This window comes from Eschrichtius robustus, chromosome 11 (genome assembly GCF_028021215.1).
Source record: "Eschrichtius robustus isolate mEscRob2 chromosome 11, mEscRob2.pri, whole genome shotgun sequence".
Classification (NCBI taxonomy): domain Eukaryota; kingdom Metazoa; phylum Chordata; class Mammalia; order Artiodactyla; family Eschrichtiidae; genus Eschrichtius; species Eschrichtius robustus.
Window position 1 is genome coordinate 66124196 of NC_090834.1, and position 124131 is coordinate 66248326.

Below are 124131 nucleotides of genomic sequence, written 5' to 3' on the forward strand. Positions count from 1 at the left end.
GTGGGAGTATAGTTGATTTACAATGTTGTGTTAATTTCAGATGTACAGCAAAGTGATTCAGTTATACATATACATATATCTATTCTTTTTCAGATTCTCTTCCCATATAGGTTATTACAGAGTACTGAGTAGAGTTCCCTGTGCTGTACCGTAGGTCCTTGTTGATTATCTATTTTTAGGAACACTGCTGATTGACACTAGTCAGCAAGGCAAAGCAAACGCTTTGCCTTTCTTGTCATAGAACCCTGGTCCACAAACCATCTTGGCCTATGCCCTCCTGTCCTCAGGTCATCACCTAAGGGATACTTAAGAAATCCCTGTACATTATCAAGTTTCAGAATCCCCTTCAAATTTTTCTTTGAACTAAGTGAAGTCTAATTTAGGAAAAATTACTATCTTTAAAATAGTCTTCTTATCATGTAGGAATATATTAGGAATCTCCATTCAAGTTCTTTTTATAAATCTCAATGATATTTTATAATTTTCTTCATGTGGATCACAAATAAGTTTCACTAATATTATTTTAAAACATTTCACACATGATCTTGCCATTGTAAATGAGATCTTTTTTTTCAATCTGTAAACGATGATTATTTTATAATAATAATAGAAGTGTTATTGACTATTTTCGTTTTCTCTTTTTATCTGGTGACTTTACTGAGCTTTCTGATTCTAGAGGTTTTCTCACTGATCCACTTAAGTTTTCTCAGGATCCCAGTACAGTGTGCCTTTTGCAATAATATAAATTATGACTCGCTTCCTAATACAGTAGACTAATGAGTGTGCATCAATGTCACCCTCAGGAACTTTTAAAAAATTGGGGTAGTTTGTTTGGCTCCATCCCCACTGAACCGCCACCCTGGGGCTCAGCAGTGGGGCCTGGGACTGGAAGGGGTGAGGGTGGGAGGTAAATTCCAGACCAAGGAGACAGCCTGTGCTGAGGTTGGGAGAACATGAGCCTGACTTGTCTGAAAGCAGACCAGTATGGCTGGAGAATGGAAATTTGATCGGTTTCGTGGATACTTAAAATTTTTTTTGGTCTGTGAGCAAGGGAAGTCAGTGAAGGATTTAAAGCAGCAGGTGCAATGGTAGATTTGCATTATGAAAAGATCACTCTCACTGCCATGTGAGAATAGACTGCAGGGGAGCCGGAGGGAAAGCGGGTGCAGCTCATTATGTAACAGCAGTTCATACATCTCCTTACGATGTGTCAGGCGCTGTTTGAAGTGGTTTCTGTATATTAACTCTTAAGTCTCCAGGTGCACAGGGAGTTTGTGGCAGAGCTTACTTGAAGCCAGCAGGTCTGGCTCCAGAGTGGACACCTGAAGCACACAGGTGATCCCACAGATGAAGTAGTATGGACGAGGGTGGTGGCATTGGAAATGGTGAGAAGATTGAAGAAGACGACCAACTGCAGAGATATTTAGGGTTTAATATAAGCAGGACCTGGTGATGGATTGGATATGGGGTGGTGGGGGGAGGAAATATCAAGGTACCAGTTTTTCCACATATTTGTGACCATTTGGAGTTTTTCTAGGACTTGTCTATTTACTTTTCCATTGGGTTGTTCATGTGTGCTTATCACCTCTACTCTTTTTCCTGGGGAAGGAAAGAATTCAGACCTGTTGCCAGGGTGTGTTCTGCATCTCCCATGTGTCTTCTGGGTGTATGGCTGGGTGAGGGATGGTCTCTGCTCACCACACTTTCGCTTAGGGGTATGAGAGCAAGGTGGGCCTAGTCTGAGTGTTCCCTACTCAGCTCTCCCAGGGCCTCTGGAGTGGGAGGTGGGAAATGTGCGTCCTTTTAATGTAAATTGTCAGATGGGGCCCTGGATACTGGAACTCTAGTGATATTGGAGGCCTTAGACACTATCTAATCCAACCCCATCATCTTATAGATGGGTACACCAAGGCCAAGAGAACTGGGAAGAGATTTGTCGATGGTCATGTAGGAGGCCAGGGACTTAGTCAGACCTGGAATTTAGGTCTCCCAACATCCAAGACACTAAAGGCATGTTTGGATCAAGTGAGGACATTGGCCAACAGTATTAGCAAGTGTCTGGTCACCTGCCCTGGTCGGGGTCCAGGGACGGTGTATCAGAGCCAATAGGTGGGATGAGGCAAAGTAAAAAATAGGTTGGGTTGAGCCAGAGAAATGGGTTCTAATCAATCCTGAAAGCCAGATGGGCTGAGGTGTGAGTATGGGGAGCTGGGACCTAGCAGAGGGACGTGGGGAATTTTGGAGCAGATGTTTAGGAGGCTGGGGCAGAGCGGAGGGTGACATGAGCTAGAGGGACACACAGCACCTCCCAGGGCCCTGCCTGATGGGGAGGGGAGACCTTTGAAGTCCATTCTGAGGGCCAGCCCAGCCTGCCCACCTCCAGGGAGACCGCAGAAGTCTTGACAAGTGTGAGGGCCCGGACAGGGCCAAATGGCCTAAGAGGATCCAGCCAAAATCCAGGGCCTCATCCCACTGAGCAGAGCCCTTCACTCCTGCCACCTGCCCCATGCCAGCCTCAGGGTGGTGGGATCAGGAAGGGGCAGGATCTGTGGCAGTAGGGAGGGTGGTGCCTGCAGGGGAAACGTGAGAGAGGGTGGGCTGTGATGAGGACCAGGAATCAGGGAGAGAGATGCAGAAAGAGGTCCGAAGCAGCCTGGAGTTGGAGAAAGGCAGAGGTGGGTACCGCCCCACCCAGCCCCACCAGCCCTGGGCACTGTCTCACCTGAGGTCTAGAAGGGGCTGCCCAGAGCTCAGAGGTGCTGAGGCGGAGGGGCCCTCTCCTCGCCCCCAGAGCCCAGGTAGGGCAGCAGCCGCTGGGACTGTCTGTTCTCATCCTCCTCTGAGATGGGCCCAGGCCCTGAAGCACAGGCTTTGGCCAAGGCGAGTAAATCCTTGCTGTTGTGACCACCCACAGCGCTTATGCTTCCTTTCATATAATAGCTCCTCAGGGTTGCTGTGAGCAATCAGTGAGATAATACAGGTACCGCTCAGCACAGTGCTGGCTCCACACCAGGGCTCAATAAGTGGAAGCTCTAATTACTACATGTTGTCACATCCCCGTGGTGCTTTGGACTTTCGACACAGCGATCACAGGTTCACGTTCCTTCTCTGTGTTCAGCCTCACACACCCTATGCAGTAGGCAAGATGTGCATTGTCCCCACTTAATAGATGAGGAAACTGAGGCGAGCCCAGGCAAGTGGTTCCCTGGCCACCCAATGAGTTAGCAGCACAGAGAGGACAAGAATTCAGTTCTAAGTCTAGTGTGTTTTCACTGCTGTGTGTTTCTTCTATAAAATGCAAGACTTTCATCCTTATTTCAGAGTTGAGCAGACTCTAATCACCTTCCTTTGTCTCCTAACAGCCCTGCTGTAAAGAGTTAAAATATCAGAGAAATGTAGTGCTGGAAGGTAGCCTTCGAGAACATCCCACCCCCTGAATTTCATGAGGCACAGAGAGGCCACATACTCACTCAAGGTCATATAGCATATCAGCAACAAAGCCAGGACTGGAATCTGGGTCTGGTGTTCTTTCATCTACACCTGCTGCCTCTGTAGGTCTTAGCGACTTTTCTCCCCATTTCAGAGATGAGAAAATCCAATCTAATCCCCTAGCTCTACCTTAGAGGACATCGCTTCTTCAGTGACCTTAGAATGGCTGGTGGCTTTAGAATCTGATTAGAATCTTATATTTATGAACCATTTGCAGCAAAAGGGAAGGGCCACGGAGCGAAAAGATGATGTGTTAGGGGTAATAAACTTTGGAAATAGTTTAAATTGCATTTCAGGGTCTGATTCCTCTTGCTAGAGAGATGGGTTTGCGAATTCAGAGTAGGGTTGTTTAAAATGTATTTCACATTTTAAATAACGCTGGTTTTCTTAGATGAGGGGGAAAAAAAACTGGTCAAAACCGCAAACTCATAGGCTTTTCTGAAAGGTTACAAAATAAAATGTTCTTTGCTGGAGGATATAAAGGCAGTGGCTCTCTGTTTGACAAAGGAGAGGGCTCTGCTAGATAAATCTTGCATTATGAACAAATGAGAACTCCCTCCCTCCCTTCCTGATCAGCTTAATTCATTGTTGCTTATCTGCAAATCCAATAACGCTGGTAAAACAAACCCTTCCTGCAGGCTGAGGACAGGGGCCTGGGCACTTCTCCTCAGAAACCTTTTCCTATTTATAACCTCAGCGCCTGCTCCTTGGAAAGCTGGTCTTAGATGCCCTGTGGGGAAGCAGGCAGGGATGCTGTGCTTCAGCTCCGGGTCTCCCAGCCACACCCCACCCCGGTCTGGGTCCTCTGAGCAGAAGAAGCTCAGCAGATCCTCAAAGTGGAGCTGGTAAACTGGGCAAAGAGCAGGTATTAAGTATACTTCCCGCACTTCCCCATCCCCCTCCAAGATATTGATAAATTTCCCGGCTCAAAATTGCTGACGTTTTTAATGCCTGCGTGCATTGGAGTGTGGCCACCTGGGTGCCACCTCGGTAATATATCATACTACATGAGGTGACTAAGGATATTTCAATTGCACAGCTTTTAAAATATTATTTATTAACTTACCAAACCCCTTGTGCACTGAGTGTTTGTCTACTGTCTGTCTCCCCCCCGGCCACGGTGGCGGGGCGTTGTCTGTGCTGTGGAGGGGTCCCCAGGAGGTCTAAGGAGCCGAAAGCTGGAGTTAAGAGGAAGCCAGCACCTGGAAGGAGGGACCACCTGAAAAGGAGGATGTGGTCCTAGGGTGGCCTCACTGATGGACTGGACTGCGTCTTTCTCACCCTGGGCAACTTTTCCTGAGACCATTTGTGCATGTGCCAGTGTATGGAGTTTCTTTATAGGACATTAGACTTTCCTACAGTATTGTATCTCATAAACCTGTTCCTCTGTCATTAGATTCCTCGTAAAGGATGCTCAGTGGTCCATCCTGTGAACGTAGAATTATTTACTTAACCAAGTCCCAACTGATAGACGCTTTGTAAACCCCAGCTCCTGCCAATTTCTCCCATTAGAAATAAAGCTGGTACTTATTCTTCTTAAGTGATAGTCCCTTTTAGAAACTGACTATGGACTCATTTTACCTTTCTCTGATTTAAAAAAAAAAAAGAAAGAAAGCTGGGATGACTATCTCTGTACATAAACTTTTGACTCCAGTGCATGTTTCCCTTGGCTAGATTTCTAGGACAGGAATTAATGAGTTGAAGGTCTAAGGCCATCATCGTTGGGTTTTCTCTAGAGGATAGCCATTACGCTGTGGGCTCTAGAACTCTCAGCTGCCTGAGTTTGATTTGAACTCTTTCACTTATTTCCTGTGGGACTTTGAGCAGGTTATGTAACCTCCTGTTTCTTCATCTGCAAAATGGGGATAGTAACAGTACCTACCTCATAGTGTTGTTGTGAGGATTAGATGAGAGAAGCCATGTGTAGCTGTTGGGTTGAATAGGCATGACTCATGAGATGGACTCATAAAGTCAACCTTATTTTTGTGTCCTGTGGTCTCTTTAATTTTATTCTTTGAGGCTGTTTTTTCCTTCTAAACCTAGATGAAAGTGAGGGTAAGTCCCATGACTTTTCTGGCTGTTTCCAGGTAACCAAAGGTTGTCCTGTCAGTAATTAATATGTCCTGTCTATTGTGATAAAAAAACAAACTTTAAACTTCAGAGTTACACCAGCTTCTCTTGCCCGTCCCAGTCTACTGCAGGCCAGCTGCTTGTGGGAGAAGGTCCATCCTGCAGTTCTGACCCTCTCCAGGGTCCAAGGTGAAGGCACAAAGCAGGAGAGGAGAGGAGAGGGGCAGGAAAGTTCTTCCCTGACTGATATTCTGATGAGCTGGTGTCACACTCTCTGGGCCGTTGCTATCGTTGGGGTGTTTTGTGGGTTCTTAGGAACCATTCCATCGCTGGGATGTCTCCCCAAGCGAAGCTCCCTTGATGCGGGTGATGCTTTCTCACCATGGCTCATCCTATGGACCCATTCTCAGGCCCTGGGAAAGCTGAACTCGTCCCCTCCCGCACTGTGACCTCCCCCTGACAAGGGGGCCCTCTGGGCTGGGATCTAAGACAGTCACACCTGTTCTTCATGCTGGGGCCCACACTGGTGCACAGGAGATACTCCTGTATCCATCACCCCACAAACCTGAGAGCACAGGCTGACCCTGAAGCAGCAGCACCTTCTCAGCCATCAGGACAGGCGTGACTCAGATGCCCCAGCACTGTGGTCCCAAGACTACTGTGGCCACATACTGAGCTCTCCTCAAGCCCTCTCTCTGGATTGGAGGTGAAAGCCATAACCCTCCACCCCTCCCACTCAGGGCTCACTGGACCCTGGTGGCTTTCTCTAAACCGCTTTTCAACCTCCAACAACCCTTTTCTCAGCCTCCTATATTTTGTATGTACCAGAAATGTGCCAGCTAATGGTCCGGCCTCTTCTCCATGTCACATTTGGTGGTATCCCACCTCACTCTGGAACGTGATACCTATTGCCTCGGAGCCTCACTGAAGTTCCATTTCATCACCTTATTGCCCATATTGCTTTCATGAAACATGTAGAGGGTGCCCAGCATAGAGTGTGTTCTCCACAAATGATGGTCACATCTGATCCAATCTCATAGGCTCTCCATTTACACTGACTTCATCACCATTACATTTGGTTTTCTTCCTATTACTTTGTTTTATGCTTTCTGAGTCTTATGTTTCCTTTAGACTATGATCATTTTTTTTTCTTTTTTCCTTTTTTTTTTCCTGGCTGCGCGCTGTGGCGTGTGAGATCCTAGTTCCCCGACCGGGGATCGAACCTGCATCCCCTGCATTGGCAGCACGGAGTCTCAACCACTGGACTGCCAGGGAAGTCCCTAGACTAGGGTCACTTTTGTTGTTGTTGTGGAGATTTTTATTTGCTATTCTCTTAGGCAGTGAGACAAAATAGACATATTGGTTTTTTAAAAAATTATTTATTTATTTATTTTTGGCTGTGTTGGGTCTTCGTTTCTGTGTGAGGGCTTTCTCCATTTGCGGAGAGCGGGGGCCACTCTTCATCGCGGTGCGCGGGCCTCTCACTATCGCAGCCTCTCTTGTTGCGGAGCACAGGCTCCAGACGCACAGGCTCAGTAGTTGTGGCTCACGGGCCTAGCTGCTCTGCGGCATGTGGGATCTTCCCAGACCAGGGCTCGAACCCGTGTCCCCTGCATTGGCAGGCAGATTCTCAACCACTGCGCCACCAGGGAAGCCCGACATATTGTTTTTAATTCTGCTAGTGGTTACCCTACGTTTTTCCACAGACATCAGTAAGCCTATTTATCTCACTTTAATCATGTGTAATGGGGCAGTGGTCTTTGTATATTCTGCAGTTTGAAGGGGGATTTCAGAGGGCGCTCTCTGGCTGTGCATGCATGAGCCACCGTCTTGCCCAACAGCTTTGCAAGGCACTGGGCTCTGGTGTAGGGGGTTTCATCTCTTCCCTGGACTTTCCCATTCACCATCTAACAGTCTTCAATACCTCTGGTCTTGTCTCCCTTTATCCTCCATTTTGCTCCCAGTTCTCTCTTTCTAAAAGGTACATCTGGACAGGTTACCCTTGGCTTAAAACCCTTTAGTGGTTCCCCACTGGCTGCAGGATAAAATCCAAGCCCCCCAGCTGGGTGCTCAGGGGACCGTGTGACCTGACCCTTGTGCCACACTGAACCACTCACCTATATGCCACCACATTAGGTGATTTGTACCTAGGTTTGCACTTGCATTGGTCATAGACTCTCACATCCGCTGCCTTTGTTCATGTCATCCTCTTTGTCTAGAATGCCCTTTGGTAAAAGAGCCCAGGACCACGCCTGGCCAGCCGTAGAATCTCAGGAACTGTTAAACTCCCCCCCCCCCACTTCCTTTCTTATCTGTCTATCAAAACCCTCCTCGGGACTTCCCTGGCGGTTCAGTGGTTAAGACTCTGCGCTTCCACTGTAGGGGGGTTGTGGGTTCGATCCCTGGTCAGGGAACTAAGATCCCGCATGCCTTGCAGTGCGGCCAAAAAAAAAAAACAAACCCTCCTCATCCTTCAAGGTCCAATTCAACTGTCATCCTTTCTTATTCTCAGGAAACGCTTATCCTAACCTGACTCCCCTTCCTTCAGTACCATTGGCTGCTCCCAACACTTTGTACACCTGGATTGTGACTCCAGAACCTTGGTGCTTTCTGGCTCTCCTGCCAAACTGAAAGCTCTCTGAGAGCAGGGTTGAGCCTGACGCCTGCCAAAGTGCTGCATGGACCCTTGAGCCCAGTCGGGTTGAGCTGCTGTTTGGTTGATTGCATTGCCTTCCTCAGAATGCGAGGGTACGACGCCAAGCTACGAGGCAGGACACTTGGGACCTGGTACCCAATCTGAATAGATATTCTTTTATTATTTATATCCTTTTGCTTCCAAAATTGATGAGAGGTGGCCCACACTCAATAAAACAGTTAAATTAGAAATAGAAAATTTAAGACTCCACATGGAAGTAGCAAGGTGCCAAAATGCTAACCTTCTTCCTTGGATGAACGAGCCTTGCTGAGGGGAGCTTGCACTGGGGTCCTCTCCAGCTGGGATGGCAGATGTGAGGGTCTCCTTCGGGTTGTTTCTGTTCCCATGCATTCTTTCACTCCACTCACAAACCATGCCTATGTTTGAAAATGCCTAAGATGCAACGAGGAGAATTTAAATTCACAGCAAATACCTCATCCTTGAGGAACTGGACAGGTGGTGAGGAGGCCGTGTGGGTTTGCTATGTTTCAGTAGAGATAACCTTGTTCCTGGGCTAAATTTAGAAAGCTTAGGTACTTCTTCAAGGGTCAGTGTACAGCACAGCTGTATTTTAATCACAGCTTAGTACAGTATTCTTCACATTGCTTTCTGGAGTGGCTTTTTGGTAGAAGCCAAGGGCCTAGGCTTACAATGTCAACCAGGGAAGTCATCTAAGCAGCAAAACCCACCACCAGTTCTGAGTTGAGTGTGAACACTCACACATCGCCGTAGAACTCACAGAAGCACCCGCTTAGATCCTCCCCATGCACACACATCAACATACCAACTAACACATGTTCCTGTGCAGACCCATTCTGACTGCAGGGACACCTTACACACACACACACACACACACACACACACACACACACACACACACGCATACATGGCACACAGCCCCACTGGCTCCCCCATATCCCATGTGCACACACAGCCTCGGCAGGAAGAGACACGGAGAGCCGTCTTATTTCTGCACCTCACTCTGACTCCAGATTTTGCTCCCTTAGGACAGAACTTAAAGTGTCTATTTAATAGATTCAATTACTCCAGGCTCCTGAGACCTTCCAACTTGATTCTGATTGCTTTAAGGTGTCAGATAATTTGGGAATAAAGGGGAAAAGCAGCCTCAGGTTCTTGAAGAGGAAGTCATCTAAGCTCATCTCTGAAGTGGTAGCTGCTGATGGTCTGGAGGGTGGGGCTGACCTCTTGCTTCCGTACAGGGTTCTGTCCATAGGTCCTGACAGACAGAGGCCCTCAGGTAGTGATTTGCTATGCTGCCTTGGTCTCCAAGGCAGGGACCAGTCCCTTTCTGCTGCCCCTCCTGGGAGCCCGACAGGGGTGAAAACGGAGGCCCAGGCCAAGTGTCCCAGCAGGCAAGGAAACAGCCCTACTTTTTGCCCCCTGCACCCTACTCTGGGGTGAATTTTTTTGTCTGCTCTCTGTCCCCATTGACAGTGATAGCTCTTGGAGGTTGATAAATAATCAGAGGTCACAGCCTTTGGCAAGCATCGATGCTGTGCCAGACGGAGATGAATATGACCTGTCCACTCCAGAAGCCTGAAGAGGGAGGCTGGCTGTGTGTGCATGCGTGCATGTGCCCTGCAAGAACTGTGATAGGCAGGAGGAAGCTAAGGACAAGGGCTGTGTGTGAATCCTGGCCTCACCATTGACCAGCTGTGTGACTTTGGGCAAGATCTTTGCCTTCTCTGTGCCTTAGTTTCTTCTGCTATAAAATGGGTATGATAATAGCACCTACCTCCTAGGGTGGTTGTGAGGATTAACATGAGTTATAGTATATAGCTAGCACCTGATGCTCAGCAAATGCTCCAAATGTCCTGGTTATTGTTTTTATAGCAAATGGGTCAGGCTGCAAGGCTGGCAAAGTCCTGGGGTGGGGAGTCCCAGCTGTGGACCCAGGGCAGCAGGATGGGGCCCTCCCTCAGTCCATCTGGCTGTCCTTACACTCTCTCCCCACCAGTCAGGCAGTCAAAGGATCCCACACGGACACTCTTCTGGCATGGTTGGGGGGATGGCACTGCTGAATCCAGGGTACACATGAGGACACCCACCTGCAGTGTGGAGCCGGTGCCCCTCAGCAGACCCCTCCAAGATCTCCTGGTCTCTCCTCCCTGCTTCTGCCAGCCCTGCTGTGGACTTGCTGTCCTTCACCTCAACATGCCACAGTTTGCTTTAAAGTTGGTGCTTGTCACAGCCAGGACCTCCTCAGTGCTCAGAGACTTTAAGATTATCTTTGTTGAGAGGTTTTTGTCTCCGTTTAAGTGTGGCCCTTAGAAAGGGCTTTGAGGGCAGAGGCCCTGGTTCCTTTTCAGCTCCATGGCTGTCAAGCTTTATGTCCTTGGGCATCTTAGCCTTCCTGAGGCTTTATTCTCTGGGAAACAGGAACAACTACTTGCCTCTCAAGGCTGTTGTGGAGATTAAGTAATATAAATTTACAAGGGCTGGGGACGCAATAGACGGTAAATGTATCCTTGTCTTGACTCCTATAGCTTAGAGGGGAAGGACTCCTCCAGAATGAGGAAACACCTCCTTTACTAAAACCAAAGAAAGAAGGTTCCCCGGGCAGCATGTGAGAACTGGAGGCGGCAGGGAGGGGGGAAGGTCAGCCTCCATGCTTCGGACCTGAAAGTTCCCCAGGACCTCTTTCGGTCTTTTTTGGCATCATTCCCTTCCTATACAACTGGGTCCCACCCCCTACTTCTCCCCTCCCCCTCCATTTGAGCATAGGTTTCCCATCCCTTAGTGGAGATAGGTAGGCCAGGTAGGCAGGTGTTAGAATTATCCCCGTTTCACGGAAGGAGAAACTCAGGCTTGAGGTCGGAGACCCGCCCAGTGACAGCGCCTGTTCACCCAAGGTGGGCTCAGGCGCGGTCACGTGTGCGGAGCCTGGGGACCCGGGCTTTCGGTGAGGGGGATGGGGGCGTTTGGGACGCCGGAGCCGGTCTGGGGGTGGGGTCTCCGCCGGGGGCGGGGCGAGGGAGGAGGGGGCGGGCCGCCGCCGCCACCACGCAGAGCTCGGGCCCTGGGCGCGGAACCCAGCCCCTCTGGCGGCGTCGGGCGGTGCGGACGGCCTCTCCCGCCTTCACGCGCGCGCCCGCCCGCCCGCGGCGGCCCCGCGCACACCGTCGCTTCGCCCATCGCGCCGCGCAGGCAGTCGCTCGCCGAGCCCGCGGCCGGGGCCCTGGCGTGCAGCGCGGGCCTCGGCGGGGCCCAGCGCCCCGGCCCGGGAGGATGCGGCCCTGGGCGGCCCGGGAGCTGAGCAGGGCCCCCGCGCCGGCCCCCGCGGGCCCCGGCCTCCGGAGCCGCAGCTGCCGCCCCGCCTCCGAAAGACATGACTTCCAAGCCGCATTCCGACTGGATTCCCTACAGGTACGCGGGCGCCGGCCCCCACCTTCTCTTCGACTGGGGGGCTCGGGCCTGGCCCACCACCCTCCAACGCTGAGGGCTTGGGGCAGGGTCGAGGGTGCCGGGCCAAGGTGCCCACCACCCCGAACTCGGAGCGCAGGGCTGGCTGGGGACACTGGACTGGGGCGCAGGGCAGCTGTATCCTCCTCATCTGGCCGAGACCCGGGGGCGCGGGTTGGAGGCTCTGGGCCTTCCTGCCCCAACTTTGGGGGCCCCAGTGGACTGAACTAGCCTGCTCCGCTCCCCCACTTATCCGCCGGGGTTGCTGGAAGAGGCCAGTGCTCTGGGCCTGTGTGGGCCTTGTTGGGGCAGTCAGTGCTATGTGGCCGCCTGGGGAGGGAGTGAACGGTGCTGAGCCCCCTCCTAGGCCTAGCACACCGGTCTTACGCCAGTATAGCAGCGTACACACACCCATACATCTGCAGGCATGCATCCACAGGACCAAAGACTCTCCTGCTGGTCGGTTCACATACTCAGGGCATGAATTCCTGGAGACAGTCAATCCGAACCTAAAGCACACACACACACAACACACACACACACACACACTGATTATCGGGCTCACACAGGTGTACTCCTGCCTATCCGTGCACATACACATCCTATATTTGGGGAATACCTGCCTCCCACTACCCACACACAAGACTACTCATATCTTTCAGAGAGTCAGAAATCCACTTGCTAACTGGTTTATACCTGGACACACACCGACTCACAATACATGAGAACTGCTTTCACGTGCACCAGAGCACCTAGGAACCCAGGCACACTCAGGGAAGTATGGCCACCTGATGTTCCCTGATGCTGTGGTCTGTCCCAAGGACAGCTGGGCTTTCCTGCCTGTGTGGAGGTCGGGGTGGGGGAGGGGTCCCTGGGGCTTGCACAGGTGCAGGCCTTTCTACATCCACTCTACTCCATTCTCTTCATTACCACTGGAAAAGAGCTCATTGCCATGGCAGCACCAGATCCTTGGCCACCCATTGGCTCCTTGGTTGCCATGGGCTACGGGGCTATCTCCAGGCCTCCCCTGAGAGGCATGTGTGTAAAAGGGGTGCCCGCTGCTAAGGTCCACTATGTTCTTGCTGGCCCAGGTGCACATGCTTGTGGCTGGTAGGCACAGACTCTCCAGACCTGCCTTGTAACGCAGCCTACCCTCAAAGGGAACTGATTCCAGTCACTGATAGAAAATAATTCTGACAGAGCTCTTCTATGAGTCTGTCCAGACAGCATCCAAAATGGAAACCAGCTGAAACCGCCTGAGGCTTGTTAAAAGCAGATCCTTCTACAAACAAGCACCTGTCACTGGCCTGGGGATTCAGAGTTTCTCTTGAGAATTGTTGTCTCTAATCTCAGCACCTTTGAGGGTTTCAGGGCTTCCCAAGTTAGAATTTGTGGGTGCCCCTCCCACCAACACACACACGTGTGTGCACACACACAGGTCAACCCAGGGTTTCCGGCAGATGTATACAATCACACCTCAGAGTCTCACATAGACCAGGAGATTCTCCCATCAGGGGACCGGGGCTGTGCTGACTCAGAAGGGCTGTCACCCTGCACAGGGCATCCTGGCTGGGGGCACAAGTCGTTTCCGGTGCGTCCTGGCCTTCTTGACACATGTGGGCTAAGGACCTTCTAGAAGACAGTGCCGCCACACAGAGTATCATTAACCTTTTCTAATCACCCAGCAGAGGTGCCTGGACAGTGCCTGTGGGCTCAGAGGCCTCTAGTGCTGTGGAAGTACCTGAACGGGGGTGCTGATGGCAGGGTGGTGGCCACAGACTAACTCAGGAGGCAGGGAGGACAGGGGAAGCACATGGGGCTGGGATATGACGGCGTGTTTAGGATATGGCAAGCTGGGGGCCAGGCCAGATCGTGGTTCAAGAAAGCCTCTCCCAGGAAGCCAAGGACTAAAAGCAACTTGTAGAGTGAGTACACAGGTCTTAGAGAAAGTCTGCCTCAAACTGGGGAGGCTTAAGCCTGCCTCTGGGAAAGAGGGCCCTAGGGAGGTCGGGTCGTCTCTGGAAAATGGCTCTGTCCTCCGGCGGCGAGTGCCCAGGCACTGGCATCCTGCAGAGAGTGATTTGGCACTTGCCCCAGCCTAGGCCCAGCAATCCCATCCCCTCATTCCTTTCTTGAGCCCACACACTCCATCTGGAGCACAGAATCCTGCCACCCTGAAGCCCAGCCCCAACGAGCAGCTTGGCACCCGTGTGGCCCTGCCCTGTGCACTGTCCCAGGGCTCTGCCACCCTGCCTTCTTGCTCTGTGGCAGGGAGGGTAGGTGTCTAGCTGGGGGTGGGCTGTAGTCAGAAGTTGCCAGACTCTCTCCTGCCTTGCTGGGGTCTTTCTGAGCCTGCACTGTGCCTGGGAAAGCACTGGACTTGGGTGTAGACTTCCAGAATGGGGAGATCTGGCTGAGAGGAGATGCAAATTGCCTTTTGCACTAGCAGGGCTGCTGATTGCAGTCAAAGCCACATGCCTGCCTGATTACAGAGAAAACTGGGACAGAAGGCGGCAAGGCAGTGCACTTGCAGATGAGGGGGATGGGTACTTGTGCACGTGTTTTCGTGTGGGGTTTCCCTCATGTCAGAACTGGAATGTGCCATTTGGCTTGGGGACCAGAGGTCGGTCGATATCTCGTTAGCTCTCCTGGTGAGGGTTCTGCTGTCTCTGTGGTGGTTGCACCTGCATCCCCTGGGCCTGGCTCCTTTTCTTTGAAGCAGTGACAGCTGGTGATAATCATCTTAAGGGTAATTGTGACTCAGTTTATAATGATCACGGATTAATCTCACATTCTGACTTAGAAGGGAGCCATTTAGTTTATAAAGTGTAACAATTGGAATAGCTTTTTGCCTTTTTTTCTATTATTACTACTACTGGTTTCTATTTCTGCCATTGTCTTCACCTGTGTTCTTGAGGAGCATTAACTGTCCCTGGTTCATGATTTTACAACTTTTTATGGGTTGTAGGTGGAGCGCCGAGAGTCAGGAAAGCCTGCTGCCCACAGGTGTATTGGAGGGTGAGAGTGATGGCCAGCCCTGTCCTCAGTGCTCTGTCTGCACGGTCCTGCGGCCGTTGCCCGGTGTCTCCCTCACCGGGCCGTGCACTCCTGGAGACCAGGGACTGCCTCTGGAGAGCAACCTGTTTGCCTGGCATGGCCCAGCATGGACATGCTGCCCACTACTTTGAATCAAAGTGGCATCCCCAGGTAGATTTTAGGACTTCCTGGCTTTCCTGGCGCCACACCTGTGTTCTCAGCACATCTGAGGGCTGCAGTACTCTCCCCTCACAATGGGGCTTTCTCAGTGCTGCTGGAGAAGCACAGTTCTAGGTCAGAGAATGAGAACCTCAGGCAGGAGTGGCCCTCACAGGCTGTTCAGTCCTCTGTGTGAATGCTCCCTGTAGCATCCCTGCGAACAACCTCGGTTCAGGTGGACGAGAACGTTAGAGAATTCTCCCTTGCGGTGGTGAGCCTAAGCCCGTCTCTGGGTTTCCCCTCCTCTTGGTCCTCGTTAAGATCCTCCTGGTACGTCTCACTCTGCTTACTAGGGAATGGAATTAAACAAGACTCTGCTTAAGCAAGACTCTGAGTCTTTCAGTTCTCCCTCTGGGAGGAGCCTTAGAGGTGCCCAGACTGTGGCCCCCTGCTTCACTTCTGGCAACAGGAAGGAAGAGCAGAATCTCTGCTCCTAGTTCCACAGGGAGTCTCTCTCCTCTCCCACCCTGAGCGTCTTTGGGAAGTCTTCTTGCTGCTGCCTGGGGTGGAAGGAGCAGGACGCACAAGGTTGACAGATGATTCAGGGAGCAGGGATCCTGCGGATGCCCTCAGATTGGTCTCTGCCCTCCTCCAGCACGGATCCTGGAGCCGCAGGCAGGGTCCTGGGTGTGGCCTGTCCAGCTGTCCAGCACCGAGCAGAGTGAGGCTTTTATTTCCTCTCTCTGGACCCCTGCTCCTGTCGCTGCCCTCCAGGCCTCACCATCCCATGGGATGGCTTTGATACTGATCCATCACCTCAAGGCCTCTGTAAACAAAACCGCGAAGTCTTTCATCAGGCTGATGTCAAGCCCTGTCTCCCCCATTCTGCCTGCGTGGGAAGACCTGGGTTTGGGGGCCCACCTGTAAGACTTGACCACTTCCTGTTAGGTTTCCAGGGTCTTCTGAATTCATACTCTCTTAGTGAACAGTTAGTATCTCTTCTACTTTGTGTCACCCGTAAGTCTGCTGAGAGGGCTGCGTTGTGTCAGGTCATCGATAAACTCGCTAACCAAGAGAAACATGATGCTAGAAACCTCCTTTGATGATGGCGTGACCCATTGTTGCCAGAACCTTTGTCCGTCTGACTGGCCTAGCACACCGCTTACATGGCTTTGTCTCGCCCGCATGGTATCGCTGCTGGTCCCTGCAGCTCCACGCGGAAGCCTGGCTGCACTGTCCTCCTGTCTTTTCCGATAGGTCCGCGGACGTGTGCCCTGCCTTGCTGGCACACTTGGCCTTGCTCCTAATCCTAATGGTCATGTCCCTTCTAGCTATTCAGTCGACCCCTTCCACAGTCTTACCTGGGGCCACACTGATCTGCACACTATAATTTCTTCCCCCCTCTGAACAGAAGGCTGTGTTTGCATGCTTCCAGCCTTAGAGCAGCTCCGCAGTTTCTTTTTTGTTCTTCAGAGATCCCCAGCTCTGGCTCCTGGTCTCTATTTGCGTGGCTGAGCATTAGAATCACCTGAGTCACTTGCTTTAAAAAAGGAAGTGTAAGGTGGAGGATTCATTCTGGGGCATCTTCCCCAGCAGGTCTGAATTATCAATGAGGCTGAGTGCCCCCAGCAGTTTGGATTCACCTGGTAAGGTTGGGAGCCAGTGGCTGGAATGGAGACGCCTCATCCTGGGAGGCTGGAACTCTTGTGGGCAGCGTGGTCCTCTCCCTTCTGGAGCTGCCCCACCCCCATTCAGCCCCCACCGTGTGTCTTTCCCACGATGTTCCAGTTAGCCACTCGGCAGCAGAGGCCACAGATCTAGACATGCTGGGTGGGCGGGTGGGGTCTGGCATTCGCCACAGACTCTGCAGCCAGGCACATTGGGTGGTCTTTCCTCCCCTGACAGCCCACTTCCCTGATTGCCTGAATCCAGCAGGGGCAGGTTCCACTGTGACTGAGGGGAAGGAAGGAGGGCAGAGGGCGGGGAGTGGGCGTGGAGAGTGGGTCTGCCCTGAGGTTGGCCTGGCCGCCAGGCCTCTGGTCAGCTCTGGTGGATTAGCTGCAGCATGGAGGTGGGATCTAAGAGAGGGGGCACCCGGCTTCCTAACTATGTTGGCCAAGTCTGGCTTTTCCAGCCATGGGAGAAATGTCCCTGACTCTTTTGTTGTCACACATGGTTCACTCTTCGGATACCTGTCTGGCGCCTCAGAAGAAGCAAGGGGATGTGGAGGGGCTGTCTCCTGGGAGGTGAGGGCGCCACTTGGTTGGCCTTTCGCAGAGCAAATGGACGGGTGGACACAGCAGACCAGGTTTCTCTGGCCTTCATGAGCCAGTGACTGGTGTTTCCCTGGGCCTCCCTGGTCCGCCCCTCAGCAAGAGGTGACCGTCGTGAAGGAGCCGCCAGGGTCAGCTGGGAGACCCATCCATCAGTGCCCTGTCTCCTGTCTGAGTCTCCTGGCGGGGCTGCAGCTGGCAGCCTGGGCTTGGCAGTGGTTCCATAATAGGAGGCCGAGTCATTAAAAAGCCATTATTGTCTGCACTCAGGGTTATCGTTTAGTGCTGTCTAGAACAGTGCCCTCAGAAAGAGGCAGGCCTGGGTGTGTCCTGAGGAAGGAAGATGCCTAGGAGAGATTCCGTCATAGGAGATGGGAAGGCAGGGACATCTGGTGCACGGGGAGGGGAGGGGGACTGGGCCTGCTGTGGAGGAGAGAGGAGCTTCGGTTCTGCTCTCCCTGGAGACGGCCATCATTGTTGTCATTGTTCAGCTGTGTGCAGGGGATTCTTTGTCATTCACCAGGGACAGATGTTGTGCGCTCCGTATACATTGTTGTTGGGCAGAAACACCACCCGGTACAAGCTTGCCTATGCTGGGTGAGTGTGGTCCACCTGGTGCCTTTGCGGCTCTCCTGGAAACGCCATGCTGTGCCAGGAGCCTGCTGTCCAGCACATGGTGCTGCCACTCTCGGAGCCGCCTCATTTAGCTGGGTTGTCGGCCCTCCTGGATGGGTCTTGCTCAGCCAGGCATGTTCTTGTTCACCAAGCACGTGTTGCTTCTCCCCAGCCTTGCATCCTCCACTCCTGCAGCGTGCCTGGTGGTGAGGGAAGAGGTGGGCGGCTCTCCAGGCACTTCTGGGGTATCCGAGTTTTTGGAATCTCTTCCGAAGCCTCACCCTTGTGTTCATCCATCTTTCTTTGAAGGCCAGTGACTAAGTCCATTCTACCTATAATCGTACCTGCTGACCAGTGTTACTAAAGCCTAAGGCTCTTTGTCATTCTCCCCAACCAGGGAATGGGGTGGGGACAGAGGAAGAGGAAGTGATGCTTTCATGGAACTGCGTGGCAAGTCCATGGCAGTGGGACAGTGGCCTGTGGTAGGAAGACGTCCTCCCCGCATGGATGAGGACATGAGGGGAGCACTGGCTGGAACCACCTTTTGTCAGTCGAGCAGCCACTGTGACCAGCAGTTTGGAGGTGGCATTGCTAATGTGAGCTTACCTCTCAGTGGGATGTCGCCCCTTCATATTAGGGGTCAGTGCCTTTCATGGTGTCGGGACCATGGAAATAATCGTCTGTGTCCTGCTCAGCCAAGCCCAGGGCTAGGGACGACCCAGATGACTGCCCCCGGCCCTGCCCTGTGAGAGTGCAGTGGCTCGCGTCATCCCAGTGAGCCAGGAAATGGCCTCTCCTGCTGGCAGGAAGGGGAGGAGCCAGCACTGCCTTGTGGAGGTGACATGGGCTCCTGTGGCCCAACCACCAGGACATGCCTGAGATGGCAGGCCACCCCGTGTGGGCCAGGCACAGAGCTTGGCAAGCAGGGCGCAGTTGGATTTCAGGCCCCGTTGCTCCTCTCGGCCAGGTGGCACACAGAGCCAGACTGTAGTTGTCACCCATATCCTGGAAGCCACAGACCACAGTGCACAGTGGTGTTTGCACACTCACCCTTTGAAGATGTTTTGCCCTTGCATTCTCCATGGAGGTGGAGAGACAAGAGGAGGAGTTGTAGCCTCTCGGACCTGACAGGGCTCCCAGGCATCTTGCTCACCCTGGTGCCCCCCTCCAGCCTGCGGTGCGGCCTTCTGTGATGGGATACTCACCACCCCAGCCAGCTGGGATTTTTCAGAGCTATTCCTGTCCTCTGGGCCTGGCATTGCCCTCAGGGAGGCCATGTGCCGCTGTGCACTCTTAGGCAGGTGGGCTACTTTAGGTAGACTGAGGCCTTGACTAGAAGCATGTCTGTTGACTAGTGTGTTCTCCTGTGCTCTGGCAGCTGAGGGTTTGGCAAATGGGGCTGTTCTGTGCAGGGCCCCAGATCACAACTGGGGCTCCTCTTGCGTGTAGAACAGCCCATGGGCATCAGGAAGTCCTTCCCAGATGTCAAGTAGGTAGGACAGCTGCTAGTTCAAAGTATGCATGCAGTCTTCACAGGTTGTGGCCAGGGAGGTGGTGAAGCCAGAGGTGGGTGGTGGGCTGTCTGCAGTCCATGGACTGGCTGCCCCCCTTTGGCTGGCTTCCCCGGCACAGGTAGTTTGCCTGAGCTGAGATGACGTTTCAGGTCGATTGTTCCAGTTGGAAAGGGCTCCTGCTGTCAGAAGTAGGTGGAAATGCTTCACCTTGTCTTCAGGGTGATGTGACCTCATCTTTCCCCCTTACGTGTGTACTGTACTCAGCTACACACAAGCACACCCACCTCTTAAACGGGCGTCTGCATGCATATATGTTCAGGTATGTGCTTACACATGTAGATGCCCTCACACATTTGGACATCTCCCAGTGCACACGCATGAGATATTCCTACAGCCTCACACACAAACCCAACAACACACTTGGACATACCTGTGCAGGCATCCACACAAGGTCTGATTCACGGGCAGGCTCTGGAATAACTGGGCCAGGGGAGCCTGGGGTTCCCAGAGCTCAGATCCTCAGGCTCCAACCCCACCCCATGCAGCTGTCCTGACCTTGGCGTTATAGGTTTGGGCCTAGGTCTCGTGCATGTGTCTTAGACTAGAAACAAAGTTAAGTGGTTGGGGATCCCTACTTGTGCTCTGCCTTACTTGGTGGCAGAGCTGGTCTGTGTGAGATGACGCTGCCCGTCCCAACACCATAGGTAGGGGCTCAAGGATTTGATGCCCTGCAGCCGCCCACACTGTATCTGTGGCCAGGGAAAGGGCCTGGTGGCCGGCTGCTGGGCTGTGCGTTGTTGTGCTGTGTCTGCCCTGCGCACATCTGCACCCAGCCCTAGCCACGTCCCGAGGGACTGGTCGGTGTCATAGTTTCACTCTCCCAAGTGAGGGACCTTCAGTCCTCTTTAAGTGGGGGGGGTGGGGGTGGGGTGGGCAATGTCAGCATTTCCACTTTACCATCTGGAGAGCCAGGAGTTTGCCTTAAACAGATGGGGAGAGAGTCTGCTTCATTCAGAAGACCCAACCTCCACCAGAAGGGACGGAAAGATGGAGCTGGAGGGACAGGCCCTTGGGTCTGAAGCCCAGCCTCGGGCCTGGCTTGTGCCTGATGCCCCTGGATCTCAGTCAGGCCTGGCCCTGCTCATGGGCCCAAGGGGAGTGTCTCCTCTATATTTACTGGGGCAGGGCGGACTGGGAAGTCCTTGGGGAGCAGGCATCCCAGCAGGAGATAAGTCCCCAAAGTGGCAGAAAGATGGCTTATGGCTTCCTGCCTCAGGCTGGTTCCCAGATAGTAGCTTCACCCTTCCTCCCCCTCCCATGCCCAGCAGCCATGACGGGAGGGGTTTAAAGAGACCAGACGTTGCTGGGGGTGGCCTCTGGGCTGTCCTGGCTCCTTGTGGGCAGGCCCTGAATACTCGTCTCTCCGTCCGCAGTGTCTTAGATGATGAGGGCAGCAACCTGAGGCAGCAGAAGCTTGACCGGCAGGTGAGTGAGGCTGGAGCCGGGCGGAAGGGTGGTGAGCACTGGCTGTCCCGGCCAGAGTCTGGGCTGGGGTCTCCGAGGGCCGGGGGGAGGGCTGTCCTGCTTCCTGGGGTGATCCTGTCTGGTGGGGAGAGGGGGCCCTCCCAGGAGAAGAGAGGCGAGCTCTCTCCTTTACCAGCTCGGCATTAGCACTGCCCCGGCATCTGGGGCTTCTGCCGGCAGGCGGCTTGGGTGACCGCAGTTGGACGTCTGTGCTGTGATCCTGCCAGGGCAGCTGCCTGGGCTGACGCTTGCCGGCTTCCGCCGGACCCCACGTCTTGGGGCACCAAGAACATGACGCCAGAGTGGGCTGTGGACCGCACTGTGACCTCTAGAACTGAGCCGAGCGAGCAGGTCCTCTCCGGTCCCAGTCTGGGCGCCTTCCCTTGGGTGAGGCGGTCGCCCTCTCTGGGCCCGCCAACCCCGGTGCTTGTCCGCTGCCTCTGTAGCGCGCCCTGCTGGAGCAGAAGCAGAGGAAGAAGCGCCAGGAGCCGCTGATGGTGCAGGCCAACGCCGACGGGCGGCCCCGGAGCCGGCGGGCCCGGCAGTCGGAGGAGCAGGCCCCCCTGGTGGAGTCCTACCTCAGCAGCAGCGGCAGCGCCAGCTACCAAGGTACCCCCGCCCTCGGGACAGCCTGGGGAGGCCCCTGCGCTGCAGCTTTAGGCCCCGGCACTGCTTTGGGGAGCCCCTCCGGGACTTCCTGCTGACCTGGGTAGGTGGGGGGCTCATCCTGTCAGGGGTGCCCAGGCTGAGCACGGCTCCCAGCCCAGGTGGGCAGCTGAGCGGGGCAGGCGGAGGGAGGCTGGGACCTGGAGCCTTGGGCTCCTGAGCCAGGTGCTGGGGCCAGAAGGTACAGCTTTATGGACCCGGGAGTTCAAAAGCCCAGGTTTCTGATCTGAGACATTTCCCTGAGAGCAGGAGGCAGCTCCCAGGAGCAGAATGGTCTGCTCCCGCCAGCATTCTGCCTCCTGAGAGGGGTCCATCTCAGCTTCCTGCCTGCCCAGTGCCTCTTGTGACAGACACCTGTTGCCTCCCCGCCCTGGGCTCCCCACGCCCTCAGTGCCCTGGCTTCTGGCCTGCAGGTGCCTGCACGGAGCCGTGGTAGCCAGCAGCCTCCCGTCTTCGTACACTCTGGTTCTCAGCAGAGTGCCCTGGGCAGGGCACTCTCTGCAGCTCATCCTGGGCGCGGGGACGGGGTGGCTCCATTGCATCCCAGTGCTCAGCACCCTCCGTCCTGCTCAGGACCCCAGGCTGAGCGGAGGGTTGGTCTCTCTGAGCCTGAAAGGAGGACTCAGACTCAGTCCCCACTGCCCCCTGCTGGTGCCAGCAACCACGGTGGCTTCTCCATCAGCTAGTGACTCTAAGAAGGTTGCAGGCATCTGGCTTTTGCAGCTGGAAGCAGCCAAGGTGTTCCCCTCCTTCTGCGGCTTCCTCAGGGCCTGCTGCCTCCAGCCACTTCAGTCAGTCTACTGGTCGTTGCCTCGCCTCGGGACCCCTTCACAGCAACGCCCCTGTGTGCTTCAGTTCAGCAGCTGGGGCCACAGCTGGTGTGTCTGTGCTCCACCTGAGAGGCCCTTCAGAGGAGGGGACAGTCTCTGGGAGGCAGTCCCAGCTCTGCTGCACATGGAACTGGCCTCCGGCCCCACCCTCACCTGGCAGCCTTCTCCGCACGCTTTGTCTGTGGGTGCTGCCCCAAGGGTGGCGGAAGTGCCTTGCAGAGAAGGCCCCCGCTGTTCTGCATCCAGTGGAGCCTGGCATCACTGCCCCCGCCTTGCCAAGCCTGGCATCTGGCCATCCAAGGCTACCCGTGGGAGGGGACCCTGCTCCTGGGACTTCGGGCCCTGCCAGTTTGCGCCAGAGCCAACGTCTTGAGGCTTTGAGAGAGTCTGGCAGGTGACAGCTGTGCGGTCACTTTGGCAGGTGTTTCTTGAGCACCGACTGTGTGCCGGGTAGGGCCAGCCCCGCAGAGAGACTGCAGCCCCTCTGGGACAGAGCGAACGGTCCAGGTCAGAAGACAGCTTGCCCGCTTGTCATCTGCTCGCTGGTCCCCGTTGAGCGAGTCACTTACCTTCTCTGGGTCTGTTTCCTGCCCTGTGAAGTGAGGAAAATGGTGTCTCAGGGCTTTGAAAGTTGAAGCAGCCATGGTGTGTTCCAAGAGCCAGTAAGCTGAATGCTGTCCCCCGCTGAGACTCCAGACCGGGCTGAGTCTCCTCCACGGGACCGGGCTTCCCCAGCTCTGCGGAGGCTGCTCACCCAGCTGGCTGACCTGGGATTCCGGTTTCCAGGAGCCCCGCCCGCCCTGCCCCCTGTGGTCTCCGCTGCCTCCTGCTCTGCCCTCTGCTGGCTCTTGGTGTTACATACAAGGGGATCATTCTCAGAGGAAGATGAGGGAGTTTGACATAAATCAGAACTGACAGTTTATCCCAGTGATGAGTTTCTGACCTACTGGCCACGCTCATTCACGTTGTATATTTACCCAGTGCTTAAATATTTATTGAGGGTCTATTCGTGTCGGGCTCTGGATTAGAGGCTGGGGGTCCAGGGTGAGCACACACGGATGTGGTCTCTGTTCTCTTATGGACCTTAAGGTCTAGGAGGAGAGAGGGAATGAAATAGATTGTTATAGGTGTGCTTTGCAGAAAGAAGCCGGGCCCAGTGAGTGACTGGCAGAGAGCCTGCTCCCAGGCTAGCGGCCGGAGAAGGGCTTCCCCGAGGAGATGATGTCTGAGCTGGAATCTGCGGGATGAATGGGAGTTAGTGGGAGCGTGGGCGGGAGCAATGAGGGCGGTTCAGGCGGTGAGACAGCAAGAGCAAGGCCCCGTGGCAGGAGGGAGTCCAGGACGTACAAGGCACTGGAAGAGCCTGGTGTGCCTGGGACGTGGGGTGCCCCGGAGCTGAGGAGTGCGCAGTTAGGCCGAGGGGAAGGCCAGACTTGCAGGAGGATGTCGGTGGTCATCGTAAGAGCACTGAGAAACCACCCAAGGACCTTGAGCAGATTGGGGTTCTGATGTGTGGAGAGCGTGGAGACACCCAGCAGTGGCCCTTCCGAGACCCCTCTGTTGGCGTGCGGCTCCTGGTGTCCGTTATTGCCCTGCCTCGGGCTCATCCCATGAGGCCAGTGCAGCTCCCTGGGGTGCTGGCCCTCGCTGTGGTCTCTCCCAGGGGCTGCAGCTTTTCTGTCACCCACCGTTTTCGATGGCCCACATTCTCCCAGACGCTCTCCCTCCCCCTCCCAGACTGCTCTGCTTCTGGGTTGGCCGTGGTGTTGACTTATCACCCTGCAGGTGTTGGGGTGGTGCCGCCTCCTTCCCGCTTGGCCTGCCTGGCAGAGACAGCGTGTGGAGGCCCTGGCAGGGCTTGGCCAGTGGTGGGGGAGCTGGGAAGTGTTGTGCTGGAGCTCTGGTCTCACCTTGCGCCTGTCTGTCTCTCTCTCTTGCTCTCTCCTGAGCAGTTCAGGAGGCCGACTCGCTTGCCAGTGTGCCACTGGGAGCTGCCCACCCCACAGCACCAGCCTCAGCCAAGAGAACCAAGGCAGCCGCCGCAGCGGGGGGCCAGGGCGCGGCCTCTGGGAAGGAGAAGAAGGGGAGGCACAAAGGTTGGCTTGCCCTCACTACCGGCCTCCTCAGGAGGCCCAGCCCCCTCTGTGGGGTTGGCGGGAGGCTTATCCTCCAGACTTCGGGGTGAGGGACTGGGTGGGAGGCCTTGGCGAGGGCCCTACGTGGCACTCAGGGCTCCGTTCCTCAGCTGGCTCACAGGCCCCCTCTCGCTCCCGCGGCACCGGGCTGGCCTGTGGGTGTGGGCAGGCCTCGCGTGCTGCCAGGAAGTGAAGTCCGGCTCCCCACCCGGGGGCCTGAGCGCCTCTACCTCCGCCCTGACCAGGACGCTCCCTCCGGGGGGCTCACTGTCTCCCGGCAGCCCGTCCCCACCTTGGGCAGTGCTCAGGCATCTCATGGGCTTCCTCGACTCTTCCCTGCTCCCAGTTCCACCCTCTGGGCCCCACAGACCAGTCTGTTTCCTCTGCTCCTGCCTCTCCAGGGAAGATCCCTGGAGATCAAGGACAGTTACAGGGGCGCCTGCCCTGAGTCCTGTCTCTGCTGGCTAGACACCCTGCTCCTCAAGCCTTGTACACGGAGTGGCTTCCGGGCCTCTGGGTCGTGGTTGGACAGTGGTGTGTCGGGGTCCGTGGGCTTGTGGAGCTGACCACAGCATTCTGGGTAGAGCCTTGCTTCTGGTCCTGAAGCTGTGGCAACTTGGGCAGGAAGGTTGACGGGGGATGGGAGCCCCTCCATTTGGGAAAGCAAGTGTATGCCGACCTGTCTTTTTTGAGGGGCCCTGTGTGTTTTAACAACGTATGTGAGTCTGCGTGTGTGAGGGAGAGAGATCAGCATTGACGACGTGGAGCTGGCCGCGTCCGTGCCGAGTGGTGGCCTTGCTGTGTCGGATCCAGCCTTGTTCTCCGTCTTGTCCTTTTCACCGTGCAGTTGGTTTCGGAGCTGGCTGCTGTCTGCCTGGGATGTGAGGCATTTCAGTCCTACCCTCGGCCACAGATGTGGGGGAATGGCAGAAGAAACGGAGCCCATGCCCCTTCCTAGCTCACTGATCATTAAGAGGCTGACAGACAGCTGTCATTCATTTTTAAAAAATCGGTTTTGCCAGTGAAGTTTTCAGAGGGTACCCCCATTCTTCCCTCACCCTCTTCCTGGACATCTGAGAATCCAGGCTCTCCCCCGACCCTCCCCACCCCTGGATGGGACTCAGGAGTGTCCATGGCCTGCAGGCACCGGCGGGCCAGCAGCACTGGCAGAAGACAAGTCCGAGGCCCGAGGCCCCATGCGGATCCTGACTGTGGGCCAGTCAGACCACGCCCGGGACGAGGGGGAGACAGCTGCTGGTGGGGGCACACGGCCCAGCGGGCAGGACATCCGTGCCACGATGCAGAGGAAGGGTGAGCCCCGTGGGGGTCCAGTGACGCCCCCAAGCCCAGCCCCAGGTTCTCAGATGCACCTTTCTTGGGGAGCGTGACTCTCCTGTGTCTGTTCCAGCCCCTCCCAGGCCCTGGTGTGGGGCACACTTGGAGAGCAATGAGAAACTTGGGCAGGGAGGGGCCCCTGATAAGGCTGAGTTAAGGGAAGCAGTGTGAACTAAGGTAACGGACCAGCCCACAGCCCAGCCCTGTCTCTCCCCATCCCCATCTGCCCCCAGGGAGGCCCAGGTTTGGGGACAGGTTTCCTTTCCCTTTGGTTCCTTTGAAAAAGCTCCTGCTTGCTAAACGTGCCCCCTCTCTGTCTGCTGAGCTAGGGGGAGCAGGGCCAGGAGGCTGAGAGGCAAGGCAGATCCTCTCAGGAAACCTGCTGCCCACATCGTTTCCCCACCATGGGATAGCTTCCTGGAGAAAGGGCTGTTGAGGCACCTTGAGGCTGGAGATGGCATCCCAGGTGTGGAGAAGCACGTAGCCAGGTGGCCCAGGCAGGCTTTGGAGAGGAGTTGCTGGGCCCCATGCATCAGGCTGAGTAACGAGTCGGGCCTTTCCCGAGATTTCACGGCCTGTGCTAGCCAAGGCCTCTAGTAGGCCTGAGGCCAGAAGTGGAGGCTCCCAGTGCAGGGTCAGCTCAACTCAGGCCTTGCTACACAGAGACAGGGCACCCTGACCGCTAGAGAGGGAGGGTCTGATGGCTGAAGCTGGGAGGGCGGCTGCACCTGGGGATAGGGACCAGCCCCAGCTCTCGTACGCACCAGAGAGAAGGTGTCCTTGTGTGCATCTGGATGTATGTGTGGGAGTGTGTGGATGCACGTGTGTACACGCAGCTCTGCATGTGTATGTCCGTGTGTGTATGGGTGACTCAGACAGAGCCTGGGAACCGGTGACCGGCTGTGCCTGTGTGACCACCCGTCCCTTCCCGCCCCTCTGCCTGGCCCAGGCGTCTCCAGCAGCGTGAGCTTCGAAGAGGAAGAGGAGGATGAGGACGAGGACAGCTCCAGCTCCTCCCAGCTGAACAGCAGCCCCCGCCCCAGCTCTGCGACGAGCAGGAAGTCCCTCAGGGTGAGTGAGGAGGGCCCTGCTCAGCAGAGGGCAGACGGCAGTGTCTCCCAGGTGGGAGGAACATGAATGTGAAGGGACGGAGGGCTGGCTTTTCTGGGCCAGGGGCTGGGCCCAGGGGCCTATCAGGAGCTTCTCCGGCCTGGGCTCTTCTGTCCTCCCGGTCTCTTCAGCCCGGCTGGGGGGTGGGGGGAGCTGGCGTTGGACAGGATGCCCCCTGAGAACCTGCCCACTTCCTCCTTCCCCACCCCCAGGGCTGCTGAGGTGAGGGAAGGGCTAGGAAGCTAGCTGCTGGTCCCAGGGCCAGGATAGCTGGGTCCACATCCCAGGGGGCCTGCCCTGTCTCCCACCACGACCACGTTGGGGCAGCTTTGGATCCCAGACCACCAGTTTCAGCCGCTCAGGGTCCCTGGGGCTCAGGCTTACTCCTCTCTCCTCCATAGGAGGCAGCCTCAGCCCCCAGCCCCCCAGCCCCAGAGCCGTCGGTGGATGTTGAGGTCCAGGATCTTGAGGAGTTCGCCCTGAGGCCGGCCCCGCAGGGGATCACCATCAAGTGCCGCATCACACGGGACAAGAAGGGCATGGACCGGGGCATGTACCCCACCTACTTTCTGCACCTGGACCGCGAGGATGGGAAGAAGGTGAGGTTGGCTTGGACACACAGTTTCACCCTGTGGGCTTGAAGTCCTGGGGGCTGGAATGGGACTGAAGCCTCAGCTCCAGCACTGACCTGCCAGTTCCCCCAAAGAGACAGAAGCCTCCGTGCCTGGTCAGTGTATCTGTGTGTGCACACGCATGTTCAAGAGCTGAAGCAAGGGAGTCACTCGTGAGTGCAGGTGTGTGAGTGGCACCCGTGATTGTGTGTGGACCGGAGGCCGGGCCTGGAACATGACCCTGCTCCACCCCCAAGGTGTTCCTCCTGGCGGGAAGGAAGAGAAAGAAGAGTAAAACTTCCAATTACCTCATCTCTGTGGACCCAACAGACTTGTCTCGAGGAGGGGACAGCTACATCGGGAAACTGCGGTATGCGCACTCCCCCAGGCGGCCAGCGGGGGTGGGGCAGGCAGGGGCAGGCTCTGTAGAGGGCATCTCCCGTCCCCGAGGGAGATCCAGGCCAGGGGTTGGATCATCTCCCAAAGTCGTGTCTATCAGATCAACCATAGGCCCAGGTCTGTGCCAGCCTAGAGCCGATTTGAAGATGGGCCTCACACGCCCTACCCTAAGCTGCTCCCAGGCAGAGGGGACGCAGGCCCGCTAAGAGGGTTGGATCAAACCCTAGGATGTCAGTGATGACGTAGGCCACCGTGGAAGAGCCGCCTTAGCTCCATGGTCAGTGCCAAGGGGCGTGGCTGAGAGTGAGCCCTTGAGGGAAGAGAAAGCAGCCTTAGGGTGGGGGAAAGGCTCTGAGCTAGGCCTCAGGTGAGGGAAGGTGTGCTGGGGAAGAGTGCCCGATTTGGGAGCATAAATCAAGCTTAGCAGTCAGGAGCTAAAGCTGGAGATGGGGCTGGACCAAAGCTCACAGGCTGAATGGGACAGAGCAGAACATCTCCACCCTCTGCGGGGTGCTGAGTCCCCTCTGCAGTCTTGTCAGATGCCACTCTGGTGGCTCACCTCCCGTGTGGGGAGCCACTCCCGTTCCTCCAGGGAGACTTTCTGTGGAACTCAGATTTCCCTGAACTGAACTGAGATGCTCTTTGATTAAACTCAGAGCAAGTCGAGGCCTTCTGTCCAAGAAGCGCCTTCAAAGATGGGGGTTCCGTGAGCAGTGTGCCCCCAGGTCCGCTCCTGGCCCAGCCCAGAATACTTTGCAGGCTCCTCACAGGACAGCCTCTGAACTGCTCCATGCCTTGGGGCACAGGGTGCATGACCCTGTACTGATGCGTGCCTGTCCTTCAGGTCCAACCTCATGGGCACAAAGTTCACCGTTTATGACAATGGAGTCAACCCTCAGAAGGCATCATCCTCTACTTTGGAAAGTGGAACCTTACGTCAGGAGCTGGCTGCTGTATGCTACGTGAGTCATGGGCTCCCAGGTCTCTGGTCTCCAAGTTAGATGTGACACTCAGGACTTGCTACCTGTCTGTGGCCTATCCCATCTACCTTTATGGGCAGACAAGGAGGCAGGACTTGCTACCTGTCTGTCGCCTATCCCATCTACCTTTATGGGCAGACAAGGAGGCGCAGTGGAGTGGCCCCTGCCTGGGACAGGACACAGCTGGCCATCTGCCTGGCAAGTTCTGGGGACTAGGCCTGGCTCTCTGAAGCCCAGCCTGGATGCCTCCTGGAAAGGAGGAGGCAGAAGGCCTGGGTTCCTGTTGGTGCAACCTTCCAATCCTCCCTCCGGTGTTCAGGTCCTGAATGGACTGTAAGGCCCTTTGCATAATCATCTCACTGAATATTCAACCTAAGAGCTCCATCCTATCTTCTTGATTGTATAGATGAGGAAATCGAAGATCAGAGGTTGAGTCACTTGCCAATGTCACACAGCTCATAGATGACCAAACTGGAATGTAAACACAAAGGATTTCTCCATCTCATTTCAGAATGAGGGACTGGTACCATCAGCCTGGGAATGCATAGCTGTTTTGTATGGTCCAGTGGTGCCACCTGCTGGTCGGCTTTGGGGAGGCAGTCTGACACTCTTCAGATACTGAGCCCCAGGTGCTGTTGGAGGCCCTGAAGAGATAGTAGTGAACAAAGAGACAAATATAGACCCGTATGGGATGTGAACCCCTAGTGGGGAGATAAACTATAAAACAGTCATATAAGCAAAATAAATACATTCTGATAAATAGTAAGAAGAAAAAAATAAAGCAGGGAAGAGGGCTATGAATGTCCTTTTAGGAAGGATGGCAGGGAGGGCCCCACTGAGGTAGTGCTCAGGTAAAGTCCAGAAGGAAGTGAGAGCCAGCTGTGCAGGTGTCGGGGAGAACACAGCGAGTGCAAAAATCCTGGATGCCTGGCATGCAGGGGGAAAAGCAAGGAGGGCAGAGAATGCAGGGGAGTGAAGAGAGGGGGTAATGGGGCCATATTACTTGAGGCCTTGCAGGTCGAGGTAAGACCGTCAGCTTTTACTCTGAGTGAACTGAAGAGGAAAATGATCTGACTTACCAGGACCACTCACTGCTGTGTGGAGGACAGATGACGGGGAGGAGGGCGGGGGGGTGAGGAAACAAGGAGTCCAGCTAAAGGCCAGTACTGTGATCTTGGTGAGAGATGGTGGTGGTGAAAAGTGGTTGAATTCTGAATATAATTTGCTGATGGATTAGAAGTGGGGTGTGAGGGAGAGGGGGGAGTCAAGTATGACTCCAAGTAGTTAGAGCAGATGGAAGAATTGAGACACTCCTAACTGGAGCGAGGACTGTGAGAGAAGCTCACTTGGGCAGAGTGGAGATTCAGGAGCCCACTTCCGGACATGGTAAGTTTAGAGGTGCCTATTAGACATGTGAGTGGTGAAAGCTGCTCATCTTTATTCCCTCCCCCCAGTCTCTCCAGTAGGTAAGTTGAGTCCTCAGATGGCCAGTGTTGAGTTCTCTGTCTCTATTTCCTAGGAAACAAATGTTTTAGGTTTCAAGGGGCCGCGGAAGATGAGCGTGGTTGTCCCAGGCATGACCATGGTTCACGAGAGAGTCTCTATCCGGCCCCGCAACGTGAGTCTCTACCCCATCCCACCCGCCTTCCCCATTATCCCAGCGTCTGCATGAGCATCTAAGGGCAGAACTCCAGCTGGTGTGTATGCGTGGCGGAGACACAGTGTGAGAAGCCCTGGAGGTCTAGGGAACTCTAAGGACTCCCACCCCTGGGGCAGATCCCTCTTTGGGGTGGTCATGGTGCCAAGGCCTGGGCCTGGCTCAGCTGAGGCTGCCCTCCCAGGAGCATGAGACGCTGCTAGCACGCTGGCAGAATAAGAACACGGAGAGTATCATTGAGCTGCAGAACAAGACGCCTGTCTGGAATGATGACACACAGTCCTACGTACTCAACTTCCACGGGCGCGTCACTCAGGCCTCCGTGAAGAACTTCCAGATCATCCACGGCAATGACCGTGAGTGTTTCTGCCCTGACTTATTACTGTCCACGTGATACCCAGGGCCCTTAGCTCAGGGTTCAGCTCACCTAGCCCTGCCCGTAGAGGTCAGAGTTTTAAGGACATGGATTATACGGCTTAGATTAGATGTAAAGAACTTTCTAACCATAATGACCGGGAGGCCCTGGAGGAACCTTCTCTGGAGCCCTGACCCTAGATTCTGTGCACTCAGCGGAGTCTCGGGCGTGGGAACACCCTCTGAATGGACTTCCTTTCTTCTTCCCTGTCTCCTGGTGCTTGTATGTATCTTTCTCCTTTGCCACCTGTTCCATCTCTCCTGCCACTTCTCCCAATTGGTCTGTGTTTTACCTCCTTTGGGATTCTCTTGGCTTCTCTGCTTCTCGCTTTCTCTTCCCTCTTGTGATTTGGGTGTCTGTCCTTCCCCATCTCCGCCATCCCTGCTCTGCCCTTCTGTCTCTGTCCACGCTTGTGCCTGGCTCCAGCGGACTACATTGTGATGCAGTTTGGCCGTGTAGCAGAGGACGTGTTCACCATGGATTACAACTACCCATTGTGTGCGCTGCAGGCCTTTGCCATTGCCCTGTCCAGCTTCGACAGCAAGCTGGCCTGCGAGTAGAGGCCGCCTCGTGCCCTCTGGGGTTGCCCAGCCTGGAGTGGAGCTGCCTGCCTGCGGAGACAGCCCTGCCGACCCCCTGTACATAGGCCTCGTGCCAGGTGACCCTTTGGCTCTCAGTGGGCTCCCGGGCCCAGCCATCCAGGAACTGGCTCCTGCGCCTCCACTGCTGAGGCAGAGGAGTGGGGGATATGAAGGGACCAGCGTGAATTCTTTCTGTGCCCCAAGATCAACACACACACCCCCCCACCCTTGGGTTAGTATCCTGCTGCAATCATGTTTGCCAAGCTGAGCAGCCTCTTCAGCCGGGGAGGCAGGAAGAGGTGTAGAGGGAGAGGAAGCACAGTGCAGGGCTGCTGGGGCCCAGCCATGCACTCAGCCCAACTGTGAGGGGCACAGCGAGTGTGGTGTGTTAGTGTAAGTGTTAGGGCACACCTACTTTACAGAGCAGAGGGCTGGGTAGCCAAGCCTGGCCCTTACAACTACAGGAAGTCCTCCAGCTTCAGAAGGCCTCAGCTGGGCCTGGGAAGAGTTACGGGGATGGGGAAAGGTGAGTGGCAGGACCTTGCCAGGGTTGCAGGGGCCCGGCTGTGGCTGTGGGAAGTGGCTGGTGGCCTAGGGTTTGAGCTCATTTGATTTCTCTGTGTGCACAGAGGCGGCAGGAGGCCAGCCCCCAAGGTCAGATCTCTTAGAGGATGGGGCCTGCAGGACGCAGGCTCAGCGTACAGGCGGCGCATGGGACAGGGCTGTCCTGGAGCTCCGTCAGCTGCCCCGGGAGCTCCCTGCTGAGCAGTCCCTGCACAAACCCCAGGACACCAGCCCCAGTCTGCACACAGGTAGGCGTGCCTGGAGCTCCTGCCTGTGCTTCAGCTCCCACTGCAGTCAGCCTAGGCTGTGGTCGCTGAGGGCTTGTATGTGGTTGTTCTTAGCTGGGAATGGGACAGGGTAAGGAGAGCAGGAAATGTTTTAGAACCACAAGAGATCAGAGGTGGCAGGACCCTGAGAGATCATCTAGAAAATAGGACTTGCCCTGGGTCACCTGGCTGGTTAGGGGCAGAGTTCGGAGTTTCAGCTCCCTTGATTTCCTTGTTTCCACCATCCCCCAAGAAACTGCTCTCTCTGACCTTCCTAGGGCACAGTCTGCATGCCCGTGCACCTGATTCCAGAGACTTAGAAATGTCAAGAGGTGGTGAAATTGAAACCATTTCAGTGGGAAATTGGGCAGTTCCCTGCTGAAAGCTGTCTGGATTTTTGCATGTCCGTCTGATAGGGACTGGCCTGTGCCTGGCTCCTCCCCGAGGGCAGGCCTTAGCAAGGCTGCTGCCCGTTTTGCTATCTAGGTGTGTGACAGGTGGGTTGTGAGTGTTCAGGGCTGCGCCTGATCTCTCTCTACCGCCCTCCTTGGATGGCAGCATCTACTCTGAAGACTTGGAAAGTCTTGCATATTTGTCATTTACCCTGACAGAGGCTACTCGCCCAGATGGAGATCAGAAATCAGTGGGAAGCAAGCAAGAGTTGTTCCCCACTTCAGAGTAGATAGATCTGCTTGGAAAGACTACATAGAAGTTGGTTTTTTAAAAAGTAAAAATCATACTTTAAACATGTTAGCAAGGCTCTGAGGTGAAGTTGTTTTGACTTCAGTGGGAGTAGTATGCTCTCATTTCCTGGTAATCTGGGTTTTCCTACGTTGAGTGCTTAAAGCAAGGCATTCTTGTTCTAGCAGGGATCTGCCCACACCTGGGGCATGTCTCTGTGAGAGGCCCCTCCAATGATCCAGGTTTTGTTAACATGGTCTAGTTTCTAGACAGCTCTTGACTTGGGGCCATCTTTAGGGCACTAGAACTTTCTATACTGGAGCTGTTCCACTTGCCAATGAAATACTGTCGTGCCGTCCTCCTTTCCATAGTCCCAGTTTGGCTCTTCCTTTCTTGACTTCGAAAAGAGAGACCTGCTGACATTTAGAATGATGGAAAGTAGATGATCTCTGAAGTCTAGTCAAGCTGTTTCTCTGGGTCAATGATTTTAAGGTAGAACAGGTTGATTCTGGATCCTCATGAGAGAGGGGATCCTGGTGGCAGAGTGGAAGATTCATTAGAAGCACAATGGAAAACTAGTCCCCTGCTTTCTCCTCTAGTACACAGGGGAGAGGGTTGACAGATGTTTTGGTAGGGTCAGGAACGTGGCCTGAGAGTTCCAGCCTGGGCATGGAAAAGGGTAGCTCAGCAACAAAACCCTCTGTTGGGCATTGAGTGACAAGCAGTAGCACTCGAGTCACCTGCTTAAGACCCCAGCCTTGCAAGGTCTGTTAAGACCCCATTCTTGGTGATGCTGGTTTTCCTTGACCACTGGCCTCATAGCCATGGGCCCAAAGACTCATAAAGCTGCCAGGGCCCCTGGAGACCACTTGGGCTCAGCCTCTCCCACAGTAAGAGTTCTTGCCCTTCATACTCTCTAAGCAGATGGTCCTTGGTTGGGCAGGGAACTTGGTGATGGAATGAGCAGTCCCTAAGGGTGTTGGGTAGCTGGGACATTAGGCAGCTCCTCTGTAACTGCTCCTAGCTCTAACTCCTCCTGGGGCCACACCCCCAAACTCTATGCCCTCTGCCCCCAAACAGTTCTACAGAGCAGTGAAGTTCACTTCCCTAACTCTTCCCCAATTCTGGCTTTTCTTTCCTTCTGGCTCCAAGGTGCTCTGTGTCTGTCTGTGTGTCTGTGTGTCTCTGCGTGTATTTGGGGCAAAGGGCAATCTGTGAACAATCAATTGAGGTTTCCTATTACAATCATATTTCTACAGATGAATAGGAAAGGAATAAGGATGTAGTTATGATCACCGGTGGATTTTGTTCATTTCATGCTCTTTGATCAGAAAGTATAATTTGGAAAGTACCAACTCTTTCTCCCAAGGTTCTCCAAGGAAGACACCATCCCAAAAAGTTTAGTTCTTCAGTTCCCACTTTGCATTACCTGAAGAAATTGGTGTGTTGCATGTGTGCTTCTGGATGAATTTGAACTTATTCTAGTTGAATGTGCCTTACAAATCATGACACTAATTCAGAACGAGCATGTAAGGTCCAGACCCATGCTGAGGACAGGTGTTAAAAGCCAGGGAGTGTGATAATCACAGGCTAGAAGACAACATTTGGGGCCCACCTCCTTCAGTGACAAGGGCAACAAAACAACTGTAGAAGCAGACATCTTTCTTTGCTCTGGAAATGGTGGGGCATTTACTTCTAAATGAATTTACCATATATTTAGAGGCAGTTCTGAATTTAACAAGCCACAGTGATGACTTCAAACTAAGATGCTTGTGCTTTCCTTACAGTGAGGGGAGAGGCTGGGCTGGCTGTGTCCACGGCTTTGTTATGCAAGCACAAATTCCATCTCCTAGATGGAGTCCCTGGCTTTGCCTTCCTGCGGTTAACACCGGCCTGTCCCTCTCTACAATTCTTCACCCCAGCTGAGATACCCCTGTGACCTCAGGATGCCAGGTGGCCCTCAGAGCACATTTTTCCAGATAGATAGCTGAATGAGTCTGCTTTCTTCTGGTGCCCAGCACTGAGTGGGGCCTGACTCCACCGCACTCAGGGCCCAGCGTTGGGACCCTACACTGCCCTGGGCCCTGGCTTGTAGAACTGTAGCAGCCCCAGGAACAGGCCAGAGGATGGGCTCTTGTTTGAGTTTAGTGGTCACCTGTCCTTCCCATACCTCCTGTTTGTAATTTTCTGTCATCTCAGGATATGGGGGGAAAGGTACAGCAGAAGTATTTGGGACGGGTTTGGTTTTTGAATTTTCCAACCAAGTTGAGAGGCAGGTTGGTCTTACAGAAAGCACTACTGCACTTAGTAACCATGTGATTTTGAGCAAACCACGTGATTTTTCTAGGTCTGTTTTCTCACCTACAAAATAAGGAGGTTGGACTGTCACAGCTTGCAGTAGGATTCAGGGTGAATGAATGAAAGTTGATCCTTGCTTTCATCACTTTCTAGCTCATCACCGTGCCTTTTTTCTTTCCTAAGAAAGACGTCACACCCCTTTCCTCTTCTCTTCTGTTGTCCCTCCCTCCTTCCCTATCAAGGTCCAGGCAGAGCTGGAGATTAGGCCGAGATCCAGAATTTCCTAGAGAGCAACAGAGTGGCTTAGAAAGGGAAGCCCGACTCTGGCCTCTTTAATCCTGCATTTGGTGACTAAGGGGACTTAGGATGGTGACACTTCTCTTGTTGGGAGCATACATTTAGCCAGTTTTCATAATGCCTAGAATGTGTATGTCTATTTGCACAAGATTGTCTTTTCCTATTTTGGAGTGGTCAGACATTTTATTTTTGTTCAAAATCATCAAGTTTTAGACAAACTTGCAAAACTGTGCTTTTATTAAGTGACTTTTTGAATAAACTCTTTGGTATTCTGGAGCAAATGTATTTATTTATTGGTATGTGCAATGACAAAGTTGGTACTTTCCCATGTTGACATTATGTATGTTGTAGAACTTAGTGTTTGTCTAAGTACAGACCACAAACCATATATCAACAAATTAAACTTGAACTGTTTCAACACTGCTGTGCGCTTTTTTCCCCCTATAAAAGGAAAAACATGTCTCTTACCTAAAAGTTTTTTTCTACATCATTCATTCCTTCTGTCCTAAGAGGCTCAGGGGTGGGCAGGAGGGTGGTGGTAACAAGGGGATCATAGCTTGTTTAGAAACCATCACATATGGGTGGAAACTGTCTTCCCTCTGGCCGTGCTCGTCAAGTTTAAGGATGGTCAGGACCACACACGCAGAGGCTGGAGGGGCTAGAAGGGTAAGGACAGAAGGTACTTAAGTTAGAGCATCCTCTGCAGGGGCAGCTGTGCCAGCTGGAAGAATGGGCTGCTGCTTCCTAAGTAAACCCCTGTGGGCCTGGCCCATACGAACAAAAACAGGACCATAGAGCTGAATAACAGGTGAGAAAGTTCCAAGTAGTAGAAATAACATGAAGACCCAGCCACTGGGTTCCTGTAGCCCTATGCAGAGCAGCCTAACCTGTTTAAACAGGACTTGGACATACTACACACTTGGGAATTTTCTTTTCGGCCTGCGGCAGATCTGAAGCCAACAGCAAGGGAGGCTGCAGTTGTGGCTGGAAGCAGACACGAAGGCTATGGGTCTGATCCTGAGGGAGGAGATCAAAACTGAAGTCACCCAGAGACTGCAGGACCTGTGCTCTGGGCCATTCCCAGCAGTCAGGGTAGCCTTGGCGGGTGTCACGGGCGACAGCCCAGCAGCACAGGACTTGATGACAGAGTGTGATGCTGTTGGTGGCACTGGCATGAGCACCTAGCACAGGCTACACCCTGGACAGACACTGCGCACAGCACTGCGAGGCGGGTATTATTCCCAGTGCGTAAATGAGGAAATTGGTGCTTAGAGGAGTTAAGGAGTAATCAAGAAAAAGGAGAAATTTGGCCTATTTACTTTGTATAGGAAAATGGGAAAGGAAAAACATAAGGTTAGGTACATTTTAGAAACACTTGTGTGAAAATGGTCAAGGCAAAGTCTGTGATACTTCATGTTTTTCTCATTGCTGGGTAGCTGAAGTATTAGATTTTCCTTTGGTATATAAATAGTCTGGGTTGAGGGAATCTAAGAGTGTGGTAATAAGTAGGGTTGGTTTATTTATTACCCCAGATTTGGAGTTTTTAATGTGGTCAACAGCATTTCCTACCTGAACTGTGGCCTCTCTCCTTGGCTCTGCCTCTGGGAAATAACATTTGCAGGGCACTACTAAAAAGGAAAGAGATTTTCGTTGTTTAGTGGTCAGGTTAAAGACAAATCTCGTAAATAGCCCTGGACAGGGTCCATGGAGAGTCCTAGTTTACAGCTATTATCTTGGCATAATTAAAGCTCCCTTTTCCCAAGTCCTAGTTTACAGCTGTTATCCTGGCATAATTAAAGCTCCCTTTTCCCAAAGTGCCCCAGACTGGACCATAAGTCATTGGATCATCCAGGCCATAGCGGGTGCAGAGAGTGGGGTCCTCACAAGCCATCTCTTCTAGAGGCCAAACGTGCCTGCACTCCTCTATGCAGCTCTCTGGGCCTGGCTCCTGAGCTCACATAGCACTAGTCCTGGAACTAAGGAGGTACTCTCCCTGTGCTCTTATTCTGACCAGGAAAGGGGATCTCCTGGCCGGATCACCCACCTGATTTACCAAGCATGGTCCCAGGTGATGCAGTTGTTTCCTGGGCCAACTATCTGCCCCCAGAGGTGTGACTGTGCTCTGCCACGGTGCCTAAAAGTCACTGCAGACCTAGTGCCAGGGGACTCAGCCCAGATCAGTTCTGGAGAAATGAAGACCAGGAGGAAAGAGACAGCAGGCATGACAACAAAAACCAATCCCATGATTTTGGTCATCCTGGATTGTATATACAAATATAATTGTCATCCCTGAAAAATAACATAATTCTGAAAAATCCAAAAAGGATTGCCTAATCTGAAATTATTGAAAAGTGCATTGAAATTTTTGAAATATAAATACATAAATATATTCCTGCTATATAAACCCACCAAGAACCAGGGCAGCAAGAGCTATCGTGGTCTTCGTACTTCCAGCAGGAACTATTTCCATAAGCCAATTTCCCCCAAAGATTAACATTCCAAAAAAGAGTTGGTTATGTGACACCTTACATACCAGCCTCATCAAAATACCTGAACATCACCCTTTATACTTTCACACCCCACTGCTCTACCACCACTCTTTCTGCCAAGAATGTCCTTTCTCTTCCTTGCACAGCTGAGAAGTTCTTAGCATCCCTCGAGACCCACCTCCTCTGTGAAGTTTCTTGAAGTACTTTAGCAAAAATGATCTTTTTTTGTGCTCCTATAGATTTGGGTCCATATCTCAAATACAGCATAAAACCTTGTACAATAAAAGTAAAGTAGCTACCGCTTATTGAGTGGTTATCCTGTATGAGATAGGATAGTGCTGTTTTACAGGCACTGATGATTTCATTTAATCCTCATAACTACCCTGTGAGACCTGGACTTTGACCCGCCAGCCTTAGAATGAGAAAGCCAAGGTTCTTGGGGTTAAGGAGCTGGCCAGATTCTGCAACTAGAATAGACAAGGATGGAACTGTGACCGACATTTCCCTGCCTGCAGGATTCATGATCTTGAGCCCTTTTATAGTTCACAGTTCATTTTTAAAAATAAATCGGATAAGGCTCCCACATTCAACTGAGTTTTTTTTAAAGGTAGGAATTGAGCCTTCTGTTCCCACTGCCTAGCTCTGAGCAGGGTCTGCCGAACGAATAAATGAGTGAATAAGCTAGAAGGAAACAAATACATACCTCTAATAAGGGAATCATATCCTAAGGCAAAAAAGAAATTCAAAACAGGGTCCCAGAACTCTTCTCATAAATCAACCCCTCATTGTGAATGAAGAGAAACAACACAAAAAATAATTTATCGAAACAGTAAAGAGCACCTACATTATTTTTTGCCTTCGGCATTACATTACATCTAGACTGTTTTCAGTACATTTTAAACTGTATTCTTTACAAGTGAATCAAATGTTCCACACAGAGACAATATGCTTTCTATAGACTCAGTCTTCAATGACTTTTCTCTGTAGTCATTAACTAACAAGAAATGCACAGCAGTAGCTGATACATTATCTTAATATGATCCTGTACCTGTGACAGCAGTGTTTATGCTTATGTGATTTAATAGTGGTTAAACTATTTTCCTGGCCTCTTGCTCATGCCAGGCACGATGGAACTCTAAAAGCCGAGTCTACCTTTACATGATTTCTTAATTTTCAAGTCTTCTGCATTTCATGACTGGGAATATCCTCAGGAATGTGTCCTCTTTAAACTCTTAGGTCTTACCTGTAAACTGAATTCACTCATCCTTACTAGACAGAATACATCTTACCTCAAGGAGACACATGACAGATGGCAGCTCAGAGATTAGGCTTTTGGTTTGGTCACAATCCTCCCAGTCCTAACCTACCTCCTACTTTGCCCAGCTTTCTCAGTAGACTCAGATATCCAAATATGGAGCAAATGGTCTCTTCCTGGGCACTGCTACATTGGGTCCCTGCAACTTCCCTGCTGGGCTGGCACTTGGTCTATAAGCTCAGTCCTCCTCGTTTCTGTTTCAATTGAATTTGTTGTGAGGACAAATTTCCCAGAGGGTACAACATTCAGAACCAGCATCTAAGCAAGGACTGCCTGTAAGCGCAACGGTTCTCTCCCCATCACTGGCTCCCTGGCCTTCTGAGTATCTCGTGGCAGGACCACCACCCTTCGGCAGGCTTTCCTGAAGCCTCAAACCTTGGCTCTGCAGGGCAAGGACTGAAGTCTCTAACTCAAGTTTCCTCCGGCCACTGAAGACCAGAGGTACAAAGGTACTTATGCATTTGGCAGTTCTGTTAAGCAGAACAGGGATAAAGGAAGCTAGAGATCCAGGCAATATTAGAGCAAAACCAACCCCCAACAAGCCTCTGGGTTCATTCTCAGGTCAGTGGGAGCCTTCTACTCTGGAGAAAAGTGGAGATCTGAGGCAGCCTGGGTGCTCCTAAAAAGGGTCTTGCTGTGAGCAAGGGGCTTCAGTTCAGACAGCAGAGTCTCACCCTGCTCTGGCCCCACCATCCCCACTAACAAAAAGGTTTTCTTCTTGAGCACAGCGGACTACTAACCTGCTCAAGGCCCACAGAATAAGGCATTCTGGACTCTGAAATCTTCACTCTTACAACCTTATGTCCTCATCATGTATAATCTGATGTTCGTTCACAGGTAAACCATCTGTTACTCCTAACACGAAGAGTCAGACCTCTGCCCTGAGTGGTCCCGTCTGTAATTACAACAGATGGAAAATTACTCAGTGGATCAACTCTCTGATGGAGGAAAGGCAGGAAGAGAAAGAGGGAAGCTGTCTTGTGTTCATACTGATCACTGTGATGTTTTACAGGTGACAGGTGTGTAAGCACCAGGAAGGACACATGATATCCATGGCAGTGGCCTGATTGGCTATGACATTTAAACACAGAGAATGAAATACAGGGCACAGGGCCAAGGATGAAATCAGAGAGGAGAGAAAGGTCACCTTGGGACTAGAGTAATGGGCACCTCACCAAACTGGCTGTCTGTACTCTAAACGGTGGGGGTCCCGCTTCCTCAGCATGCCCCCTGGATCTGCTTTATCAGCACTGACGCCTGGCCCTTCATCTCTCAAGTCGCGGGGCCACATTTCTTTGGTGGTCTCCTCTTGCTCACGGTAACTATCTGCACCAAATCCAGCATTCTCTGCCAAGACAGCGGGATCCTCTTCTTCATGAAAACAGCAGGAACATGTTTCTGCCTCTGGGTCACACGAGGTAACAGAATTATCTTCCTGAGCTCTGGGGTCAGCAGGCATTTCCCACCCCAAATGGCCTGATCCTTCTTCTTCTATCACTCCCATTCTTTCAGCTATTTCCTCGGCAGAGGGCTCTTTTGGGTCAGGGTAATCCACCAGGATTGTTTCTTGCCTATGCTTGATGCAATCTGAAAGGTCATAAATTGGATAAGTCTCTTCAGGGTAACCTAGAGAAAAAAGCAGAACAAAGTCTTACAAAGAATGTCTCTTCCAAATAAAGTGTCAGGCTCAAAAAGGCTTCTCAAGCAGCAGCCATCCTATCCCAACAAATCCATTCAAGAAATCTCTAAGATGATTCTAACGGTTCTCAAGTTTCACTTGAGCAAATTCTTGGCGATCTGGCTGACTGTCCCCCAGCTCTTTGAAATACAAATCAATTCAGTTGAAAATCCCTTCTTAAGCGCAGGGTGCTTGGGGCAGAGTGTAAGTCTCACTCCTCAAGCTTCTGCAGTAGTGATGAAGATTAAACAAACAACATGAGCCTCAGTTTAAAAAAAATGTACCAAACACCAGATGGAGAGAGCATAGCTCAAGGCTAATGTTTATAATTTCTATTTGGAACCATTTCCAAATCTTCCTGGGGGGCGGCGGGGGGGGGGGGGGGGGAGGAGGGAGGAGGAAAGGAATGCTGAGCTCTTTGAAAAATACACGACAAAGCCTTCTACTAATCAAAACAATTGAAATGGCTTGCAAGCATCAGAAAGAGAGAGCATTTTAGCAATACATGCCCAAGATCCCGAAGGACAAGGACTGCATTTTCAGAAGACAGAATTTCCATTGTTGGCGTCCTCCTCTTCACAGAAGGGAACAAAAGAAAACAACAAACTGGTAAACAAAATGAATCCCAGCAATGATAATGAGAAAAGAGAAAATGTTGCCAAACTGAAGAACAAAATGAAATACATCTGTGTCAGCCAAGCCGAGCCTGAGCAGCAGATGGGCCGTGCTGGAGCTCATATGCCAGTGCTGGCAACAGCGGCCATGCTCACCGCACAATGTGAAAGCTGGAGAATTTGAAATCCATTTGCACATTATGATAATTGGCAAATTGAACCCTAACATAAACCATTTTTTTGCCTACAAATTCTGAAAAGCAGGGGTCTTTTTTGGTGCCATGTAGAGACATTTTTACAACATTTATAATTAGGGGAAAAAAACAGTCACACAGACTCATTTGCAGAAAATTTGAAAAACACAGACAAGTTTTAAAAAGAAAACACAAATCACCTAGAATCCCACCACTGATGACAATGTGTTGTGTTACCTCTGGCCTTTTTATCACATATAAACATATATCTTTCTCTTTTTTAACAACGAGGGATCATACTGTATATAAAATGTTGTACCCAGATTTTTTTCATTCAACATTGTATCACGAGCCCTTCTCCATGTTATTAGGCATTTTAAAGTTGGCTGCAAAGTATCCCATCATACAGCTACATAACTGACATGATTTACCATGCCTCTTCTATAAGACATTTAGATTCTTTCCAATTTTCCCTTATAAGTTTCATATTAGTTAAGATCTCTGAATATAAATCTATGTCCACTTCCCTATTTCTTTAAGATAGACTTTTAGAAATATGAAAACCAGACCAAAGGGAATGGACATTTTAAAAGCCTTTTTTACACTCTGCCAAATTACTTTCCAGAAGAATGGTATAAATTTTTAGTCCTACCAGTGACGTAAAAAACTGGCCATCTTATCACATCCTCACCAGCACTAACAGTAGTATGTCAAGAATCTTGCCAATGCAGTCTTAGTTCCCAGGCTTAACTTACTGCGGATGGAATGCTAGGTAAACTGGAGCTTCGCTACCCAAGGCCCTCACAGTCTCCTTGGTCAAGGGCAGAGGCTGGGGAAGTCCATTTGCTAGTTAGCTCCTAGCCACTGCATGCCTAAGAGAAGTCCATTCTCTGGCATATTGCTGCCTTGTCCGCACCAGGAACAAAGCTTGCCGTTGGAATTCCATGACTATCTGCTTTGGTTTACGAGGGGGAAGCCTGCTGGGGAGAATCAAACAGTGACTCACGTTTAACTACTTAGGTAGCCCGTATCAGCCAAGGCACTGGTTACCCAAAACTTCATTAGAAACATGAGCAAGCAACAAGAACTCACTGGTCCTATGAGGAAATCAGCAGCTCACAACAGGAACCAAACTAAGCAAACTATGTAAATAGCCCCTGAAAAAAGTCAATGCAGGAAACAAGAGTTAATGTCAATCAGCTTATAATTGATGTTCCCAGTAATATTCAACAGGTTATTGAATGTATAAAACCAACCAGGCTTCAATATAAAAAAGGGAGCAAACACAATGTAAGAGAGAGCTGTTAGAAACAGAAACTCAGCATTACAAAAAAAAATATTAATAGAGGAAGAAAAGAGTAGGTTGAAATAGACATGACTGAGAACCAAATTAATATATTAGAAGTTCAAGGTGAGGAATTCTCCCAGGACAAAGATAAATATGGCAAAGAAATGGAAATTATGAGAAAAAAGATAAGCTGCATAGAAGACCCATCCAAGATCCAATCTCCGAATTACTAGAATTCTACAATGAGAGGGCAGAGTAGGTTAAATGGAAGCAATCATCAAAATTATAAGAAAATATTCTTTAGTTGAAAAAATAACTCAAGTCTTCAGATGGATAAATGCTAGGTAAAAATACCTTGAAAAATCCATACGGAGACATATGCTGATGAACCTGTACAAATTCAAATTTGGGGGGGGGGGGAGGGATGGGGGAGGGACTTAAGGAAATATTCTGACAGATACAAAAATTAATCAAAAATTTAAATTCAAGAAAGAAGATACTGCATACAAGAAAGTGGTAAAAAATGAAATCAATAAGAATTATCAATGTAAAATAATCATTGATAATGTGGTTAGAAATTTAATGCCATTGTTAAGAAATACTTAAAAGATAAAAGGCTAATACCTGTAAAAGCTAACATCACTTGTAGCTAAAATTCTACATAATTTCAACAAAACCTAAGCAGTAGGTAGAAAATAAATATGATAAAAACTTTACCTTATTTGGGAACAAGATTATATAATGAAGATTTGCAATTTGGAAGAAAAAAAGGAATTCCAATTTTCATTTCATTGATTACTAGTGAGAATGGAATAATTTTTCTTCTGTTTTGTAGCCAGTTGCACTGTTTTCTTTTGTGCACCGCATATCTAGGCGGATATCAGTGTTTTCTAAATTAGTTGTAGAACTTTTTATATATTAAAGATATCAGCTTCTTTGCTGATATCAGTCATATTTGTTACAAATCTTTCTGCAGTTTACTGTTGGCTTTGAAAACTTTTTGACATTCTCTGATCTGCAGAAAAGTTTTATGTACACTATGTAAAACACTATCCTTTCCTTTATAATTTCTTGCATTGCTTTTTTAAACTAATTTTTTATTTTGTGTTAATCGTAGATTCACATCTGGTTATAAGAAATAATACAGAAATCCCATGTACCCTTTACCTAGTTTCTTCTAATGATAACACCTTGCAAAACTATATGCTACAATATCACAACAAGGATATTAATACTGATACAGTCAATATACAGAGCTTTTCTATCACCACAAGGATCCCTTATGTTGCCCTTTTCTGGCCACACCCATTCCCTCCTGCTCCCACTCCCTCCTTAACCTCTGGCAACTACTAGTTTGTTCTCCATTTCTATAATTTTGCCATTTCAAGAATGTTACATAAGTAGAAACACATTATATAACCTTTTGGAATTAGCTTTTTTTCATTCAGCATAATCATCTGGAAATTCATGCAAGTTGCTGCATGTATCAACAGTCCATTCCTTTTTATTGCTGAGTAGTACTTCACGGTATGTATGTACCAACACAGTGTTTAACCATTCACCTGTGGAAGGATGTTTGGGTTGTTTCCAGTTTGGGGCTATGACAAATAAAGCTGCTATAAATATTCACGTACAAGTTTTATCTGAACATAAAACTTTCCATTTCCCTGGGATAAATGTCCAGGAGTACAACTGCAAGGCTGTGTAGTAGCTACATATTTAGTTTTTTACGAAACTGCCAAACTTTTTTCCAGTGTGGGTATATTTTACATCCCCACCAGCAACATAAGAGTGAATCCAACTTCTTGATCTAAAGATTCAATATAATGCCAATTAAAATCCCATCAGGCTTTTTTCTTGTAGAAAGTGACACAATGATTCTAAATTTATATGAAAATGTGAAGTGCCTAGAATTACCAAAATAATTTTGGAAAAAACATAGTTGAAGAACTTGGACTACCTGACTTCAAGACAATATAAAGACACAGTGATAAAGACACTATGGCACTGGTGTTAAGTATAGACACATAGATCAGTGAAACAGAATAGAAAGCCCAGAATATACCCACACATACATGGTCAAATGATTTTCCATTTTCCAAAAGGGGAAGGGTTGGTTGATTTCCGACCAACACACCAAGGTAATTAAATGTAACAAAATAAACTGGAACGATAGGATATCAATATGGAAAAATATTAACCTCAGTCCTGATACCTCACACCATATATAAATAACTAAAAATAGATCACAGGCCTAAATGTAAGAGCTAAAACCATACAATTTCTAGAAGAAAACAGAGGAGTTAGGCAAACTTTGAGTTAGGCAAAGACTTCTTAAACGCACACAAAGAAAGTGAGTCATAAAAGAGAAAATGATAAACTGGACTTCATCAAAATGAAAAAAACTTCTGTTCTTTGAAAGATGTCACTAAGAAAATAAAAAGGCAAGCCACAGACTAGGAGAAAATATTTGCAAAATTCATAACTGACAACTTATATCCAGACTATAGAAGGAACCCTTGCAACTAGAATACAACCAACTCAATAAAGAAAGTGGCAAACAACGTGAACAAACACTTCACCAAAGATATACAGATGGCAGATAAGTGTGTGAAAAAATGTTCAACATCATTAGTCATTGGGGAAATGCATACTAAAGTCACAAGCTAGATACCATTATACACTCACTTGAATAGCTAAAATTAAAGACTGACGATACCAAGTGTTACCAAGGATGTGGAGGACTGCAATTCTCATACATTTCAAGTGGGAAGGCAAAATGGCAGAGCCACTTTGGAAAGCAGGTTGACAGTTTCTAACAAAGTTGAACATACATGTATAAAATGCCAAAACCTCATTCCTAGATATATACACAAATATATGTTCCAACAAAAACACGTACGTAAAAGTTCATAGTAGATTGCTTTATAATAGCTCAAAGCTGGCACCCAAATGTTCCTGAACTGGTCAATGGAGAAACAAACTATATCCAGACAAAAGAACACTACTCAGCAATTAAAAGAGAGAGAGAACTACTAATACACTCAACACATGAAGCTCAAAAGCGTTATACTAAATCAACAAAGCCAGAAACAAAAGAGCATGTGCAGTATGATCCATTTATATAGAAAAGGTAAAACTCTAGGGACAGAAAGCAGTTCAGCTGTTGCCAGAGCAGGAGGGGATTAGCAGCAAAGGGGTGGGAACTTTCTGAGATGATGGAAATATCATGACTAAATCATCGCTATGGTATGATTATATTTGTCAAAACTTATCCAACTATACACTTAAAATTGGTGAATTGAATTGTATCTACATTATACCTCAGTAATAAAGCTGACTTTTAAAAATTCTGTAAGATCTCTTTTCTGGGCTGAGGGTTAACAAAGAGATAAGAAGACACTGTTTACCTTCCCAGTCCTCCATGTAAGGGGCCTCCTCAGCTTCTTTCTCTGGAGTGGGGCTGTCAATGAATTTTCCTTCTTTCATGACCCTGGTGATTTCTCGGAGCTGATGCAGCAATCGTTTTTCTTGGTCAGAAGTCACGGCCTGTGCTCTGCTTAGAAACAGCAGACAATCCGGCCAGTTAGTGGTAAATACTCCTAGGCAAGGAACATAAACATCACTGTGATCTGTCTGGACTCCAGGAAGTTCAACAGCAACAGATAATTACTCTGGGAACTGATCGTGGAACTGCATAGCTGGGAACTAGAGATGTTAGTTCAATGTTTTGATTTTATAAATGGGAAAACTAAGGCCCAGAATAGATCAAGTGACTGTCCAAGGTCCCAGAAAGATTTAATGTCAATACTGGGACAAGACCCCAGATGTCTTAGCCTTCAGTTCAGTGTTCTTTCAGTACACCTCACTGCCCTGATTCTCTAATCTCAAGCAATTTCACCATTACTTATATTATGCCATTTACAAACAAGCCACTTTTCTCTGAAGTAATGTCATCAAAAGAAAATGTGCTGGACCATTTGCCTCAACTAGGGAAAAATATGCTACTAGGCCAACCCTGGAATTACCAGGCTGAATCTGCTTGTGCAGAAATAAAGATATATCCTAAAATTTCAGAGCTGGATCATTCTGACATATCACCTAAACCAGAGAAATTGGGGAAACTGAGGCCCATGGAGGGGAAACTATACATTATCACACTGTTAGTTAATGCCAGCTCTAAAACTAAAGTCTCCTGACTTGTGACAGCATTCTGGTGCAATTCTTGAAGCACAGTGCTCAAGCTGCACAGTTCAGAAAACCTGGGTGTGACCCCTAACTTAGCTGTGTGGCTCTGGAGAAATGTCTACACAAGTAAGATGAGGCGCAAGGATAACGGTGTGACTCTTTGAGAGAGAAGCGCTGCATGGAACTGACAGGCAGGCAAGGCCCTACTCAGAAGACTGAGAACTGTCTGCTTTGGGACCAGTTTTATCTAGTGGCAGGACTTAACAGAGGCTACTTATGCTCCTCTTAAAAACCCAAAGCACCCGACGTCAGTACAATACTCATGAAGAAGAAATGATACACTCTGTACCAGCCTCACGGAGGTGCCATCAATCTTTCTAATAGTCCAGCCCCGAGCCTACGTTTCTTTTTACATTTAACCTACATTACGTTACCCTTAATGAGTAATAGGGAAGAAGAAAAAACTGCTTCTCCCGCCAACATTAAGATGGCAACTGAGGAAAATGGAGATGCAACATTTCTACAGACCTCAGTGGGAGGAAAACAAAAGCCCCATGAGCTCCATTTTTTCTACAATAAATGGCCTCAAAGCCATGAACTGAAGAAGCCTGTCTGTTCTACATGCAGCTGAACAGCTGATTTACTCTTTCCCATCAGTACAGGAGTGCTGACTCACCCTAACTACTCATGTATTCTATAATCCCTAATCCTTACTGTTACAACAGCTCACTTTGTGAGAGGCTTCTGGGGCAGCTAGGTCACCCCTAGCTAAAAGAGCTTATGTGGTTATCACAACATGCTGCACACGTTACTTCTCTGGACTGTATTTAGTACATTCTGATTTTTACTGAACGAAACAGTCTTAACTTTGTTTCCTAACTCATGGAAAATTGGAACCTTTAAATAAAAAGGGGATGGGTAGGCTAAGAGAAGCAGAAACAGACAAGAGAAGCTTTCTTAGAGAATTCCAAACTAAAGTGTCCTCAGGTGTACTCAGTGTCCATATCATACGTTAGGCAATTAATCGTGGTCCACCTTACATCTTCTGAATTTATTGCAATGAAGACTTTCATGGATTTCTCATTGTCTCAACTTGGTTTGATACTCCTGGAGGGCAGTGATAAGTTCACAACAGGCACAGTGTACAGGCACAGTGCCATGAACATTTTAAGTGCTCAATAAATATGTGTTAGTTTGATTGGTCCCCATTTCCTCACTGTACCTTTTCTTCTACCTCCCTGACATCTGGCTTCCACTCCATCATTTTACCAACACTTGTGAAAATCAATGATCAGTGACCACTTTACTTTTTTTTTTTTTTTTTGCTGTGCAGCATGTGGGATCTTAGTTCCCTGACCAGGGATCGAACCCAAACCTCCTGCAGTGGAAGCACAGAGTCATAACCACTGGACTGCCCAGGGAAGTCCCCAATGACCACTTTAAAGTCCAAAAGTCTTTTTTCTCACATTTCATGCTTCTTGACTTTCTGTACTATGGACGATCCTCTCCTTGAAATGTCCTCCTCCCTTGGCATTTGTATTCCCCCCACTTATTTAACCATTCCTTGTATCTTTGATCCTGGCTCACTTTCCTACTCCCACATCCTAAAACATGGTTTTCCTGAAGGCTCAATCCTAGGACTCTTGTTTCTCCACTCCTACAGGCATGCCCTCAGGAAGCTGACCCAATTACACAGATTAAACCATCACCCCTACACAGACGATGCCCAATCTCTACCTCTAATCTTGACTTTTCACACAAAGGCCAGTCTCATAACTCCAGTTACCTCCTGGGCATTTCTACTTGGAGGCCTTGTCACTATAATAAAGTTAAACTTAAATTCACCCTTCAAAACCCTGTCCTAGTTGGCCCAGGATCATGAGCAGCTGCATGAACAGGTAAGCTAGGTGAGGTTGGCTATGGCCGATTCCAAGATGTTAGAAAAATAAAACGTCAAGTTGGGAGATAACTCAGACTTCTGAATGCTATTGCTGTAAATCCAGAGGAATCATCAAGTTCTGAGTCCAAGAGTTAAACACAGAGAGAAGAATGAAACAGTTTCTTCCAACACCATTCATGAGAACAGAAACCAGACCAGCAAAAGAATGCTGGCGACTGCCACACAGTAATTATATGCCTCAAGGATTTGGCGATCTCATCTTTCCCGCATGGCCCTTACCTCTTACTCCCAGCCAGATGACTTCCGAACTTGTGTCCTCTGTTCTGACCTCAACCCCCAAATTTCCTATTGTTGTTGTATATCATACATGGATGTTCTGATGGCACTTCAACCATACTCAAAGCTGAACTTATGACCCCTATTCCAAAGCCTTATCTTCATTCTTCTGTGTTTTTATTTTGGTTGATGCCATAATCTTCCTCCCAGTTTGGGCTGTAAGTCTCCAGATCACCCATCTCTTCCCCTTCACTTCTCTTATCTAGTTTGTTCTCCTTTGGAAAACCAATCCCTCTTCTGCTCACAGTGCAGAGGCTGAAGCCATCCATCCCCTCGCTTCTCCTTCTAGAGTGGCCACGTGGCCCATGGCCTATCATCACACTCCATCCCCTTGGCTGCAGTGACTGATTCAGTGATATATACAGCTGGGCCAACTATACTTTCTCCTAAAACTGGATCTTGAACACAGTGAAGCCTGAACTGAAAATTTTTCATGTTAATTCATCCTGGCAGCAGTCCTTGAAGAGACTGTCTATTTGCTCCTGCTCCTAAATCCCTAGAGCTGCTCTGGTTCCCACTCTTCCTGAAACTTAGATCTTCAGCTATTCTTTTGAGACTGTAAGCTACCCCCATACTCTTCCAATAAATTCGGCCACACCCCCCAAAAAACAAATTTTTGCTACCCAGAGTTGTCTGCTTGCAACCAAGGAATCCTGATACAGCCTGTGATTCTTTTTTCCTCCTTGAAGTCCCCTTAATTTGCCCCCCCCCACCTCTTTTCTACTGTCACTGGCCTATTTATCACTTTTGCTAGAACTTTTTCAATATCCTAGCATATAGCCACCCTAAACATGAGTTATTTTTCTCAAGCACAGCAGATTATGCCATTTCTTTTCAAAAGCCTTCAGAGGCACTCCACTGTAAAGACAATAAATTCCAACTTCTCAGCCTACCATTCAGGGCCTTCCAGTCTGCCCCCAGTTTACTTTTCTAGTTTTTTCTCCCATTAGTTGCCTCCCTAACCATTTACCACAGCCCTGGTGTACCCTACTCCCGTTACTTCGAACTACTCGCTATTCCAAAAAACATGCCTGACTTCTCACCGTGTTTGCTGCTTGTGCCACCCTCTCCCTCTGGAACATTTTTCCCCCAACTCTGCCGGAGGGAATCCTTCCATCCTGTAAGGCTTATTTAAATTCTCTCTTTTTCTTGAGACCTTCTGTGGTAGGCAGAATAATGTCTCCTCACCACCCCCCCAAATATGTCCACATCCTAGTCCCTGGAACCTATAATGATGTTACCTTATACATAAGGGGACTTCAGGTTGCAAATGGAATAAAAGTTGCAAATCAGCTGGCCTTAAAATAGATTATCCTGGATTATCTGGGAGGACACAATGTATTTATGAGGGTCCTTAAAAGTAGAAGGGGGAGGCAGAAGAGGCCAAAGTAATAATGTAATGTATGAAAGTCTCAACCCACTGTTGCTGGCTTTGAAAGTGGAGGAAAGGGTCCATGAGCCAAGGAATGTGGGCAGCTTCTAAAATCTGAAAAAGGCAAGGAAACAGATTTTACCCCAGAGCCTCCAGACGGGAATGCAGTCCGGCAAACACCTTGATTTTAGCTCAGTGTAGGACTTCTAACATACAGACCTATAAGAAACAACGTGTATTGTTTTAAGACATTAAGTTCGGGATAATTTGTTATAGCAGCCACAGAAAACTAATACACGTTCCCAGAGCACACTTTTTCTCTCTGAGACGCAGTTCCTTAAAGAGAAAATAATACCTGCTATTGACAACCATAGAGGGCTGTGCAGAATGAAAACAGGTACCAAAGATACTCTTATTATTGCTGAAAATGCCTGCTTTAAACTACTTTCTTTACATCTACCTCATTCATTCTTTCAACATGTACAGACACTGTCAATGTGCCAGCACTAGGAACGAAATTTGAACAATGAGCCAGCTCTAGGAATGCAAGGTTGAACAATGAAAATTCCCTGTCCTCAATAAGGTTACAGGGCATTAGGGAAGACAGAAAAGTTAACAGAAGATAAGGAAGTAATATGATGCTTACATTATCCAGCAAACAGAGGTGGCCAAGGGAGGATATGGGAGGAACACCTAACCAAGTTGTGGGTTCAGGGAAAGACTCTCAGAGGAAATGATGTCTAAGCTGAGACCTCTAAGACAAGAGTTAAAACAAGTGTGTGTGGGGAGGCAGTCGGGGGCAACATCCAAGCAAAGGAAAAGAGTATATGCAAAATCCTAGAAGCGAAAGTGCCCAGGTTACTTCAGAGGAACAGCAAGCAGTCAGTGTGGCTGGACCACAGACACAGAGAGAGAGAGAGAGAGTAACGGAGAAAGATAAAGCAATTGAGGTATGCAGAGCCACGTCACCTAGGACCATGTAAGTCATGTTAAAGATTCTACTCTTTATCAGAGCAACAGGGACCTATTGAAGGGTTAAAACAAAAGACTTAGTAATCCACTGGTTTGGAAAGCAGAAAGTGAATTGAAAGGAGGCAAATTAGAGGAAAAGAAACCACATGAGATAGTTCTAACCTATGTCAAAAATAAAGGCATTCTCTACTCACTCACTCACTCATTCTTCCATTTCAATTAATACTTTTCTAAAGCCTACTACTGGCTTGTGCTAGGCTCTGGGAATAAGAAGGATAATCCCTGCCCTAGTAGAGTTTAGAGTGTTTTACAGGGAGACAGACTTATTAATTTGGAAGAAATGACAAGACATGGTGATTAATGAGATACGGGAAGTGAAGGAAAAGGTGAATCAAAGATGACAGCTAATTTCTGCTTTGGGCAACTAAGTAGATGGAGGAGCCATTTGCTGAGATGGGGAACATTAAAGGTAGAATAGGTTCATCTAGGGGTAGATGATGAGTTCCATTTTGGATGTTCATTCACTCAGGGGACATTTACTGTTTGATGAGGATAAGAGTAGCTATCTATGAGACATGTCAAGTAGGACCCTGAATATAGAGGTCAGCAAATGAAGAGAAGGATCTCAACAGGGAATGGCCATGATTTACTCTTCTATCATGGTAATAAGTACAGATGCTTGCATCAAAAGTGAATATCTACTCTTTTTCAATGGTATTTACTTAGTACCTACTATGTGAACACAGTGAACGAGAGAGACTAAGCCTGTCCTCAGAGTTTACAACCCCACAACGCCTGCCAGAAATCTGTGGCCCCACATACACGCTCAACATGCCTGCCAAGGTGTTTGCTGCCAGAGGCTGCACCCTCATTTCTCCCTTGGGCCATTCCATGCTTCTAGGTAAATAATTAGTGGGACATGCTGCTCCAGGAAGGAACTTTCACTGATCACAAGGACAAAAATGAGGACACCTTGATTCTGATTCCTAGATCCTTTCCTTAGTCTTTGTGTCCTTGGGCTAGAGAGTCTGCTTAATATCAGACATAACATGGCACAATACCAACCTTCCAGGAGGCTTAATTATTTAAAAATGTGTGCAGACTTATATCGCTTACAGGTGAAAGCTGTCTGAAAAGTTTTGTTAGATAGTATTAAAAAACTTTCCCATATTTTGATTCTTACATAAGCATTAAGATGAAGTATCAGAAAGAGCATATTTTGGGAATTTTAAGCAAAATCTTACAGTTATGGAGTGATATTATATAAAAGGACTTTGAAGGCTGCAAATGAACATGTCTTCTTTGTCTTAAATCCTCTCCTTGACCTCCAGAAGCCTGGCAATGTGATAAAATCTTATCTGACAGAAAAAATACTGGGGTATTTTGGGCTCTTCTAATAATCCTAGAAGCACAGACTTGTAAAAGAACAAATGCCACAGAAACTAAGGTTAAAGGCTTTAAGTATAAAAAGGAAAAGAATGTAAAACATGCAGCTACCTAGCCCTTGCAGTTTTGAAGGTGGAAGTCCCATAGGGCCTACCTGTAAGGATAAAAGGTTTTAGATTAAGGAGTTTCAGAGAGAAGGTCACCTCCTTATAGACTGGAAAATGAGACATCTGGGAAAGAGAGACACAAGCTATGCTCTCTTGAGTGGAAGGAGAGCTGCTCCCTGGTTCCTGAGAGGTACTGTGGAAAATATTTTACACAATCATTGCCATGTGGCAGTGGCCTCAGCATGTTCTCAAAGAGCCCACACTCCAGCAACTTACTAGGAGTATATAACCTGAGCTAGGACCCGCTGCCCCAGAAACAATGAGATGGTGCAGCTCCAGGGGCGGAGGCGGTGGTGACACACAACTCCTCTGCCTTCGCACATAAAACGTGGAGCAGCAACCCTGGCTGGCACAAGGAGGACACACAGTAGTTAGGGGTCACAGTACTGCACCCCTGGCGTCGGCAATGGACAAATGGTATGCGTGGTGGGGTTATTTGGTTTGAGCTAAGGGAGTCTGAATAGCAGTGAAGAATAGTGAGAAAATATCTTCACATGGTTTCTTAGCCCAGGGGTTGGATCTCCCAGGTGGGAGGCCCATGCCCACAGATACTCACCTATAGTTTTCCTGACACTTAGGTGTGGCCTAGGGCTTCAAATAGACCAGGGCCAGGGTACAGATATTTTCTGAGGCACAAGGGTCTACAGAAGTCTGGTACTTCCCCACCCAGACTGTGAATGGTACAGGATAAGGGCAGAAAATGCCAGAAAAGTATAGCTGCACAAATTGGTTCAGTCACACTCATACAAAACAGTCAAACATTAGATAATGCATATAAAGCATTAGCTTGGAGCTTTGTTCTTAGTAAGTGCTCAATAATGCCAAATAGTGTTATCCACTCACACAGATATACTCATGTATAGATATGTACACGATTCTCTACCACTCTGGAGAAGTCCAGATAGTCACTCTGCTTTCTGGACCAAAAGAAGGTCAAGGGTCATGGGCCCAGATAGGCAAGGTTCACCCTCATAAATGTCATTTCAGCAGCAATGTAGACTTTGCAGGGAAACGCCAAGCCAAGGGACTTCAATTTGAGGATGTTTACTCTTCTCCTATCTGGCCAAAGATGGGCAAGGCGGGAGCCAGGAAGCAGGGAAAACAGTATGGGGCACTAGTAGCACAAGGACGGCAAACAGAAGAGGCTAAGGTAGAGCAGTTTTCTGGGGCAAAGACTCCACCCTGAGCCCACGGGGCTATAGGAGGGACCTTTCAATACATCCTCCTGCATGGGATTTTGCTGCTCACCCCCAGTGCTTCCTCCATTCTTGTCAGAAGGCCTAGCGCGAACCGAATCCCTCTTTGTTCTCAATCTCACATTCTGGTTTCTCCTCCCTGGCCTTCCTACACCCACGTTTCCTTAGTTGATGCCCACTTCCATCAACCCCCTGAAGCCACCTTTTCAGATCCTCAGCCAGCCCTGTAGCAAGAGGAGTGTATTTTCGTTGCAGAGCATCCTAAAGGGCTAGTTTGGCTCCAGACACCTACTTCACATGTCTAGTTCTGTTCTGGAACAGTCAACACAAAACAAATGCGTACTCTGATCGTACTTGCTCTCTTCTCTCGTTCTGCCTCAAACAGAAACCACAATATTTAATAATCTGGTTTTACTTAAAATTCTGCCTTTTTTTAGACAGCTAGGATACTGTCTTCCTTAAAACCCAGTTATTTTAGCCTGTAGTATCTGCTCACAAATTTACTCACTCTCACAATAATGTTGCACAACATGGAACATATTATACTCTTGAAAATGAAACTGCTTGAAAGCGTGAAAATGGAAATGTTCAGTGAAAAATAATATGTTAGTGACAAATATGATAACAATGAAAGCAAGTGGGCCAGAAATCAAAGAAAAACAAAATTTTGAATTGACTCTCTAAATGGGAAACAGTCTGATCTCTGTTATGTGAAAACGTACCTCTCACCATTAGGCCCCACTCTGTTGATTAGTTTTTCCATGGCTTCCTCTGTCTCCTTCAGTTTTTCTTGTAGTTGAACAAGCTCAAAATTGGCTGAAAAATAAGCATCAATCTAAGAACCATCATGTACAACTCTCTAAGCCCTTTCCTGAAACATGGCTGGCTGTGACGCTCTACAATAATCCAGGCTGGTCCTGAGAGTCAGGCTGGTCCTGAGATTCAGCTAATCCAATCAGGACACAAAGGGTACTGAGGTCTAGACACCAAGATCTAAAGGATACACGTTTAGAAAGTGATGAATAAATCACTCTCTCACACACAGAAATATAGCAGGACCAGCCAAAGAAAATACCTAGGAGCGAAAAACATAGCCCTGCACAGTCAGCCAAGAAGGAATGAAGATAACTCCTTTCTAATTCAAATGATACTTGAGGATAAAGTACCGAATCTGGTAAAGGACTTCAGAAAAGGTGTTAAGACCCTGAAATGAACGATATTTCACCTGTCCCTAGGATCTGAAAACTTATATGGAAGATAACAGTATAAAAGTTACTCTTCTTCAATAGAAGAAGTCTTGAACTAGGGCTGAGACCTTCCTGCCCAAGGTTTTCTACTTCAGTCATCTGGGGTGAGTGGTATAACCCTATCTCCCAGAAGCAGCTTTCTCAACAAGGGTCAGAAAGGACCACAACTACTGAAAGTAATGTTAAGACCCTAAAAGTAGAACATAAAAAATCAATCACTCAATCAGTACATGAAATGAACTTTAAGGTAACAGGAAAATAAAACGTTGCTCATTATGTAGATAATCTAGTTATTCTGTTTCACACCCGAGTATCATTCTACGCAGATATATTTAGAGGGTCACTATAAAATGTAATATTTCAAAGGCTTTTTAGTACTTGTACAACAAATTCTTATGCATGCAATTAACATCCGTGCCACATAAATGCTTAGGTTATTTTTATTTTCTTTATGATTCAAAATTGAAGCATAAGAAGTTGATATAATTGCTACTACATTATAAAACAGCTGCTCTTAGGAATTCATTTTATTTACTTCTTTCTGTTTTAAATGCATTATGTGACAGGATAAAGAAGTTGCTACTCTTTAGTTCACAAGTCTTTAAAAACAATTTCATGATGCATTTACAATCACTTTTGGTAAGACACTATTTCAATTAAGAATACAAAAATTCAAAAAAAGAAAAGAATACAGCAGGGATCACAGTCATTTTGCTGATGTCTTTCTTTTAAAAACCTCCGATGAGGCTTCAGTATCCACAGGATAGTTTGGCCTTCAACAACACAGCTTATCCTACCTACTCTTCATGCCTTCTTTCCCACAGCTGCCCTCTGTCAGACTGCGTCTTACTCAAGCATCCTATCTAATAGGCCCTCCTTTATAAACAACTAGGTGCGATTTCCCAGAAGGCTTTTGCCAAGTCCCTTCCTTCTAGGTAGTAAACTTTTCACAAGTTATTTTTCCCTGACATTCATCCTAGACTATAAATTCTCAGAGGGAAGAGCCATGCCATATATAGTTCATTTTTCCAGAGAGCACAGAATATTCTAATTGGTCGGTAAATATTTGATGATCATGTTTCAAGAGTAAGAAGCTTTAAACTCTGTCTCTAGATCTAATAACTGACTTTGACAATGACTTGATCTCACTGCCTCAGTTTTCCTCTATGTGAAATAAAGAAATTTGCTACCAATATTCTGAAGTCTAGAAATGAGAAGTAACCCATTCCGAGCATAAAATATTAATCTCCCAATATATAAAAAAGTGAACTGGTGGTTGTGTACTTTTTATAACTATCTTTCCCTCAAAAGCCCAACATCAATATGGAAACTTGAGAATTCCCAGAGCTAAGGTAAAAATCGGCATCAGATTAATCTGGGACAACTTTTGAGAAATGCTTTTAAGACATATCCACAGATTGTCCCTCTGGCTGTATTACAGCTGTCTGACTCAATGAAACTTATAAATATACTGAAAGGGGCACTTACTAATTTTCCTGTGGGTGCTTCCAGGTGTGGCAGTAGAGCACTTCTGATCCTCTGCAGTACTTTTCCCCTTTGAGAGCTGAGAATTGAAGGAGGTACAGTACATCAACAGCAGCTCAGAACCTCAAAGTCATGGAACCCCTCATATTAAATGGAAAAAAAAAAGGTTGGGAGAAAATCAAATCAAATAGCAACATTAGAGAAACATCTCAAAAAAAAAAAAAAAAAAGCCAACAGAAGGTTTCCAAGTAAAAAATTATCAAGGTCAAGGCACAAGAAAAAAATCTCTTCACAAGCCATCTGCCTTGCCCATGCTCATCCAAGACTCAACCTGGGCTGCCTGCAGAGTTCCTAGGCAAGAACAAAGTCACCTCTTACTCTAGCTAGGAGGGCAGCCTCCTGCCTCTACTTACAGTGCCCAGGCCCAGGCCCATGGCTGGCCAAAGCCTGCCTGGAGGCAGAACTTAACTGAAAGTCTACTTTTAAAAGGACCCAAATCATATCTCCCCAGAGCTGGGAAATATCAGGCTTAGTTTCAGGATGCGGCAGTTCTGTTTCAGGAGAATTACTACAACTGATGTTAAAAACAGCACCTCATACTCCTGGGGGTAAAAGGAGTAAAAAGTGGTGTTGGTACAGTCATTATTTGGCCTCACAGTGGCTACCTGGAAATCATTATGCCGATCCTGGTGATAAAGTTCTTCTTAGAACATCTTTATGCCTTTACAGTTTGCAAAGATGCCCAATCAAGAAAAAATTGGGGCAGGGTCGGGGGAGCGCAGGCTTTGAACTTTATTGCTCAGTGGATTAGGAACTAGAAGATTCAGGTTCAAGTCCTGGTTCTGCATTTTTAGTTGTGAATTCTGGGGCAAATTGTTTAGGTTCTGAGTGAAGATGTTCTCATCTGTAAAACTGAGATACGTGACAGCTATCCTAGGTACCTCATAAAGAGGAGGCAAGATTTAAAGAGATGATAGATTTGAAAAAGGGTTATGAACTATAAAGGGTTTTAATGCTGACAGTGATTTTTATTATGATGATACTGGATTTTCACTGATGTAATATGATCAGGATGACTTCACTTACCTTAAATAAAATGTATAGTATATATAAAAAAATCCCAAAACCGTAGATTGGAATAATCTGCCCCATCAGGCCTCTTCCACTACCTCCTCCTCCAGTGCCTCCACCTGGTCCTTTAGCCTTTGCAAAGGCCTCTGCAAGGTGAGACCTCTGGAAGCGAGCCCCAGAGGTCTGGCCATCTGAGGGTGCCTGGTGATGATGCATCATAGGTGGAAATCGACCCAACTTCCCTGAGAAAATAAATTAATCAGTCTTTATTACTTCTACTATTTTAAATATGGCTATTAGGAAAACACCTCACGCACTGAGATACATGACAGAAGTCAACTCAAACAAGTTTAGGAAAAAACGGGAACTTGATTATAAGGATACAGAGGCATCACGAGAGTATCACACATATAATAAATATCATGTGGCAATCTCTAGCTGTTCACCAAACCCATTTTCTCTTCCTTTTGGGTCCACAGGTGGATAACATTTTTCAGCTTCCCATACACTTAAATGTGGCCGTGTGACTGAGTTCCAGACAAAGCAATGTGAATGATAGGTGCCAGTTCAAGGCCTGGCCTATACGACGTCCCATGTATTGAACTCCATGTTCATTTCCTTTCTGCAGGCTGGATGCTAACACCTAGGGAGACACTGGAAGTCATGTGTTGAAAATGGCAAAGCCTCCATCAACCCGAGTTCCTGAGTAACTGTGTGGCACAGAGCCCTCCACTGCCACCACCTCACCGACTTAGAACCATCTGGACCTGTTTATGTGAGTGAGAAATAAACTCCTATTGTGTTAGGGCCATTATACACTTTGGAGTCTATCTATTAGAGTAGTTAGCCATCCCTAACTAATACACATAAGGAAATGCAATGTGATCTCAGAAGAGAACACAATCAGAAACTGGAAAGCCATCAGGATACAAGACAGCTACTCTCACATTCTACTTCAATCGTTCTCCCTCTCTGTGGGGCCAGAGGGCTTCTTTTTTCTCTGTTCCTCTGTGCCTATCTTCCTCATTCTCATTTCTCCGCCAGCATTTCTCTAGCTTCTCTGTAAACATAAAGGAAGATGTTCACCCCCAAACCCCTCAATCTGCATGTCCTTCAAGGGCCCAGCAGAGACTGGTCATAATTCCAAATTCCCTGCATACCTACTCAGCTTGGGTAGGTATGCAGCACTTTCCAATCAGCTGTAGCTGAGCAGACAGGATTCATGTAGTACAAACAGGGTCACAGGGGCTCAGTCCTGTGAGTGAAGTGCAGGGCTTAGAGAAAGGAACGTGCATCAGTTTTCTCACATTTTTTCCTTCATCAGGGGCAGCCAAACATTAACAGCGTCAAGCCTCCTTCAAGTCACAGGTGAGAAAGAAAGAAAAGACATCTCTTCAAAAGGCCATGTAAACAGGCTTGTGTGGATAATCCATTGACAAAAAACACTAAGGAGCAGAAAGACTTCCCGACTCAGGCTCTAAAAATACAAACTACACAGTAAAAACTGTTGGATTATTGCAATCATTGTTGCTTTTGTTGTGGTCATCCATGTACAATGCCTGGTGTCAGTCTATTTATCTCTTGTAAAAATAAAATATAGTGTGTGTGTGTGAAAAAAAAAAAAAAAGTGGGTTAGAATTTCAGCAGTCTGATAGCCTGGTGGGTGTCTGGCCCTACCTGCAGGAACGGGGACTTTGATTAGCTTTTATCTTGAGGAACCTGTCAGATTTATGTTTTGAAGACCATCCAGCAGTCATTTAACAATAAGTTTCTAAAAATACCTATTTGTTTTTGGCTGCTTTGTGGTGTCAGCTGTGATTCCTACCAGCTCTAACTACTGACAAGACCAAAAAACAGATTTGTAATTATTTGCTCTATTCTCCATGTTCTGCTCTGTGCCAGTTACACGTGTGTGATTTTAGAAAAAAACAAAAAACAAAAACCAAAAAACTGTTGGATTTGACTTCAATAAAATTATGGATTTCTGTTCAATAAAGAATACCATGAACAGGGTTAAGACAGATGACAGACAAGGAAAAGCTTCTGCAACGTCTAAAATTGACAATGGATTAAATCTCTAGCACAGACAAGGAATTCCTACAATTTGATATGAACATCAGAGGAAACCCAATAGAAAAATGGCCAAAAGATATGAGTAGGAAACTCACAGAAAGAGAAGTTCAAATGGTTAACAAGTACATAAAGAGATGATCAAAATAAAACCAACGAGAAAAATACTAATTAAAACAATGAGCTAGCACTTATACCTATCAGAAGGGCAAAAATTAGAATGTGGGGTAATAGTAGGTACTGTCAAAGATGTGGGGAGGCAAGAACTCTCATGCATTATGGGTAAGAGTGTAAACAGACACAGCCATTCTGCTAAGTGATCTGGCTGCACTTAGTGAAATTAAAGCTACGTCCTATTATCCAGTGATCCTACACTGGTGGATAAATTCCAGAGAAATTCTCAAATAAGGCTGTCTGTATCCGAATTCAAACTATATACTCTATAGACCTGTGTGAGAATGTTCACTGTGATGATGTTGTAGCAGGGAGCCTGAAGTAACTTTGATCTCTGTAACTGTTAGAATGTAGAATCAAAATGGAGTAGATACAAATATGAAATTCCACATAGCTTTTAGAAAACACTTTAGATATACCTACAGCAATATGAACATATCTTAAAAAGCACAGCATTGAAAAAAATAACCAAATACCGTATGTAAGCTAAAGACACACTATAATTATACTACATATCTTTCAAGCAAATACGTAGGTATAAGGACATAAAACAAACACATTAGAGTGGGTGCACATGAACGGAGAAAGGAATGGGCATGTGGAGTGAAGGTAAAAGGTTAAAAAGAAAGTAACGAAATAAGAAAGCAACCTTGCACTGGTGATGTTAATCAGGGGCTATGAACTGAGGACTATCTTCAAGTCAACTCTCTGCTCCTGAGGTGAGAGAGATGGTGGGTGGGTGGGCAGGCAAGGAGTGAGATAGCCAGCCACTGGGCCTGGGAGCTGCCCTCTGCCTGTATCCTCTCTCAGCCGAGCTCCACTCCAACAATCCTTTTTTTCCTCTTGATACTGACTTTGGGTGACATGGAAGTTAGAAGAAATGCTTCTTTTTAAGAGGAGGTCAGCAACAGAAGCACAACTTCAGACAGTAGAAGAAAGCAAGCAGGTCACTACTCCTTATTCCGGGTGCTGGTGACTATTTTGCTACTAAACTGTCAAGAATCTTAATATCTTAAATGGTCCTAGCTTTAAGGCTATAACGCACTTTGAACAAATGCCTAGCCAGCATCTAAGAAGCTAACCTTTCCCTTGAGAGAATCTGATATATCGGGTGGTTACTGCTGAATAAACTAGATTTAATATCTGTAGTAATACGTTGTTGAACTTCATTTAACCGTACGGAGAAGACTGCTCTCAAAACTTGGCATAAAACAAAATATAAAAAATTAAAACCAAATAATGGCACAAAAGGCATTATTTTGCATTTCTAAAATTGAAAAATGATGATGATGCTAAACATCACACATCTGCCCCCAAAACTTTTATAGATCTGTCAGCCAAGAAGATTTATTGGACCACTATTATGCTCAGGACTCTGTGCTGTAGGCAGGAAAGGAGGAGAACCATAAATGAAATGGAAACAACGGTTCCCACATGAAACAATGCTTTTAAAAAGTAGTATATCCAAAACAAACAGCAAAAAAGGAACAGGGTACTATGGATCTTATTCCTAGACAAACTAAATGTCTAAGTATTGAAAGAATGCAAAAAAAAAAAAAAAAAGGGAGAGGAATCAGACGGGATCAATCATTGAAGGGAGTGAGATTCAGAATAGAAGAGAAGCAAAGGCACACTAGGAGAAAAGGGGACTGTGTGCAATGAGAAAAAGATGAGAACACAGAAATAAGAACAAAGAATAAATAAGGTTAACTACCAAATCCATTAAGAGAAGTAACAAGAGATAAGGAGAGGAAAGTAGCGGTGGGTTAAACGTTAACTTGTGTCATATAAATTTAATACTGTGGGTCTAGGATCAGGGAAATGATTCAATCAGAAGGGTGTCTGAGGAGGATTATTCCAGCAGTTGAGTAAGGACCTAACATAGAGAAACTAGGGTCTGGGAAATCAGCCAGAAGACAGCTATAGCTATAGAAAGGAAAGGATGGGTCCAAGGGCTTTTACCATGTAATGATCAGCAACATTTAATAATGAATGCGGAGTGGGGGATTGGAAAACTCGAAGGTTGGTTTAAGATACTAAGAGAAGACAATGAGGAAAACTGGGAGGGCTTATGGTTAGGGGAAGACTGAACACCTATTTTTCACATGTTAAATTCTAGGTGGTTGGCATATTCAGAGGAAATTTTTATTAGACTGTAGTTAGGCTTGAGAAGAAACTCTGAGCTACCTAAATGACAAAGCTAATTAAAATTGCATGAACAGTTCCCATACCAAAAAAACTGGAGGGGTACGTGTACTTATATGCAAAAATACGAAGAATAGAAAACTGTGCTGGTCAAAGAAGACCAGAAGCAAACCAGTATCATAAAAGTCAAAGGAGGATAGACTTTAAAGCAACTGAGAAATCTAGAACAAACTGATAAAAGACTAATGGCTATCCCTGTTTTTAGACACAATGTATTCTTGGGAAAAGGATGGCCATCATATGTAATCTTGACTGTCCACCTATTTGGACAATAACAGAAACCAATATACTACAAAGCATCATAGAATCTTCAGAGTCAGAAAGAGGCTTAAAAGTCATCCAGCCTCTCAACAAATGCTATGGGGACAAGACATTCACCTGCAAAAGAATGAAGTTAGACCCCTACCTCACACCATATTAAATTTCTAAAAATTAACTGAAAATAGATTAGAGACCTAAATGTAAGAGCCAAAACCATAAAAGTCTTAGAAAAAAAATAAACATAAATCCTTGTGACATTAGATTAGGCACTGTTTTCTTAGATATGACACCAAAAGCACAAGCAACCAAAGGAAAAAGAAGTGGACTTCATCAAATTTTAAAACTTTTGTGTGGCAAAGACACCATCAAGAAAGTGAAGACAACCCACTGAATGAAAGAAAACATCATATATCTGATAAAGGTCGAGTATCCAAAATATATAAAGAACTCTTACCACTCAACAGAAAGACAACCCAACTAAAAATGAACAAAATATCTTAATAGACGTTTTTCCAAAGAAGATATATAATGGCCAACGTGCACATGAAAAGATGTTCAACATCACTAGCGATCAAAGAAATGTAAATTAAACCCACAATGAGACAGAACTTTACACCCACAGGATGCTACAATCAAAAAGACATAATCGATGGGACTTCCCTGGTGGCGCAGTGGTTAAGAATCTGCCTGCAAATGCAGGGGACACGAGTTCGTGCCCTTGCCCGGGAAGATCCCACATGCCACGGAGCAACTAAGCCCGTGTGCCACAACTACTGAGCCTGCGCTCTAGAGCCCGAGCTCTAGAGCCCACGAGCCACAACTACTGAGCCCGTGTGCCACAACTACTGAAGCCCATGCGCCTAGAGACCGTGCTCTGCAACAAGAGAAGCCACCAAAAAGAGAAGCCCCCGCTTGCCACAACTAGAGAAAGCCCGTGTGCAGCAATGAAGACCCAACACAGCCAAAAAATAAATTAATTTAAAAAAAAAGACATAATCAAAAGTGTTGGCGAGGATGTGGAGAAAATGGAACTACTGTACTCTGCTGGGTGGGAATGTAAAACAGTGCAGCTGCTTTGAAAAACAGTCTGGCAGTTCCTCAAAAAGGTAAACGAAGTTTCCATATGACCCAGCAATTCTGCCCTTAGGTATATACCCAAGAAGAATATGCTCACACAAAAACTTATGTACAAAAAAGATCTTGCTGTGATTTATGTTAAAGAGTGTTCTTCCTATGTTTTCCTGTAAGAGTTTTATAGTGTTCGGTCTTGCATTTAGGTCTTTAATCCATTTTAAGTTTATTTTTGTGTATGGTGTTATATATATACACACACACACGCATGCACGTATGTGGAATCTAGAAAAATGGTACAGATGAACCTATTTACAGGGCAGGAATAGAGATGCAGACATAGGGAACAGACGTGTGGACATGGTGGGGGTTGGGGAGGGAGGGTGGGATGAACTGGGAGACTGGGATTGACGTCTGTGCATTGCCATGTGTAAAACAGATAGCTAGTGGGAACCTGCGGTATACCGCAGGGAGCTCAGCTCGGTGCTCTGTGGTGATCTAGATGGATGCGATGGGGGGTGGGGTGGGAGAGAGGTCCAAGAGAGAGGGGATATATGTATACATATAGCTGATTCACTTCGTTGTACAGCAGAAACTAACACAACGTTGTAAAGCAACTATACCCCAATTAAAAAAAAAACACTTTTGCACAAATGTTTAAAGCAGCATTATTCATAATGGCCAGATGTTCATCAGCTAACAAATAAAAATGTGCTCTATCCATACAATGGAACAGTATTTGGCCATAAAAGAGGAAGGAAGTGCAGACACATGCTACAGTATGGATGAACTTCGAAATCATAATCCTAAGTGAAGAAAAGCCAGTCATGCAAGACTACATATTATATGATTCCATTAATATGAAGTGTTCAGAATAGGCAAATCCATAGAGACAGAGAGTAGATTTGTGGTTGCTTGCTGGGGGGAGGTAGGGAGGGTGGAGAGGGGGCAGAGGAGAGTGACTGCTAATGGGTATGTTTTTTTTTTTTCTTGAGGTGTGATGATTCTGATGATGGTAGTACAACTTCGTGACTATATTAAAAGCCACTGACTGTGCACTTTAAACAGGTAAATTGCACGAGATGTTATTTATCTCTCAATAAATTGGAAATTTTTTAAAAGAGTTATCTAGTGGTGGTCTTGACTCTGCTGAATACCATCAAACAGGAAACTCAGTACTTCCCCCCACAGGAAGCCCATGCCACCTCTATACAGCTCTGATTGTTAGAACTGTCTTCTTTATATTGAGTTAATGGGTGAGCAATGGGAGTAAGAAAGGAAGTGTGATATAGGGTTTCAAAAAGCAATACTAAATGAATGGTGATGTGGCAAGAAGGAGAGAAACATTAAAATTGATTTTAAAAGAGATTACTGATAAAGAGATTGTAGACTAGAATCAAAGAAGCACTGAAAAAGTAGAGAATACTATTTTCAAAGGTAGGAGGGGGAACTGAGAGCAATGGAAGAGACAGGCTAGATGGTAAAAATATGTTTTATAACCTAGGAGAAATCTGTGCATTTTATATTCAATGTAATAGTTCACATATTTACTACTGAACACTTAACAACGTGCCAGGTACTGTGCCAGACACTGAGATTAAAATGATAAATAAAACAATTCCTGTATTTAAAGAGTTTATGGATAAGAAGTATAGTTACGACATGGTAACTGTACTGTAACCATCAAATCCAATGGCTTTTACTCAGCTCTCACTCTTAAGATTCCTCTCCTACACAAGAAAGTGATTACCACAAGTCATTCAATAAATATTGGATTAATCTGAACAAATTCTTGTCAAACTTTCCTGCCTTAATATCTGTGGCACATCACTCTCCTGATTTCTTCTTTCCCCACTGACTAGTCCTTCAAGCTATTTCTTCCCATCTCTTTTACTGGTTCTTCTTTAATCCCCTCTCCCCAAGGTTTTGTTTCAACCTTTGTTCTTTCCTTATTCTTCTTCCTTTGGTAAACTCATTCATTCTCAAGGCATACACTATAATGTCCAAAATGTATAGCTCTAGTTCTGACCTTTCCTCCAAGCTCTTATCTCTTATCTCTAAATCCCATTAATATATATGTCCTTTTGTGTGTCTATCAACTCAAACCTAAAAATGAAACTAATTTTCACCTTCCAAAACCTGCTCTCCTCCTGTATTTCTTTTCTTTGTAGAGTCACTCTCTCAGACCTTTAGGCTTCAGACCTATAACCTCTGCCACCTGTGACCAAGGGTACACTTGAGATGGCAGGCTAGGGTCAGAATGCTGAATTTGGAACAGATTTTTCTCTTCATAAAGTTAACTGTTCTCAATAGGGAGCAACCTCACCTCTTGGATCTTGGTATCACCATGTTTCTTAGAACTGAACAGCCCAGAATGCCTAAAAAGTCAATGGCTAGCAAACACTTGGAGATGTCTAGCTGAAATGATTTTTTAAGAAAACAATTTTAAAGAAAATACTCCAAGTGTACAAAAAACTACAGATGATAATACACGAGCACCTGTATACCTACCTACCACACAGATATAACTGGAGCCCCTTATGTCTCTTCCTCCCACCCTCACTGAAATAGCCACAACTCCGAATTTGGTTATTACTAGAATATGTGCTTTTAGATTTTACTATGTAAGTATACATCCATGAACAATATACAGTATTGACTGAGTATTTTTTTCCCCTAAAATCTAGTTATTAATTAATTAATTATTTTTTGGGGGGCTGTGTTGGGTCTTAGTTTCTGTGCAAGGGCTTTCTCTAGTTGCGGCAAGCGGGGGCCACTCTTCATCGCGGTGCGCGGGCCTCTCACTATCGCGGCCTCTCTTGTTGCGGAGCACAGGCTCCAGACGCGCGGGCTCAGTAGTTGTGGCTCACAGGCCCAGTTGCTCCGCGGCATGTGGGATCTTCCCAGACTAGGGCTCGAACCCGTGTCCCCTGCATTGGCAGGCAGATTCTCAACCACTGCGCCACCAGGGAAGCCCATTGACTGAGTATTTTAAAACTTTATATTATGAATGGATGGTGGTGGTGGTTGTATACCAGTGTGAATGTACTTAATGCCTCTGAACTGTATATCTAATGGTTGAAATGATAAATGTTATGTATATTTTAACCACAATTAAAAAAAAAACTTTATATTACAGTATCACACTATACTGATGTTTCTGCAATTCCTTTTTGCCTTTTTCTGGCAAAATGTATCCAGTTAATACATGCAACTAGTTCATTCACTCAAACAGCTATATAACATCTCCTTGTATATCTATATCACAATTTTTCACTATTACAAATGTTCTACTTTATAGCTACATTACAAAAAGGATTTGTGGGGTTTTAATTGAAGTATAGTTGGTTTACAATGTCATGTTAGTTTCAGGTGTACAGCACGGTGACTCAGTTTTTTTTTTTTTTTGGCTGCGTTGGGTCTTTGTTGCTGCGCGCAGCAGCTACTCTTTGTTGTGGTGCGCAGGCTTCTCACTGCGGTGGCTTCTCGTTGCAGAGCATGGGCTCTAGGCACACAGGCTTCAGTAGTTGTGGCTCGCGAGCTCAGTAGTTGTGGCTTGCAGGCTCTAGAGTGCAGGCTCAGTAGTTGTGGCACACAGGCTTAGTTGCTCTGCGGCATGTGGGATCTTCCCGGACCAGGGCTCGAACCCGTGTCCCCTGCATTGGCAGGCGGATTCTTAACCACTGCGTCACCAGGCGAAGTCCCAAGTGATTCAGTTTTATATGTATACATACATACACACACACACACACACACACACTTTTTCAGATTCTTTGCCCTTAGGTTATTACAAAATATTGAGTATAGGTCTCTGTGCTACACAGTAGGTCCTTGTTGGTTAATCTGTTTTCTACATAGTAGTGTGTATATGTTAATCCCATACATATGGTACTATATACACAATGAAATATTACTCAGCCATAAAAAAGAATGAAATAATGCCATCTGCAGCAACATGGACAGCCCTAGAGATTATCATACTAAGTGAAGTAAGCTAGACAGAGAAAGACAAATATCATAGGATATCACTTATATGTAGAATTTTTAAAAAAGATACAAATGAACTTATTTACAAAACAGAAACTCACAGACATAGAAAAATTTATGGTTACCAAAGGGGAAAGCAGGGAAGGGTGGGATAAATTAGGAGGTTGGGATTTGTGATTTTGTTTTTTAATTGCTTTAAAACAAACAACTAAAGAGATCAGAACATTAAAGATATTAGAACATTAAAATTGCAGACCTTCCAAAATAGAAAACAGCTGTGTTCCCTATCTCTATATGTACTTAAGTATTCTATTAAATGGACTTGACTAAATCCCAATTGTTTATTGAAAGCTTTCCCCATATTTAGGTTTATTTAATTATTAAAATTTCACTTAGCAAATCATTTAAGCTTGACTAAAAACTTAATGGATTTTACAGAGTGCAGCTCTACTTTCCCTTGTTAATAACCATCCCTATTGCTAAAAACAAAAACAGAAACTCTAGCACTGTTAACAAAAGAGCTTTCTGAAAGCAACATTAAACCATTTGCAGCATTTCATTCTTAGGGCAAATAAATCAATAAAGAACTGGATGTGTTTATATTTCTGATTACCACAGAACAAGAAAGGTCTTAATGTAGCCAGTCCTCTAAGATACGAAAGCTTCTCCCTAAATACTGAGGAAGTTCTTGAGGTCATATTTAATTCAGCATTACTTAAAGTGGAGGCTCCAACAACAGCTGACTGTTTCTTCCTCACCAGTCTCCTCCAAGGGCCCATCTTATCGCATTCCCCTCCTACCTAACTCTACTTTGCTGACCACTGCTTTAATGTTTTCTGCTTGTCTAATCAGATTTTTTTCTTCATCTTTTACCAACCTCCCCACTCCCAATTCATCCTACATATTATTAAAAGAGATATTTGTGTGTCTAAGTTGCTTAGCACAGGGCCTAGTCCATATATTCAACACATGTTAACCATTACTGTTTGTTACCAGAGTAATCTTCCTAAAGCATAATTCTAACTGGTCTTGCCATTCCTCTGATCAAAAGCTTTCAGTGGTTCCCATAATGACAAGAGACTGCATCACAGAGGAGACAGCAGAGGGAAGTATCAATAAAGTGAGTACCACCTTTTCAGTCAGAGTTATTAAGATCCTCGCTGTGTGTCCAACTATTTAAGTGGAGGTTAAATTAACCTTACTAGAGCTCATTTTCATCATCTATAAAATGGCTATCATGAGACCTACTTCTCAGGATTGTTACAAGGGTTACAGATTAAATAAGATAACATATACAAAGCTCCCAGCACACACAGTAGGTATTTAGCAAATTCTGATTTTTCCCTCCCTACAAAGTGAACTCCTAAACAACTGAATTCCATAATCTAGCCCAAAAGTACCTCTTCACGCTTCTTCCCCATTACACACTCCTGATTCAGCCAAACTAGACTTCTCACAATGCTTTGAGCCTGCCTTGTGATTTCTTACCTCTCAGCCTTTGCTTACTCCAATGGTTTTGCTTTTCCCTCCAACTCCACATATCTAAATCCAGCCTATCCTAAGCCCAGGCCAAATACTGCCCTTGTCCCTGAAGCATTTTCTCTTATCATCCCCATTGCTTAGAATACACTGTCTGAACCTCTTTAATTGCACTTATCACGCCTGGCCTTATTCAAGAGTTCTATTTATGTGTCTTACATCCTCTATTTGAATGGATTGAACAGAAGTGGGTAACATCTTCCACTAAGTACCATTTCTACCCAATTTTAGCTAGTGCTGATTAAAACCTACAAATCACACCTGAGAATAAGAAAAGCAGCCTCTGATACCCAGGAGCTGGCCTGGTGTTGCTATGAGCTGGCCTGGCACTCACAGTTAGGTCTTGGTGTTCTCCTCTTACACATAAGCAATTTCAGACATGAACATCAGACAAGACCATTCTGTGACCATGATGGATCAGACAAAAAAAATAAGAACACTGTGTAATCTGTCTGAACACACACAAAACATGAACACCGCCCAAACCAAAAAAATATCAAATATCCCCTATTGCTGGATGATGAGTGACTGCTGCTTCTTTGCCAATTATAGGTATAGCTTTTCTTTAGACTGCTCTCTCTTTACATAAACTCTACTAAGATACCCAGTCATAGAATTTGCCCCACTTTCTGACAGCACCCGATCCACAGCAAAGCCCGACATCCTTAAACCTCCCTCACAATCACCTAACACAAGCCTAAATCCTATAGTAAGACTTTTGTAACACTCTTACTGAGATGCTGCGTGCTTCCTCATGGTATGCATCCTCCTTTGCTGCAACAAGCAATAAACCCAATTTATTCAACTGCAGGTGCACTCCTGGTGCTCTGTGGCTGAAGGACAAACTATGAACTTCTTTAATAGAAGTCTAGTATTTTCTTTATGCTTACAGAGCATGCTCTGGGTCTTGCATGCTATACACTTTGTTGAACTGATCTGAATGACTTACACTAGGCCTGCTGGCCTTGCTGTAATCTCAAGACCCAGCCCAGTCACTCTCAGAGCTAAAAATAGTTTTTTACTTCATTATCCTGAGTGTTTTCAATTTCACAGTTTTGAGAATAGAAAATGGCAGTCAGACTGATCGAGGTGCCCCACACTCAACCACCTCTGAGTTTCTGAAATTGAAAAAGTGTCTAATTTACATGCATTCACAGACTCTCAAATTGTCTCTGCTCCTCTTTGCACACTTTCAGAGTAGATGTCTGATGTTTCATTAAGAGAAAAGGTAAAGGACCAAAATAATCCATTTGTCTCAGACACCTACATACCAACACATAAAGAGCTAATTTAAGATAACAAAGAATTACACATATATGTATGTGTTACATATGTATGTATAAATATGTATACACACATATACATATATGTGTGTGTGTATGTATTTTCACATCTTGGAGAGCTTCAGACTCAGTGAGCAGGACTCACTTGAGGAGAACATGGTGACAAAAAGAGTCTGAACTATTCCAGAGGAACAGGGTTACTGGGGAGGGGCTGGTAAGGAACCGTGTTTACAGGCATTCAAAGTGAGACGCTCAATGGAAAACACAGGTGGGCAGGGTCAGCAGGAGAGATGCCAAACGTAACATTACTGTAGGAGCCCCCCAGGCCCCAGCCAATGGAGGTGGAAGGTAGGACTCTCTTGAAGCCAATTCTAGCATAGAAGCAGCACACTGTCACCTTGGAGGGCTTCAACTACTCTGGAATCTGTTCAAAGTCCCAGTCAGCTAACCAGGAACAACTGACAAGTTCCTGACCTAGTATGCTGACATCTTCATGTTTCAAAGGTACATAAAATGAGTCAGGGAATGGTTACTCTGGCTAAAGAAGAAACCTGTTGGTGAAATGAAAGGAGAACCATAGGAGAAAGAGATCATGCCATCTTAGAATTTGTGGCAAAAAGGTAGGGGTTGTGTGGCACAGGCTCTAGGAAGGCAGAATTAAGAAGTCCTGGGAACAGAGACACGTGGTTCCACTGCATGAGACTCTAAGAAGAAAGCTCTTAAAATGCATTTTTGCTTGGGTATTTAAAAAATTCTTAAGCAGGTGGGGAAGGCAGAGGAAGACAGTAGATGTACTGGTAGCTATTCTAAAAGAACAGACAAAAAATGAACAGAAGAACACATCAGCAATCAGCATGAAAGAGTAGCAAGACTTGGAAGAACCACATGAGGAGGCCAAGGTCCAAAACAAATTAAGGTTTACAAAAAGGCTAGCAAAAGCAAAAAGGGTATTTTTAGAGTGAAAAGGCAATTTGCTTGATGATAAAATGTAATGCTGAGAAAGCAGAATTTCTCAACCTCTATTTTGCTTCCATATTCTCTATCAAAGGGTATGAATTTGGGGTTAAATGGGAGAGAATTAACAATCCTAGAGGGAAAAAAAGTCCCAGATGGGTGAGGAGGATAAGATCAAGTCTGTTCACTAAATAATTTCTACCAGGAAGACTGGTAAAACTTGCACATAAGGTCACTGAACTAAAGAAAATTTTAAGAAATTATATTGATAAAAAGAGAAATCTTGAACGAATGGAGATAGATAACTATTGTTCCAGTTTGCAAAAAGCAGAAGGTAGATAGTGGACTTTTCAACTATAGAGAAGTGAACACTTCTTGGGCTCAATTCTAAAAAGGATTCTTCCTTTTTTTTTTTTTTTTTTTGATGGAGTGGACATGGAAGGGAAGAAACTTTTTTTCTGGTTATAAAAGAAAAAAAAAACGCATACCTATAGAAAATTGAGAAAGTAGAGAAAAGTATAAATAACAACCACCCATGTTTCCATGACCCAGAAATAACCACTGTTAAGATGTTGACCTACTTCTTCCTAGTGAATACATACATTGAATATATCTTTACTTTTCATTTATAGTATACAATTTTCCCATATTATTTAGAACTCTTCATGAAGAGAAGAAACAGAAAAGGAGATCCACAATGTATTAAAAGAGATTATGGCTGAAAAATTCCCAAACCTAAAGAAGGAAACAGATATCCAGATACAGAAAGCACAGAGGGTCCCAAACAGGTAAACCCAAACAGACCTACACCAAGACATATTATAATAAAAATGGCAAAAGTTAAAGAGAGGATTCTAAAGGCAGCAAGAGAAAAACAAAGAGTTAATTACATAGGTTCCCCCATAAGGCTATCAGCTGATTTCTCTACAGAAACATTGCAGGCCAGAAGGGAGTGGCAAGATATAGTCAAAGTCCTGAAAGGGAAAAATCTGCAACCTAAGGTACTCTACCAAGCAGGATTATCATTTAGAATAGAAGGAGAGACAAAGAATTTTTCAGGCAAGCAAAAACTAAAAGAATACAGCAATACTAAAACTATCCCCTAAAAGGAAATATTGAAAGATCTCTAAATAGAAGAATATATAGAAAAGAGAAAATCACAATTGGAAAGCAAATAACCTAAATAAGCCAGTACACAGATTAAAAAACAATCAAAAAATTTCTGTGAAAGTAATGATAACCACAATGAACAGCAAAACGATGAACATGAAGATGTAAAAGAGGACACCAAAATCATAAAATGTGATGGAGGAGAGTAAAAAAATGTAGATTTTAAAAAATTTCCTTGAATGTGTTTGAGCCTATATGACTACCGGTCTAAGGCAAGTAGATATATAATGGGGTTAACATACTTGAAAAACAGGGTTACCACAAATCAAAAACATAAAATAGATTCACAAAAACCAAAAAGAAGAGAACATAAGTATAATACAAAAGCAAATTATCAAACCACAAAAGAAAAACAACAAGAAAAAGAAAGGGACAAAGAAGAAATATAAAATCAACAGGAAAACAATGTTTAAAATAGCAATAAATACATATCTATCAATAATTACCTTAAATGTCAATGGACTAAATGCTCCAATAAAAAGACACAGAGTGGCAGATTAGATTAAGAAACAAAAGCCTACAAGATGCTGCCTACAAGAAACCCACTTGAGGGCAAAGGACACACATGGGCTGAAAGTGAGGGGATGGAAAAAGATATTTCACGCAAATGGAAATGACAAGAAAGCAGGGGTCACAATACTCATATCAGACAAAATAGACTTAAAACAAAGGCCATAAAGAAAGATAAAGGACACTATATAATGATAAAAGGATCAATACAAGAAGAGGATTTTACGCTCATCAACATACTTGCACCTAATATAGGACCATCCAAATACATAAAACAATACTAACAGACATAAAGAAAGAAAATGACAAGAATACAATAATAGTAGGAGACTTTAACACCCTACTCACATCAATGGACAGATCTTCTCTGGACAGATCTTCTAGACAGAAAATCAATAAGGCAACAGAGATCCTAGATGATACAATAGAACAGTTGACATTTTCAGGAAATTACATCCAAAAAACCAGAATACACATTCTTTTCAAGTGCACATGGAACATTCTTTAGGACTGACCACATACTAGGACACAAAACAAGCCTCAACAAATTTAAGAGTATAGAAATTATCACAAGCATCTTTTCTGACCACAATGGCATAAAACTAGAAATCAACCATAGAAAAAAGAAATGAGAAAAAAGCAATTACATGGAGACTAAACAACATGCTACCAAAAAAAACCCCAACCAAACAAACAATGGGCCAATGACGAAATCAAACAGGAAATTTAAAAATACCTTGAGACAAGTGACAAGGAAAACACAACCATACAAAATTTATGCAATGCAGCAAAAGCAATTCTTAGAGGGAAGTTCATAGTGATACAGGCCTTCCTCGAAAAGCAAGAAAAACTTCAAATAAACAACCTAACCTACCATTTAAGAGAATTAGAAAAAGAACAAAAACCTAGAGTCAGCAGAAGGAAGGAAATAATAAAGATCAGAGAAGAAATAAATAAATAGAGACTAAAAAACAATAGAGGGCTTCCCTGGTGGCAAGGTGGTTAAGAATCTGCCTGCCAATGCAGGGGACACGGGTTCGAGCCCTGGTCTGGGAAGATCCCACATGCCACAGAACAACTAAGCCTGTGTGCCACAACTACTGAGCCTGCGCTCTAGAGCCCACAAGCCACAACTACTGAGCTCACAAGCCACAACTACTGAAGTCCGTGCACCTAGAGCCCGTGATCCACAACAAGAGAAACCACCACAATGAGAGGCCCGTGCACTGCAACGAAGAGTAGCCCCCACTTGCTGCAACTAGAGAAAGCCCACGTGCAGCACGAAGACCCAATGCAGCTGAAAATAAATTAAAAAAAGAAAATAGAAAGAAAAATCAGTAAAACCAAGAGCTGGTTCTTTCAAAGGGTAAACAAGATTGACAAACCTCTGGCCAGGCTCACCAAGAACAAAATAAACAAAATAAGAATTGAAAAAGGAGACATAACAACCGATACCTGCAGAAATACAAGAGACCATAAGGAATACTATGAACAATTATATGCCAACAAATTTGATAACCTAGAAGAAATGGACAAGTTTCTAGAAACATATAGCCTACCAAAACTGAATCAAGAAGAAATAGCTAATTTGAACAGACCAATCACTAGAAGTGAACTAGAATCTGTAATCTTAAAACTCCCTACAAACAAAATTATAGGACCAGATGGCTTCACAGGCGAATTTTACCAAACATGCAAAGAGGAACTCATACTGATCCTTCTCAAACTCTTCCAAAAAACTGAAGAGGAAGGAATATTCCCAAAGACATTCTATGAAGCCACCATCACCCTGATACCCAAACCAGACAAAGACACCACCAAAAAAGAAAATTACAGGCCAACATCTTTGATGAATATAGATGCAAAAATTCTCAACAAAATATTAGCAAACCAAATTCAACAACACATAAAAAAAATCATATGCCACGACCAAGTGGGATACATCCCAAGTTCACAAGGATTGTTCAACACACGCAAATCAATCAATGTGATACACCACATACACAAGAAAAGACAAAAACCACATGGTCATCTCAGTAGATGCAAAAGAAGCATTTCACAAAATTTAACATCCATTCATGATAAAAACTCTTACCAAAGTGGGTACAGAGAGAACATATCTCAACATAATAAAAGCTATTTATGACAAACCCAAAGCCAATGTAATACTCAATGGTGAAAAGCTGAAAGCCTTCCCACTAAATTCTGGAACAAGACAAGGAAGCCCACTCTTACCACTTCTATTCAACATGATACTGGAAGTTCTATCCACAGCAATCAGACAAGAAAAAGAAATAAAAGGTATCCAAATGAAGGGAAGAAGTAAAATTGTCATTATATGCAAATGACATGATACTATACATAGAAAACCCTAAGGACTCCACATAAAAACTACTAGAACTGATAAATGAATTCATCAAGGTAGCAGGATACAAGATTAACATACAGAAATTGGTTTCATTTCTTTACACTAACAATGAAATATCAGAAAGGGAATGTAAAAAAACAATACCTTTCAAAATCACATGCCCCAAAATAAAATACTTAAGAACAAACTTGACCAATGAGGTGAGAGTTATATGCTAAAAATTATAAAACATTAATAAAAGAAATTGAAGAAGACTCAAAGAAATGGAAAGATATTCCATGCTCTTGCATTAGAAGAATTAATATTGTTAAAATGAGCACACTACCCAAAGCAATCTACAGATTTAATGCTATCCCTATCAAATTATTCATGACATTTTTCACAGAACTAGAATAAATAATCCTAAAATTTATTTATTTATAAATAATCCTAAATTCTGGGTCCATAAAGGACCCAGAATTGCCAAAGCAATCCCAAAGAAAAAGAACAAAGAAGGAGGCATAAGCCTCCCAGACTTCAGACAATACTACAAAGCTAAAGTAATCAAAACAGCAGGGTACTGGCACAAAAACAGACATATGGATCAATGGAACAGAACAGAGAGCCCAGAAATAAACCCACACACCTATGGTCAATTAATCTTCGATAAAGGAGGCAAGAATATACAACGGGGAAAAGACAGTCTCTTCAGCAAGTGGTGTTGGGAAAGTTGGACAGCTTTCACCATGCACAAAAATAAACTCAAAATGGTTAAAGACTTAAACATAAGACATGGTACCATAAAGCTCCTAAAAGAGATCACAGGCAAAACATTCTCTGACATAAATAGTACCACTGTTTTCTTAGGTCAGTCTCCTAAGGCAATGGAAATAAAAACAAAAATAAACAAATGGAACCTAATCAAATTTACAAGCTTTTGCACATCAAAGGAAACCATAAACAAAAAGACAACCTACAGAATGGGAGAAAATATTTGCAAATGATGCTACTGACAAGGTCTTAATTTCCAAAATATACAAACAGCTCATACAACTTAAACAAAAAAAACAAACAACCCAATTGAAAAATGGGCAAAGACCTAGACATTTCTCCAAAGAAGACATACAAATGGCCAACAGGCATATGAAAAGATGTTTAACATCGCTAATTATTAGAGAAATGCAAATCAAAACTACAATGAGGTACCACCTCACACTGGTCAGAATGGCCGTCATTAAAAAGTATACAAATAACAAATGCTGGAGAGGATGTGGAGAAAAGGGAACCCTCCTACACTGTTGGTGGGAATGTAAGTTGGTGTAGCCACTATGGAAAACAGTATGGAGGTTCCTCAGAAAACTAAAAATAGAATTACCATATGATCCAGAAATCCCACTCCTGGGCACATATCCAGATAAAACTATAATCCAAAAAAGAAACATGCACCCCTATGTTCACAGCAGCACTATTCACAATAGCCAAGACATGGAAACAACCTAAATGTCCATCAACAGATGAATGGATAAAGAAGATGTGCTACATTTAAGCAATGGAATACTACTCAGCCATAAAAAAAGAACGAAATAATGCCACATGCAGCAACATGGATGCAACTAGAGATTACCATACTAAGTGAAGTAAGTCAGAAAGAAAGACAAATACTGTATGATATCACTTATATGTGGAATCCAAAAAATAGGACACAAATGAACTTATCTACAAAACAGAAATAGACTCACAGATATAGAGAACAGACTTGTGGTTGCTGGGGGGGCGTGCTGCAGGAGGGATGGAGTGGGAGTGTGGCGTTAGCAGATGCAAACTAGTATATATAGAATGGATAAACAACAAGGCCCTACTGTATAGCACAGGGAACTATATTCAATCTCCTGTGATACACCATAATGGAAAAGAATATGAAAAAGAATGTATATGTATGTATAACTGAATCACTTTGCTATACAGCAGAAATTAACACAGCATTGTAAATCAACTATACTTCAATTAAAAAAAAGAAAGTCCCTCAAAAAAAATAGGTATGGTACACAGTATCAGATTTCAAGTTCAGGTATAATTAATTCTGTATTTGTACTGTCTACCCTGTTTATAAATCCACAGTGATCCCACACAAACTGGTATTTTTTCCCCTTTGATTTCAAAGAAAAAGAAAACTGGCCACCAAAACAAACAAAAAACAAAAAAAACTCCAACTCCTCATGAATATAACTTACTAGATTCATAATAGTCTATCATATGGATACACAATAATTTATGTAACCATAAATAATAGTAATAATAATGTAATGGCTTATAAATGCTAATAGAGGAAACCATGATCCCTGGGAGCCAGCATTCATTAATTCACTCAATTCACTAATTCCTTTATTCATGAATATTGATTTTCTACAATGTGCAGGCCTGGTCTAAAGTTGGAGATACAGCAGTGAACAAAACAAACAAAAATCCTTACCCTCATGGAACCTCCTTTCTAAATGGGAAAAGAGATGATACACAAAATAATGATAAATACTAAAGAGAAAAAATGAAGCAGGCAAAGGGGATAGGATGTGTTGGGGGGAAATAAAGATTTTAGCGGGAGTGTCCAGAGAAGGCTCAGGAGATGAAGACATAAAGAAGATAAAGGAAAGGCACATGGCTATCCAAGGAAGAGCATTTCAGGCAGGGGAAACAACAAATGCAAAGGCCCTGAGGTGGGAGCACACCTGGCATGTTCAAGCAACAGTGAGAAGGCCAGCGTGGTCAAAGCAAAATGAGGAAGAGGGAAAAGGAGAAGGAAATGGGGACGAGGATTAAGTAGGGCCTTGTAGGTCATGTACAGACTTTGTCTTTTCATCTGAGTGATTCAGGAAGCCACTGGAGGGTTTTATGGAGGGAGAAACTTATGCTTTAAAAGGATCAGTATGGATGCTATGTTGAGAACAGACTGAAGGGAGAAGGGAGGAAGAAGGTGGACCACAGCCTAAAACAGACAGAATAAGATGGAGTAAAGCAATCAAATGACCAACTAGTTTAATGACTCTACACAAAAGGTTTCAATGAATAGACTGGGGTGACCCTAAGAGCAGTTTCAAATGACTGATAGATTTTAAAAAATAATTTGAATGATCTATCAAGAAGACACGCTAATCAAAAGCAAGGGTGAAATTGTGAAAAAAAATTATGAGGCAGTCAGAGACATTTGAATGCCGATTGGATATTTAATGGCATTAAGGAATTATTGATTTTTTAGGTGTGATAATGATATTGCGGCTATGTTTTAAGAAGAATTCTTATTTTTTAGAGATGTGTACAAAATTATTTACAGATGAAATGACCCAATGTCTGGAATTTGCTTCAAAATAACTGAGTGTATGGGGGGAAAAGTAAGTGGGGATACACATGATACAAGATGATGGTTGTTGAAGCAGGGTGATGTGGATTCATCTTACTACTCTCTTGACTTCTGCTTATGTTTGAAAATGTCTAACAAAAAAGTTTTTTTAAAAATCAAGAATGGCATATAGCTGAGAGAGATGGTAAAACAAATACATTGAATGGAACAATAAATATTCTGAAAAAATGTCAAGAGGCTAGAATTCTGGACCAATAGATAAAATGCAACAGGGAAGGCTAGAAACTGCTATATTTGGTTCCAAAACATCAAGTGAATGTACAAAATGGACAAAACCTAGATGAGTAGCTCCTATTAAAAAAAAAAAAAAAAAAGTTTAAGATTCAAATATACAGCAAGGTCGGCAAGTAAAATGCCAAAAATCTAAAGCAATCCCCAAGATGCATTAATAAAAGTAAAGAATTTTTAAAATGGGGGTGGGGGGGTTGCTCTTCCATGAGGTAACTGGCTTACACTTGCTATTGTTTGCCATGTAAGAGGGCTGTTTAGATACTTGCAACTATGTCATATGAGGAGTGGATGAGGCAGCTAGGGATGTCAACTTAGGAAAAAAGATGGAAGAAGGGGACGTGATACTAGTCTACAAATTCCTGAACTCATCATCTTTCCCCTTTAATCTACTTTGCTTCATTACTATTTTGGTAAAGGGTGTTACCATCTATGTATTCACCTAAGCCAATAAACTGAGAATAATTCAAGATGCCTCCCTCTCTCTCACGCTCCACGTCTATTTAAAAATGTCTCTTAAAATTGTTCTCTTCCCTCCTATCCAACGTTGATGCCTCCCCTGCTCCATTTACTCCTTCTTCTTCCTGTACCCCTATTTCCCTTTGGGAATCACTCTCAACTCCACAGTGGTCAATCAGCATATTCTTTCTACCCACAGCACTGCAAATAGCTTAACTCAAGCTATTAAGATGGGAGGACGCGTTAGATGGAACTACTGGGAAAGAATAGGTGGGGGGGAGGGGGAGGGGATAAGAGTAAGATGGGAGTGAAGGAAGAGTTCAAAAGAACAGAAACATTCTTTCTCTGGACAATTAAGTGTGAGGAGGTGATATCTGGAACTGTTGCAAGTATTGTTGCTACCCTGAGAGAGAAGTCAACAGACAGAGCCAACTTGAGAAGGAACCCAGAAGTGAAAAGGACATGGAAAATCAGACCGTGAATCTCTAGATCAAACCACACAGGAGGCCAATTCTAACACAGGGTCTTTTCATTTGCACTAGTCAATACATTCTCTTTTTGACTTAAGACAGTTCAGCTGAATTTCCTGTGCCTTACCATGAGAATCCTAACTGATGAGCCCAAAGACACTGGCTTAATGATGTTCATGTCTCAACTGGACTACTGCAACAATATTCTCCCTGAAAAAATCCTCACGATACAGACTCTACACTGTTGCCAAGGTGTCCTTTCAGACTGTATGTTTCTCTTCTACTCATAAACTTACAGTGGCCTCCTCTATCTTTAGAATAATATCCAAACTCCTTAAGTATGGCAGGAAAAAAAAATCTTTACAATTTGGCCCCTAGTCTCATCTCTTACAACTCTAAAGCTATTTCAAGGCTCTGGGTGTTGTTTTTGCTGTGTTCCCTCTGCCTGGAATGTTCTTCTTAATCTGGCTAATAAAAACACTTCAGAATTACTTCCTCAATTTAGCCAAGGAATGCAAGGTTGGTTTAACACCCCAAAATCAATTATGTAATGCATCATATCCATAGAATGTAGGACAAAAACCCCATGATTGCTTCACTAGACACAGAAAAAGCATTTGACAAAATTCAACACCCCTTCATAATAAAAATACTCAACAAACTAGGAATAGAAGGGAACTCCCTCAAAGGGCATCTTTAAAAAAATCCACAGCTAGCATTACCCTTAGTGGTATGAAAGCTTTCTTAAGACTTAGGAACAATCAAGGATGTTCCCTTTTCACTACTTCTATTCAACATTGTAGCAGAGGTTCTAGCCCAGGCAGTTAGGCAAAAAAAAAAAAAAAAGAAAGAAAGAAAGAAAGAAAAGGCATGTAGATTGGAAAGAAAGAAGTAAAACAATCTCTGTTTGCAGAGAACAAGATCATGTATTGGAGCTAATAAACAATTCAGTAAGTTTGCAGAATACAATATTAATACACAAAAACTGTGTTTCTAAAAAATAGTAGTGAACAATTTGAAAATAAAATTAATAAAATAATTCAATTTACAATAACATCAAAAAGAATAAAATACTTAGGAATATATTTAACAAAATAAGACTTGTATACTGAAAACTACAAAGTTCTTTGAAATCAATTAAAGACCTAAATAAATAAAAAGAAATCCTGTGTTCACAGATTGAAAGACTTAATATTGTTAAGATGGCAATACTCTCCAAATTGGTCTACAGATTCCACACAATCAAAATCCCAGCTGGCTTCTGCAGAAATTGATAAGCTGATCCTAAAATGTGTATGGAAATGCTGGGCCACAGGACTCAGAAATTAATCTTGAATAAAGAACACAGTTGGAAGACTTAATGTTTCATGACCTCAAAACTTAAGTACAAAGCTACAGTAATCAAGACAGTGTGGTACTGGCATAAGGACGGGTATATCTGATATTAATATCAATGGAACAGAATTGAGAGTCCAGAAATAAACTCTCACACTTACAGTCAATTGAATTTCAACAAGGGTGTCAAAACAATTCAATGTAAACAGAATAGTGTTTTCAAAAATAATGCTGGGATAAATGTATATCCACATGAAGTGGGACTTCTACCTCACACCATATATAAATATTAACTCAAAATGGATCAAAGACTTAAATATAAGAGTAAATATTATAAAACTTGAAAACATGGGCATAAATCTTCATGACCTTGGATCTGGCAATTATTTTTTAGATATGACACCAAAAGCAGAAGAGAAGAAAATAAATGAGTCAGACTTCATCAAAATTAAAACTTTTCTTAAAAGGACACCATCGAGAAAGTGAAGACAACTAAGTGGAAGAAAACATTTGCAAATCATATATCTGATAATGAACTTGTACCTAAAATACATAAAGAACTCTTACAACAATAAGAAACCCATTTTAAAGATGTGCAAACGTCTGAATAGACATTTCTCCAAAGAAGATACACAAATAGCCTATAAAAGATGTCAATGTTGTTAGTCATCATGGAAATACAAAAAAAAAAAAAAATCACAATAAGATACCACTTCACACCCATTAGGATGGCTATAATCAAAAAGGCAAGCAATAACAAATGTCAGTGAGGATATGGGGAAAGTGGAACCCTCACACTAATGGTGGGAATGTAAAATGATGCAGCCACTTTAGACAACAATCTAGCAGTTCCTCAAAACTGCTCATAGAGTAATCATATGAGCCAGAAATTCCACTCTTAGTTCCAGCCACACTAAAATGCTTACATTTCCCAAATGCATATACCCAAGAGAAACCAAAGCATGTATCCATACAAAAATCTGTACAGAGATGTTAATAGCAGTGTTATTCTTAATAATCAAAACCCAAAATGCCCTTCAACTGTATGAATGAATAAAATGTGGGTGGAATATTCCACACAATGGAATATTATTCAGCCATAAAAAGTAATAAAGTACTGATAAATGCTACAACATGGATGAACCCTGAAAACATGCTATGTGAAAGAAACCAGTCACAAAAGATCACATATTGTATGATTCCATTTATATGAAATGCCCATAAGAGGCAAATCTATAAAAGACAGACAGTAGATTAATGGTTGCCTAGGGCTGAAGGGGTTGGGGGGTGTTGAAGGGTGATGGCTAAATAGTATGGGTTTTCGGGGGGGGTGAAAATGATGAAATGTTCTAAAAATTGACTGTGCTAATGGTTGCACAACTCTTTGACCATGCTAAAAACCATTCAACCACACACTTTAAATGGATGAATTGCATAGTATGTGATTTATATCTCAAGAAAGCTATTACCAAAAAAAAAAAGGTTCTCCTTCTCCATGACACCTTGAGCCACCAATAAAACTGACCATTCTAACATGTGTCTCCCCACTTCCGTGCAAGGACTTGAGTACCTGTAATTGACACTTTTTTGCACTTATTTAATGTCTGTTTCCCTCTACTAAACTGTGGATTCCTCAAGGCAGGGATTTGGCTCATTTTTTCATGGAATTAACAGTATTTATACGTTGTGTGTAAACTATGTAAAAGTGTACACCATAAATATTTGCTAAAAGACTATCCTAACAGTTGTTATGTGGAAAAGGGACTGTGCTTGTTTCACATATATGCCAATGGGCAGAAATGGAAGCTATTGATATAACGGCATGAATTTTAAGAATTTTCAAATAATCAGGGCTGTCCCTTTATTCAGAACAGGAGTTTCTGGGTTCTGTGGATTCTCTGAGTTGATTCTCAAATTCTGCATGTATGTATAAAAAGCATGTGCATTTTTCCTGGGAAAAAAATCCATAACTTTCATCAGATTCTCAAAGGGGTATATAACCCAATAATGGTTAGGATTTACTGTTTTTAAAATGTCAGTGTACCAGGGCAGGGATTTTAGTTAGCAAATTTCAGTTACTGGAATACATCATTCAAGGTAGGTTTCTGCCTAGATTATACTACTTTGGTAATTAATGCAAAAAGAGAACTCACAATATTAGTATCTTCATAATCTTATTCATTTAAAAGTATTTATTGACTGTCCATTATATGCCAACTGCTGAAGAAATAACAGTAAACAAGACAAAGTGCCTGCCCTCAGGAGCTTACATTCTAGAAGGTGGAGACAAAAAAAAGAGTAAATAAATAATAAAATGTCATATCATATAGTAATGCCTTCAACAGAAAAAATAAAACATGATGGAAAAGGGAATGATGGGAGTAAAGAGTTATTTTAGCTAGGGTCATCAGGGAAAGTCTCTCTGAGGAGATCACATTTGAGCTGAAACTTGAGCAATGAGAAGGAAGCTGAGGAAAGAACACTTCAGGAATGAAGAGAACAGAAAGTGCAAAGATTCTAAGATGAGAACATTGATTATTACCACCTGCGTTCTTAAGAGAAAAAAGCCATGTCTAATCGCCTCTCTATACAACATTCAGAAGAATGTCTCCCACTCACAATGAATAGAACTTATTCAAGATAATTCAGCATAACGAAAATTCACTGTGATAAGAGACTATTCTAGACAAATCTTTACTGCTTAGGGTCATCGCAAGTTTACTCTTCTTCAATGCAGACAATATCATTAGACAAAGTGAGTAAAACCTTTGGGGTTTTGTAATAAAACAGAAAGAAAGAAAAAAAAAAACATGTTTTTTTTTTTTTTTTTTTTTAAGAAGTCTCTCCCAGGTAGATAGTTTTACAAACAAAGATTATCAAGCAAACTCTATAAACAATTCTGGGTTCGATCTGCTCTCCATCCCTAGAGCTTGGTGCTTTGCATTTGTAGCATTTATAATCTGTGAGGTACAAGAGGGTGGAGTTACAGCCAGTGTGCACAAATTAGAGGGAAATGAGTTTCAGTTCAAAAGGAGCTGTCCAACAATCAACAGGTTGAATATTAGTGGAAGTGTGGAGACTGTAAAACCATGACTCAAGTTACGGCAACTTCATGACCTACAAAGAACTGTTCTAGTTCCTTCTCCCAGCCTTGGCATCCCTGACGTGTTACACTCACCCATAAAGCCCCAGAATGCAAACCAAAGGGTGGATTTTTAACCACCACCTACATCATGCCAATAGCAAAAGATTAACAAATACTTGTTCAGGTAAGGGGAACGCAGAGCTTTGTTCATCTCAACAACTGAAAGTCGTATTATTAAAATCTTCAAGTTACATTTACAAAGGCACAAAAAGAGCCTGAAGCAGTGAGCACCCAACACCAAACTGAAAGTACACAACGAATTAAGGTTAACAGTACCAATTCCAACTATTTCATTCAAATGCACGACAGAAAGCATACAGAAGCCCTGAAGAGGGGAAGCCAAGAGAGAGCCCTCCTGACTCAGAGCACCTGAGCAGACGGTGACCAGTTGCGTTAGGCCAGCGAGGGGAAGGGGCTGCCAGCAACCGGGGAGTGTGCCCAGGCTTGTCTGCGTGCGCTCCTGGTCCTGCCTGCGGCGGAAGGTCAGCAGGGACCCGCTCGGGCAGCTGCCCGCTGGTGTCAAAAGAACCCAGGGGCTTGGAACCTCCCACACGCCGCCGGGTCCGCTTTCTCTAGCAGGGACGGAGATTCCCGGAGCCGCCCTCCCTGGAGCACCGCTTACCTTCGGGAGCCGGCGGTGGCTCCTGCCGCTTTCCGCGGGACAAAAAGGCCTTGGGCAGAAGCAGCGACACAGCCAGGACGAGCCCCGAGGCCAGGGCCACCCTCTGCACGGTGGAGTACGCCATGGCCACCCGCCCTCGCCGCAGGTGAGCTCCAACCGGAACCGGAACTGGAACCGCAACGCCCGCGGCCTCCTTCGACCCCACCGAGGGCTGCGCGGACGGCGACGCGCGAGGGACAAGTGACCAGGCGCCTCCGGCTCCGCGGCGGGAGGCTGATCCGCCCCTCCCGCGCGGTCAGCAGGTGCGATGAGTGGTACCCGCGCCCTCTCATTTGTACCGACTAGACACGCCTTCCACGCCCCACGCCCACCTGGGCGTTCTACCGCCGAAACAACTGATGGTCGTCCCTCCTCTCCATCCCGCTCACCACACTGCTCACTCCCCGCCCCAGACCGCCCATTAATTTCCTCGTTAAGGCCCCACCCAGGCCCCGCACCTCCATTGTCCAGCTGCAGACCAAGGTGATGATACTAAAACGCAGCTCTAATGCGTTTTAAGCTCTCCATAGCTTCAAATCTTTCAAAAACTCCTCTTTATCCTCATAGAAAGGTCAAACTGCTTTCTATGACCTCAAGGCCCTGCGTGATCCGGTCTTACCAACGCTCCGTCCAAACTAGATCATTTGCTATTTCCCCAGCATATTTCTTACCTTCAGGGAACCTTTGCTCATCGTGTTACCTCTGCCTGGAAAATTACTAACGCATCTCCACCTGTTAAAAACTTCTCTGAAGAACAGCTGAAAAGTACTAACCTCATGAAACTTTTTTAGTCAGCCTCTCCTTCCTCTGTATCCCCACAGCTCTTCGTTACTGTCTTTATGGGTTTATTTAACAAACATTCTTTTGGTTCTTACTATGTATCAGACCCTGAAATGGCACTACAGAATCTGATGAATAAGATGGCTTCCGTATGGGGTAGATAGTTATAGAAACAAGAAAATGCAGGAAAAATTATGGACTCTGGAGCACTCAGCTCAACTGGAAGGAGGAGGAATGAGGAGAAAACTCCTGAGAGTAGGTGAAATCTGAGTATTTGAAGAATGAGTAAGTTACTAGGCAGGTGGGAAGAGTTAAAAGGGTATACCAGGGAAAGGATGCAAAGAAAGCAAAGGCGTAAACTCGAAGCTTCCTTACGTGTTCTGAAAACTATTAGTAATTCGTTTTGGCTGGGCCATGGGATTGGTGACAGGACATAAAGTGATAAGGCAATATAAGCAGGAACTAGGTTATGAGAAACTTGGATACAATTTCCAGTTAAACATGGCAGACGGAGCACACCCACTTATCTTTGCTTTCCGCAGACACCTCACAATAATGAAAATAAAAAGAGTGTATCAAATAAAAGACTAGAGAGAATGGGAGAAAACATGACAGCAGACAACATATGTCAAAATTTTATAAGATGCAACATTATCCAATAGAAATATAAGGCCAGTCACATATGAATTTAAAATTTTCTAGTAGCCTCATTTAAAAAGTGAAAATAAACAGGTGGAGTTAATAATATATTTATTTAACCCAAAATACCCCAAATATTATCATTTCCACATGTGTAGCACTAGTCAGTCACATTTCAACAGCTTAATAACCATGTGCCTAGTGGCTACCACATTGGACAGTGCAGGTTTAGAGCATAAAAAGTGAAAGACTTTAAGAGAGAAAGACTCTAAGAAGCAAACAAATTTAGCCTTCAGAACCTATAAAGTATTAGGAATTGGAAGCACTGAGTTCCTTTAAAGGCAGAAATGTGGAGTGGGCCTGAATAAAGAAGGATTGGTTGAAAGTCTGTCAAGAAGCAGTTGATATCCTCCAAATCTGGTTCCTCAATTATTGCAGCCAGGTGGTTGCCCCTACTGGCATCACTCAGGCATCATCATCATTGATATCATCAATAGCACTGAAAGTTATTGAGCACGTCCTATGTTCCAGGTGTTTCCCATATCATAACAATTGATTCGCCTAACAACTTTATGAAGTAAGAAATATTATTATGTACCCACTTTACAAATGAGAAAACTAAGGAACAGAAAGCCTAAGTAACTTGACAACAACTACACAATATACATTGGAAGTTATTGTTTGAATCCAGGCATGCTTACTCCAAGACTTGCTCTCTTAACTACCAGTTTTACTTTCTGGAACCAGAGATGCTCTGGACTCACAGACAGCAGGTGCAGCTTAGGAAGGTGATGACTGATGGGATAGTCTAAGAGGTGAAGAGGAATCCCAGATCACCCCCCAAATTCTCACTTGGGTGACTGGATAGACATTGATTCCATATAACAAGATTTTGAGAACAGAAGAATCAGATCTGTGAGAAAGATGAGTTCAGATTTTGACAAGTTGAGTTTGCGGTTCCATGAAATGTCCATGCAGAGATGTCCAGTTGGGTATATGGGTCCGAAGCTCAGAAGAGACGTTTGGGCTGGAAACAGATATGGAAGTGATCAGCCCACCAATAGTAAATGAAGTCTGGGAGAAGATAACATTAGCAAGAATGCTCATGTAAATGATAAGAGGCCACAGTGGAAACTTAGGTTACGCCCTTATGTTGAAATTCCCAAGTATGAGGACAGAAATGCAGTGGAAAAGAAGATAGTGATCCAGGTGCTAAAATCTTGAATGAATGAGGAGTTACTGGAAGGATGAAAGGTGACAGGAACAGAGGGTGTAATAAACAATCAGATGACATGCTCTTCTAAGAGTTGTAGTTTGTTTTTAGAGTAGTTGTAGCAGTGGCAGCAGCAGTCACTCGGAGGCATACTTCTAAGTGCTTTACATACATAAATCCTTTGATGATTATACAAAACTTCCTGAATAAATGCCAGCTCTTATTAGTAACTATTTGGTCTAATTCTATTTTTCATGGTTCTACACTCAGAACAAACCTCTTTTCCTTTCACGTGCAGTCCCACTGTCATGGAACTTGTAAATTACTCCCTAGCAGCTTCTCCTGTGTTGCTGGCATTCTTTTCCCTGTGATAACGCCTTCCCAATTCTCCTGATTTACCTCCTTTCTGCTTTCTTAACAACACCCAATTTCAGCACAGAAACAAACTGCTCATGGGCCACAAGATCCAGGGAAGAGAACCTACCTTCCTCTGGTGTGCAGTAAGCGGTCGAGAGGGGCTCTCTCAGCCTTAGGCCCAAAGAGAGGGGACCTCTGTTTGCCTCCTTCTCCTTGGAATCTATTTCCATTCTGCCTTGTGATGACCAGCGGGGCTCCCTGATAATGAGGCCCTCAAGGCACTGCAGCTAGAGCAACTTAACTGCAGCTGCTTCCAACTGAGACTGCCTACCTAGGGGCCCCAAACTGTTCCTCCATGAGAGACATTGGAAATTAACTCAGTGTAAAGTTGTCATATTCATAGTCATTGATCATAGTCTAACCTTTAGCCCTCTGTCAAACAGGCCGTTGACTTACTTCTATGACTTGTATTAGTGATTTTCAAACTTGATATTTTTCTGATGACAGATCTTGAATCCAGAAAGCACGGTAAGCAGAAGGTTTGGGACGTCAAGGGGAGGAGATGGAGTCAGAGTAAAATATGTACTGAGCAGTATCCAATTGGTTCTGTTTCTCTGAGGAACTCTAATACAGTGACTTTAGCTATTTCCGAAAATGTAATTCCTCCTGTTACTGAGGCTTCTCCATCCCAGAGGAGATTCCAAGGATGTACCTTGGCCTCTGAAAACAATTTTAAAGAGCCTATAAGGAACCATAGCAACTCCACTGTAGAGTCATGGACCCTTATTAAAGGCAGGAATCAGGGTGGTGAGCAGGGAGGTGAGACCCAAATATCCAGAACACTGAGCAGAAGGGAGCAAGGCCAGTAACTTCAAAGCCCAGAATGAAAAAGCTAAAGGAGGCAAGCAGGAGATGGGACAGGATACACACAAGAGGGTATATTGGACCAGGGCCTTGAGAGATGGATGGAATTTCTATCAGGGATAAGGGGAATGTGATAAACATCTGCCAATTGTGGTTGTCCACAATCTTTTAAATAGCCTTTCTTTGTCAGACGTTCGTTATACACATTGAGGACCTCACTTTCTCAATGTAGAATCCAACAACTATATTTCCCCTGGCCACTGGGGTGCAGATACATAACTCTGTTTCCCCAGTCAGATGTACCCATGCCTGATTTTGGTTTGGAAGTTATCTATGAGAGGAAACATCAATGCCTGGGCTGCCTTTTTTGATGGCCATAGGTGGTAGCAGAAGTGGAAGCTCCCGCAGTTGGTGGTGGCCACAAGTAGCTTCCTAAAGGCAGAGCAGAGGCCATGCAGGTCTGGGGTCAGTGGCGGCAGAGCTCCCTTACTAGGCTAGTTCTGTGGAGTTTTCCCAAGCTAGTTCTGGGGGTTATTCCAAGCTCCAGAGCCCCAGTTTTCTCACCTGTGAAATGGAGACTATACCACCCCCTTCCCCTCCCTCCCTCCCATGAGCTAGCAAATGTGATGGAGCCTGGAAGGCAATTGTGTGTGAGACCAAAACAGCAGCAGGAGCTGCAGCTCAAAGCATGTCCAATGAAAGGAAATTGGAATCAGAAAAGGGAAGATGGTTTCGGAGGAAAACCTATAGAGAGGAAGCCTCTAGAAGGCCCATATTCCTCACCCTAAAGCTTTACCCAACTGGGACTGTGTGGGTAAACGTCAACGGCATGAGGACCCAGCTTTCCTGGTGGCGAGTGGTCGAGGTGAGAATTCCCTTACTGCTTTGCTACCAACACTCCTCGCTGGCCCCTGCCCCTGGTGACACAGAACAGAGAGAAGTCACAGTTGGATACCTTGGGCCTTTCTGCCTTCAATGAGAAGAAACAGTCTTTGGCTCCAATTAATTAAGCAAACTGATAGAAATTCCCTGCTTAAGTCACACTTTGCATATCCATAATCTCTGCACTACATTTTCTGTATACTTTACCCCTGGGTAAAAATTGGTGAGCATTTAAATGCTTGCTCACATAATCTTGCTAAAGCACACTCTTGCCTATAAATATTCATGCCACTGACAAAACATTTGCAAGCTTTCCCCAAAGGTGAAATGTGTGTAATGTACTTTGTCTTCTGGGTATAAATATTATCCAATACATTTTAGTTAATATGAATACACTAATTATTCCTGTAACCCTTTTAAAAAGGGTCATCTTCATGATGTGAATTTTTAAAAAATGTAATTACAGTAATTGGATACTTAATCTAATTAAAATTTGCTTTATCTTTAATGGGAATTTTTCTAAAGAGGCTGAATGACAATTGGCCTTTTGATAATGACTGTTTTCTTTCTGCAGGGAGATCAAGTTGGTGAAAACTGGAGGACCAGGCAGTTTTGTGTCTGTCAGTGCCTTTCTCCTTGCAACTCAGTCCTTCTGTAGTGAATATGGGTTTTGGTAACTAAAGAGGGTAGAGGAAAGGACCAAGGGAATCTTTCCCATTCCAACAGTTGAAGCTACTCCCCTTCCTAGGAAGCAGCCCTCTGGTCCCCTGGACTAATGATTGGTCCACTCATGATTGGGCACGTGACCTAAGCCTGCTAGATCAGGGTTCCTCACAGGGCTTGCTGGAACTGGAGCTGGAAAAGCAGCAGCTCCACACTGCTTTGGGGGCCATGGGGCTGGAAGGAGTTGTTGTGGATGTTATAGGTGCTCCAGTGTATCCCATTGGTCCACCCTTGAGGTCACCTGCTGACAGGTCCTACACAGAATTTGGGGTCCTGTGTCTCTCTGCGTAAGGCCATTCTCTGGCTTGGGGAGCAAGCTAGGCCTGCCAGAGAGCTCCCATCCCCAGAGCAACTCTCAAACAATGAGAGAGGGGAGCTGGTAGATAAATACCTCCGCTTCCTTGCTCCAGGTGGACAACCTGAGGGATTCTCTGCACATTCCTTCTGAGGCATCCCAGCGGAATTGGGCTCTACTTGCTCCAGCTGTGACTGTTCATCCACACACCCATTTTGGGGGCTTCTTCTCCTCCCTTGTCTCACTTCCCCACTCCCTCATCATGCTTCTTGAGATCGTCTCCCAAATAGAGAAACGCACCCAAACTCTTGCCTTGGAGTCTGCTTTCAGGGAGCCCAAACTAAGACAGATACACAGTTGGGGATTCCAGATAACTGTTTTTTCTCCACCATGTGGAATAGGCCTGTCTGAAGGAGGAGAGCGAAGCCAGAAGAAACGAGCAGAAAAGTGGCGGATGGAGAGCGAGCCTGTGGTGTTGAATCCTGGTTCCACCCCCAAGACTCTCCTTGCTCCTGATCCTCCCTTGATTCCTTGAGCTGCCCTGAATCTACCCCAGCTCTATGAGCCAATACATTCCTCCTATTTTGGGGGTGTGCATTAAGCTTACTTGAGTTGGACTTCTATCGCTTGCAACTGAAAGTATCATGACTCTTGCAACAAATAAGTGAATTTGCACACAAAGCATTTAGAGTAGAGCTTGCCTCAGATTAAATGCTACTACCATCACTGCTACTATTATTATTAAGTGCACATTGTTATTATTCAATGTCTAACCTGCTTCCAGAAAGGACTATGGATCAAGGACCTAGAGCCTAGAAAAGAGTCATAAAGAAGTCAGTTTAATTCTAGCTAACTTCCTCCCTTTTGTTTTTTTTTCATAACTTGATTGGATTGATGCCCACTTTCTCTCTCACTGGGAGATATTTATGCAATCAGTAACTATAGCTTTACGGTCTTCTTATTGATCACTAACAACGAGCAATTAAATATTATTCTATTTTGTTTAAGGGTCACATTGGTTTTGCTGTAATTTTGTTACCAAATCTGAGTGGCTTAGACAAACTGCTCAGCATGAATGCCCAGTCGGGTTCAAGTCATGGCAGCTCTGACTGGCTGCAGGGTCACAGTAGGAATGTCATGAGCCCCATCCTCCAATAAACATATTTAAAATTATATTTTATGACTGCACTGCTATAAAGACATATATGTTAATATTATATATTGACACTTTCTACCTAAAAATCCTTCTTTCCTTCTGACTTTAAGAGAAATTAAAGCATTTTAGTAATGTGGCTGCTGCTTTCTGTTTTCCATGACACATAACAGTTTTTACTTGTATCAAGCATCATATAAGTAAAATGTTGCCATTTTTAGAAAAGTTGCCAGCAGACGTGTTTGCATTCTAGGCATGATGAAAGACTTGATCTTGGCAGAGGGAAAATGCGTCCAGGAATCTTCTGGTTAGGCAAAGGCAAGGTCCAGAGGGTCATCTGGACTGAGTTGAGACAAGACAAAGGGGCTTCTCAGAATAAATTCAAGTGATGTTTTCCTTCAATGAGATATTGTTATATTGCAAAATCTGGGACTACTTCTGGTGACCCAGAGACAGGAATTTGACAGCCTAGGGTCTGGGGAAGAGAAGGCAGGGTTTGAAGGCTGGTGATTTGTGGAGGAGCTTGGGCTAATAGAGAGTCAGCCAGGAAAGAGCTCCCTGGGATGGGCAATGCCTGGTGCCCTATGGATTTAATACAGCGATATCCAGATTTTCCTCTTGCACTGATTCCTCTTATGATTTCTTCAAGCCTTTAGAAAAGTCTGTGACACAACATAAGCTGTGTCATTGGTGCTAGGGAATAAGGGAGGGGACTGTTTTCCACTCGGAGCAAGGAACTGTCATCTTGTAAGGCCAGGGCGGAGGCAGCAGCATTGAATCAGTAGAGAATGCTAATCCCAACAGCCAAGGTGACCTGAAACAATATGAATGGAGGGCTGTGCGTCGGCCAGGTGAATGCAGAGAAGTAGGCTGCAGTGTATCCGGTCAAGAATGCACTTGAGGCAAAGGCTATTTCTCCCAAATGTACTGGAAGACTGTGATCCTTCAAGCGAAAGGGGCAGAGAGAGGGGTTGGATCCCGCTATGAAGTTAGGGGGTCCCAGGCAGCCAGGGTTCGTAAATATCCTCACCTATCTGAATACATCTCCCGGGATGTCTCTTCCAGCTCCAGCCACACTGGCCTCCTTGCTGTCACTCACACGTGTCTGGGCAGTGCCACCCTGAGCCCTTGCACTGTGCTCTCTGTTGGGATGGTCTGACCCCAACCATCTGCAAGGCTTGACCCCTCACCTCCTTCAAGTCTTTGCTCAAATGTCACTTTTCTCAGTGAGATCTTCCTTGGCCAACGTTTTTAAGGTAAAACACTGCTTAGCCCCCGTTCTGCTTTATTTTCTTCCATGGCACTTGTCTTAGTCTGTTCGGGCTGCTGTAAGAAAGTTCCACAGACTTAGAAACAGCAGATCTTTACTTCTCAGAGCTCTGGAGACTGTAAGTCTGAGATCAGGGTGTTGGCAGATTTGGTGTCTAGTGAGAACCTGATTCCTGGTTCATGGATGACCGTCTGTGTTCTCACAGGGTGGAAGAGGCAAGGGAGCTCTTTGGGGTCTCTTTTATAAAGGCACTAATCTCACTAATAAGATTATGACTTAATCACCTCCCAAAGTCTCCACCTCCAAGTACCATCACATTGGGGTTTAGGTTTCAACATACGAATTTCAGGGGGACGCAAACATTAAGTCTACAGCAGCAACTTATCACCTTCTGCTGCTTATTACTTTCATTTCTCTCCTGCCCCTCCCCTCTAGACTATAAGCTGCATGAGGGCAAGGAGTTTGCTTGTTTTTGCATACCCAGTGCCTAGAAGAGTGCCTGGCACATGGTAAATTTCAATAATATTTGGATGAATGAATGAAGATGAAAATGTCTAGGTTCTACAGACAAAGTGCTTTGGAAAAACTAAACTGATTGGAAATCAGTTTACATGCCTATATGTAACAGCTGAAAACCACAATTGGTAAATAAAGTGGGAACAGGTTGACATTGAATGATTGATCATCCACAGTCTTAGGTTTGGCTTAGATGGTGTTTACCAGGCTGTGGCTGGGTGGTTTTTAAATGGTGTTCTGTAGAAATTCAGGTGCTGCAGGGCTTCCTTCGATGTTTGTTCTTACTTTTATTTTCAAATATATTTTTAACTATTTCGAGAATAGAACACGTACTCGAATGCAGTATATATTAAATTTGAATATATTGACAATTTCTGTTGTATTAACGAGCACTGTCAGGTTAACTCATTTAAAAAAAAGTACAGCCTAAGGATAAAGATTCTTCATTCTTCTGCCATTTATATAAATATATTTGGATTTCTTATAAATGTGTTCATAAAAGGTGATAACTTTGGAGTTCTTCATTGGTGACACTTTATTCAATAAGGAATGCAAACAGATAACTCTGGTGATTCTTTATTGGAAAATAAAAGTTTTCTACTGTTTACTTTCAAGCTTCTGAAACAGGTTAATTGAAGATTATCCTGAGGTTGCAAGGCAAACTTAAAATACGTTGCCGTTTTCACTACATTCCTCTGGCATCAGAATATTCTCACTACTATGCGATCAAAACAAAAGGCAGAAATAAATTGGGTGCCAAAACTGGTAAGGAGCAGAAACTCTCCTCAATAGCCCTTGCTTTCAATATTTTTTGAAATGGTAATTATTTGGGTGGTCTTCTTTTAATTGTGTTTTTCTTACAAAACTGATGCAGCTATGTGAATAAATAAATAGTGTCACCACAAGGATACAGTCACATGTTTTCATAAAGTTTTGGCACCTTATAGATCTTTACACTCTCCCTCACTTTCTGGGTTGATACAGCTGTTCATTCACATCAGCTTTTTGAATGTGGAAAGTTGAATCATTGGGGATTTTTTTTTAAGTTTTAAAACTGACAAATATAAAATTCACTTTTTTTCCTATGAGTTTTATAGGTACGTAGATTCTTATAACCACCACCTCAGGATACAGAACAATTCCAACATCCCAGAGAATTCCCATGTGCTGCATCTTTGTCTTCACATCCTCCCCCTACACCTTCTCCTGGCAACTACTTATCTGTTTTCTGTTTCTATGTTTTTGCCTTTTTCAGAATGTCTTATAAATGGAATAATATAGTATGTGATATTTTGAGACTGAGTTCTCTCACTTAGCAAAATGCATTTGAGATTCATCCAAGTTGGTGTGTGTATCAATAGTTCATTGCTTTCTGTTGCTGAGTGGTGTTCTATTGTGTGGATACAGCAGAGTTTATTCATCCGTTGAAGGACATGTGAGTTGTTTTCAGTTTTTACCAATTAAGAAATGTTGCTATAAACATTTGTGTACCGGTTTTTGTACACAAATGTTTTGTACGTAGAGAAATGGCTTTCACTTCTCTAAGGTAAATACAAAGAAATGGGATTCCGGAGACGTAGGTAACTGTGTGTTTCACTTTTGAAGAAACTGCCACACTATGTTTTCCAGAAGGCTGTATTATTTTGCTTTTCTACCAGGACTGTATGAGAGTTCCAGTTGCTCCACATCCTCATCAGCACTTGATATTGTCAGTTTTTGTTTTTTAATTTTATCCATTCTAATCTCTGTATACCAGAATGTCACAATATTTTAAATTTATATTTATCTAATGACTAGTGTTGTTGAGCATTTTTCACGTGCTTATTCGGTGAAGTGTCTATTTAAAACTTTTGCCATTTAAACAATTGGGTTGTTTTCTTTTTGTTGAGTTTCAGAATTCTTTTCATATTCTGGGTACAAGCCATTTATCTGGTATATGATTTGCAAATATTTTCTGCCAATCTGTGGCTGATATTTTTCATCTTTTAACAGTATCCTTCAAAGAGCAAAAGTTTCTATTTTGATAAGGTCCAATTTATCAATATTTTCTCTTTTGGATTGTGCTTTTGACGTCATATCTAGGAACACTTTGCCTAACCCAAGGTCAAGAAGATTTTTTCCTACATTTTCTTCTGTGAGTTTTATATTTTTACATTTAGGTCTATTACCAATTTTGAGTTAATTTTTTATATGGTTTGCTTTTAATTCTTGACATTTCAAAATAATTGGTTGTTTTAATTATTTGATTTCCTTTTTTAAAGATAGTGATTTTGTTTTTATAAAACTAATACATGTCTATTATAAGAAACAATACAGGATACAAACAAGAAAGCTAATATCCACTCTGCTACCTGGAAATAACCAGATTTTGTCAAAGAGGAGATTTTGCCTTGTTTATAGCCTGATTTATTAGCCTTTCCTATAAGGCTTTGGGGTTGTATGCTTTAGAAAGCTTTCCTCACTTTAAGAATTTGAAAAGCATCCATCCATATATTCTCTTGGTACTTTTATGGTTCTGTTCTCCACATTTATATTAGATCCATCTGGAATTTACTTTGTTAAATAAGTGAGGCAGGAATCCAGCTTCTTCTTCCCATCCTCCTCCTCCCCCCAACTCCCAAAAAAGACTAGCTGTGAATGAGCACTATTTATTGAATAACACAACACTTTAATCATTGATTCAAAATGCTACCATTATAGTAAATCTATATATGTTTTGATTTCTGTCTGGACTCTCCATTCGGTGCCAATGATTGTCTATTATGCCAGTAGTATACTGTTTTATTTACCAAAGGTTTATAATATATTTTATTATCTAGAAGAGCTGATTAATTATCATTTCTCTTCTTATCTGGAGTTTTACTGCCTATTCTTACAAATATATTTTTTCAGATTAACTTTAGAATCATTTTCTAAACTGATTGGTAGGATTGGTATCATAATTAATGTATCAATCCATTTATTGATGTTACCATCTTTATAAAATTGAGTTTTCCCAGCCAAACACCAGTTGTACCTTCATTTATTCTAGTCTTTTAATTCCTCAGGTGAAGTTTATAGTTTCTGAATATATTTCTCTTAAATATATTTCTGTTTTTGTTGCTATTTGAGTGTGAATCTTTTTCTTATATTATTCTTTAACTTGTTATTTTTCATATAGGAAAAATCTGATTTTATATATCAATTTTCTAATTGTCATTTACCATTTGTTGTTTTCATTGAATTGTTTGGATTTTTCATATCATTTAAAAATAATCATAATTTTACCTCTTCTTTCCAATTTCATCTTGTAGTTATTTCTCTTGGCTATCTGTATTGGTTGATTCTGGCCCCAAAAGATGGTGGAGTAGAGGGAACTTGGGATCACCTCCTCTCACAAGCACACCAGGGACACAACTAACTGCTGAACAGCCATTGATGGAAAGGACTAGAGCCTACCAAAAAAGATGTTCTGCATCCAAGGATATAAAGGAGAAACCACAGTGGGACGGTAGAACAGGGACGCTTGCGATATGGTGAAATCCCATACCCCCCGGGTGGGCAATCCACAGGCTGGAGAATAATTATATTGCAGAAGTTCTCCCACAGGAGTGAGAGTTCTAAGCCCCACGTCGGGCTCCCTGGCCTGGGGGGTCTGGCATGGGGGAGGGGAGGAGCCCCCAGGGCATTTGGCTTTGAAGGTCAGCAGGGCTTGATTGCAGGAGCTCCAGGGGACTGGAAGAAGCAGAGACTCCACTCTTGGAAGGCACACACAGGGTCTTTTATGTGCTGGGACCCAGGGCAAACTCAGTGAATATATAGGAGGCTGAGCTGGACCTACCTGCTGGTCTTGGAGGGTCTCCTGGGGAGGCGGGGTGTGGCTTTGGTTCTCCCTGGGAGCGTGGACACTGGTGGTGGAGATTTTTGGGAGTGTTCAGCTACATGAACTCTCAAGGTGGCAGACGTCTGGCTTGGGTCATCAGCATCAAGACCTGGCCCCACCCAAAAGCTTGTAGGCTCCAGTGCTGGGACAACTCAGGCCAAACAACAAACAGGGTGGGAACACAGGCCCACCCATCAGCAGACAGGCTGCCTAAAGACTTCCTGAGCCATCTCTAGACACACCCCTTGACACCACCCTGCCCACCAGAGGGCCAAGACCCAGCTCCACCCACTAGTGGACAAGCACAGGCCCCTCCTGCCGGGAAGCTTGCACAAGCCTTTAAACCAGCCTCAACCACCAGGTGGCAGACACCAGAAGCAAGAAAACTACAGTTCCCCAATGCAGGCCAGACCCTACCCTGGGACCAGCTGGGCCCTGGCCTTTGCCCACTAGCAGGTCAACGCAACCTTCAGGACAACCCAGGCCCCATACCCAACAGTGTCAGGAACCACCCCCCACCCCCCATCAACAATCTGAAATGAACCCTGGGATCCTTGTGCCCTGCAGCCAGACTCCAGGAACCAGCTCTGCCTGCCAGTAGACTGGGGCTAACCCCAGGACCTGGCTTCACCTGCCAGTGGGTGGACAAAAGCCCCAGAGTCTTTGGGATCCTGACTCTGCCCACCAGTGAGCCAGCAAGCACTAGCCCCAGGGCCTCTTAGGGTTCTGCAACCAGCCACCTCGTGACCAGGCCCTGCTAAACAGCAGCCAGTGGCATCCGCACAAGGCAGGGCCTGGCAACCAACCAGACTACGGGCCAACCAAGCCCACCAGACCACCCACATAGCCCGCCACAACAGAAGGACCCACACTGCCCTCTTAGGGGGAACCCTAGAGCATATAGCTTGGGTGATGAGAAGGGAGTGTGCTGCTGGGATGCAGAGGATGCCTCCTACAGAGGCCACTTCTCCAAGGTCGAGAAACATAACTAACCTACCACAGACATAAAAATACAAATAGCAGTTTAGAATGAGGTGGAAGAGGAATATGTTCCAGACGAAGGAATAAGATAAAACCCCAGAAGAACAACTAAGTGAAGTGGAGATAGGTAATCTATTTATATTGGTCAATAACTGCACAACAGTGTTAAAAAATAGTAGTGTTACAAACTTTAAAATTCCACTACCCAGAGATAAATATTGTTAAGAGTAAATCCTCCTAAGCTTTTCTATATGAGTGTGTGTGTGTGTGTGTGTGTGTGTGTGTATATACACACATATATATATACATACATATATATATAATATATCCATTTTAGCACTACTCTTTTCTTTCTTTTTTACAATGCATCATAAATATCTTTCCACTTCAATTAAAAAAAGCTTTATATCAACTCTTTCAAGCTTGTAAATAATACTATAATGGACACTATTCTATGTACATTTTTTTCACATCTGCCCTACTATTTTCTTCAAATAATAGAATATGTGAAGGACTGAGTAGGTCCATCTTAAAATAGGAGAAAGTTCCAAAGGTGATTCTGATATGTGCCTTTTAGCTTGTATCAATATTTATTTACTCTTTTTTTTAGATATTTTTATTGAGGTAACATTGGTTTATAACATTGTATGTTTCATGTGTACAGCATTATGTTTCTACTTCTCTGTACACTGCAGCATGCTCACCACCAAAAATTTAGTTTCCATCCATTCTCATACAGTTGATCATCTTGACCCATTTGGCTCTCTCCCTGCCTCTTTCTCTCTGGTAACCATTACTTTGTTCTTTGTATCTGTGTGTTTGGTTCAGTTCGATTTGGTTTGGTTTGTTCATTAATTTTGGTTTTTTGTTTGTTCGTTTTTTATTTTCCACAGTTGAATAAAATCATTTGATGTGAAAAAAAAATAGTAGTGTTAGAGTATATTCTGATCTTATTTTAAATGTGATAGAAATTATCCTATTGTTGAGACAGTAAGCAACATTAAAAATGATGCTAACTTTTAGTTTGAGAACATACATCTGGATGTATTAATATGGTAAATTATATTTCTTAATTTAAAATCACCCTTGCATTTTTGGCATGAATTTCACTTGAGAATCGTGTAATATCTCCTAAGTTCTATTTGCTAATATTTTATTTAAGATTTTTGCTTTGTTATTCAAAAGCGAGATTAATCTATAGTTTTTTTTTTTTTGCCGTGTCCAGTTTTGCTATCAATAATTTACTAGCTTTGTTACAAATAACCTGGAGCTTTCCTTTCCTTTTTTTTTTTTTTTTTTAAATTTAGTTATTTATTTATTTTTGGCTGTGTTGGGTCTTCGCTTCTGTGCGAGGGCTTTCTCTAGTTGTGGCAAGCGGGGGCCACTCTTCATCGCAGTGCACGGGCCTCTCACTATCGCGGCCTCTCTTGTTGCGGAGCACAGGCTCCAGACGCGCAGGCTCAGTAATTGTGGCTCACGGGCCCAGTTGCTCCACGGCATGTGGGATCTTCCCAGACCAGGGCTCGAACCCGTGTCCCCTGCATTGGCAGGCAGATTCTCAACCACTGCGCCACCAGGGAAGCCCCTCCTTTCCTTTTTATGCACTGGAACAGTTCAGCTCCAGATTATTTGCTCCTCAGAGGTCAGAAAAAATTCGCTTGTGAAACTCTGTGTGTGTATATGCATGTGTGTGTATACACACAGGAGAATCTTTTTTGAGAATTTTCTCAATACCTTCCATGATTATTAACATATCTCTAGTCAATTTTTGTAGTAACAGTTTCTAGAAATAATTTCACACAGTTTAAAATATATATTAGCATATAATTGTGACATTTTAAAATTATATTTATTTTAATTATCTACATATTTGTGATTATTTCCCTGTTTTGTGTACTTGTGCTTCTTTGCTTCTTTTTAAATCTGATTAACTATTTTATTTTAGTCTTTTCATCAGTTGGGCAGTTAATTAATAAATTGTTCTTAATGAATTAATTTCTACTTTTATTATTAATTTCTTCTTGCTACTTTTCTTAGGATGATTTTTTTTCTAGTTTTTTTCGTTGGATGCTTAGTCATTTATTTTAATCGTTTCTTGTCTAATGTTTAATGTGTGGCTGAGACAGTGCTCACTGGATACATGTGTGCTATTCCCCTTCATATCACAGAGTCCCGTGACATGGTTTCAGCCATATGATTAGCAGCACCAGCCAATGGACTGTGAGCAGAAGTGATGTATGTTTAGTCTGGACTGAGAGAGTTAAGAACCAATATGTTTTCTCCCTCATCTTCCTTACATTTCTACCACAGTCTTGTAGGCCTTGTATTTTAGATGACCCAGCTATCAGGCAAAAGATCCTGTAAAAGCCTGCATCCCTAAGTGACTGAAACAGGCATGTAGCATGAACAAGAAATAACCTTTATTGTGTTAAGCCACTGCAATTTGGGGGTTTGCCTGTCATGCTAGATATCAGTTACTTATCTTGTCTAACAATATATTTGAGGCTATGACTCTTCCTCTGAGTATAGCTTTAGACATATTCAAAGGTTTTGATATGCAATTAAAATAATGATTCTTGGAGTCAAGATGGTGTACTAGGAGGATGCAGAATGCATGTCTCCTAACAACTAGGGCACCTACCAGGCACCCGTGGGGGACCACGGACATCTAAGGGCACGGCAGGAACTCCCAGCAACTGGGTAGGACGTGGGGTGTGGGGGGAGTGAAGGGGGAGGAGAAGTGGAGGCAGGACGGGACTGGAGCCCCTGAAGGGTGGCTGGGGGAGGGAAAGGGATCCCATGCCCAAAGGGGGAAATTGGGGGACCACTGGGAGGGCAGAGGATCAAAAGGGAGTGTGGTCAGGTTTCCCCTGACCACTTGGGCCCCCAGGAACATGCTGAGATCCTGGGCCTGATCTTCTGCCCACCTAGGCCCCCTCCAGCTGCATGGGTCCTGAGGGAGTGGGAGGGAGGGAAGGGGGAGCAAAAGTAAAGGCCAGACCTCCAGGTCCAGCACCCCTGAGGGGTGGCTGGGGGAGAAGAGGAGTTCCTACACCCAATGGGAGCCACCCATGGTTAGGGGTCCAGCAGGAACAGGGGAGACCCTGGGGGAGATGGTGAGGGGGGCACAAAGGAATGGAAGGGAACAGGGCCAGTGCTTTCCCTGTCCACTTAGGCACTGGGAAGCCTGTTGGGCTCCTAGGCCTAATCTTCTGCCCTCGGAGCCTCCCTCCTGCTGCGCAGAACCCAAACCCCACCCCTACAGCCCCACCCAGGGCACTAGCTCTACACTTGGAGACCCCCTCCAACGAGCTGGGCCTAAAACTCACCCACACGCCCTCACTCAGGGCCCTACCTCCAAACTCCATAACTCCAAACTCCAGAGGCCCTCCTTCCAACGTGCTGCCTCTCCCCTTCTGCACAGGTCCTAAAGCAGAGGCCCCGCCCCACGCTCAAACCTTACCACCCCCACCCTTCTAGGTCCTGCCCCACCCTAAACCCCACCCCTGCCTAAGTTCCACCCCTGCCTAAACTCCGCCCCCATAGCCAAGGCTTTTTTTTTTTTCCTCTTTTAGATTGGTGTTCTGTTATACCTGGTTGATTCATTGTTGTTAATTCTTTTATATTTTTATTTTTCCTAATAAATCTTTTATTTTTCTAATTTTATTTTATTCTTTATACTCTGTTATTGTTCTCTCCTTTTGGCTTGTTCCCCCCCCCCCACCCTTTTTTTCTTTTTTCTGTTGTGGTTTTATTTTACCTTGTTGTAGTTGTTTCAATTATAGTTTTATTTTTCCTAATATATTTTTTATCTTTCTAATTCTATTTTGCTTTTTATTCTTTGATATTGTACTGCTCCTTTTTTTCTTTCTTTCTTCCTTTTTTTTTTTTTTTTTTTACCACACCACGAAGCTTGCAGATCTTGGTTCCCAGGCTGGAGGTTGGGCCTGAGCTCCTGTGGTGGAAGTTCTGAGTCCAAACTGCTGGACTAACAGAGAACCTCAGACCCCAGGGAATATCAATCGGAGTGAGGCCTCCCGGAGGTCCTCATCTCAGCACCAAGACCCAGCTCTATCCAACTGCCTGCAAACTCCAGTGCTGGACGTCTCAGGCCAAACAAGTAAGACAGGAATACAGCACCACCCATCAAAAAAAAAAAAAAAAATGAAATGACAAAAAAATGTTACCAATGAAGGAGCAAGGTAAAAACCTACAAGACCAAATAAATGAAGATGAAATAGGCAACCTACCTGAAAAAGAATTCAGAACAATGATAGTAAGGATGATCCAAAATCTTGGAAACAGGATGGAGAAAATACAAGAAACATTTAACAAGGATCTAGAAGAACTAAAGAGCAAACAAACAGTGATGGATAACACAATTACTGAAATTAAAAATACTCTAGAAGGAATCTATAACAGAATAACTGAGGCAGAAGAATGGATAAGTGAGTTGGAAGATAAAATGGTGGAAATAACTGCCAGGGAGCAGAATAAAGAAAAAAGAATGAAAAGAATTGAGGACAGTCTCAGAGACCTCTGGGACAACATTAAACGCACCAGCATTTGAATTATAGGGGTCCCAGAAGAGGAACAGAAAAAGAAAGCGTCTGAGAAAATATTTGAAGAGTTATAGTTGAAAACTTCCCTAACATGGGAAAGGAAATAGTCAATCATGTCCAGGAAGCACAGAGAGTACCATACAGGATAAACCCAAAGAGAAACACACCAAGACACATATTAATCAAACTATCAAAAATTAAATACAAAGAAAAAATATTAAAACCAGCAAGGGAAAAGCAACAAATAACATACAAGGGAAGCCCCATAAGGTTAACAGCTGATCTTTCAGCAGAAACTCTGCAAGCCAGAAGGGAGTGGCAGGACATATTTAAAGTGATGAAAGGGAAAAACCTACAACCAAGATTACTCTACCCAGCAAGGATCTCATTCAGATTCGATGGAGAAATTAAAACCTTTACAGACAAGCAAAAGCTAAGAGAATTCAGCACCACCAAACCAGCGTTACAACAAATGCTAAAGGAACTTCTTTAGGCAGGAAACACAAGAGAAGGAAAAGACCTACAAAAACAAACCCAAAACAATTCAGAAAATGGTAATAGGAACATACATATTGGTAATTACCTTAAATGTAAATGGATTAAATGCTCCAACAAAAAGACACAGACTGGCTGAATGGATGCAAAAACAAGACGTGTACATATGCTATCTACAAGAGACCCATTTCAGACCTAGGGACACATACAGACTGAAAGTGAGCGGATGGAAAAAGATATTCCATGCAAATGGAAATCAAAAGAAAGCTGGAGTAGCAATTCTCATATTAGACAAAATAGATTTTAAAATAAAGACTATACAAGAGACAAAGAAGGACACCACATAATGATCAAGGGATCAATCCAAGAAGAAGATATAACAATGGAAAATATTTAGGCACCCAACATAGGAGCACCTCAATACATAATAAGGCAAATGCTAACAGCCATAAAAGGGGAAATCGACAGTAACACAATCATAGTAGGGGACTTTAACACCCCACTTTCACCAATGGACAGATCATCCAAAATGAAAATAAATAAGGAAACACAAGCTTTAAATGACACATTAAACAAAATGGACTTAATTGATATTTATAGGACATTCCATCCAAAAACAACAGAATACACTTTCTTCTCAAGTGCTCATGGAACATTCTCCAGGATAGACCATACCTTGGGTCACAAATCAAGCCTTGGTAAATTTAAGAAAATTGAAATTGTATCAAGTATCTTTTCTGACCACAATGCTATGAGACTAGGTATCAATTACAGGAAAAAATCTGTAAAAAGTACAAACACATGGAGGCTAAACAATGCGCTACTAAATAACCAAGAGATCCCTGAAGAGATCAAAGAGGAAATTTAAAAATACCTAGAAAAAAATGACAACGAAAACACAACGACCCAAAACCTATGAGATGCAGCAAAAGCAGTTCTAAGAGGGAAGTTTATAGCAATACAATCCTACCTCAAGAAACAAGAAACATCTCAAATAAACAACCTAACCTTACACTTAAAGCAATTAGAGAAAGAAAAACAACAAAAACAAATCAAAGTTAGCAGAAGAAAAGAAATCATAAAGATCAGATCAGAAATAAATGAAAAAGAAATGAAGGAAACAATAGCAAAGATCAATAAAACTAAAAGCTGCTTCTTTGAGAAGATAAACAAAATTGATAAACCATTAGCCAGACTCATCAAGAAAAAAAGGGAGAAGACTCAAATCAACAGAACTAGAAATGAAAAAGGAGAAGTAACTGACACTGCAGAAATACAAAGGATCGTGAGAGATTACTACAAGCAACTATATGCCAATAAAATGGACAACCTGGAAGAAATGGACAAATTCTTAGAAAAGCACAACCTTCTGAGACTGAACCATGAAGAAATAGAAAATATAAACAGACCAATCACAAGCACTGAAATTGAAACTGTGATTAAAAATATTCCAACAAACAAAAGCCCAGGACCAGATGGCTTTGCAGGCTAATTCTATCAAACATTTAGAGAAGAGCTAAAACCTATCCTTCTCAAACTCTTCCAAAATATAGCAGAGGGAGGAACAATCTCAAACTCATTCTACGAGGCCACCATCACCCTGATATGAAAACCAAAGATGTCACAAAAAAAGAAAACTACAGGCCAATATCTCTGATGAACATAGATGCAAAAATCCTCAACAATATACTAGCAAACAGAATCCAACAACACATTAAAAAGATCATACATCATGATCAAGTGGGGTTTATCCCGGGAATGCAAGGATTCTTCAATATATGCAAATCAATCAATGTGATACACCATATTAATGAATTGAAGGATAAAAACCATATGATCATCTCAATAGATGCAGAAAAAGCTTTTGACAAAATTCAACACCCATTTATGATAAAAACTCTGCAGAAAGTAGGCATAGAGGGAACCTACCTCAGCATAATAAAGGCCATATATGACAAACCCACAGCCAACATTGTTCTCAATGGTGAAAAACTGAAACCATTTCCTCTAAGATCAGGAACAAGACAAGGTTGCCCCCTCTCAGTGCTATTATTCAACATAGTTTTGGAAGTTTTAGCCACAGCAATCAGAGAAGATAAAGAAATGAAAGGAATCCAAACTGGAAAAGAAAAAGTAGAACTGTCACTGTTTGCAGATGACATGATACTATACATAGAGAATCCTAAAGATGCTACCAGAAAACTACTAGAGCTAATCAATTAATTTGGTAGAGTAGCAGGATGCAAAATTAATGCAAAGAAATCTCTTGCATTCCTATACACTAATGATGAAAAATCTGAAAGGGAAATTAAGGAAACACTCCCATTTACCATTGCTACGAAAAGAATAAAATACCTTGGAATAAACCTACCTAAGGAGACAAAAGATCTGTATGCAGAAAACTATAAGACACTGATGAAAGAAATTAAAGATGATACAAACAGATGGAGAGATATACCATGTTCTCGGATTAGAAGAATCAACATTGTGAAAATGACTATACTACCCAAAGCAATCTACAGATTCAATGCAATTCCTATCAACTACCAATGGCATTTTTCACAGCACTAGAACAAAAAATTTCACAAGTTGTATGGAAACACAAAAGACCCCGAATAGCCAAAGCAATCTTGAGAAAGAAAAACGGAGCTGGAGGAATCAGGCTCCCTGACTTCAGACTATACTACAAAGCTACAGTAATCAAGACAGTATTGCACTGGCACAAAAACAGAAATATAGATCAGTGGAACAGGATAGAAAGCCCTGAGATAAACCCACGCACATATGGTCATCTTTGATAAAGGAGGCAAGAGTATACAATGGAGAAAAGACAGCCTCTTCAATAAGTGGCGCTGGGAAAACAGGACAGCTGCATGTAAAAGAATGAAATTAGAACACACCCTAACACCATACACAAAAATAAACTCAAAATGGATTAAAGACCTAAATGTAAGGCCAGACACTATCAAACTCTTAGAGGAAAACATAGGCAGAACACTCTGTGACATAAATCACAGCAAGATCCTTTTTGACCCAGCTCCTAGAGAAATGGAAATAAAAACAAAAATAAGCAAATGAGACCTAATGAAACTTAAAAGCTTTTGCACAGCAAAGGAAACCATAAACAAGCTGAAAAGACAACCCTTAGAATGGGAGAAAATATTTGCAAATGAAGCAACTGACAAAGGATTAATCTCCAAAATATACAAGTAGCTCATGCAGTTCAATATCAAAGAAACAAACAACCCAATCCAAAAATGGGCAGAAGACCTAAATAGACATTTCTCCAAAGAAGATATGCAGATTGCCAACAAACACATGAAAAGATGCTCAACATCACTAATCATTAGAGAAATGCAAATCAAAACTACAATGAGATATCACCTCACACCCGTCAGAGTGGCCATCATCAAAAAATCTACAAACAATAAATGCTGGAGAGGGTGTGGAGAAAAGGGAACCCTCTTGCACTATTGGTGGGAATGTACATTGATACAGCCACTATGGAGAACAGTATGGAGGTTCCTTAAAAAACTAAAAATAGAACTACCATATGACCCAGCAATCCCACTACTGGGCATATACCCTGAGAAAACCATAATTCAAAAAGAGTCATATACCACAGTGTTCATTGCAGCTCTATTTACAATAGCCAGGACATGGAAGCAACCTAAGTGTCCATCGACAGATGAAGGGATAAAGAAGATGTGGCACATATATACAATGGAGTATTAGCCATAAAATGAAACAAAATTGAGTTATTTGTAGTGAGGTGGACGGACCTAGAGTCTGTCATACAGAGTGAAGTAAGTCAGAAAGAGAAAAACAAATACCGTATGCTAACACATATATATGGAATAAAAAAAAAAAAAGGTTCTGATGAACCTAGGGGCAGGACAGGAATAAAGACACAGCCATAGAGAATGGACTTGAGGACAAAGGGAGGGGGAAGGGTAAGCTGGGATGAAGTGAGAGAGTGGCATGGACATATATACACTACCAAATATAAAATAGATAGCTAGTGGGAAGCAGCTGCATAGCACAGGGAGATCAGCTTGGTGCTTTGCGACCACCTAGAGGGGTGGGATAAAGAGGGTGGGAGGGAGACGCAAGAGGGAGGGGAGATGAGGATATACGTATGCATATAGCTGATTCACTTTGTTATACAGCAGAGACTAACACAACACTGTAGAGAAATTATACTACAATAAAGATGTTAAAAAAAATAATGATTCTTTTTTTTTACTGCTCAGAGATATATGTAACAGTTTCCATTTGCTCAGTCTCACAGCTGCAGGATACATCTGCTCAGCCTAGTTCTTCATATCCCAGTCTGGCCAGAACTCTAGGCCCTCCTGCTCTACTTCAGTCAGTTTATAAATGCAAACTGCGATTGCCCACCAAGCCCCTCCTGGGCTTGCTGCTTCTGTTCCTGACTTGCTTCTGCACGAATGCCATGCCCTGGTAGGTTACCAATTCTTGGCTCCATCTCTTCTTCACAAATCTGCTTCTTCTCCTTTGGTTTTGGCATTTCCAATCCATCTCTATGTTGACTTGAGGCTTTCCTGTAGACTACGTTGGATTTGGCTCACTCCTTCAGATGGCTTCAGGCAGTTGGTACCCCAATCCAGCCCTACCTGGTCAGCTCAGGAAGGAGGCGTGGGGAAAATGCCATCCTCAGGTTTCCCTGCAGACCCCCATCCACTCTCATTCCTCCTCCTTCTCATGCTCTCTCTATTGGGAGCATGCTGCACTGAGTGGGTGCTTGGGGAGCTCTAGGTGGTCTCAGCCCTCAGCTTGGTATAATGAGGACTTTCTGCAGCCCCGCTGGGGAGCCCCCAAAGGGGATGGAGATGTGCTGCAGCTGCCACCTTTTTTACAGCTTGTCAACAATCTGTATTCTTGGGCCTTTTCGTTAAGAGGGAGTGTGGGAATACATATGATTTACAATGTAAAAAATATACACTGACATGATGGGAATGAATAAAAGATGAATAAATAAAAGTGCAGGAAAAAATAAGCCTCCTACCTTGGCCTTGCTCTGAGCAGCAAGGGAAATGGTAAGAAGTCACAGCAGGACAGGGCAGTCGGTGACTGCTGCCTCAGCATTCTTCCTCACCGGAAGGCTAGGCGGCCTCCCTGCCCATCTCCTCTCCCAGAGCCCTCCTGCCTTCAAGCACATCCTACATTAGGAGCTGACCTCTTCAGACTGGGGCAGGCTGGTGCACAGAAAAAGCAGAGGACAGATACTAAGTAGCATCATAACCTGGAGCAGGTCAGCATCTCTCCCTCCTGCTACCCTCCAGGCCTTGCTTTCCCCATCCGTAAGCGAAAGGATTAGACTAGATGTCCTCTGAGTCCTTCAAGAATGTGCTTTCATGGTTCCTTTTATCTGAAAGCTCAGTGTGATGCACCCTATTTCTGGGCCTCAGTTTTCCCATCCATAAAGTGGGGGTTGTGGTGGGAGGTCTCAGAGGTCTCTTCCCTCTCTTCCCTGCTCTGCTACGTGGCTGTGACTCCCCTGACTTCCTTGCAGAGTTCACAAGCAGGGGCACACCCCACCCTGCCCCTCCCCTCCCGGCTTCAGGTGCAGCTAGCTCTGGAATGGGCCTGGACCTGTGGGCTGGCAGCCCTTGGGCTGACTGGAAGCAGCACATCCATGTAGCCTCCCCTCCAGACCTATGACAGGTTGAGCCCTGTGGCCCTCTCTCCCTTGCCTGGCCTCGTCTGGCATAACAGAGGGGACAGGCATCATCTTCTGCTGGAGGGGCCACGTGCCCCAAATCTCCTGCTCTGTGCCTGTACCTCCATGCTCGGGACTGAATCCATCCTCAGGGAGCAACTACATAAGGTAGGGAATTGGAGGCGAGGAACCCAAGACAGAGAGGGATGGGTACCCAGAGGGGGTATGAGAGAGGGTTTGGGAGGTCAGAGGAAGAGAGGGAGACTGGGACCTTCTGTCTGGGACTAGCAGGAGAGAGGGGCTTTCCTTGGACGGGACTTCTGGCTTGGGCCCCAAATGCAGGGCAGCCCCCGGATCACTCCTCCGTCCTCCCAGCAGATGGCACTGTGAGTATGGGAACCAAAGCAACAGTTTCTGGGATCACCAGATGACAACTTTGCAGGCTAGAGAGCAGGAAGAGGACCACTGTCCCTCTTGTCAAAGAGCTGGATGACCAGATAAGGGGTCCTCTATCTTGCTGAAGAGCCACCAGCCAACCTGGTGAGCTGCTAAGGGGAAGCTTGTCCAGGGGTGCTGGACCCGATGATGGCATGTCCCTTCTCTCTTTCCCAGGGGTCAGACCTACCTGCCCCGCCAGGCGCTTAGGCTACTGTGGGCCTGGGTGGGGTCAGGATTCGCCACAGGCCCTCAGGAAACCCCCACTTGGGGGCAGCCCACCCCTGTGTAGCTAGCTCTGCGGCCGTAGCTCGGCCCCAGCTCTCAGGTTAAAGTTGCTTCTAGGCAGCTTTCCCCCGTTCATCCATTCCATCCCAACTCCTAGCCCTGCAGCACGATTGGGTCGTGGGCCCTGAGCTTGTTCTCAGGGGCTCCTTCCCTAGGCACAACTCTGTATGTCCCCCATGGTGCCCTGAAGAATGGGGCCCAGAGAAGCAGATAACCGGCTCTTGTCATCCCACCCCTGGAACCCCACACTGGCTCCCAAGCCAGGACCAGAAAGGAGGTAATAGATGAATAGTGGTGGGATCCACCTGACTTTGGCTCTGAGGCCTCAGGTGGTGGAAGATAACCTTCTGTCTTACTCAGGGGTCTCTGGTGGGCAAGGAACAGAGCATCCCAAGGAAGGGAGGCAAAAAAACAGGGAATCTGTATCTTCCAGCAACTCAAGGACAGGACCCTAAAGAAGCAAGGTGTCATGAGGCTGGGCTGGAAGGTTCCAGATCTTTTGTGGCTGGTCTTCATATTCCTCACTGCCATGCTCCGTCACTAACCCTGCGAATCTGCCCCTCCTCTCCCACACACCCTCTGTATGCCTGTTGAGTTTCCAGCTCCTTTTTACTCATACTTCGTCAATTTCCACTTGCCTTAACCCTCAATGGCCCTTCAGGACTCCTGACCACACACTCAACTGCAAGTCCTTTCTGGATGCATCTTTTTACTTTCTTGCTCCTGCTACTAAGTGATTTTCTTCATATTTTATAATCCAGATTTCCAAACACAAGAATCTCATTTGCCAGCTCCCGGTCAGATACCAAAGTCTTGTCCAGTTGCCTGTGTTGGGGGATTTACATAGCACAACACTTGCTGCCTAGAGGGGGTGATATCAGACACTGGGATGGCGTGCAAGGGGGCTGCTTACAGTTGGGTAAGGGGTGCCCTGTACAAGGGTGTCTGGCTGAGGGGGGCAGGTGGGGTTTAACGTTCCATCCACACTCTTTAACAAGCCACACAGCTTTGTGTGGGGCTGCACCAACCTGGAGGAAGGGAGAAGAGGGTACCTCTAGCTGAAGAGAAGTGGCCCTGTGATGAGTCAGATACTGTGATTATCACATAATCTTTTTATTACTTAGGACAATGCATCTCTTATCTGTTCTCCATGCCACCCTGTATCAGCTAGCCTTTGCTGCGTAACAAACCAACTCTCCCTGCAATGGACTGAATGTTTGTGTCTCCTCCAAATTCACATGTTGAAGCCCAATGTGCCCAATGTAATGGCATTTGGAGGTAACACCTTTGGGAGATAATGAGGTCATGAGAGTGGAGCCCTCATGAGAGATTAGTGCCCTAATAAGAAGAGTCACAAAAGAGATGATCTCTCTATCTCTCCCACATGTGAGGTTACAACAAGAAGGCAGCCATGTACAAACCAGAAAGAGATTTCTCATCAGGAACCAAATCAGCCAGCACTTTGATTTTGGACTTCCCAGCTTCCAGAACTGTGAGAAATAGGAGTTTGTTGTTTGAGCCACCCAGTCTACGGTCTTTTGTTAAAGCAGCTCAAGCTGACTAAGACGCTCCTCCAAATTAGTGACTTAAAATAGCAACCACTTATTATTGCTCATGAGTCCCTGGACTGGCTGGGTGGTTCTGCTGATTTGCACCTGGTTTCACTGATACAGGCTAAGCTTCTTCATGTGTCTGCCTTCAGCTAGAGGCTTAGCTATGGGCTGGATGACCCAGGATGGCATCACTCATATGGCTGATAGTTCTGCTTCTGGACATTGGCTGACTGTCAGTTGGGGGAACAGTGGCAACTGGGCTATATGTCTCTCATCAACTAGCAAGGTACTCTGGACTTGTTCACGTGGCTGCTCAAGTTGGAAAGAAGCATGCAAGGCCTCTTTTGTTCTAGGTTCAGAATTCGTACAATGTCTCTTCTGCCATATCCTTTTGGCCAACAAGTTACAAAACCGTCCGAGATTCAAGGGTTAGGAAAAAGACTTTTGATGGGAGATGTTGCAAGTCACATTTCAAAATAGAGGAAATAGAGGAAGAATAATTTGCAGCCATTTTTGCAACCTACCACAGACCCCAACTCTGATCATGACGTTCCTTTGCAGGCTGAGAAATGGTGACCAGAGAGGGGACCTAAGCATAGCTCAAGGGAGCTCTTATGGGCAGAGCATAAGAGACATAACAATGGGACTCCTCCTAAGTCTTGTATATTGATCCAGTGTTTTTAGATGTAGGCTTAAATGGGTGTTGATGGCAGGGAAGGAAGCCATGGAGATTTTTTTCCACTAAGTGCCTCAACTTTGCTCTCACAATTCTTATAAATGAAATTCTCATAGTTGTCAGTGGCTCCCTGAAACTTATGCCCCTTAGAACACAGTCTTAGCCATCACGGGGGTGGGGTGAGAGGCTCTGATATCTATGGGGACCCACTCAATACCCTGGCCTTTCAGTGTTTCCACCTCCTTCTTCTATCTGCACATTGCTCCATCCCTCACCTCCATGCTCCTTCTCTATAGGCGCACTCTTGACCTTGTCCTTACCCAAACTGCTTTATCTGTTGAAGCCTTATTCTCTAGTATTCCCCTGTGACCACGACCTGATACTTTCGGGGTATTCACACTTCCTTGCCCCTGCTTCTACTCTTTTGGTCCTTACTGTGCCTGGCAGCTCTTCAAGTCCTTCTTTTCCTAGAAGTCTTTCAGCCTTCTCCTGGCTTTAGTTCCTCTCGATCTTTCCAGCAATCCATCACTTTTTAAAAAAATTTTTTTTCTCTTTCTTTATTTTATTTATTTTTGGCTGTGTTGGGTCTACATTGCTGCACACGGGCTTCCCCTAGTTGCGGCGAGCGGGGACTACCCTTCGTTGCTGTGCGCGGGCTTCTCTTGTGGCGCATGGGCTCTAGGTGTGCGTGCTTCAGTAGTTGCAGCACGCAGGCTCAGTAGTTGTGGCTTGCGGGCTCTAGAGCGCAGGCTCAATAGTTGTGACGCACGGGCTTAGTTGCTCCACCGCATGTGGGATCTTCCCAGACCAGGACATGAACCCGTGTCCCTTGCCTTGGCAGGCAGATTCTTAACCACTGCACCACCTGGGAAGCCCGTGATCCATCACTTTAACCACTGTCTTGCCAACACACTCAACCCCATTGACCTCTGTTTTTCCACTGCCCTAATCTTGGGTCAATCCAAGCATTTATCATTCCTTCTCTGCATGCAAGGAGCTGAGTGCTACTGGGGACAATCACCCAAACACAAGGACCAGGATCCTATAAACTACAGGCTCTTTTCTGCCAGACCCTCAACACTACCCATCCATCCCTCTGTTGGTCCCCAGTATGTCTATCTCCAGCTTTCTGCAGAAACAATTTCAGAATTTATTCCCTCTCCTTTAACCTCCCTTCACTCATATCAGAAAACTCTAAAGAATAGAAAACTTCATATGGATACTCCTTTCATGCCCTTCTCTATCAATAACAGATTGCAACCTCTCCTGTCTATTGGCTTTCACTCTATTTTTAAACTCCAGCTTTTCCTTCCTCTCCTAGTGAGCTACTTTGAAGATATGCCCACACCAATTGTCTGTTTAGGTTTAGTCTAGAGGGGACACAGAATATGGCTAACCTGTGGGTCTGGGTGCCATGTGGGAGCTCCTATTCAAGGCATGGCAGAGGAAAGCTAAATCAGATCCCATTTTAGGAAAAATCAAAGCTCATGCACTAGAAACACCCAGAATAAACTTGAAGTCCAAAAGGATAGTGGCAGGATCAGAGTTTGGGTTGTGGAGCAAGAGTTCAGAGTCACATAAAATGGTGTCACAAAGAAAAGCAGATGAGGAAGGAATAAGGAATAAGAACAGATCTGGGTGATTTGTCTGAGCAGCCCTGGAACATCCAGATAATCTTTCTTGGCCTTTGGGTGCCATACGCTAAAGGGATGGGGTATAGATTGACTTTAATGTGCGGGAGACGTAGGGTGAGGTCAGGTTTTCCCTGGATTGTCCCAGAGGAAGTGAGGATGTTCCTGAAAAGACAGGAGGTGGGTGGCGCCTTCTGCCTTCCTTCCTGGCCTATCCCTCTCACTGAGCTGTCGTGGTACCAATGTCTGCTGGTTGTGACAGCCAGACTGAAAGTGGGAAGGAGGGAGAGGGCAGAGTCTGGGGATTGTGACAGATGTCTTCCATATCCCAAACGCCTTTCAGGACAGCATGTGGCACACAGTAGGCTCTCAGTTAATATTTGTTGAATGAATGATAAATGACTCAGGACACTCATACATGTGTGAGAACGTCTGGAAGATGATTTGTCCATTTGTTGCTTTCTTCCACCCATATAAGGTTGTTTGCACCCTGGCTTCATGAAGACTCATGCTCTCTGTGTGGGTCCCAGAGGCCAGGTGAGTTCTACCCTGTTCATACCACACTGGATCAATCCTGGCATAGCAGAGTTCTCTTCTCTACCACCCCTTCCCAGGAGGCCGTGTGCTTCTATGGGAGGAGTTCTGGACTCAGAACTAAACACTGGTATTGTGGTCCTTTCATTGTCACTGACTTGTTGAATAAGCTTGAAAAGGTCACCTACTCTTGGGGCCTCAGTTTCCCCTGGGAATAATTATTTCTCCCTTTATAGGGTCATTGCAAAATTAAACAAGCTAATGAATTAAAGAGCTTTACAGATCATAAAACATGGTGCATGGGGGCAGGACTGTGATGGTAATGATACTGAGTGTGACACCCAAAATAAGTTAGGGTCTTAGCAGGGCAAAATATACAAGCTCTCTGAGGGCAGGGCATGTGGGTGATTCTCCTCTCGCATCTCCCAGGACCCAGTAAGAGCAGTACATGGATGCTGAGTAAGTCATTGAATGGAACTGAATTTCTTTCTTCGGAAGACCCTTAGTAGTGACCTAGATCTAGAGGTTTTAGACCCAAAGAAGGCAAGGCTCTCCATCCTGCTATTCTCCAGGGATTAGCTGTTCCTGCTTGGGCACCCATCTACTCATCCGTTTGGGCCTCAAGGAAACAGCCTAGAATCTGAAGCCTCCCTCTTCACCAGCTGCCTCTTCTGGACTCCTGTCATCATGGACTGCTACTGTCATCACTGTGTGCAATGTGCCTGGCAACACAAAGGGAAGGCGATGGGCGACACCAGCATCTGCTAATCAACCTCTCCCTTTTGAAACACTACTTAATGCGGAACCAAAAGCAACATTTCTTGTTATTCGAAGCTATTCAATTGCATATAATTATGTGTCATTTTACAGTTTGCAATTTCTTAGCTACGTTTGACCAAAAATTGATAAATACATAAATTACAGTCCAACCCCACTGATTCATACCATGCATGGGACTATGGGGCACCCTCTGGGTCTGCTGTATCAATGCCCACATGGCTTTGTCTCCCTCCACAGCTGACCACTGAGGATGCTCAGCCTCAGTCCCCTGGGCACTGTCACAGGCCAATGTGAAGAGAAGCAGCTGAGGTGTAGGTGGCTGTGAGAGGGCAGATTTAACCCAAGCCCAGAGAACAGACCCGGGGCTCTGAGAGAAAGGACTCCCAGTCCCCAGAGAGTGAAGGATGCAGCACAAGGACTCTCTAGTGTTCATGGACACTTTACAGCCTTTTGCAGATCGTCCGGAGAGGGAATCCAGATCCAGGGAGGCTCTACTTCTCCCAACTGAAGCACGTGTCTCATGGCATTATGGTTCTTCTCACCCTCTTCTCCCTTTCTCTGCTCCTCAAAAATGACCTCTAGCCCTAGTGCTCTGCCTTGATAGTCATGTAGCTTCTGGGTCTATCTGCCCCCCACCCCACCCCTCCAGCCATGTCTGGCCCATATTTGACTCTGGAAATGAACCTGGTGTGGGTGGTCAGATTCGGAGAAGAGAATGTGAGGAGCCTTGGCCAAGTGTTCGATGGCTTAGCAGTAACCAACTAGCCTGTTCCTGCACACCATTCTGATACTGGAGCCTCAGACACCCCTGCAATCAGTTCTGGATTTATTCATCCATCTATTTAATAAGCATTACCTGAGCACACAATATGTACCAGGTTCATTTTGACCATTTTTGTTGATTGAAACATGAAATACTTGTGGGAACATTTTGATAAAAGGTACAGTATCGGAGCTGGATGCCTCTGGAATCAGAGCTCTTGGTCTTCCAAAGATGGCACCTGACCCCACTTACTTGCTCCGTAATTTGGGTAAATTATTTAATTTCTCTGTGCCTCATTTTCCTAATGTGTAATATGGAAAGAGTAACAACAATGGTAAGGGCATGGTAAGAGTTAAATGAGATCTGAGGTTGAACAATATGAAATTGCCACCAGCTGGCTGCTTCTGAACTACAAAAACACTAATGTCATATGGTTTTAACCTAAGTGCTTAGCACAAGACGTGGTACAGAGCAGCTGCTTAGTAAGTAGTACCTTTGCTTCTTCTCATCCAGATGGCACAAGCCTAACAGTGAGTTCCCTTACCTCGACTATTTGTCTAGTGCTGATGTTTGGAGACGAAGCTCTTTCTAGCACCACCAGGAAGGTTTTGACTCAAGGTTTACACACTCAGTGGGTTAGTTTTACTTAAGACTAGGGACAATCACGTTAGAGCAGGCAGTGATTGCCACAGTTAAAAACTAGCCAAGGAGCTACCTAATTGTGCCTAGAAGTTGGCATTTCTTTAGGTCTTATTCAAAGTGGTACACATCAGTTAAATATAAAGTTAACCACTAATGCTAATTAATACCCTCAATTATTTTAACAGAGTTGCTGTTCTAGGAAATCATAATGGAATGGGAATTGTCTCTATGCTTAACCACAGATAACATGTCCATTAATCACAAGTATATTTTTTCAAGAGCCAGGAAGAGGCAGAAGCAGAAGCAAGTTCACTATCAGCAGAGAAGAGTGCAGGCCTCAGTCCTAGAGGGGCAAAAAGGGGAGTGGGAGGTGGAATGAGCGTCGGCTTTCCAGAAAGCTTGAATCCAGGAGGAACACAGAGCCCGGAAACCACGGCCATGGACAAAGCCCTCCTTTCTCTGCATCTTTTTCTCTTGAGTGAGCTACTCAGGCAACACTGTCACTGGAAACATCAAAGACCCTACCGTGCCAGAAACCAGCCCGCCTAACCTCGTGTCCGGGCCTCCTCCCACGGCAGTGCTGGTCTCCGCTCTGATGCAGAGCACCTTGTCTGCAAGGCAGCCTTCTCAGGGCTTCTTGGGTTTCCTCAACGCCTAGGGCTCTCCCTGCATTTCCTCCGACCAGGGCCCAACTCCTAGTTGTCTCGGAAGCGAGGCAAGGCTGCTAGCTCTGTAGTCCCCTGGGGCTTTCCGGCTTGCAAGAGCAAAAACATACTGATACCTGCTGCAGCTGCAGGCCCCTTCCTATTTTTCCTCTTCTCCCTCCTCCAGCATGTTTCCAGTCCTTAGAGTATGACCGGGACCCTGAATTCCCTTTGGCTTTTACCAAAGAGGCTATATTTTTACTTACAGAGTCAACAAGCTGAGTGGCAAACAGAAAGCAAAAATACACTGCGGTTTGCCAGTCATTGCCTTCGAGCTGGAAAGTCCCACCCCACGTGTTGCACGTGAGGCAATGGAGGCTCAGAGAAGGGGAGGGGCTCGTCCAAGGTCACACAGTGAGTCTCTCTTCCTTGCTCTAATAAGCTTTTCTTTCCACAGTTCTGTATTAAGTGCCAAACTGCAGGCCACCCGCAGAGAAGAAGAAGAACAAGAGAACCAATCTCAAAGCCTGCATCTCAGCCGTAGAGCCCTCTGTGTTACGAGGCCCTAGGGAAACGCAACCCCCCAAGTTTGAAGCGAGGAGGCCCCCTCTTGAAAAATCAGTTAAAATGCCTTCCTTTATGCACATGCCATCTTTGACTTCAAAAAGACTTTATTCCCAAGGATAAACAACCCCATGTTTGTGTAATATAATTAAGTGAAGGCATCTTTAAATGTCATACTAGCTTGTGCCCGTTTCAAATTGTTATGCATCAACAGAACTTAACGAGATAGCCAAGCCTTCTCCTTGCTGTGAGACCGAGATAAGCCACAGCACTGTGGGCCCTTTAATAGATTGCCAAAATAAAGCATTTTCTATGCAAATTATTCATGCAGTGGGACAGCTAATCGCTTGCCAAGAGCCCGCCCACGCCTCTCTGCAATTAGTCGCAAAGTTGAGGGCGCTCCAAACTCTGTAGGGGCACTCAGGTCTCCTGCTCCTCTGGCTCGTTTTCAGGTGAGCAGGACTTTCTTTCCGCTGGTGGTGGGGCCTGGACTCCCCCGCCATGGAGACTGGTGAGGGGTGTGAGAGGGTGGGCAGCAGGTAGATGGGTAAAGGTGAAAGAGAAAGGGAGTTCCTGGAGTGCCATCCCAGCCCAGCACCTGACTTCATGTGTGTAGTGTGTACTTGGGCCGCCTCAGTTTCTTCATCTGTAACTTGGGGTGAATGCTGGTCTGAGGTTCCCAATAGCCTAGTGTTTCAAGGAAAAGTGGCAAAGGGGATTGCGAGTAAGCTCAGCCTTTTTCCTGCTCAAGGAAGAACTCACTTCGGGCTTGCAGGAAGCCAGAGATTCAAGATCAGAAAAGGGATTTGGAGTCAGGAAAACCTGCAGGGTCCCAGCCTGCTATAACTCACATCGTGGCAACTGTCATCGTAGACATAGGAAGTCTGTGTGACAGCCAAAGGAGAGTCCGGATAATTTAACCAATGATTAGCGCTCCCCCCAGCTCTCACACAAACCAGCCAGCTCTCTCTGCCCCTCCCAAGTCTGTCTCTTAGTCTCTCACTCTCTCTCTCCCACCAACAGCTGGCTATGGAGGGCTCTCCAAAGGGGGCCAGCATTCAGTGACCTCTTGAAACCAGAGCAGATATGATCTGGGAAAGGAAGATCGGGGTATCTTGCTCTTGCACCAGCTTGTGCAGGGCCGCACCCCCGACCTGGGATCACATGTTCACTCCCCAAAGGGGATGGGGCCAAGACTCCACACCACCTTTGGCCTCCAATCCCAAGATCTGACGATATGGGTCAAACCTAAGTTGCCCAAAAGAGCAGACTTGCTCTGTGAGGGATCAAGGGGCACCGTGAGGGCAAAAGTCATGTGTGTGCACATATGTTCAGAGAAGGAAGGGACTGTTTTTGGTGTTTGGGGCAGCTTCAGAGGCTAACTGCTCACTTGGTAGGTTAGGGCCTGGGTTAATCCGTGGGTTCTCAAGTTAGTGGTTTGCTTACTTAACAAAAAGTTATTTTTCTTTTTAGGGTTTGTTCACACATCAAAATGGCAGTCATTTAACCTAGCAGAGTGATGGATGACGGGTACTTGCCTTTGATATTCTTCGACAGCCTTTCGATGCCACCAAGAGCTGCAGAGAAGTCACCGATGAAGGGATCATTTGGTTGAAAACTTGGGTATCAGCCGTGCTCCTTCCCTTGCTGCGTGCCGGTGACTCCCACACAGACGGAGCACGCGTCTGAGCCTCCCCAACGCCTGGGGTGGCTCTGGAAATGCCTGTTGATCCTCCCACACGGAGGTCAAGGCCCACAAGGCCCCGGGTTCTCAAGACGGAAATGACCGGGGAGGAGCAGCACATTGAGCCCTTGCTGCTGAGCCTCATTAAAGGCAAAGAAACGGCTCGGATTGGCTGCTTGCTGCTTCCCTCCCTCTCTCATCAGCCATTCGACCCCACCTGTGGCCTCAGTGGGGCCCAGGAGGCGTCACTCTGGTCTCACTTCGCATCGCACCTGGTCCTTGCCTCAGGCCCCAGGGCTGATCCCTTCACTCTAACTTGTTATGAGGCTCGAGGCCCCAGCAGGTCACCTGCTCATTGCTTAGAGTAGCTTTGCCCCACCAGCCCTGCCCATGGCCCCTCTGGCTGGGGCCCTGTTGCCTGCTGACGCTCAGCCCTCCTTGCACCTGGCCCTGGCTGTGAATACCTATCACCAAGCTCCGCGATCTGCAGATCACTTCTGCACTGTGTGGGATCAGGGCATTGAGCCCGAGCTGGGTTATGCCTGGTGATTGGCCCTCCCTGTGGCCTCCTGGTTCCTATTGCTTGACTAATTCTCACTCAGCCCCAGAGAGAAGATGGGGTGTGATCAGGGCGGGGGGGGGGCTCTCCCAAACTCCTCATCCTAGGAGGGCTCCAAGTCCAGGTCCCCCTAAAGCCCTTCTACCCCTGTGACTCAGACTCTTTCACATGTAGAGACATGAGCAAGCTGTCCCCTGAGTATTGTGACTCTGGACACGTGGGTCTGGGCTGGGAGAAGGCAGGGCTCAGAAGGCTGAGACTCTGAGCCCTACATGTGAGGGCAGGGAGAGAGGATGGGGTGAAGAGAGAAGATGGGGCAGGATGGGAATGTAGGACACAGAGGCAACTGCCCACTCAGAGAGCAGCCAAGGCCTGACTCTGTGCTGTGAACCCTGGGAAGAGAATTGACAAGTTCCTTTTCCATCCTTTTCTTCTCTTTCTCTACTTCCTTCTCTTCCTTTCCCCATCCCACGGCCCCGCCTGTTAAGGAGATGTGCTGAGACAGCTTCGCTATGGGTCTCATGGTGTCTGGGGACTAGCCTGGGGGCCCATTCTCCCATGTGGAACATCATTTCTGTAGAGAGTGCATTCTGAATACCTAATGGCTCCCAGGTGGGTTCCTGGAGCCCAAATCCTGTATAGCCAGAGCTTGCCTACACTGTTGCAGCTTTGTTCCACACTAGACATATGCAGCCTTGTTCCACACTGGACAAGAACCCCACCCCTGCCCCCCGGAGGGCCGTGACCATGGCAGCCTGTTTCCCTGCCTCTTTGCTGGCCAGCCCTGGTGTTCTCAGAGTACCTTGTACCCACCAGTGCTCAAGGCACACACTTCAGTGGGAATTTGTATATTTAATTCTCCCCCACCGCAGGTGATTCTAAGACAGCCAGCAGTGGGAACTCTGATCTTGTTAACTGCTTCTCAAACTTTAATAAGCATCAGAGACATCTAGAGAGTTTGATTAAAGCCTAGATTCCCGGGCCCCATCCCCTGATATTCAGATTCAGGAGATCTAAGGTGGCACCAAGAATTTGTGTTTCTAACAAGCTCCTGGATGATGGATGCCGCAGGTACATGGACCACACTTAAAAGTCGCAAGGGTCTGATCCAACCTCTGGCCAGCAAAACAGGGCAGGGGATGCTGGCCAGCCATTCAAACACCCGTCTGAGGGCTCGAGTTCCCATTTGAGGAGGGCAACAAAACTCAAGCCAGACGCAATTGGGCCACGTGTCAAGCCACTGGCCTGGCCCAGATGGCCTGGGTATCGAGTGTCAGCCGCTGCCATTGGCTGGTCCCTCATTGACGGGTTGTCATTGACCGCAGAAACTTGGCCAATGGCAATCAATCAGGACCCTCCCCCCTCCCCCCCCCCCCACCGCCCCCCGCACTGCCTTAAATACCAGCAGAGCAAACAGCCTCAGACAAAGCTGCGCCATGTATCAATTACCAAGAGGCTGTGTGCTCCTCTGGGCGGAGGGAGCCGGAGCGAGCGGCCAGGGCTGCTGCCCCAGCTGATAAGGGCCCGCATTGTTCAGGGACAGCTGGCGGCTCGATAAGGGCCTGCTCGTCCGAGATAATGGCAGTGGGCAGGCGCCTCGCGGCAGTTTAGAATTTCTTGGGTCTCCAAGAAAGGTTCTATTAAGCCCACTGACCCCAATTGAATATTAATTAGCTAATTAACGGATTTATTGTTCCACGCCATTTCTGGAGAGGCCATTTTTTTCGAGTGCCATTATTTTTGTAAATGATTTTTCACATTGTGCATAATTGAATCTTTGCAGCTGCCAGCATCTTCTGCATGATTTGGCAAAAAAAAGGAAGCAGAAGCACTTAGGGTCCCCCCCCCACCCCCCCCCCCCCCACCCCCGCCTCTCTCTCTCTGAACAAATGTTTTCAGCCCCTCCTGCTAATGCTGGAGCGAGGGGGAAGGGGAAGGGGCGCTGGTTCTGTTTCAGAGGTTTGTTTTTTAAGCTAAACTGCAACGTCCGCACTCCTTTCCTCCCTTATATAGGCAGCTGAGGGCCGAGGCACTCTGCGCGGTCCCGCACCAGGCCTTTATCTAGCTGTCTTCAGACTGGCCAGACTTCGCTTTTTGCAGCCCAGACTCCTTAAAGCATTGCGCTTTATATTAGGGGTAGGTAGAGGGGACAAGGTCCAAGCTTGTCCCACCCAGAACTCCCAGCAGGGAGGCCAGCTCTGACGAGCAGAGCAGCGCCCCTTGTGGGCTCTACCTCGGCTCCCGCCTGCCCTTCCCGGCTGCAGCCCAGCCCTTCCCTAGCCGGAGCCTACCTGGGTCTGGTTGCTCTGAGGGAACAGAACCCCATCCCAGCATCTCTCTGCTGTTCTTTAATAAGCCTGCTCCAAATTCCACGCCAGGGCTGTCTGACTCCCTGGAACCGGCATCTGCCCATAAGTTGACCCAGGCGGTCCCACAGGCACATGGCTGATTGAATCAAACCCATTCCTCAGCAGAGGGTCTGGAATGGGGGGCGGGGTATGTGTGCTGGAGTGGGGCTTACGTGGAGGGCTCAGCAATATCGTCAGGTAGCACTGGGGAGCCCCGCTGGACATCTCAGCCCCCTTCAGAATCATTAATGAAGCCGGGGGCAGACAGAGGCTCCAGGAATATTAGTCAGGGCCCCCCGGTGGGTGGGTCTAAGGAAGGCTTATACCCAGGACCTGCTCCTGGCCACCAGGGGCTGCAGAGTTTTATTGGGATTTTTTATTAAGCCACCTCTTCCTGCCCTCGTCCCTGTCCCTATCCTGCTGCTTGTGTTCAGAAAGAGGAATTCTGAGGGCTTTCTGAGCAGAGAGATGAGTCAGGAAGAAGGTCTTGCATCCCCCTGTGCAGACACTGGCTGGGATCATGCCATCTGCCCATTTCCTTTCCTCTGGGCTGGAATAAAGTCCCAGCAGACAGCCTGACAGATGTCATGGGCATCCCCACCAAGTGCAAAAGTTGTGGAAGGGACCCCAAAAGTCTGACTAAGAACTGGAGGTGGCTCTTAGAGTTGGGGAGGGGGGTCATTCAGTCTCTGCTTGAAGACCTCCGGGGAAGGGAAGCTTTAATAATAAGAGTCATCCTTGTATGGAGTCTGCATGCTCCTCCCTCTAACACCCCACCCCGAATCTCCCTGTCCCCATGACAACAATACAGCTAATAACAGCAATAATCATAATCGTATCTAACGTTAATTGAGGAACTACTATGTGCCACACACAGTACTAGGGACCTATCATGCACCACCTCATTTAGTCTTCCTAATATCCCTGTGAGGTAAGTGAGATTTTGAGGCACG

At 45.6% G+C, this 124131-nt stretch overlaps 2 protein-coding genes across 3 annotated transcripts; one reads left to right on the top strand and one right to left on the bottom strand.

The window, feature by feature from the left end:
• The first annotated feature begins 11545 nt into the window (after positions 1–11545).
• On the top strand, positions 11546–35864 carry TUB (TUB bipartite transcription factor). Its single transcript, XM_068554834.1, has 12 exons — positions 11546–11641; positions 20708–20759; positions 21245–21407; positions 24247–24390; positions 25573–25740; positions 26714–26835; positions 27276–27473; positions 27743–27855; positions 28729–28846; positions 30384–30482; positions 30706–30877; positions 31363–35864. The coding sequence occupies exons 1-12, from the start codon at positions 11604–11606 to the stop codon at positions 31494–31496; spliced, it is 1521 nt and encodes a 506-aa protein (XP_068410935.1). The 5' UTR covers positions 11546–11603; the 3' UTR covers positions 31497–35864.
• A 3182-nt stretch (positions 35865–39046) lies between these two features.
• RIC3 (RIC3 acetylcholine receptor chaperone) lies at positions 39047–85893 on the bottom strand. 2 transcript variants are annotated; one of them, XM_068555004.1, is made up of 6 exons: positions 85764–85893; positions 58537–58763; positions 57454–57529; positions 55441–55534; positions 46612–46757; positions 39047–41053 (listed from the first exon to the last, which is right to left on the bottom strand). In XM_068555004.1, the coding sequence occupies exons 1-6, from the start codon at positions 85885–85887 to the stop codon at positions 40599–40601; spliced, it is 1122 nt and encodes a 373-aa protein (XP_068411105.1). In that variant the 5' UTR covers positions 85888–85893; the 3' UTR covers positions 39047–40598. The 2 variants fall into 2 exon arrangements, with proteins under 2 accessions (XP_068411105.1, XP_068411104.1); XM_068555003.1 differs by having other exon boundaries at positions 46612–46760.
• Positions 85894–124131: the final 38238 nt, after the last annotated feature.

What these genes read in the sequence shown, in the direction of transcription:
- TUB (XM_068554834.1), top strand. Translation starts at nt 11,604, where the DNA reads ATGACTTCCAAGCCGCATTCCGACTGGATTCCCTACAG. An exon ending in CGGCAGCGCCAGCTACCAAG is followed by an intron (nt 21,408 to 24,246) that starts GTACCCCCGCCC and finishes TCTCCTGAGCAG; the next exon opens with TTCAGGAGGCCGACTCGCTT. An exon ending in AGCTGGCTGCTGTATGCTAC is followed by an intron (nt 28,847 to 30,383) that starts GTGAGTCATGGG and finishes TCTATTTCCTAG; the next exon opens with GAAACAAATGTTTTAGGTTT.
- RIC3 (XM_068555003.1), bottom strand. Translation starts at nt 85,887, where the DNA reads ATGGCGTACTCCACCGTGCAGAGGGTGGCCCTGGCCTCGGGGCTCGTC. An exon ending in TACTATACATTTTATTTAAG is followed by an intron (nt 57,530 to 58,536) that starts GTAAGTGAAGTC and finishes TTCAATTCTCAG; the next exon opens with CTCTCAAAGGGGAAAAGTAC. An exon ending in TTACATGGAGGACTGGGAAG is followed by an intron (nt 41,054 to 46,611) that starts GTAAACAGTGTC and finishes TTTTTTCTCTAG; the next exon opens with GTTACCCTGAAGAGACTTAT.